This window comes from Vairimorpha necatrix, chromosome 10, assembly GCF_036630325.1.
Source record: "Vairimorpha necatrix chromosome 10, complete sequence".
Lineage (NCBI taxonomy): Eukaryota > Fungi > Microsporidia > Nosematidae > Vairimorpha > Vairimorpha necatrix.
In genome coordinates, this window is record NC_088825.1 from 45,843 (window position 1) to 190,021 (window position 144,179).

The 144,179-nt window shown below is 29.5% G+C and overlaps 37 protein-coding genes and 3 non-coding genes across 40 annotated transcripts; 18 read left to right on the plus strand and 22 right to left on the minus strand.

The window, feature by feature from the left end:
• Positions 1 to 17,205: 17,205 nt before the first annotated feature.
• VNE69_10001 (putative SP-containing protein) lies at positions 17,206 to 18,750 on the plus strand (the record flags this gene model as incomplete). The annotated part of the gene is made up of 1 exon (XM_065474722.1): positions 17,206 to 18,750. One exon carries the CDS (start codon positions 17,206 to 17,208, stop codon positions 18,748 to 18,750), a length of 1,545 nt encoding a protein of 514 aa, XP_065330794.1.
• A 546-nt stretch (positions 18,751 to 19,296) lies between these two features.
• VNE69_10002 (uncharacterized protein) lies at positions 19,297 to 19,700 on the plus strand (the record flags this gene model as incomplete). The annotated part of the gene is made up of 2 exons (XM_065474723.1): positions 19,297 to 19,666; positions 19,696 to 19,700. The coding sequence occupies 2 exons, from the start codon at positions 19,297 to 19,299 to the stop codon at positions 19,698 to 19,700; spliced, it is 375 nt and encodes a 124-aa protein (XP_065330795.1).
• Positions 19,701 to 19,737: 37 nt separating this feature from the next.
• On the plus strand, positions 19,738 to 20,904 carry VNE69_10003 (ATP-dependent RNA helicase; the record flags this gene model as incomplete). Its single annotated transcript, XM_065474724.1, has 1 exon — positions 19,738 to 20,904. One exon carries the CDS (start codon positions 19,738 to 19,740, stop codon positions 20,902 to 20,904), a length of 1,167 nt encoding a protein of 388 aa, XP_065330796.1.
• A 10,382-nt stretch (positions 20,905 to 31,286) lies between these two features.
• On the plus strand, positions 31,287 to 32,943 carry VNE69_10004 (uncharacterized protein; the record flags this gene model as incomplete). The annotated part of the gene is made up of 2 exons (XM_065474725.1): positions 31,287 to 31,464; positions 31,526 to 32,943. The coding sequence occupies 2 exons, from the start codon at positions 31,287 to 31,289 to the stop codon at positions 32,941 to 32,943; spliced, it is 1,596 nt and encodes a 531-aa protein (XP_065330797.1).
• A 1,190-nt stretch (positions 32,944 to 34,133) lies between these two features.
• VNE69_10005 (uncharacterized protein) lies at positions 34,134 to 37,927 on the plus strand (the record flags this gene model as incomplete). Its single annotated transcript, XM_065474726.1, has 3 exons — positions 34,134 to 34,231; positions 35,619 to 35,756; positions 37,924 to 37,927. The coding sequence occupies 3 exons, from the start codon at positions 34,134 to 34,136 to the stop codon at positions 37,925 to 37,927; spliced, it is 240 nt and encodes a 79-aa protein (XP_065330798.1).
• A 14,672-nt stretch (positions 37,928 to 52,599) lies between these two features.
• Positions 52,600 to 54,303, plus strand: VNE69_10006 (uncharacterized protein; the record flags this gene model as incomplete). Its single annotated transcript, XM_065474727.1, has 1 exon — positions 52,600 to 54,303. One exon carries the CDS (start codon positions 52,600 to 52,602, stop codon positions 54,301 to 54,303), a length of 1,704 nt encoding a protein of 567 aa, XP_065330799.1.
• Positions 54,304 to 56,483: 2,180 nt separating this feature from the next.
• On the minus strand, positions 56,484 to 57,740 carry VNE69_10007 (FACT complex subunit POB3; the record flags this gene model as incomplete). Its single annotated transcript, XM_065474728.1, has 1 exon — positions 56,484 to 57,740. One exon carries the CDS (start codon positions 57,738 to 57,740, stop codon positions 56,484 to 56,486), a length of 1,257 nt encoding a protein of 418 aa, XP_065330800.1.
• Positions 57,741 to 58,194: 454 nt separating this feature from the next.
• VNE69_10008 (ribosomal protein uS8) lies at positions 58,195 to 58,578 on the minus strand (the record flags this gene model as incomplete). Its single annotated transcript, XM_065474729.1, has 1 exon — positions 58,195 to 58,578. The coding sequence occupies one exon, from the start codon at positions 58,576 to 58,578 to the stop codon at positions 58,195 to 58,197; it is 384 nt and encodes a 127-aa protein (XP_065330801.1).
• Positions 58,579 to 58,768: 190 nt separating this feature from the next.
• On the minus strand, positions 58,769 to 59,479 carry VNE69_10009 (ADP-ribosylation factor GTPase-activating protein GLO3; the record flags this gene model as incomplete). The annotated part of the gene is made up of 1 exon (XM_065474730.1): positions 58,769 to 59,479. The coding sequence occupies one exon, from the start codon at positions 59,477 to 59,479 to the stop codon at positions 58,769 to 58,771; it is 711 nt and encodes a 236-aa protein (XP_065330802.1).
• A 460-nt stretch (positions 59,480 to 59,939) lies between these two features.
• On the minus strand, positions 59,940 to 60,380 carry VNE69_10010 (cyclin-like protein; the record flags this gene model as incomplete). Its single annotated transcript, XM_065474731.1, has 1 exon — positions 59,940 to 60,380. One exon carries the CDS (start codon positions 60,378 to 60,380, stop codon positions 59,940 to 59,942), a length of 441 nt encoding a protein of 146 aa, XP_065330803.1.
• Positions 60,381 to 60,612: 232 nt separating this feature from the next.
• On the minus strand, positions 60,613 to 60,993 carry VNE69_10011 (uncharacterized protein; the record flags this gene model as incomplete). Its single annotated transcript, XM_065474732.1, has 1 exon — positions 60,613 to 60,993. One exon carries the CDS (start codon positions 60,991 to 60,993, stop codon positions 60,613 to 60,615), a length of 381 nt encoding a protein of 126 aa, XP_065330804.1.
• Positions 60,994 to 61,193: 200 nt separating this feature from the next.
• Positions 61,194 to 61,526, plus strand: VNE69_10012 (transcription elongation factor SPT4; the record flags this gene model as incomplete). The annotated part of the gene is made up of 1 exon (XM_065474733.1): positions 61,194 to 61,526. The coding sequence occupies one exon, from the start codon at positions 61,194 to 61,196 to the stop codon at positions 61,524 to 61,526; it is 333 nt and encodes a 110-aa protein (XP_065330805.1).
• Positions 61,527 to 61,824: 298 nt separating this feature from the next.
• VNE69_10013 (bromodomain-containing protein) lies at positions 61,825 to 62,910 on the minus strand (the record flags this gene model as incomplete). The annotated part of the gene is made up of 1 exon (XM_065474734.1): positions 61,825 to 62,910. The coding sequence occupies one exon, from the start codon at positions 62,908 to 62,910 to the stop codon at positions 61,825 to 61,827; it is 1,086 nt and encodes a 361-aa protein (XP_065330806.1).
• Positions 62,911 to 63,533: 623 nt separating this feature from the next.
• Positions 63,534 to 64,217, minus strand: VNE69_10014 (proteasome subunit PSA2 (PSA2); the record flags this gene model as incomplete). Its single annotated transcript, XM_065474735.1, has 1 exon — positions 63,534 to 64,217. The coding sequence occupies one exon, from the start codon at positions 64,215 to 64,217 to the stop codon at positions 63,534 to 63,536; it is 684 nt and encodes a 227-aa protein (XP_065330807.1).
• Positions 64,218 to 64,451: 234 nt separating this feature from the next.
• Positions 64,452 to 65,072, minus strand: VNE69_10015 (ribosome biogenesis protein SBDS; the record flags this gene model as incomplete). Its single annotated transcript, XM_065474736.1, has 1 exon — positions 64,452 to 65,072. The coding sequence occupies one exon, from the start codon at positions 65,070 to 65,072 to the stop codon at positions 64,452 to 64,454; it is 621 nt and encodes a 206-aa protein (XP_065330808.1).
• A 263-nt stretch (positions 65,073 to 65,335) lies between these two features.
• Positions 65,336 to 66,409, minus strand: VNE69_10016 (Wee1-like protein kinase; the record flags this gene model as incomplete). Its single annotated transcript, XM_065474737.1, has 1 exon — positions 65,336 to 66,409. One exon carries the CDS (start codon positions 66,407 to 66,409, stop codon positions 65,336 to 65,338), a length of 1,074 nt encoding a protein of 357 aa, XP_065330809.1.
• A 49-nt stretch (positions 66,410 to 66,458) lies between these two features.
• Positions 66,459 to 67,727, minus strand: VNE69_10017 (uncharacterized protein; the record flags this gene model as incomplete). The annotated part of the gene is made up of 1 exon (XM_065474738.1): positions 66,459 to 67,727. The coding sequence occupies one exon, from the start codon at positions 67,725 to 67,727 to the stop codon at positions 66,459 to 66,461; it is 1,269 nt and encodes a 422-aa protein (XP_065330810.1).
• A 6,471-nt stretch (positions 67,728 to 74,198) lies between these two features.
• On the plus strand, positions 74,199 to 74,645 carry VNE69_10018 (uncharacterized protein; the record flags this gene model as incomplete). Its single annotated transcript, XM_065474739.1, has 1 exon — positions 74,199 to 74,645. One exon carries the CDS (start codon positions 74,199 to 74,201, stop codon positions 74,643 to 74,645), a length of 447 nt encoding a protein of 148 aa, XP_065330811.1.
• Positions 74,646 to 77,270: 2,625 nt separating this feature from the next.
• On the plus strand, positions 77,271 to 77,582 carry VNE69_10019 (putative SP-containing protein; the record flags this gene model as incomplete). Its single annotated transcript, XM_065474740.1, has 1 exon — positions 77,271 to 77,582. One exon carries the CDS (start codon positions 77,271 to 77,273, stop codon positions 77,580 to 77,582), a length of 312 nt encoding a protein of 103 aa, XP_065330812.1.
• Positions 77,583 to 80,227: 2,645 nt separating this feature from the next.
• Positions 80,228 to 80,716, plus strand: VNE69_10020 (uncharacterized protein; the record flags this gene model as incomplete). The annotated part of the gene is made up of 1 exon (XM_065474741.1): positions 80,228 to 80,716. One exon carries the CDS (start codon positions 80,228 to 80,230, stop codon positions 80,714 to 80,716), a length of 489 nt encoding a protein of 162 aa, XP_065330813.1.
• Positions 80,717 to 86,538: 5,822 nt separating this feature from the next.
• VNE69_10021 (putative SP-containing protein) lies at positions 86,539 to 87,315 on the plus strand (the record flags this gene model as incomplete). The annotated part of the gene is made up of 1 exon (XM_065474742.1): positions 86,539 to 87,315. One exon carries the CDS (start codon positions 86,539 to 86,541, stop codon positions 87,313 to 87,315), a length of 777 nt encoding a protein of 258 aa, XP_065330814.1.
• A 2,153-nt stretch (positions 87,316 to 89,468) lies between these two features.
• On the plus strand, positions 89,469 to 90,245 carry VNE69_10022 (putative SP-containing protein; the record flags this gene model as incomplete). Its single annotated transcript, XM_065474743.1, has 1 exon — positions 89,469 to 90,245. One exon carries the CDS (start codon positions 89,469 to 89,471, stop codon positions 90,243 to 90,245), a length of 777 nt encoding a protein of 258 aa, XP_065330815.1.
• A 1,037-nt stretch (positions 90,246 to 91,282) lies between these two features.
• Positions 91,283 to 91,365, minus strand: VNE69_10901. Its single transcript has one exon. It is a non-coding gene; the product is annotated as a tRNA-Ser (tRNA).
• Positions 91,366 to 91,713: 348 nt separating this feature from the next.
• Positions 91,714 to 92,367, minus strand: VNE69_10023 (ribosomal protein uL16; the record flags this gene model as incomplete). Its single annotated transcript, XM_065474744.1, has 1 exon — positions 91,714 to 92,367. One exon carries the CDS (start codon positions 92,365 to 92,367, stop codon positions 91,714 to 91,716), a length of 654 nt encoding a protein of 217 aa, XP_065330816.1.
• Positions 92,368 to 92,482: 115 nt separating this feature from the next.
• Positions 92,483 to 93,058, minus strand: VNE69_10024 (transcriptional activator SPT7; the record flags this gene model as incomplete). Its single annotated transcript, XM_065474745.1, has 1 exon — positions 92,483 to 93,058. The coding sequence occupies one exon, from the start codon at positions 93,056 to 93,058 to the stop codon at positions 92,483 to 92,485; it is 576 nt and encodes a 191-aa protein (XP_065330817.1).
• Positions 93,059 to 93,352: 294 nt separating this feature from the next.
• Positions 93,353 to 93,688, minus strand: VNE69_10025 (uncharacterized protein; the record flags this gene model as incomplete). The annotated part of the gene is made up of 1 exon (XM_065474746.1): positions 93,353 to 93,688. The coding sequence occupies one exon, from the start codon at positions 93,686 to 93,688 to the stop codon at positions 93,353 to 93,355; it is 336 nt and encodes a 111-aa protein (XP_065330818.1).
• Positions 93,689 to 93,840: 152 nt separating this feature from the next.
• On the minus strand, positions 93,841 to 94,251 carry VNE69_10026 (uncharacterized protein; the record flags this gene model as incomplete). Its single annotated transcript, XM_065474747.1, has 1 exon — positions 93,841 to 94,251. The coding sequence occupies one exon, from the start codon at positions 94,249 to 94,251 to the stop codon at positions 93,841 to 93,843; it is 411 nt and encodes a 136-aa protein (XP_065330819.1).
• A 182-nt stretch (positions 94,252 to 94,433) lies between these two features.
• On the plus strand, positions 94,434 to 95,858 carry VNE69_10027 (ricin B lectin (RBL2); the record flags this gene model as incomplete). The annotated part of the gene is made up of 1 exon (XM_065474748.1): positions 94,434 to 95,858. One exon carries the CDS (start codon positions 94,434 to 94,436, stop codon positions 95,856 to 95,858), a length of 1,425 nt encoding a protein of 474 aa, XP_065330820.1.
• A 154-nt stretch (positions 95,859 to 96,012) lies between these two features.
• On the plus strand, positions 96,013 to 96,642 carry VNE69_10028 (palmitoyltransferase; the record flags this gene model as incomplete). The annotated part of the gene is made up of 1 exon (XM_065474749.1): positions 96,013 to 96,642. The coding sequence occupies one exon, from the start codon at positions 96,013 to 96,015 to the stop codon at positions 96,640 to 96,642; it is 630 nt and encodes a 209-aa protein (XP_065330821.1).
• Positions 96,643 to 96,695: 53 nt separating this feature from the next.
• On the minus strand, positions 96,696 to 97,154 carry VNE69_10029 (regulator of ribosome biosynthesis (RRS1); the record flags this gene model as incomplete). The annotated part of the gene is made up of 1 exon (XM_065474750.1): positions 96,696 to 97,154. The coding sequence occupies one exon, from the start codon at positions 97,152 to 97,154 to the stop codon at positions 96,696 to 96,698; it is 459 nt and encodes a 152-aa protein (XP_065330822.1).
• Positions 97,155 to 100,086: 2,932 nt separating this feature from the next.
• On the minus strand, positions 100,087 to 101,952 carry VNE69_10030 (ABC transporter; the record flags this gene model as incomplete). The annotated part of the gene is made up of 1 exon (XM_065474751.1): positions 100,087 to 101,952. One exon carries the CDS (start codon positions 101,950 to 101,952, stop codon positions 100,087 to 100,089), a length of 1,866 nt encoding a protein of 621 aa, XP_065330823.1.
• A 2,657-nt stretch (positions 101,953 to 104,609) lies between these two features.
• On the minus strand, positions 104,610 to 105,563 carry VNE69_10031 (V-type proton ATPase subunit d (VATL2); the record flags this gene model as incomplete). The annotated part of the gene is made up of 1 exon (XM_065474752.1): positions 104,610 to 105,563. One exon carries the CDS (start codon positions 105,561 to 105,563, stop codon positions 104,610 to 104,612), a length of 954 nt encoding a protein of 317 aa, XP_065330824.1.
• Positions 105,564 to 105,631: 68 nt separating this feature from the next.
• Positions 105,632 to 106,546, plus strand: VNE69_10032 (tRNA pseudouridine synthase PUS10; the record flags this gene model as incomplete). Its single annotated transcript, XM_065474753.1, has 1 exon — positions 105,632 to 106,546. The coding sequence occupies one exon, from the start codon at positions 105,632 to 105,634 to the stop codon at positions 106,544 to 106,546; it is 915 nt and encodes a 304-aa protein (XP_065330825.1).
• A 178-nt stretch (positions 106,547 to 106,724) lies between these two features.
• Positions 106,725 to 107,027, minus strand: VNE69_10033 (uncharacterized protein; the record flags this gene model as incomplete). The annotated part of the gene is made up of 1 exon (XM_065474754.1): positions 106,725 to 107,027. One exon carries the CDS (start codon positions 107,025 to 107,027, stop codon positions 106,725 to 106,727), a length of 303 nt encoding a protein of 100 aa, XP_065330826.1.
• A 1,487-nt stretch (positions 107,028 to 108,514) lies between these two features.
• VNE69_10034 (trehalase) lies at positions 108,515 to 110,275 on the plus strand (the record flags this gene model as incomplete). The annotated part of the gene is made up of 1 exon (XM_065474755.1): positions 108,515 to 110,275. The coding sequence occupies one exon, from the start codon at positions 108,515 to 108,517 to the stop codon at positions 110,273 to 110,275; it is 1,761 nt and encodes a 586-aa protein (XP_065330827.1).
• Positions 110,276 to 110,896: 621 nt separating this feature from the next.
• Positions 110,897 to 111,931, plus strand: VNE69_10035 (tRNA pseudouridine synthase 1 (PUS1); the record flags this gene model as incomplete). Its single annotated transcript, XM_065474756.1, has 1 exon — positions 110,897 to 111,931. The coding sequence occupies one exon, from the start codon at positions 110,897 to 110,899 to the stop codon at positions 111,929 to 111,931; it is 1,035 nt and encodes a 344-aa protein (XP_065330828.1).
• Positions 111,932 to 112,431: 500 nt separating this feature from the next.
• VNE69_10801 lies at positions 112,432 to 114,913 on the minus strand. Its single transcript, XR_010574014.1, has one exon. It is a non-coding gene; the product is annotated as a 5.8S-23S ribosomal RNA (ribosomal RNA).
• Positions 114,914 to 114,946: 33 nt separating this feature from the next.
• Positions 114,947 to 116,191, minus strand: VNE69_10802. Its single transcript, XR_010574015.1, has one exon. It is a non-coding gene; the product is annotated as an 18S ribosomal RNA (ribosomal RNA).
• Positions 116,192 to 119,001: 2,810 nt separating this feature from the next.
• VNE69_10036 (ricin B lectin (RBL4a)) lies at positions 119,002 to 119,553 on the minus strand (the record flags this gene model as incomplete). Its single annotated transcript, XM_065474757.1, has 1 exon — positions 119,002 to 119,553. One exon carries the CDS (start codon positions 119,551 to 119,553, stop codon positions 119,002 to 119,004), a length of 552 nt encoding a protein of 183 aa, XP_065330829.1.
• A 13,147-nt stretch (positions 119,554 to 132,700) lies between these two features.
• On the plus strand, positions 132,701 to 133,450 carry VNE69_10037 (putative SP-containing protein; the record flags this gene model as incomplete). The annotated part of the gene is made up of 1 exon (XM_065474758.1): positions 132,701 to 133,450. One exon carries the CDS (start codon positions 132,701 to 132,703, stop codon positions 133,448 to 133,450), a length of 750 nt encoding a protein of 249 aa, XP_065330830.1.
• Positions 133,451 to 144,179: the final 10,729 nt, after the last annotated feature.

Consider the following 144,179-nt stretch of genomic DNA (forward strand, 5'->3'; position numbering starts at 1 on the left):
GGTGTCCTTATTATCAGCATTCTCTTTCCCACTCGTGTTATATTCACGTCTGTAGGCTTCTAAATTTTTAATGGCCTGTCTCTGATACTCTTCCTTTTCTTTTGAGGTCTTAATCCCTTCCTGAAGGTCCATATTATTAAGTGTCATTCCTGTGATAAGTTCTACTGGAGCGCAGCCTATAGCCCTATGGTAAGACTGCATATAGGCCTTGATCAACTTAGGAACGCATCTTGCCCAATCGAATTGCCCAAATTCCGTAATTTTCCTTAACTTAGAACCTATTGTTCTATTAAATCTCTCTACAAGCCCCGTGGTCGTAGGTTTATAGGGGGAACCATATTTCCAGATAAAGTTCTTTACCTTTGCATATTCATCACAAATTTTATTTTTGAACTCTTTGCCATTATCAGTTAGAATGGCTTTCGGTACACCATATTTCCTGACTATATGTTTATCAATCAAATGAACAACCGTATTCATATCCTTTGTATAAACCGGCACAACTTCTGCAATTTTTGAGAAATGGTCAATCATTGTCAATAAATACTTATATCCTTGCTCACTCTCCTTCAGAGGGCCTACCATGTCCAATTCCCAGATCTCTCCTAATTTATTAGCCACCACCGGTATAATATCCTTAAATTTTTTCTGTGGTTTTTCCTTTTGACAAACTTCACAATTTTCAATATAGTCTTCTATGTCTCTATTCATATGCTTCCATGAGTATTTTTGTCCAAGATTATACTTCATGTTCTGTTTTGATCCATGACCTAATAAATCATGATAAAACCTCATTAATGCCAATGTTCTCTCTTTTTTAATAATTTTCTTTTGTACTAAATTTATTTGATAAACCTTCTCTTCCTCCTTTTTAAATTCTCTGCTTAGGTGATCTGTATGATTCGATGGTCCTGTTATATACACAATATCAAAGTCATATTCTTGTAAAATCAACGACCATCTAGCCAACCTGGCTTTAACATTTCTAGACTTGAACAGATATTTCAGAGCTTGATGATCAGTTTTTAATGTGAACTTGCCCAATAATAAATATTCTCTGAAGTGTTGGATGGATTTTATAACCGCCAATAGTTCTTGTTCCGTCGCGGAGTAATTCTTTTCTGTCTTCGAGTGTAAGGAGCTGTGATAAGAAACAATCTTTTCTTCCCCTCCAATTATTTGTGCCAATGTAGCACCACATCCCTCGTTCGATGCATCTGTAGTCAAAATGAACTTATCCTTCAAATTTGGGATAGTCAACAAGGCCGTTCTCTTCATGGCCTGTTTTACCTCTTCAATATCCTTACGATATTTAGCATTTTGTTCCACATTTTTCCAAAAACAATCTGCTTCCTCATCCTTGAGCCTGATTATGTCAAATAGTGGGCTAACCACCCTGTGACTGTTTTTTATGAATTTAGCACAATAATTATACAGTCCCAACAAAGATTGTAATTTCTTCTTACTTTTAGGAATGGGTAACTGTTGAATGCTCCTAACTCTTTCTTCGTCTACACCTATTCCCTCTTTTGATATTACATGACCTAAAATTTTTAATTCAGTCTTTAAAAATTTGCATTTATCCTTATTAAGTTTAAGCCCTACCGACTTGAGCTTTTCTAATACCATTTGAACATCTCTCTTATGATCTTCTCTAGTTTTACTATATATGAGTATATCATCCATGTATACTACAACAAACTTAAATAAAAATTCCCTTAATATGTTATTCATCACCCGCTGAAATGTAGCTGGGCCATTAACAAGTCCAAATGGCATTTTCATAAATTCAAATAAGCCTTCTCTACAGGCAAAAGCTGTCTTCTCAATATCACACGGCGCCATATCTATTTGGTGATAGCCCGATTCAGCGTCTAATTTAGTAAAATACGTTGCGCCCTCTAAAGCATTGATAAACTCTTCTACGCGGGGCATTGGATAAGCGTCTCTGATGGTCGCATCATTTAATCTTCTATAATCCACGCATAACCTATGATCTCCATTCTTTTTTGGGACTATAATTATCGGACTTCGCCATGCGCTTACACTGGGTCTAACTATTCCAAGTTTTAGATACTCTTTCACTATTTGGGATGCAATATTCTCTTTTGCTCCACCCAACTTGTATAACTGAGATAGTATCGGGTTATCATCCTTTGTAATAATTTTATGATACCCTATGGCTTTCCCCCTTGCCAAATATCCAGATTCGATTTCCATTTTGTTGTTTCCAAATTTTAAATTTATCTTATACTTATCAAGTAACCCTTGTCCTATTATGCAGGGAATTGTGATATCCCTAGTAATAATGAATCTATCTTCAAAAATCATCCCTTCAATTTTAATATTGATTACTGTTTCCCCAATGATCTTTATTTTCGATCCATTGGCTGCCCTAAGCTGTTGTTTCGAACGATTAACAACGGTTTTCTTTGGCAAAAGCTCTGGCCTAATTAAATTTATATCGGCTCCTGTATCGATGAGCACTTTAAAATTAACTTCTGAATCATTTAATGACGCTTTCTTTAGCGTAGTTCTATTATCCTTTAATTTGGTAACGGAGTAATTGTAAATAAATTCCTTTGAATCTGTCTTCTTGGTTTCTCCTTCTTCTTTAACTTGACCTTTCTTAGCTTCTCTTTTATCTCTACGGAAGCTATTGAATTTACACTTTGACACAATATGGCCTTTCTTTCCGCAAATAAAACAATTCATTTTAAAAGTCCTCTCGGGAGTCAAATTCTTTTTATCGTGATCCCTGAAGCTAGTCGCTTTGACATTCATATAACCTCCATGCAAAAATTCTGTATAACGTACCTCGTCCATTGCGGTAACATTCCTTAAGGCCTTATATATGCACTCCCAAGATAATGAGTTCTTCTTGTTTATTAAAACCGCGTTTGCTAAATAATCTGGAATTCCTTTCAGTACAAAGGCAATCAATATGCCTTCTGGAACATTCCCTTTACGCGCCAATCCCGCCATCTTATCTAGATAGTTGGCGAGAGATCCACCATGATATTTAAGGACGGAAAGTTTATCTATACTCACTTTCATCGCCATGGGACCCACAAATCTTTCTTGGAACAAGGCTTTCAGTCTTTCAAGTGAAAGACCAATTGGCTGCGCTATTAGCCAATCCCTCGCCTCATCTTTTAACGATATTCTGAAATGGAGTACAAGTTTACTCTCACTGTACTCCATCAGCCTCCCCACATCCTGCAAGTCCTCCAAGAACTGCTGTGGATCATCTTTCTCTTCATTTCTGAAAATGAGAAAGTTCCTGACGTTGTCGCCAAATTGTTGGGATAAAAACATGGGTTTATTTATTATAAAATATTTAAAGAAACACGGTGTCAAATATATCAAAACCAGTACACTATATATTTGACACGTGTAGCACTTCCTACAGATACTTTTTATCATTTTTAAATAAAAATTTAAAAAATAAATACTTAAAATTATTATATTTTAACATAATGTATTTTTTAACTAAGAATTTATCTTATTTTTGATTTTACACAGATACATTGAATCATGCGGCTTTACTTAATATTCCAAACTTATAACAAGTTGATTATATTAATCTGACATGAATTATACGTATTAAGCTTATTTAATAAGGTTTTCTAAGGTAATTTTCACATTTATTTCTTGTCAAGATTTTATCTACAACTGATATTTATTAAAAGATTACATCTCTATTTAAGAATCAGTAATACTTTAGCAACACGAAATTCATAAAGATTATCAAATGTGTAAACTTATGTTTTGTTATACGATAGAAGACTAGGTTAGGATTTACGGAACAAAAAAAAACAATAACAGTATTACTAATTTAGTAATGATATAATAGAACTTTGTCCTCTACACGAGGAAATAAGCTATTGATTCATCTAAAATAAATATTGGACTGTTTCTTCAAAGAAATTTATTCTTTTATTTTGTAAATATTAATTTCTCGCATATATATATTTTCGCCCTTAATATTATAAATGGCTTGAACATAACATCAAAATTGTTTTTGTAAGAAACGACATTTCGATAATCTTTCATCTAGGGATTTGTTTTTCTGCCAAATTAAAATTGTATACGAAATTTAGTTTTAGAAATTATAAAAAAGACGAAACGATTTAATTCGTTTCCTGCATACTTTATATTGTGTCAAAAATGCTATTAAAGTAAAATAATGTGTATATAAAGTCCTTTTCCTTTTTTATAGAACATAAATAAAATATGTGCATTTTTTATAAAAATTTAATTTATAACCAAATCAATCCCAGAAAGGTTCAGTTAAAATTTCGCTCTGCAATTATTAAATCCATGTATAATATCTATTGTAAACGAATAAATTTGATTTAGTGTACAGTTTTATAACTATTTTTAGATCTGTAATCTTTTTATTTGTTTTCTTTTCTATTATATATATTGTCCTCTTCTCTATTTGAATTGTGTATGATTTAGATAGTCTAATTATTTGCAAACAGAAAGTATATCTATCAGGGGTGTTGTTACCGGCTGTGTTGCACACACCAATAATCAGACTAAAACTGAAAGATGAAACAGTTGATAATGATCTGAAACCATCTATGTTTCAGATCCGAAACTAAAACTATTTAAGAATCTTAAATAGACAAGATATGCCAAATAAATATAGTTCTTCTTCTAATAAAAAGCCTTCTTCAATAACCAGCTCTCCTTCTGGTAACACTGGCGACAACTATTCGAAATCCAACGAATTGGGCCACCTACTAGAAAAATTAGGGATATCTACTAACACAATGGTGAAATTCAACGGTACCCAAGGCGAGAATGCATGGGTCTGGATTAATCAATTTAAATACCTCGAGGGAGAATGGAATGATATAAAACTGCTCAACTACATTAAGAGATACTTAGGGGAATCAGCTCTCCTATGGTATGAGGCTGTAATTGAAGACGAGGTGGAAGGATATATGGAATTCAAACAGAAATTTCTAACAAAATATGGGAAAGAAGAATTCCGGGAGAATATTAATCCCATTAAAATGCTTTATAAGAGACTATACTCTGGACCTGTAAATATGAAAATTGAAAACTTTATATACGAACTAATGAAGCTTAACAAGAAAGCAGGAGTTAGCGTGTCTGAAATTACGGAGGAGTTGGCTAGATATTTCCCACCGTCACTTAAAGAAAAGGTGGAAGAGGCAACGTCATGGGACGTTGTACTAAAGATTTATGAGAGAAATCATAAATTTATTGAGAGTTCAAGGCAGAGACCTGAACAGAATAGGCCAAGGGAAGCAAGGACTTCAAGGCCATATACTACAAGGACAAGAGAGAGTCTAAGAAAGTTAGTATGTTATAAGTGTGGGGGCGAACACTTATTTAAAGACTGCGAGAAACACGAAGGGAAAAAGGTTTTTTTAATCGAGGCAGATCCAGTGTCAAAAGACACGAACGATACTACGATCTTAGGGTCCATCGACCGCGACGTAGTAAGAACGCGTTTGGACTCGGGGGAGTCCAACCCATTTATCGAAAGCAATTTTGTTGGCAGAAAGAAACTAAGAAAGGTAAAAGAAGTACATTTTAATCAAACTATTCCACAGAGTATAGATATAACAATGTCTATACAAGAAGATGGACGGATTAAAAAGTGGGCAAGTGCAGAAACAGCTCAGACGTCACTTCTGTATGGAAGTTTGAGGTTTTCCGAGACGAGTACTTCGATTAACAAGCAATTCGATGGCCAGCAAAATAACTTTCTCGAGAATGATAGAAAAAATCTAAACATTGAACGAGCAAATAAAAGCGTGGGGAGTGACGAATATACGAGCACCAAGGACGCACATAGTTCGATCGAAAAGGAAAGAGACGATGGTGTGCGCCTATACAATGAACTCACAAAAGTAATGGAAACACGGACTAAAGAAGTAGGTCAATCCCCCGTGATTAAAGAATGTTCTACATACTTAAGTGTAGCGGAATTGAACCACCAACTCGACCCGGGAAAACGATACTATCTAACTCTTCTGAGGAAAGAAATTTACGAGCACGAAGTGAAGAAACAAACATTTTTATGTGTGAATGAAAGCGTGGTGAGCGAGGAAGTGGCGATCGTGCAGATCGTGCTTATCGAAATAATATCTAAAATAGATGAAGGTATGAGACCAATACTGACCTGGAAGTTACTATTTATGGTTCTGCACTGTGAGTTGAATAACATTATAATAAAACTTAAAAGAATAATATTTAATATCCTCAAGAAGCCACGTAAAAAGTTCCTAATGTCTTACCATACATTATATAGAAATGAAAGATTGGATAAAATATATATAGGACCCTACATAGTCACGAAAAACAAACTAAAAGGAGCCTATGAAGTAAGGAGTCTTGAAGATGGAATAGAACACTCTATAAACCGAAACTATTTTGTAGTATATAATAAAGATGACGATATATTGGAGGATATAACCTCTTCCCAGGAAGTGAAGCCTTGTTCTAAGGAGGGGAGAGTGTTACCGGCTGTGTTGCACACACCAATAATCAGACTAAAACTGAAAGATGAAACAGTTGATAATGATCTGAAACCATCTATGTTTCAGATCCGAAACTAAAACTATTTAAGAATCTTAAATAGACAAGATATGCCAAATAAATATAGTTCTTCTTCTAATAAAAAGCCTTCTTCAATAACCAGCTCTCCTTCTGGTAACAGGTGTAATTCAAAAATATACCAATTCAATTGTTTTTTAGATATGTTATATTTAAATGATCATTCAGCCCATCTTATGAAAAATATTTTCATCTCTGGAATATTCAAAAAATATAGTATCCTAAAATGAAAATTTTTCATTGTTAAGATTATATAATTTTAAAATAAAATGTTAACGTAATGAAATCTAAACATATCAAATATTAAATTGCGGAATTATATTACTCTATTGTATATATATCGTATAAATTATGATTTTATTTATAATCAAAATCACAAATAATTATAATCTCGTGTTTCTGACTTTATATTTCCTTTATTTTTTAACTTTTGTTCATTTTACTATCTTAAATAACTGATTATTTGTCTTCTATTTTTGGTTTTGTAAGTCAAAATTACTATATCAGTCCTATAGAATATTAATAATAGTATATTCACACTGACTTTCTATTCTTAGAGGATAAATGAAACGTGAATTTTATTTTTTTATTTGTTGCTAATTTTGTTTTTAGGTTTTACTATTATGTTGCCAAAGAGAACAATGATTAGATTGTTTACAATACTTAATTTTCATCGATTGGGTTTTTTAATATAAATTGTTTATTCTTTTTTTATATGAAATATTTTTTCTTTATTAATTAATCGAAATTATCATAACTCAGAAACTTAAATTATCTTATGTTATATTATTAAAATACGTTTTTGTTCATTATGTTAAGTCTGTACGAATAAAATATATGATGTAATTGATTCTAGGTTATTTCATTCTTTTATACATAGATACATATGATTGTTGCAATAAATATGAACTTATCAATATGATTTTTATTTCTTAGTATATTTATGTATATTTATATTAAGCACTTGGCATCTTAATTATATCTACACATATCTTAGTAAAAGCTTATAAATTTTGTTGCCATTTTGAATTTCTAGTATCATATAATTTTTATTTTATTTTATATATAGACTTCGAGGTTAATTTACGCCCTAAAAAGGGAATATTGTTGTTTTCTTTAATGTTTTCATTTTTTCTGTGCTTTTCGATCCTCAATGTTTAATCTTTCCTAGTCTTTCCTTAAAAGTGTCTTGTTTAAGTAAAATGCTAATGACAAATTGGAGATATTTAAAATACAAGAAACATTTGTTATATAAATCTTTATATGTCAACATTACAGATATATACCTGCTCATTTTGCCATCTAAAGTCAATGATTTATTCAGAATATCGATGTGCCAGTCAATAATGGCTAATACTTAGGACAGGGCACGTCTCAGTGTGCAAATGACTCGTCACACATAGATTATTCAATTTAGTAGTATTAATGGAAATCTGTTCAAAATACAAATTTCTTGGATCGTCTAAGTTCGGTTATATAGATAAATATTTCCAAAACAATGTATTATAAAGTGTTTTTTGAATAAACGATTGAACCAATTTTTATTGTTTCTCTATAATACATACTAACTTTACTTTGTTTGCAAGCGATAGATATAATTATAATTTCCCAATCGTAAAAAATATTAAGTCTACTTTTACAGTTTTGTAGTTACAATACTGTTTATTCTGAATTTTATTGATGGACTATTTTCGTCTTGTCGATATTATTATCTCTTCTTAAATATATATACATATACAAATACATCTCTTCTTAAAAATTAGTTGGTCGTTTAAAATGTCAAGAATAATTACTTTTAAGCCTTCATGATATAGCTAAGTTCTTTTGTAATGATCTATTTTGGGGTGATTAATTTCCTCAGTTACTTATCATGATTTTCTTCTCTTTCTTATTACATTGTATATTTACTTGTCATCTTTGAAAAATCTAAAATTTAAATCTCTAAAATTCAAAATTATGACATTTTAGACCAATTATTTTTTCAAGATTTTCTTTCAGTCTTATGTATATATATATGTATATAGAAATTTCTTCATTATAAAATGAAAATTTGAAAACTCATAAATTAGAAATTATTGCATTCACGACAAATATTTTTTCATGATTTTTATCAATTTCTTATTTTTTATAAATGTGTATATATTCTTTTCATCAATAAAAAAAGAAAATCAAAATTATGTCATTTAAGATAATTTATTTTTTCATATTTTATTCTTATTCTTGATGTTTGAATATATATACTTGTCATCCTTGGAATATTAAAAATTTGGAAGTTCAAAAAACATAATTTTGATTTATAGCCTTTATTTAATTTAAAATTTCGTATTCTTGGCGAGTAGGAGAGAAGATGAAATCTTATACATGAACTCAAAAGCAATTGAGTTAACAATCCAATTGATATAGGGTATTATTATTCACTTAACTTCTACCAAATACTTTCGCTGCACTATCTCCGATGTAACCATTTAGATTTGATGAGAATATTTTTATATACAAGCCTCTAATCGCATCATTAAATCAATAAATATATTAAAATGAAGATTTTAAAACCCCTGTATAAATTTATCGTATTAATATAATGTCTATATAAAAATAAATCATCTAGATCCCAGATGGCTCTTCTCTTACACAGAACACTAAAAGCAAACTTATTAAACTTCTTTGTAAGCAATGAAATAATTGAACAGATCTCCATCTTATACTATATCTTGTTTTTATAAAAACAAACTTCATAAATTTCTACATCAAGAGTGCCATAATCGGCTTTTAGGTCCCTATAGAATATACAGCTATGGTATTTTGAAACACAAAAGGACAAATTATATGTATTAAAATTTGAATTGTAAATATATTTCAGAAATTACTAATCAATTCATTTCAAGAATTACTTTCATATATTTGTTTAGTCTATCAATTTTGAAATATTATATTTAGTGACGTCTGTATGCCCAACAGCATCTATTTCTACACAGCGAATATAAATTTTAATTTTATTGCCACCGGGAATCGAACCTTGGACCTTCGATATCCCAAATCAAGGTGCAACAATTCTGCCAAGCACACTTATTTAAAATTTTGTTATCCTTTAAGAAAACCAATTATATTTTTAACTTCCTTTAATTTTTTTCTTTCTATGCATAAAGAAAAATTTCAAATTAGTCAGATTGAAAGATTATTAAGCGATTTAACCAAATAATAGAATAATTTACAATATTAGTTTTATGTTTTCTTAGTTGGTATAACCAACCAGGATCGACTTACTATAGTTGAGAATGAAAAACTAAGAAAATATGACCTTCTTGCAAATGAACTGGGACTAATACATAAATCCCGGACAAGAATAGTTCCTTATGTAATGACATGGGATGGAGTGGTGACCAAATATCACAGAAAGTACATCAAGGAGCTAGAAATCCAACCCTACCTGGAAGCATATATCCAGTCTATTGTGATGAAGAAGACTCTAGAGTCCATCTCTTTGGAACGACGACGAGGATACGATCAGGAGGATGCAGGAGAAGAAGAAGTGGCTAGAGCTGTAAGCGCACTAGCGAATATGGCGACTGTTAAAGAAGTGGTGTCGGCAAAGGGGAATGAAGCTGCTAAAGTGAAGTTGGAAAACATTAATAATTCCACAGAAACCAAAGTCTGTGAAGAGCTGAATCCCATGAGCGATACCGGGGAAAGCTGTGCTATGAATATCTAAACATAATTGAAAATTAACTCAATAAATCTTTTATTGTTATGTTTTCTTATATAAAATAAAAATATATAAGATTTTCTTTGATCCGAATATACATTTCTAATATATATACATGTTATACTAAAAAATAATATACATTTTACACGGCAAAAACGAGTATATATCCTATTTTATATACAAAATACTTTCATATGTGATCGCAAATTTTAAGATTTACTGGCATCGTATTTCAATTTCTCTATTATATCTGGCAATTTTGTTATTCTTATTTTCCATACCCTCTAAAGTAAATTTTTTTAAATAATTTTTTCAACAAGTTTAAACTTTCAATTGTAAGAATATGATTGGTAAGTATTTGATCTGCTACAACTATATATGAACTACATTCTTTTAATAATTCAGACTACAAAATAATAAAAACATATTTATGTGATTTAACTAATATTCTTTATTGAGATTTTGTTTTTCTTAGATACTGTGATGTACATTACTACAACACATGGACAGATGTCAAAATTATGTCAACCGTTTCGGATGGCATGTCAAGTTGGGTCACACAATCAAACGAAAGTTGCATGGTCGTTACTACATTCGTAAGTACGCCAATGTTTGTATCATGTGTTGACAACATATAAAAGATTTATTAAGTTAATTTATCATGTAAGTTAGATTAGCACAGTTTCCCTCGGTATCGCTCACTAGATTCGGCTCTTCATAGACTTTGGTTTATGTGGAATTATTTATGTTTTTCAACTCCAAATTTTTAGCTTCATTCTCCTATACTGACATCGCTTGTTCAACAGTCGCCATATTCGCTAGTGCGCTTAAAGCTCTAGTTACTTCCTCCTCTCCTGCATAATCTTTATCGTATCTTGTTCGTCGTTCCAAAGAGATGGACTCTGAAGTTTTCTTCATCACATTAGACTGAATGTATGCTTCCAGAAATGTTTAGATTTCTGCAGAATGCAAATAAGATTTTAAAATATTAATATATATGTACACAATAATAATATAGTTTAGAACTAATGAATTCCTAAACTTTTTAAATTTTACAACTGTAACTATTATTTTGGAAAAAATATTTTATTTTGACATTACGATTGATTTTTAGTAAAAATTTAATTAAATTTTGAATTTCTTCAAAAATGTCAAGAGAATTTAAAAAATTTAAAGGCCGTATTAAATTTCAAAAAATATTATCTGGTCATCTTTTTAATTGAGTTGTTACTCTGTAGACAAAGAAAAATTAATAATAAATTTCAAATAAAGATCATTGAACAAAGAGTAATTAACATTTTTGTTTAGTTTTTAATTGTATATTTTTTAATTAATTGGCTAATGTCAGCTTTAACGGAAAAATTTCGATATAGGGTTTTTTTTGATTTTTTTGCCATTTTTTTAAAAAAATGGAGGAGAGAAAATGTTGAGGAAGAAACAAAAATAACAAATAAAATAAATAATTTAATAATGCGTGGAAAACCGGGGCAGAAGAGTTCCTTTGTAGCATATACCTGAATAAATAAAGTTTAGCACTACGAGCAGATCTGTTTCTATTTGGAATAGAATTTTTTAAAGAGCGCCAATTACCTTCTATGGTATTGGTATGAACTCCGGTTATTGGGTCTCTAAAGTTTAGAGAATGATTTACCATCAGATGTTGGTTAAATATTAAGCCCAGATTACGGTAGGCTCTCCGCATATCGCTATAAATTGTACTATTTCTGTCTACATACTTTAACAAAAGATTAGTTAGCGTTATTTGGTCTCTTTTCTCAATATATATAAATATAATTCGGCGTTGTATGGTACGTTTGACCATACCAAAACACCAGAAACCTTTTACTGGTTGGCCTCTATTATATTTATTTTTACCAATCTTAGATTCATCAATTTCTACAATAGTATTATTACCACCCATAATTCCGATACTGGCCAGATATGTCTCATAAATATTAATTTCTTTTAACTTTTTTAGTATACTAGATATTGATTGCCGAGAACAACCTAGGATTTGACAGATAGACTTACGAGAATATCCTAGAATCCACATATTAAGTATCTGCAATACTGTAATATGGTCTAGTCTAGAATTCTGAAAGAAAGTATCTTTCCATACAGAAACATTAAATTTGCATTTAGTCCATTTACATCTCAGGATCATGCCTTTTTTGTCCTTTATTTTCATTTCTGACCCACAAGATTCACATTTGCGTTTCGCTTTTTCTATTTTCAATTCATAGTATATATTTTCAAGTTTTTCTCTTGTTTGAATTCTCTCCTCCATTTTTTTAAAAAGGGGGCAAAAAAATCAAAAAAAAACCCTATATCGAAATTTTTCCGTTAAAGCGGACTTTAGCCAATTAATTTATGCTAAAAATTTGTTTTATTTTTGCTATTAAATCCTTTCAATTCAAAATCTACGCTCTTTTCTATATTTTGTTTATTTTAAATTTCCCTCTTAAAATATTAAATAAAATTTTTTGGTTGATCGGACCGAAATTCACCTTTTTTTGATGTCTTCAAATTTTCATTTTTTCACCCCAAAAAATGAAATTCCAAAAGTTGAGGAAAAGAGAGATTGAAGAGAAAATAATACAACAAATAAAATCTTTACAACTTAGCGGTTGTAAAAAATGCAACGAAGAGCTTACATCATACACAAAAAATAAGTATGAATATATGAAATGTACAAATAAAATATGTCCACTATATAAAAAGCATATTAATGTTTGGAAAGGTACAATATTTAGTCATGTAAAAATTTCTAAAGTGAAATTTGTCGAGGTTATTGACCTCTGGTTATCAAAATGTAGTGTGGATACTATTTCATACGTAACCAGAATTGATAAAAAAGTTATATGGAGAATATTGAAAAAAACTAGTGAAGTACTAGTTAAAAAATTCTACCAAAACATTAAATATATTGGAAATCCTGGTGAAACAGTTGAAATGGATGAGTCAAAGATTGGAAAGAATAAATATAATCGTGGACATCCAGTAGGAGGAGTTTGGCTCTTTGGAGTAGTTGAAAGAGATGGTAAAAAAAGAGTCATATTATTTCAAGTTAGTGATCATACTAAAAGTACGTTAAAATTTCACATTAAAAATAGTGTAAAAGAAGGTAGCAAATTATATTCTGACTGTTGGAAGGGATATACGGGCATTCAAAATGAAGGTTATAGTCACCACACTGTAAACCACTCTAAATATTTTTAAGATCCCGAGACAGGAATACATACTAATACTATCGAAGGAACATGGTCTGGTTTAAAACAGCATATACCATACAGATGTAGAACAAGGAAATTAATTAATAGGTATTTAGTGAGGTACATGTTAATAAAAAACTATAATACTCATCCAGTAATAAGTTGTTTTAACGTAATTTATGATGAAAAATTAAATATTTAAAGCTTTTATTCTTTTTTTGTTTTCTTCCTCAACTTTTGGAATTTCATTTTTTGGGGTGAAAAAATGAAAATTTGAAGACATCAAAAAAAGGTGAATTTCGGTCCGAAGGTCCAAATTTTTTTGTTTATGGGCAATGATAAATCAAAGATTGGATTGGTGCAATAAAGAGATAAGTTAAGTTGGAATGACAATGAAAATTTGCGGAATATATAGTATTTTTAAAAATAGAGTATTATAAAATATCTAATCCAAAGCAGTCAATTTTTTTCTGCTAGTGTAATAATCTTTATATTTTATGCTCATGATCTTTTTTATCAGCAAATGATTATTATACGCATTATATACTTCAGAAATTTGAGTACCGTTAGTTATACCAACTTCAATGGACAAGACCTTATAGCGCTTGCGCATCCCACGTGTCGCGAGAAGTTGAAAAGTTGGAATACAGATGAATACTCAAATTTCCGAAGTATTAAATTGTATAATAATCATTACTGATAAATAAGATCATGAGCATAACATAAAAAAATTACATTAACAGTGAAAAAACACGGGCCGTCACAAGAATTGTAATGCAGCTTTTTTCTATAATTATAATAGAAGCACTTCCGCTACATGTCCTTTACCCAAAATTAGTCATATAATCTATTGATTGATAAACATAAGGTTTCTCCGGTCATATATTTCTAGTCCTTAGAAAATAATGATTTTAATGATCGCATTTATACCTAATTATTGCCAATCAAACATAAGTATGATTATTACATAATCATTATGATGAATGTATGCGAAAACTTCTATAGATATAAGTATACCATTATCTGAATAAATGTATCAATTATCAAAGGGGATATTAGAATTAAGATTAAACATAAGAATATTAGATTATTTGGAAACAGTTTTACTTAGAATAAAGGTGTAATTTTAGACATTTCGAGTATTTAAATAATCCTACTTACTAATATTATTCATAGAGCATCAGTCTGATGAATTGTGTAATATGTGTAAACAAGAATATTTTGATGATTATTCTAGTTTTTTTTTTATGATTATGAGAATTTAAATAGATAATTTATTAAAACTTTTAGAATGTTTAAGATTTTATATGTCCCTTCTATATACTGATATAAAAAATGTGAAAATTAAAAACGTTATCATATTTAATGTTATAACACTATACGATTAACAATGAATATTTTTAATTAAGAAGTATTTATAAATATTCCTAATTCTCAATTTGCTTTTAATTTAAAACAGATGTATAAGGATAAATTCTAGAAATATCGAAAACAAAATATTAAACAAAAAAGTATTTTTTATATATATTAGAAATTGTTATTAATGAGGTTTCTATATAAAAAAATACAAGAAATATTAGTTCAAAATGTTGAGTCCTTTTTACTTTTTTTGATCTACTACTGATTTAACGAGTATATATTATACGATCAGATATAAAATATTTTCTCTAATAGAAAGATACTAACATAACAATCAGATATATATATATATATATATATATATATTTCGTTTTAATTGAAGGTGGTCTAATCATCTCCTGAACAGGTTTGCCAATATTATCATATATTAAATGTAAGCTTTTCTAAAACTATCCTTTATTAAAATTAATTTTATCTCGTAAAATCATGAGATATCTTAAGATCAAGATGTTATAACTAATTTTATAATATCCTATATTGGGTCGCAAAATTCTATGTTATACTACCATAAGATATCGTTGGAATATAAATATATAATTTATTTGGGTATAATATTGGCTTATTAATTATTTTTTACAAGATACGCTTACAGTCTCATCTGACAGTTCCAGGACTTCCTTCTGAGATTCACTCATTGGGCTCTCAAAACCCCCTTCCTGATCTGTATCAAGCCCATGTCTGGCTGACATAGTTAGGCTTTCTAAAGTCATTTTAAAGACTCTTGACTGTATATATGCTTCCGTGTTTATATACATACTGTTAATTTTTAGATGATTATTTTAATCAGTTAAAAAAATTATTAAAAAACATCTTCTTTTTTTCAAAAATAAAACAATTCAATTTAGTTATAAGAAAACAAGAGAGCATGAGTTAAAGAACAAAAATATGCTATAAAAAAGAACTAATATTTTTTATATAAATTTTTGTACACTAAACTTTCATTATTAGTTTTTTTATCACAATGTTTAATGAAAGTTTTTTTCACATGTAACTCCTCCCATCTATGCTGTGTTATATCTTCCAGGCGCTTTTGATTTGAAGTTTTGTTTTGGATATCACGTGTTTAATTAAATCAATATTCGGAGGTGGGGTACTTTAGACCCCCCCTTTGAAGCGCTTCAATTTTTTTTTCGAACCCCAAAATTGAAGTGCAAAAAAAAAGAGGAGCACGAAGGGGACAAAAATTACTAAGCACTTATGACATTAAAAACAATAAATAAATATATATTTATGTACACAATTATATTTTAATACAAGTTTTTACAATAATATAAACCAATAAGCTAATTTTGCCCTTCTGATTTTTTAGAATTGGGGACAAAAACGCTCCCCTCTGAGAGTGTTCACTTTATAATTTTGAACCCCAAAAACGAAGTGCAAAATAAAGGAGAAGCAATCATTAGTACTCAAATTACTTGCATCTTCAAACAGTAAAAATACCAAATAAATATATATTTGTATACGAAATTTAATTTAAAAAAAGCTTATAACCATAAAACTATATAATTCTTTATAACTTAACATATTTAAATTAAATTTTTTGATTTAACAATATGTGTAGATCGTTGAACATTTATTTAAATTTTCTTTTATAAATAATATTTATAATTTCAATTGTTGGTTTATTATTAAAGTAGATTTTCTTCAAAAATCTACTTTCATAATAAACCAACAATTAAAAAAAATTTGACAAAATAAGAAGGGTGAAAAAAGACACAATACTTCAAATGATTATTATAACTAAATCTAAAATTAATTTTTGTATAAAAGCATATATTTATTTGTTATTTTTAATGTTTAAAGTGATAAGAAATTTTTGTCCCTTTCTTGCTCCTCTTTTTTTTTGCACTTCAATTTTGGGGTTCGAAAAATAAATTGAAGCGCTTCAAAGGGGGGGGTCTAAAGTATCCTTCACCCTCAATATTCATTTCAGATTAAAAATCTGATGTCCACAAAGTTCAAAAATAGAACTTGTACTGGGTAATAAGAGTCAAAATAAGATATTGTGACATTGATATTGCTAATTTCGTTACTTTTTATTGGTTTTCTAAATTTTCAAAACATTAATTAAAATTTTAATTTTTCTTTTTTTTTCAAAAAAATAAATAAAAAATTCAAAATCAAAAATGGTAAATTAAAAAAATAAAAAATGTATTAAAAGCTTATACATAAATCATAAACAACTTTTAGTTTTTTTGTAGAAGTTTTATAAAATATCGAAGATTTTTAATTTATTTTTTTGTATATAAATAAATTTTTTCTTTACCCCACATTATGTTCATCTTACATGTCTTCTATATGTTTGTTTCTATACAAGCAATTTATAGACCTCTATGTAATAAAACCACGAAAGGGGTCAATCAAAAAATCGAAGGAGGAGATTATCGAATGGTAGATACTACTAAAAATTATGGTTATGCAGACTTAAGGCATTTTGAAAATAAGATATTAAGTTTTTCTTTTAAAATATTAGACTTTGAGAAGAATAAAAATTCAGAAATACCAGAATCATTAAATATTAATTGTGAGGGAAAATCTTTAGATATTATTCTTAATGAATATGAAAGAAAATTGATAGAAATTATGAACAAATATAATTTATATAAGGTCTTTTTAGTATATAGGGATGCTGTTACAGACGAATGCATAAATTATAATGAAAATATCATTATTAAGGACATTATAGAAGGAATCAGAAAAATAAATGATGACCGAAATAATACAAATAACGAAAACAAATTTTTGCATCAAAAAACTATTCAAGCTTATATTAATGAGGAAAAATCTATGATTCATATGATCGAAGTAGCTCCCTTAAAAACAGAATACTACAGATGTAGAGCTAATTCATATGTTGAATATAAAAAGGAATTGAGTGGGGATATATGTATCAGTGTTTTAGTTTATATAGAAAAGGCTTACTTTTACTTCGAATTTTCCAAAGTCGAAATGCTGGACATAGTAAAACAATGTCTAAAAGAAAAGAACAAAATTTCTCCTAAGTGTTTCGATTTATACGAAGATGTTTTTTTTTCTTCATCTTATTCTAATAAAAGTGTGAGATTTTTCACAGAAAGAAGTCTGAAAATTCCGAATACTACACGTCAGAATGAAAATTGCAAAATAATAAAATTATTAAGAGATGAGCTAGGTTTATTGAAGTGTCCTCAAAATAATAACACTACAATTAATCCAGTGCAAGAAAATAATTTGGAAGGCAGGAAATATGCAGAAAAAATGCAAGATTTAATGGGAAATACAGAATACGAAGTCATCGATGCGTTTAATATTCTATTGAAAGAAAACGAAATTGGGTTTCTCGTCAAAAGAATTTTGGATAAAACAAAAGATCAGTTGAATATATTTTTCGGACATATATTAGTTTTCGATGAATTAATAGAAACAGAGGATTTAGATTGCCTAATCGAAAATAAAGGGAATCTTAACAGGGAAGAAATTATATCAAAGATATTTAGCAGTAATAAATACCGATATAGATGTGTTAAGATATTTTTATTTGTTGAAGCAGGAAATTACATTAACAACGAGAAAGCTGCCGAAGGATCTTTTAAAACTTTGAAAGAAATTGGAAATATTATGAAAGATAATCTAAGAAACGAAGATCAAAATGAGCAAAGTTCTAAATATTTGAATTTAGTTGATATAATGAATGAAGTAATTGTAAAACAAAGTGAAAACTTTGAAGTTTTTAGAATACTAAATATGACCAATTTTATTCAATTATTAGTCAATTCAAGTTTCAACGAAGACACATTTATTACATATAAAAAAGTGGAATATCTACAGATGAATTCATAAAAATGCATAATCTTGATCCAAAGAAAGTAGAAGGAGATATCAATACGATTAAAGAAAAACTAGCAGAAATTGCCAAAGAAGAAAGAAAATAAAAATGTTTTCTAGCTAAACTTTATTTTAATTTGATTTATTTTTTATTTTATATGTCGTTAAATTGTTTATATATATTTTCCATCCTCTCTTTCCAGCATGAATTTATATATTTTAATTGGCCAATCATCATGCGATAATTGTATCATATTTTGTGGCCCCTGTACTGGCCACGACACTATAAATATCTACATTCAAAATTTTTCATTTTTTCTTATGATTAACAAAATAACATAGAATTTATTGGTCCTGCATGTTTTAAACATCATAAATCATTAAATTGCATATCTTTACAGTCAAAATCATGATACAAATAAACTTAAGACAAATTCTCAAATTCTAACCCGCGATAATAATTGTCACAGTTCGGAGCGGACGCCAGGGTTAAAAAATTAAAAAAAATCTCTTCAGTGAGGATCGAACCAAAAAATAAGAACAAATAAATGTTCGTCTTAAATGAATACCGAAGTTTTGTCTAAAAAAATGGGGTTTACCAAACGCAAAAAAAAGGAGGAAGAAACTTGCGAGATTGAGGCCGACTTATCGACCTCTGGAGTACAAGAAAGTGTTAATTCACTAGTATTGGAAGGCTACAAACCAGAATGTGAAGTTAGCAGCTTCCGCAAGGCTGCTATTCACACAGACCAAGAATTGATAAAATTCTGGTTACGAACAGAGACTTTATTCAACAGAATAAAGATAGAAGAAGGCAGAAATGCCAACCAAAGGTACTGTGGGAGAGCTGGGCTGATGGCTAGCTTTGCTTTCTATTGTAAGAGCTCACATGGAGTGACAAGTATTCATCAGGAGTACTTAGATGCCATCTGTGAAGAGCTCAATGAACAGAGATTCAAGCTTAAAAACTTGAAGAAGCAGCACGAGATTGAGATTTCCGTAATGAGAAACCAACTCAACACACAAATTGATGCCCTAAAGGCTTCAAATGAAAGATTAGAGCAGAGAATTGACATGATTCTCACTGCAAAAAAAGGAGAGTGTGAAGAACCAATAACAAAAAAAGCTGATCGTACTGATCAAAAAAAGGAAAAGGAGAAGTTTGGTGTCTTCTCTAAAACTCAAGATAAAGAGCAAATAAAGGTTACGGGTAAAAGGATCTCATCATCCAATACCATTAATGTGTTTTTACGGAAGGTAACCGCTGCCGTAAAAGGAAACAGGAAATTGTTGAAGAAAAATATTCTTCTAACAGAAAAGACGGAGAATGACTGGACAATCATTCTTAAAAATTGTGATATGAAACCAAAGGTTTCAAAAAAAGCTGATGCCTCAAAAACAGCAGATGCCAATAGGTTTGCCCTATTCCTAGAAGGTATAAAAAAGAACTTCAACTGTGATACGAAACAGTTGAAAGTACCCGCTTCAAGTTCTAAAACTTGTAAAAAAATACTGAAAGATTATTTGTTACTGTCATCTATAAAAGGTTGTGCGAAGTCGAAATCTATGACTGAGCGCAAATCCAAGATGAAGAAAACATATTTACCAAAGGCACCTTCTTCTCACATTACGAGGAAGAAACAAACAAATTGGATAGATAAACTATCCAGAGAAGAGTTGCTAGACCTAGCAATAAACGGAAAGAGGCTCAAAGACTGCAAATACAAAATTGTGGTCGCTCATGGTTTCCCCCGAGGGGAACACATTATCAGGGAGACCTGGGCCAAATTAATGGGCATAGAGGAAAAGAACATTCCCCTAGTAAAAGATATTGAAGGCGAGGGCAGAATCTTTCTCATTAGAGATGAATTCTGCTTTCAAGCTGCAGAAGCTCTTGAGAACGCTTCAGAAAATGTAAGAGTATTAGTTGCCGAAAACGAAGTAGGCAATTATTTCTCTAGGAACAGATCAGCTTTGACGAAAATATTCTCCGATCTTCGTCAAAATTGGAGGAAGTATGTGCCTGTCGATAAGGCAATAAAAGTTATAAAAAACGGTCTATCTGACAAGCCTACAGTAAGCCATGAAGAGTTCTTTCTATCCGAGTTATACTTTGAGCATCTCGGGAAAGACAGGAAAGTTGATAGTAAACATCACAATGAACAGTGATAAAAATGCCATTATTAAAAGACTTTTAATAAATAATATATATTTTAATAAAAAACAAGTTATACGGCTTCTTAGCTGTACCAAAATTAATTGTCTACCCAACAATTCACCAAAAGTTAGTAACTTTACTAATAAAAGTAATGGATGTAAACTGAGATTTAAATCTCATGTCTATATCATGGTAAAAGCTAGAATGCTGAGAACAAGCATTCAAAAGGGGTTGTGTCTAGTTAAAACAATGGCCAACCATATCAATGGAGAAGAACTCCGACAACAGTTAGACAGAGTGTCAACGGGATTATCGGACTCTCTTATCTATACCAGAAAGCATCGCAGAAAAGATGCTAACTTCACCTTCTGCGTAGTCAGAAGGTCAAGAAAAAAAGAAATTTCTGAAGCCATGGATACACTTGGCCTAGAAATATTAAAAGAAATTCCAACTCGTGATAGGGTGGAGAATAAAAGAAGATGCAAGTCCATAGAGAAGGCCAAGCTCTATAGTCTTAACATCAACCATTTCTACGGAAAGAAGGAGGACTTGGAAATCCTCCTTAAAGTAGAAAAGCCAACAGTCTTGTGTCTATAAGAAACTTGGAAGAAATACTTAGGTTCTACGAGACTAGAAAAGTATATGGTGGTGGAGACACCAGCCATAGGAAAGAATCGGCCAGGTCTAATGACTCTAGTCAGAAAAGACGGGGCAGTAAGATGTTCCAAAAAGGGGGATGACGACAATATTCTACAAACTGTCGTTGAATTCAAAACTAACACGGGATGGACAAAGGTCTTAATAATCAATGTTTACGTTCCACAAGAGAGAGAGTTAAAGACCGAAACTCTAAGTAAAGTAATTAACCTTCTTAGTATTGAGAAGGATAAAAGAAACTACAAGGAGATTGTAGTGATGGGGGATATGAATACTAGTGATTCTTCCCTCAAAAAGAAGCTTGCTATCGCAGGGTTAAGCCCTACAATAAACTATAACAGATTACCAGGGACAAGAATCCTGAGTGATGGACAAGTCTCTAAAAGACGTATTGATACGATATTTAGGGTCTTAATTCAGGACAACGAGAAAGTAACAATTTCTCGAAGATGGACGGTAAGTGATCATCTCTTGCTGAAGAGAATGATATCTCTTTCTTCTCCAGTGAGAGAACGGTCATTTGCCTACGTTAGGAAGAAACTTGAGCATCCAGGAATGGAAGCTAAGCTTTCAAGAAAGTTGAATGAAAAAACATCCACACTAGATGAACTCTCTAGAGTTTTAAAAGACGTTTGTATATCCTCCAAGATATACAGTAAAGTGGAGACATTCAAAGGACTGCCCATCAGATGGAGACACGTAAATGTCTTTAAAAGTTTTAGATATGCTACTAAGCGTATGCTAACGAATAGGTCCGTAACGTCTGTGCATAGGTACATGTTACTGAAGGATAAGATTGAGGCAACAAAGATAAAAGTTCGGAAAGATCGAGCCAAACTTTGGGCCTTCAAGGGCATTAAGTTCTATAAAAGTAACAGATCCAGAGACTTCTTGAAATGGTTGAAAAGTTCTTCTAACGTCACTGTTAGATAAGACAATGTTTGCTTGAAAGATGTATCAGGCATGGCTCATAACGAGCATAAAAAGAAGTTAGGGATGGCCAATGACTTTTAAGCTAATCTAGCTAACTCAATTTCAGACGTTGAAAATGTCTATCAAAAAAATATCGAAAGGGATACTCCAGAGAACATCTATGGAGGAATTATTGAGAGCCACTAATAACTGTGGCAATAACAAGGCAGCTGGACCGGATGGGATTCAAACCGAGTTATACAAGTACTACTTAAACCTAGTTTAGTAGATAAAAAGCTACCTCTGTTCCTTGTGAACGAGTTCAACAGAATACTAACAGGAGACAGCCCTCCTGTTAGCTGGAGTGCTGCTGACATGATTTGATTCCATAAAAAAGGAGATGTGCTAGATCTCAACAACTATAGAGGAATTGCGCTAATTAACACAATAAGCAAAATTTACTTTTAAACAGTAAACGACAGACTTACACAGTTTGTTGAAGAAAAGAACATTCTTTCTCCTTTTCAAGCCGGATTTAGAGCAGGAGAAGAATGTATGAATCAGATTGCAACCTTGCTGGAGGTGGTTAAAAGAAGAGAATTTCGAAGTCATCAAACATTTCTATGTTTTATTGACTTTGAAAAAGCTTACGACAATGTTAGCCATGAGCTACTATACAATAAGCTAGAAAGATATAGTATTCCAAGATATCTTATAAACACATTGAAAGATATCTATGGAAATACTAAGATGAGAATCCGTATAAACGGAGACACAAGTAGTGGATTTCTCTACAAAAAAGGTGTGAGACGGGGTGGATCTGTTCTCCTACGCTGTTCAATTTATTCATAAATGATATTTTTGACGGCATAACGGGAGTGAGCGTTCCTCGCTCAAATATAAGCCTGCCTGGGCTGATGTTCGCAGATGACATCGTAGTTCTAGGCAATACTCTTGCTGATCTGAAACACAAAGTATGTCAAATCAGCAGATGGGCAGTTGAGAATCGTATGATGATCAACTGTGACAAAAGTGGTATCTTAGTATGGGATGCCAATAATAGATCCGAGTCGGTAGATGTCGCTATCAGGACTGACCTTTGAAAAATCGGTGAAGTCGCCGAATACAGGTATTTGGGTGTTCTTATAAAAAAGATCTACTTTAGAAGAACACTTAGTCAGAGATGGAGCCTTCAGAGGCAAAAAAGCTTTAAAAGTCTTGAAACCAAAGCTTCTAAATAAAGTAATAAATATAGCTTTTAAAGGTATATACATAAAAAATGTGCTATTTCCCTCACTAATGTACGGAAGTGAATTATGGGGGATGTCTAGTATAAGGTCTGGTGGGATCAATAGAATCCCAAGAAAAGCGATCCGAATGATATTTCGAACAAAAATAGTGCCATTAGATAGGATAATGGACAACTCTGTATGATTAGAGTTCACATACAGGCGGCACTAAGTAGATTTAGGGCATTAAGGAAGTGGAAACACAATAAAACCATTATCTCGGAATTTATTAACCAACCTTCGAGGGAAAGGAAAACAACTTGGAGCTTAAGAACTAGACGTTGGTGTAATATAAATATCGGGAACGATTATGAAAGCATTGCCTACATTATAGGCAAGAACAAGATTTTAGAGGTACTTAAGGCAAGGGGTTCCTACAACACCACTTTAGGTGCTCTAATAGCAGATAAGTATGGAATCTGTGATTCGCAGATTAAGCACATACTATCAAAAGTAAACAACTGGCAGATCAGGAATTACACCAGGCTTCGGTGTAATTTAGTCAGATGGTCTTCTGCTTTGGCTAATGCCAACAGTATTTCTCCTTTTTATAGGACTCATTGTTTCCTATGTGAGGGAGTTTGAGAAGACCTTGAACACTTCTTGTTAGACTGTCCGACGCTCTCTAACACAAGATCTCTATATGAGAATAAAAAAATCTAAGTTGAGATCTTCAACTCAAACAAAAGAGGAGCTAGTTAAGATGATTATTGGTAACATCAATGTCATCAAAGCTTCTTTTGATAAAAGGAAGTCTCTACTTGTAAGAGTAGAGTTCTTAGACAAGATGATTGTACAACGATATATCGTTATACGAGAAAAGGAAAGGCTTGTAAGCCAGAACAGATCTAGAGAAATCTAGAAGAAAAAAAAAACACACTTTTAACTGGGGAAGGTATGGCAAGCTGCTGGTGCCGTAGCATTTACGTTGAACTAGTTAGGTTCTTAACTGACGAGTGGACCAGGCGTGTTATTCTCTTAGAACCCTGCTGAACGCAGGTCAAGACAGGAATGTTTTGGTTCTAATCCTAAGGGATATTTTTTCTCCTACAAGCAAGGCCTTTATGGTATGCTGGTGTGTATCACAAGTTATTGGCTGTTGAAGTTTTTATTTGCTGGTTGGCTTTTCTTTAATAACAATAAAAGTTTTTTAGTTTTTTTTTCTAAGGCTGTTGAAGTTTTTATTTGCTGGGTGGCTTTTCTTTAATAACAATAAAAGTTTTTTAGTTTTTATTTATATATATGATGTTTAATAGAATAATATAAGCCGTTGCTGATTAAATTTGTAAATATATTTTATTTTTACATATTTGTACTTACAAAAGACATTTTTTTAACTTATAGATTATATATAATTAATTTGGGTATAATATTCGGCTTATTAATTAATTTTCACAAGATACGCTTACAGTCTCATCTGACAGTTCCAGGACTTCCTTCTGAGATTCACTCATTGGGCTCTCAAAACCCCCTTCCTGATCTGTATCAAGCCCATGTCTGGCTGACATAGTTAGGCTTTCTAAAGTCATTTTAAGGACTCTTGACTGTATATATGCTGTGGACTACTGGTTGCCCAGCAGTCCGAGAAGAGTTAGTTTTACTTAATGTTTTATTTAACTTCTTCATACCCTTATGGGTATGATTTTCTTTTATGTTTGTGGGAGGGAAAATAAAGTATTTCCCTCCAAAACATAATTGGAGAGAAGAAGGAGAGTACCTACAGCATGGTATTCTCTGGTCTCCAGGGCAATCTTAGGACCACTGGAGATCTGTCCCTTGACACTCCCCCCTTCCTTATCGGCTCCCAAGTTTCCTTTTCAAAATCCATTTTTTTTAAATCTTTCTGATTCACCGAGAAAACAACATTATTTGGACTAGTTATTTCATAAGCACCCTTTTTTCCTATCTTAGTTATAGTGTAAAGTCCTTCAAATTTACTGTCCAGTTTATTTTTTATATTGATTGGAGGTTTTCTCCTCAGTACTATATCCCCTACTTTAAAAGCCTGTTCTTTCACATTTCCCATTTCTCTTTCCCGTGCTTCTCTCTCTGCTTGAAGCATTATTTCTCGAGTTTGGTTTAATCTTTCAAATATCAGTAGATTAGGTTCCATGGGTATTATCTCTTGGTTAGTCTGATCCCCTTCTTGTGGCTTACGTCCATACAATAATTCAAATGGTGAAAATCCCGTTTTCTTCCTTGGAGAAATACGATAAGCATATAGTGCTAGTTCTAAATATTCGTCCCATTCTTTCCATCTTTCATTAGTTATTTTGGCCAGTTTAGCTACCAGCGATTGATTGGTTCTTTCAACTGTACCATTACATTGAGGATGGTAAGACGAAGTAAAAGATTTTCGCACATGAAAAATTCTACATAATTCTTTTACTGTAGAGTTCAAAAATTCGAGTCCCCTATCTGAAAGTAGTTCGTTCGGTGGACCATGTCTGCATATGATCTCTTCAAAAATAAATTTGGCTACTGTTTTGGCTGTTTTATTCTTCACGGCCTTAGCTTCACACCATCTAGTTATGTAATCGGTAGCTACAATTATATAAATCTTTCCATTTTCTGACTTAGGCAATGGGCCTACTATATCGATACCAACTAGAGAAAATGGTTCTTTCAGTTGAATCCTATGATACTCTTTGGGTATTCTTTTAGGATTAAATTTCAGACATACTTGGCAATTTTCTATTTCTTTTCTTATATCTGCGTAAATACCTTTCCATTGCGCTTTCTGTAGGATTAGCGTGTATGTTGGAAATATACTCCCATGCCCACATTCTTCGTGACACTTTAGAATAAGTTCTTTTTTTTCTGAAACGGATAGTTCATCAACCTGGTCCTTATTTACTGTATGGACAAATCTGGTCAATCCATCTGCAATAACATTATCTTTTCCTTTAATATACTCAATTTCGTAAGAGTAATTTTCTAAAGTTAGAATCCATCTCATTAATCTCCCTGTACTCTCTTTAAAACTCAGTAGCCATTTAAGCGCTTGGTGATCTGTACGGATTATAAATGTATTGGTAAGATATATTCTGAATTGTGTTATGCTCCATATTATAGCAAGACACTCTTTTTCGGTTACTGTATAAATGATTTCTGCCGTATTTAATTTCCTTGATATAAAATATACTGGCATTTCTATTCCCTCGTATTCCTGCATTAGTGTTGCTCCTATGTATAAATTAGATGCATCTGTATATAAAATAAACTTTCTGTTAAAATCTGGTAGTTTAAGGACTGGAGAGCTCGTGATAATCTCTTTTATTTTGGTTACACTTTGTTTAGCACTTTCAGAAAACTCAAATTTTCCTTTTTTCAAGCATTCATAAATCGGGGCCATTATATCTGTGTAGTTTTTTATAAATTTCCTAAAGTAATTAATAAATCCGATAAAAGCCCTAGTTTCTTTGAGAGTCTTCGGAACTTTAAGTCGTAAACATTTGGTTTGTTGTTCTAATGGTATGCTTATTCCATCTTTGTTTATCATATAACCTAAGAATTTTACTGAATTTTTAGCAATCTTGCATTTTTTTTGATTGACTTTCAGTTTTAATTTGTCTAATATTTTAAACACTGCTTCCGTGTGTTCTAGATGTTCTTTAACCGATCTTGAATATATCATTATATCATCTAGGTATACTTGTACAAATTTATGTAAATGGGGAGATAGTATTGAATTCATTATCTTTTGAAAAGTAAAGGGCGCATTTACAAGCCCGAATGGCATCCTAACCCACTGAAAAGTCCCTGATCTGCTTCTAAAAGCTGTAAGATATCTATCTTTTTGTCGGATTCTTATTTGATGATATCCCGATTCTAAATCTAATACAGTGAATATAGACGCTCCTTGTAGCTCTTCAATAGTTTCTTCTATAAGAGGTATTGGGTAAATCATTTTCTTAGTGATTTTGTTCAGTCTCCTATAATCAATGCAAAATCTTAGATCGCCGTCCGGTTTCTTGACTAATACAACTGGGGATGTATAATCTGAATCGCTGCTTTCGATAACTCCTTTCTTCAAAAACTCCTGAACTTTTTCTTCTATGATCATATTTTGGTCCGGAGATCTTCTATATTGAATATTTTTTATTTCAGAGACGTCATTTGTTATTTCTATAGCATGTTCAATGTCTAGACTTGATTGTTGATCTCCATTTAAAAAAATTTCTGAATACTCCGTAATAAGTTTATTGAACTTTTCCTTTTCAACTTGTAGTAATGTTTCATCTCCGACATCAGTTATAAGTGTTTTATTATTAACTGAAGTTGTTGTACATACTGATTTCGTTATAACAGCGCTTTCCATTTTATCAAGCATCTTTAACAAGTTTAGTGAAACGGCATCTCCAATACCTATAATGAGGTCTTCTGGCAAGTTCTCAACTACATAAGCCTCCACTCTGTTGCTCTTCTTGTTTTTAGGTTTTTTAATCATGAATTCCACCTTTTTTTCTGATCTTACACTTCCTCCTACTCCTTCAATGTTTAGACTGACATTTGTTGTTTCTAGGCCCAGGCGTTGGACAGTGTTTTTACTAATCAGGTTTATTTGGGCACCTGTGTCGATTAGTGCGGAAATAATTTCTTTTTCGGAATATAGTTTAATTCTTGGTCGCATGTCTTTAGTTTTCGATTTATCCACTCTACCTACCTTCAGGAGTAATGCAGTATTTCCTTCTTCTGCCTTCTTTGTGAAAGTTTTAATCACTTTCTTTTCCTGCAAGGGTGCTTCGTTACGTGGAATTTTGGGCCACTTGGTTTTCTTTTTTAGATAATTATTCATAAAAGTTTCCTTTTCTTCTACCAGATCTAATAACTCTATCCAGTCCTTGGTGTCTAATATAGATTCCTTCAACGTATCTGGGGAGTTTCTTCCTATCGCAATCTTTGATCGGTTAAAGTATTCAGTGCTTTTCTTTGCACAACTCTTGAGGTCGTAAGCGTAACTCATGATATCGCTTTCCTTTGGACCTTGTACGTACAAGTGCATAAACTTATCAGTTTTATCTTCGAGTAGTTTTTCTTTTATGTATTTCTTATGAAATTGGGATTTGAATGTATCGAAATCTGTTATCTCCTCACCTTCGAAGGCCTTATACCATCGCAACGCTTTTCCTTTTAGTTTGGACTTTACGATATCCAGCGTCTTGGCTTGCTCATAGATATCTTCTACTTCTCTAAACTGGGAGAGAAAGTCTTCGGCTTTACTTAGATCTTCGCCGGTAAATTCTGTCCATCTGTTTTGTAGACTCAGTTTTTTCACATAGGAACAGATTTCATCGATTTCATCTTTCATATCCTCTTCACCGTTACCACCATTGTGGACTACTGGTTGCCCAGCAGTCCGAGAAGAGTTAGTTTTACTTAATGTTTTATTTAACTTCTTCATACCCTTATGGGTATGATTTTCTTTTATGTTTGTGGGAGGGAAAATAAAGTATTTCCCTCCAAAACATAATTGGAGAGAAGAAGGAGAGTACCTACAGCATGGTATTCTCTGGTCTCCAGGGCAATCTTAGGACCACTGGAGATCTGTCCCTTGACATATGCTATCGTGTTTATATACATACTGATAATTTTTAGATGATTTTTTTAATCAGTTCAAAAAATTATTAAAAAACATCTTCTTTTTTTCAAAAATAACACAATTCAATTTAGTTATAAGAAAACAAGAGAGTATGAGTTAAAGAACAAAAATATGCTATAAAAAAGAACTAATATTTTTTTATATAAATTTTTGGGAGGTGGGGTACTTTAGACCCCCCCCCTTTGAAGCGCTTCAATTTTTTTTTCGAACCCCAAAATTGAAGTGCAAAAAAAAAGAGGAGCAAGAAAGGGACAAAAATTTCTTATCACTTTAAACATTAAAAATACAAAATAATTATATAAAACGACTTAAAATTAAATTTTATACCAATATCTAAAAATAAAAAGTGTCTACTTAAAATTTCAAACTAAATTCAAATTCTTTTATTTTATGATAATTTTCATTTTTCCCCCTTAAAAATGACAGAAATATACAAGGACGTTGAGAAAATACTTGAGGAAGTAATTATATCTACTTTAAATTCAAGGTTTTGTCTACTTTGTTATGGGAATGTACAAAGACGTATAGGAATACAAAATCAAGTGAGATGTACATCAAAAAGGTGCAGAAAAGAATTTACGATAACAAACAAGAAACCTTTTCATGGAGCTAAATTACCTTGGCTGATAATATGCCAGGTCATATTTAAATTTGTTGAAAATACGGCCATAAAAACTATTAAAAAAATTCATAGTTTCAATCGAAAAACAATTTATAGAATTTTCAGAAACTTAAATAAGCATATAACTGGTAATAAAAAAATAGGAGGTCCAGGTATAATTGTGGAGATTGACGAATCTAAATTCGGAAAGCGAAAATACAACAAAGGCCACAAAGTTGACGGCGTATGGATACTTGGGATGGTGGAAAGGACTACAGAACGAGGCTTAGTCTTAATTAAAGTTAAAAATAGAAAAGCCGTGACTCTCGAAAGATTAATAAAAGAATATGTACATTCCGGAAGTATTATTTATACTGATTGTTGGAGAGGGTATATAAATTTAAATCAATTAGGCTTATACGAACACTATACTGTTAACCATTCCCTTGGTTTTATAAATCCTGAGAATGGTGTTCATACCAACACAATTGAAGGAACATGGGCTGGTGTAAAAAGAGTGATTCCTGCAAGATATCGGACTGAAAAAGATGTAAATCTATTTCTTAATTTTTTTACTTTTAAAAGAAATTATCCTAATAATCCCTTCATAAATATAATAAAAAAGTGTTTTTGATAAATATATCTTGGTTTCTAATAACATTTTGTATCTGAATATATATTTATTTGTTGTTTTTAATGTTTAAAGTGATAAGAAATTTTTGTCCCTTTCTTGCTCCTCTTTTTTTTTGCACTTCAATTTTGGGGTTCGAAAAAAAAATTGAAGCGCTTCAAAGGGGGGGGGGTCTAAAGTATCCTTCACCCAAATTTTTGTACACTAAACTTTCATTATTAGTTTTTTTCCACAATGTTTGATGAAAGTTGTTTTCACATGTAACTCCTCCCATCTATGCTGTGTTATATCTTCCAGGCGCTTTTTGATTTGAAGTTTTGTTTTGGATATCACGTGTTTAATTAAATCAATATTATTTCAGATTAAAAATCTGATGTCCACAAAGTTCAAAAATAGAACTTGTACTGGGTAATAAGAGTCAAAATAAGATATTGTGACATTGATATTGCAAATTCCGTAACTTTTTATTGGTTTTTCGAATTTTTAAAACATTAATTAAAATTTTAATTTTTCTTTTTTTTTCAAAAAAATAAATTAAAAATTCAAAATCAAAAATGGTAAATTAAAAAAATAAAAAATATATTAAAAGCTTTTACATAGATTTTAAACATCTTTTAATTTTTTTGTAGAAGTTTTATAAAATATCGAAGATTTTTAATTTATTTTTTTGTATATAAATAAATTTTTTCTTTACCCCCATTATGTTCATCTTACATGTCTTCTATATGTTTGTTTCTACACAAGCAATTTATAGATCTCTATGTAATGAAATCCCAGAAGGGTTCAATCAAAAAATCGACGGAGGAGATTATCGAATGCTAGATACTACTAAAAATTATGGTTTTGCAGACTTAAGGCATTTTGAAAATAAGAAAATAAGTTTTTCTTTTAAAAAGTTAAACTTTGAGGAAAACGTACCATCAGTTAATTGGATCTATAGATATTAATTGTGAAGGAAAATCTTTAGATATTATTCTTAATGAATATAAAAGACAATTAATAGAAATTATGGACAAGCATAATTTATATAAGGTCTTTTTAAAATATATGGATGCTGATACAGACGTATGCATATATTCTAATGAAAATATCATTATTAAGGACATTATAGAAGGAATCAGAAAAATAAATGATGACCGAAATAATACAAATAACGAAAACAAATTTTTGCATCAAAAAACTATTCAAGCTTATATTAATGAGGAAAAATCTATGCTTCATATGATTGAAGAAGCTCTCTTAAAAACAGAATACTACAGACGTATAGCTAATTCATATGTTTCACCTAGGTATGATTCGAATGACGACATCATATGTATCAGTGTTCTAGTTTATATAGAAGAGGCTTACTTTTACTTCGAATTTTCCAAAGTCGAAATGCTGGACATAGTAAAACAATGTCTAAAAATAAAGGACGAAATTTCTCCTAAGTGTTTCGATTTATACGAAGATGCTTTTTTTTCTTTAGATTTTTCAAATAAAAGTGTGAGATTTTTCACAGAAAAGAGGGGGAAAGTTTTGAATACTCTACGTCAAGATGAAAATTGCAAAATAATAAAATTATTAAGAGATGAGCTAGGTTTATTGGAGTGTCCTCTAAATAATAACACTACAATTAATCCAGTGCAAGAAAATAATTTGGAAAGCAGGGAATATGCAGAAAGAATGCAAGATTTAATGGGAAATACAGAATACGAAGTCATCGATGCGTTTAATATTCTATTGAAAGAAAACGAAATTGGGTTTCTCGTCAAAAGAATTTTGGATAAAACAAAAGATCAGTTGAATATATTTTTCGGACATATATTAGTTTTCGATGAATTAATAGGCACAGAGGATTTAGATTGCCTAATAGAAAATAAAGGGAATCTTAACAGGAAAGCAATCATATCAAAGATATTTAACAGTAATAGTGACCAATCTAGATATATTAAGGTATTTTTATTCGTTGAAGCAGAAAATTACATTAACAACGAGAAAGCTGCCGAAGGATCTTTTAAAACTTTGAAAGAAATTGGAAATATTATGAAAGATAATCTAAGAAACGAAGATCAAAATGAGCAAAGTTCTAAATATTTGAATTTAGTTGATATAATGAATGAAGTAATTGTAAAACAAAGTGAAAACTTTGAAGTTTTCACATTGCATAATATGTTATGTTTTATTGAATTGGTAGCAGAATCAGGTTCCCAAGAAGCCAGATTTTATGATAATGAACTACAAGGAGTAGATAAAAATGAATTTATAAAATTTTATGATCTTTATCTAGAGGAAGTAGAAGAAAATATCAGGTTTATTAAAGGAGAACTAGCAGAAATTGTCAAAGAAGAAAGAAAATTAAAATTAATTTCTAGCTAAAACTTTCCGTTTAATTTGATTATATTTTGATTCTCTAGCAATTTACATCAAAATTTTTCATTTATTCTTTATGATTAACAAAATAACATAGAATTTTTACTGGTCCTGCATGTCTTAAACATCTTTAATAGTTGAATTGCATATCTTTACAATCAAAAGAATGACAAAAATAAACTTAAGACAAATTAAAACATATTTAAACCCGCGATAAAAATTTATTAGCATAGATCATAAAATGCTTCTCCTGCAATTAAATTAGTTTCATTTTAAAAAAATTTTCCCCCTGTGGTTAATACTCAATCCTCTTAAGATGGGTTAAGTCTCTTTGTGACCTCCTGTAGTTATAAGCGTTGTTGTTCTTCACATTAATATTTTATGTGGGGTATAAAAAAAAAAGAAAAATCGGTATATGGCCGTTTAAACCCCGCTTTGAAATTTTGAAAACCCCCTTTCAAAAATGGAAAAATTGGCAAAAACAATGTTTGTTGAAACAGATGAGCTTTTTAGTGATGAACCGAAATTTACATAGAAACAAAGAAAATATTATTTTGGAAGCATTTGATGTTGAATCAGCTTGCGCCTTGCTTGTTTCTGTAACTAGTAGAAATACTGCTATTTCCTTGAGGTAATCCAAAATAATGTATAAACCGTTTCTATCATGATCACTAATCAATGAGTGGCATATGAGCCCCATAAGACAATCAAAGAGATGGAGCACGGGACTGTGAATCACACGATCAATGCTGTATACCTAGCGATTCTGAAACACAATAAAAAAATGGGGTTCACCAAACGCAAAAAAAGGAGGAAGAAACTTGCGAGATTGAGGCCGACTTATCGACCTCTGGAGTACAAGAAAGTGTTAATTCACTAGTATTGGAAGGCTACAAACCAGAATGTGAAGTTAACAGCTTCCGCAAGGCTGCTTTTCACAAGACCAAGAATTGATAAAATTCTGGTCACGTACAGAGACTTTATTCAACAGAAAAAAGATAGAAGAAGGCAGAAATGCCAACAAAAGGTACTGTGGGAGACCTGGGCTGATGGCTATCCTTGTTTCCTATTGTAAGAGTTCACATGGAGTGACAAGTATTCATCAGGAGTACTTAGATGCCATCTGTTAAGAGCTCAAAGAACAAAGATTCAAGCTTAAAAACTTGAAGAAGCATCATGAGATTGAGATTTCCGTAATGAGAAACCAACTCAACACACAAATTGATGCCCTAAAGGCTTCAAATGAAAGATTAGAGCAGAGAATTGACATGATTCTCACTGCAAAAAAAGGAGAGTGTAAAGAACCAATCACCATAAAAGCTGATCGTATTGATCAAAAAAAGGAAAAGAAGAAGTTTGGTGTCAATTCTAAAACTCAAGATAAAGAGCAAATAAAGGTTACGGGTAAAAGGATCCCATCATCCAATACCATTAATGTGTTTTTACGGAAGGTAGCCGCTGCCGTAAAAGGAAACAGGAAATTGTTGAAGAAAAATATTTCTCTAACAGAAAAACGGAGAATGACTGGACAATCATTCTTAAAAATTATGATATGAAACCAAAGGTTTCAAAAACAGCAGATGCCAATATGTTTGCCCCATTCGTAGAAGATATAAGGAAGAACTTCAATTGTGATACGAAACAGTTGAAAGTGCCCGCTTCGAGTTCTAAAACTTGTAAAAAAATACTGAAAGATGATTTGTTACTGTCATCTATATAAGTTGTGCGAAGTCTAAATTTATAACTGAGCGCAAATCCAAGATGAAGAAAACTTCTTCAACAAAGGCACCTTCTTCTCACATTACGAGGAATAAACAAACGAATTGGATAGATAAACTATCCAGAGAAGAGTTGCTAGACCTAGAAATCAACGGGAAATGGCTCAAAGATTGCAAATACAAAATTGGAGTCGCTCAGGGATTCCCCCTAGGGAAACACATTATCAGGGAGGCCTGGGCCAAATTAATGGGCATAGAGGAAAAGAACATTTTCCTAGTAAAAGATATTGCAGGCGAGGGCAGAATCTTTCTCATTAGAGATAAATTTTGCTTTTAAGCCGCAGAAGCTCTTGAGAACGCTTCAGAAAATGTAAGAGTATTAGTTGCCGAAAACGAAGTACAAATTAAATATCTCTAGGAACAGAACAGCTTAAGACGAAAATATTCTCCGATCATCATCAAAATTGGAGGAAGTATGTGCCTGTCGATAAGGCAATAAAAGTTATAAAAAACGGTCTATCTGATAAGCCTACAGTAAGCCATGAAGACTTCTTTCTATCCGAGTTAAACTTTGAACATCTCGGGAAAGACAGGAAAGTTGATGGTAAACATCACAATGAACAGTGATAAAAATGCTATTATTAAAAGATTTTTATTAAATAATATATATTTTAATAAAAAACAAGTTATACGGCTTCTTAGCTGTACCAAAAATTATTGTCTACCCAAAAATTCACCAAAAGTTAGTAACTTTACTAATAAAAGATATGGATGTAAACTGAGATTTAAATCTCATATCTATATCATGGTAAAAGCTAGAATGCTGAGAACAAGCATTCAAAGGGGGTTGTGTCTAATTAAAACAATGGCTAACCATATCAAAGGAGAAGAACTCTGACAACAGTTAGACAGAGTGTCAACGGGATTATCAAACTCTCTTATCTATACCATAAAGCATCGTAGGAAAGATGCTATCTTCATCTTCTGCGTAGTCAGAAGGTCAAGAAAAAAAGAAATTTCGGAAGCCATGGATATACTTGGCCTAGAAATATTAAAAGAAATTCCAACTCGTGATAGAGTGGAGAATAAAAGAAGCTGCAAGTCCATAAAGAAGGCCAAGCCCTATAGTCTTAACATCAACCATTTCTAGGAAAGAAGGAGGACTTAGAAATCCTCCTTAAAGTAGAAAAGCCAACAGTCTTATACCTTCAAGAAACTTGGAAGAAATCCTTAGGTTCTACGAGACTAAAAAAGTATATGATGGTTGAGACACCAGCCATAGGAAAGAATCGGCCGGGTCTAATGACTCTAGTCAGAAAAGACGGGGCAGTAAGATGTTCCAAAAGGGGGATGACGACAATATTCTACAAACTGTCGTTGAATTCAAAACTAGTACAAGATGGACAAGGGTCTTTGTAGGAAGAGTGACACATGTCAAATCCAACTGTGTCCATCTTAAAAGATTTGACATGTTTGTCTTTAAATATTTTATAATAAATAAACCCATGTTTTCACTCCAACAATTTGGCGACAAGGACAAGAACTTTCTCATTTTCAGAAATGAAGAGAAAGACGACCCTCAGCAGTTCTTGGAGGACTTGCTAGAGGTAGGGAGGTTGCAGGAGTACAGCGAGGGTAAGCTTATACTCCTTTGTTAAATGTCTCTAAAAGAAGAAGCAAGAGACTAGATTAATTCCCAGCCAATGGGACTTGGGTTTGATAAATTGATTGAAGGATTTAAAGGAAGATTTTTTAGTAATATACAATGGAAAATATCCATTGATAAACTTTCTTTGTTAAGATATAATGGGGGTTCTTTATTAAATTATCTGGATAAGATGGCGGGATTGGCACGAAAAGGCAATGTCCCGGAGAGTGTTTTGATAGCATTTGCATTAAAAGGATTACCAAATGACTTAGCAAATATTGTGTTAATGAACAACAAGGATTCTTTATCATGGGAGTACATCTACAGAGCTTTGAGTAACGTGAAGTGCGAAAATGTACCAAGATATACAGAAGTAGCGCGAAGTGAGCCGATGGAGGTAGATGCGATTAGGGGGAAGGTATACCCAAAAGAGAATCGGAAAACGGAGAAGAAGTGTAAAATTAGGTGTTTTATTTGCGGCCGACAAGGCCGTATAACTGCTCATGTAGATTTAATGGGTGTCCGGAGAATTTACCGACCATAATCACCGACAGCAATTCACCAAAAATCAATTCACCGACCAACAAATTCACCGACAACAAATTCACCGAAAAATTGAAATATGTATTTTTATGGGTATATTTATGATTTACATATTTAATTTAATTTTTTTTTGTATGGATCATAAATATTGTGCAATATAGCATTTGAATATTACTATATTTATATCACTAAATAAATTAAAAAATAGAAAAAGTATCAAAATGTTCATAAACATAAAAAACTAATTAAAAATAATAGAAAACATAAAAATCTAATAATTTATTATTAAAATGTCAGATTATGGGCAATGGCACGAATATATTTTATAATATTTTCTCGATTAAAATTGGACACTATATTTAGAAGTCTCGTTCTACAATCGCGATATTTTTTTTTAGACGTAGGAGCATTAAAACCAGACAAAAATTGTTCTATTCGAACTTCATTTAGAGATTGTTCCTTTTTTAAGCAATTGATAAACTTCCAAATATTCAGGTGAGTACCACCAGCTTGCGACTCGAACCCACGATGCCAACCTTCGACCGAGTTGTTAGTCCTCGGTAGACCATCTATTGTTCTGGAGTACATATTCCATATCTCTGATGCAAATTTCGGGGCTCGACGCTGTCTTCGGCTTGAGCGGCCAATCTAAGTATCTTCAAAATAATCTAAGACGGGCAGAGCTTGTATGGGCAGTATTCTGTCAGACAATTCTTCAAAAACTTCAACAACAAAATTGGAAGGTACAAATGCTATGGCGGCCAGCGATCTTATTTGCAGTGCAAATTCTGGATCTGTATTGTACAGTAGTTTGAGTCCATGATTTTGAACGGCTCGAAAAATGCACATTGAGAAATGAAAAAAGCATCCTTTTACACTTGCACCAGGAAACTGTACTGAAATAGCATTCATCATGGCTTTTTCAAAATCTACAGTTATGGATTGCGGATTTAATGATGGTTCCAACTCTTATAAAGTGCAAAGAAATTTAGAATACGTTTGCTCTAATTTATTTGGCAATAAAGCGAAGACCAAGGGAATAGAAGCACTTTGTTTTAGCCCGTGAATTGTGTACAGTTGATGAAATAATAATGGTACGGTTTTAAAGGTGCCATCTGCGTACCAGTGTTGACTATCTGCCAAAAGCCGTAAATTGTGAGTCGTCGAAAAAATTAAAATTCTGTTTTCATCTGGTCCAGAATCATATAGCAAAAAGGGTTCCCCTCTTGTAGTTTTTTTGAATTCGTCTGTGAATGTAATTTCTTGCCGCGAATTTGGGAGTGCGGGGCTAGTTTCTGCAATTTGTCGAATATACCAAACGCTACGCTTCATATTGTCAATCGATGGCAATTTTGGAGCTGCAGCATGGTCCATAGAGATAAACAATCTGATATAATAGATTGTGGCTCTTCTCTAGAGCTTTTTGCCAAGGCTCGAACATTAGCATATATTTTATCGGCTTTGACTTTAGCAGCATCTCCCGAATGGTTGTGTTCGCCAAACACTTTAATTTCCCCATTAGACATTGTAATCACTCTACACTTGCACTTGTACTTTTGATAGTATTCACATTTCCAATATATTTTGGATAGTTCCCAAACATCTTTTTCCTTAAAGAAAAGATGACCTTCTAAAATTAATTTTTTCTTCCCCTTTTCTGAGAGTAAATATTCGATCTGCATTATTGAAATTAGGGGTTCAGAATTAAAATGTTAAAATATTTAAAAAGAGTTGTGCCATTTTAAGTAAAGTATAGACCTTTCTTCGCAAACCTGCGCCTTACTAATTGTGCCTAGGATACCTTCATTTCACTTTGGTATCGAATTGGATGAGACTTTATTACAATATGTCTAGATAGAACATTACACCCCAATGCAATGTAAAAACATTAATGTTACAAGTATACTAGTACATTATATGTCATAATTTTGAGGAATTGTTGTCGCGTCGTTTCATAATCTTTCTTTTCAGATTAATTAATAATGAACATTTTGATACTTTTTCTATTTTTTAATTTATTTAGTGATATAAATATAGTAATATTCAAATGCTATATTGCACAATATTTATGATCCATACAAAAAAAAATTTAAATTAAATATGTATATCATAAATATACCCATAAAAAATACATATTTCAATTTTTCGGTGAATTTGTTGTCGGTGAATTTGTTTTCGGTGAATTTGTTGTCGGTGAATTTGTTGTCGGTGAATTTGTTGTCGGTAAATTTGTTGGTCGGTGAATTGATGGTCGGTGAATTTTCCTAGAACCGATTTAATGGTCTCCGGAAGAATGTAAGAGAAATAGAGAAAGTGGAAGTAGATAAAGAATGTGATTCCAATAAAATTATTTTTAACTATTTCCTTTCAAGATTTAATGACACTAGAGTAACACTTAAGGCCGCATCATTGAATAATTCTGAAGCAAAATTTAAAGTACTGATCGATACAGGAGCAGATTTAAATCTGATTAGACCAGAATTGTTACTAAATAAAACTATTGTTAGTCCGTCAAAACAACAACTTAGAGCAGCGAACGGGTCAAAGATAAAAATTATTGGGGAAACGGTAGCTAAGATTAAAATAGAAGGGATGATTTTTGAAGATAATTTTATTATTACAAGAGATATTACAATTCCATGCATCATTTGACATGCGTTACTGGATAAATACAAAATAAATTTAAGATCTGGGGATAATAGAATGGAACTTGAATCTGGGTTAATGGCAAAGGGTAAAGCCATAGGTTACTACAAGATCATCACCAAAGAGGATAAACCAATACTTACACAGTTATACAAGTTAGGTGGCGCAAAAGAGGACATAGCCTCTAAAATAGTAAAAGAATACCTGAGCTTGGGAATCATAAGACCAAGTGAAAGTGCATGGAGAAGTCCAATTATTATTGTTCCAAAAAAGAATGGCTCACATGTTATGTGTGGACTATAGAAGGCTGAATGATGCGACGATTAAAGACGCGTACCCAATGCCAAATGTAGAAGAATTTATAAATGCATTAGAAGGTGCTAGTTACTTTACAAAATTGAATGTAGAATTGGGATATCATCAAATTGATATGGCGCCTTGTGATATAGAAAAGACAGCCCTCGCCTGTAGAGAAGGATTATTTGAATTTACTTTAATGCCATTTGGGCTTGTCAATGGACCAGCTACATTTCAACGTGTCATGAATAATATCTTAAAAGAATTCTTATTTGAATTTGTTGTAGTATATATGGATGATATACTAATTTATAGTAAATCGGAAGAAGACCATAAGAGAGATGTTAAAAGAGTATTAGAAAGCTTAAATTCTTAGGACTTAGGTTGGATAAAGAGAAGTGCGAATTTAATAAGACTCACTTAAAAATTTTAGGTCATGTAATATCTAAGGAGGGAATAAGTGTGGATGTAGAAAGAGTTAAAAGCATTCAAGAATTACCAGTTCCTAAAAGTAAGAAGAAATTACAATCTTTATTGGGGCTATACAACTATTGCTCCAAATTTATTAAAAACAGTCACAAAGTGGTTAGTCCACTTTTTGATATAATAAGACTCAAGAATGAGGAAGCGGATAACTTCTGGAAAAATTCAGAGAATGATAAAAAATACTGCGAGGCAATAGAAGAGGGAAAACAGGCAATGAAGAGAACGGCCTTATTGACGATACCAAATTTAATAGAAAAATTTATTTTGACCACAGATGCATCGAATGAGGGATGCGGGGCCACATTGGCACAAATGTGTGACGGGAAAGAAAAGATTATTTCTTATTACGGCTCTTTACACTCCAAGACAGAAAAAAACTATTCTACTACTGAGCAAGAATTGCTAGCAGTTATAAAGTCGATTCAATACTTCAGAGAATATTTATTATTAGGGAAATTTACACTAAAAACGGATCATCAGGCTTTGAAATACTTGTTTAAGTCTAGAAATGTAAAAGCTAGGTTGGCTAGATGGTCATTACTACTACAAGAATATGATTTCGATATTGAATATATTATAGGACCATCAAACTATACGGATCACCTGAGCAGAGAATTTAAAAAACCAGAGGAGAACGTTTTTGAAATAAATTTAATCCAAAAGAAAATAGTTAAAAAAGAAAGGACAATAGTGCTTTTGAAGTTTTATCATGATTTATTAGGGCATGGATCAAAACAGAATATGAAATATAATATTGGGCGAAAATTTACTTGGAAGAATATGAGTAGAGACATAGAAAATTACGTAGAAAATTGTGAAATATGTCAAAAAGAAAAACCACAGAGGAAATTTAGTGACATTGTACCCTTAGTAACGAAGACAATAGGCGAAATTTGGGAAGTAGACATAGTAGGACCTTTGAGAGAAAGCGAGCAAGGATATAGATTCTTATTGACAATGATTGACCACTTTTCGAAAGTTGCAGAGGTGGTGCCGATTTATACCAAAGACATGAACACGGTCATTTATTTGGTAGATAAACATATAGTCAGGAAGTATGGTATTCCAAAAGCCATTTTATCTGATAATGGTAAAGAATTCAAAAATAATATCTGTGAGGAATATGCGAAGACCAAAAAATTTATCTGAAAATATGGTTCTACTTATAAACCTACAACCACGGGGCTTGTTGAGAGGTTTAACAGGACAATAGCCATAAAATTAAGGAAGGTTACAGAATTTGGGAAATTTGATTGGGCAAAATAATTAAAGCAGTCAGAGCCTATATGCAATCATATCATAGGGCTATAGGGTGTACACCAATAGAACTCTTAACAGGAATAGTTCCAAATAAGTTAGATATACAGGAAGGAATGCATTTAACAAAAGATAAGAAAGAGTTTCAGATGCAAGCTACCAAGAACTTATAAGTTTACAGACGAGAATACGACACGAGTAATTAAACTAATTTCGGGGATAAGGATGCCATTAAGGTGGGAGATAGAGTTTGGTATTATTTAATTCTACCGTTCAGAGGAAAACTTGAGCCAAAATGGGAAGAAAAAGGAACGGTTGTAGACCTGCGATTTAATTCATTAAAAGTGTTACTAGATAATAAAAAAAGTTATGGCAAGTAAAATCACGTTAAGGTTTTAAAGGTAGGGTAGTGTAGGAAGTGTAACACATGTTAAATATGGCAATGTTGGCGCTACTTAAAAATTCGCACCCCCTAAAAAATACGTTCACTGAAAAAAATTATTTGGTATAAAATGAGATAAAATTAAATTTTAAAGGATTTTTTTTCCGGGGGTGCGAATTTTTAAGTAATGGTATTTTGAACGTGAAATTTTTTTTATTGTATCTATCCCTTATAATGAACAGGATGATGGACGAAATGCTTCGATTCAATCCATACAATCCTATTTTCACTGATTATAACAGGATAATCGACTACGGATTGAAGAACAACTTGTTTTATTCTTGTATTCCCTGTACTAATGATCAGTGCAAAGGAATTGTGTTTATTCAAAACATATCTTTGTTTTCTCAAGGAAAGGGGTACAAATGTAGCAAAAAAATTTGCAACGAAGATGTTCATTAAATAAAGTTCTAAATTTGAATCTTTAGATTTTGAATTTAAAAAAATTCTTCGTTGCATTTATTGTTGGTGTTTGTCATATACTAATTTTCAGGCCATCGACATGTGTGAAACTTCTGAACCAACATATATTTCTGTAAAAGAAATAATAATGGAAACAATTTCCAAGTCTTCTAAGTTGTTACAACGATAGGTGGAGTTGGTCAGAGGATACAAATAGACGAAACAGCTATTTGTAATGGAATTATAGTATCGAATCCGTCTAGTCGATTGGATTCTGAACCTGGAATTCAGTGGATAATAGGAGGTGTATTGGAAGGAAATTGTAGAGAGTTTTTTGTGTAACTAATACCCAATAGAAAATGGGAAACGATTTTACTAATATTAAAAAAATATGTAAAAGTAAGCACTGATATAGTAACTGATGGTTATCCATCCTATCCACGTGCTATAAGTAAATTTGGTTCTCACCATAGTGTGGTAAATCACTTTTTGTGATTTTGTAATGAGGAAGGACAAAATACAAATTATGTAGAAAATATGTGGTCGCATCTTAAGCATGATTATAGAAATCGTGGAGGAATTAATAAAATAAGAATTAAATGTTGGTTAGATGAGTTTAAATGGAAAAAAGAAAATATAGAATATTCAAAACCATTTACAATCAAATTAGCCTTCGTAAAAATATTTGATATTTTTTCTATGTTAAAGTAATTAAATTTTTGAACTAAATAATAGGTGCATCTTTAGTAACGTGCCGGAAGGTAACACCCCCCCCCTTACAGACAAAAATTTAACAAAATTTTGAAAAAAAATAAGAAAACGATATAAAAATGCTTATTTGATTCAGTAGTTTAGATAAAAGATCAACAAAACCCTTATAGAAGTCTCCCATATCATCTTCTCGAAGCATAAATTTCCTATACATAAATTCATCGAGCCATGTATCTATCTCCGACCGTTTTACTCCATGTTCTTTGGTCATTTCAGACTTAAGTTGAGACCATACGTTCTCAATATTATTTGTATGAATAACATCAGGAGATAAAAAACCTATAGAAAGACTAACAACTTGATAACTTAGACATAAATTTTCTGCCACCCCGGAATAACTAGGATGACCATCGCTATGTAAAACCGAACCTACACAAATTCTTCCCTCTAGAGCAGCAGTAAGGCACTCAATGGTTCTATTCTCTACCCTCGTAATGTAGAAGTTTGAAGGATTTTGAGCATCTATTATGCCCAAAATCCAAAAGTGTCCCTTATAAAGTCGTCCGAAGAGGTAGGAGATCTTATTTTACCCCTTCTGCATATAACAGACTCATCTACTTGAACGACTTGCCCGGGTCCTCCGATTATAATTCTATTCTTTAGCAAATCTTTATAGATCTTTCTGAGGCTGCTTTTTACGGCAGAGATTGTAGCTGTTGAAACGCCCAATCTTGCCATCAACTGAAAGTAAGAATATCTGCATAATATTCCAAATACAAGGTCACAGAATGTATGAAGAGGAACCTTGCAGCCTTTATTCACAGCCAACCGCGCACTGCATTTGTAGTTCGAACAGCGATATGCTACTCTTGTAACGATTTCTTCCTTGACAGGACCCAATCTCATGTTACATCCACATTTGGAACATGATTTTTGCTCCTTCAGCACTTCTAAGTCAATTAAAGCTTCTAAACAAGTGTCAACGTTATAAAAAAGCCTTTGTATATTCACAAGTTTAATTTTTGTGCTTTTCTTTAGTAACGTGCCGGAGTTTTCTAAATCGATGTTGTCCATTTTAGGGGTAAAAAAATATTTTTTAAAAAAACAAAATCCCGGCACGTTACTAAAGATGCACCAAATAATATGTTATAACTGTTTTTTTAAATATTTTAACTTTTGTAAATTCATATTTTCATAAAAATATTGTTTTAAATATAATTTTAAGGGTTAAAAATATTATTTTATATAAATTTAATTGGTCATTGTAATTTTTTTAGGGGGTGCGAATTTTTAAGTAGCGCCGCAATGTTTATTTTGAGATATTTGACATGTTGTTCTTTAAATATTTTATGTTAACCATTTATTTATTAAGGGTTCTAAACCCTACATCCCCCCTCCAGACGGGTAGTCTCTCCATCTTCTAAACAACTCTTCCTTATCTCTTTCAAATCATAATGCCTCTTTTTAACAATTTTACCATCCAGTAGTCTCACAATATATGAATCATTTTCACTTATAGCTACGATCCTTCCGCGACCCGTGAATCTTCCCTTGTCTGTTTTCGCACGTGTACCTAAATTTTCTCTCCTAGCGATTCTTACCTCTTGGCCTACTGTAAATGTCTCTCTGTGTCTTCTCTTGAACCGACCAGCATATTTTCCATTTTCATCATTTTCAATTATAACTTCAGCAGTTTGATCTCTCCACGCTTCCATCGGCGTACATTTTATTGCTGTATGTAGTGTATTATTATATCCTTTGATTGCTCTTTCTATCTTTTCAGAAATATTCCCATCATTTTGCTTTACCAATGTCTCTCTTATAGTTCTGATGCATCTCTCGATTCTACCATTACTCCTATGAGCTTCTAAGCCCACTTTCCTATGTTTAATATCATTAATACTACACCATTCTTTAAATCTATTACTTACAAACTCTTTTCCGTTGTCTGTCACATATTCCTCTGGAAATCCATCTTCCCTTATCCACTTTTGTAATACCTCTATAACTTCACTACTCTCTTTACATCTCAAATTCGAACCCCACAACCTTCTAGTAAAGTAATCAATACCCAGTAACACATACCTATTCTCTCCACCTATGTCCATTAAATCCAACGCCACTTTCTCCAATTTCTTTCTAGTTACTACGAAATCACATCCTCCTGTGTTTTTCCTATTGTTAATCCCACATATTTCACAATTCTTAATTACCTTATTAATATGATCTTTCATACCAGGCCAATACCATCTTTGTTTAATGTTATAATAAGTGCCTTTGACACCTCTATGGTTTAACTCCTCATGTACTCTTGTTATTTCATGTTCTCTACTATCTAGGCTCAATATCTCTTTCACCTCACCTGTGGAAAATTCCCAATACTGTTTACCGTCCTTTTCTTTAATATGTTTCTGCTTTTTTCCCAAAATTTGTATTTCGATCACTTCTTTTCTCTTGTTGTCCTTTTCTTTTTGTTCATCCGAAACTTCTACCTGATCATACTGCCTGCTTAACGCATCTGCATCTGTCATCAACTCCCCTTTCACATACTCTATTGTAAAGTCAAACTCTTGTATCTGTTCTACCCATCTGTTTATTCTGTTATTATTGAAGTATGGCTTATTTCTGATCTCTGCTAATGCTTTATGATCCGTCATCAAATGAAATTTCCTTCCTCTCAAATCACTTTCAAACTTCTTTATTCCAAAAAACACCGCCAACATCTCCTTCTCACTTATCGTATATCTTCGCTCGGTAGGAGTCAACATTTTCGATGCCCATTGTATCGGAATCCACTCACCCTCTTTATTTTCTTGTAATAGAATTGCTCCGATCCCCGTATCACACGCATCAGTTCTTACTCTAAATAGCTTTTTTCCGTCCGGAATCTTCAACTTTTTCATATCTCTCAAGCCTTGCTTCATATCCTCAAAAGCTCTTTCCATATCCTCCGTCCAATTCCACTTAACATCTTTCTTTAAAGCCTCAGTAAGCCTTACTGTTCTATACGCATAGTTGGGAATAAAGTCTCTAAACCAACCAGTTAGTCCTAAAAATCTTCTTAATTCTCTAACATTTTCAGGTTTTCTATATTCCAATGTCTCCTGCTTTTTAATCTCATTCGGTCTCATTCCTCCCCATTAATTGTTACTCCCAGCAACATCACCTCATCTTTTTTGTATTGTATCTTTGTTTGGTTTATTCTCAACCCACACTCTTTAAACTTTTTAATTACCCTCTCTAGTAACTCGTCATGCACTCTTACGTCTTTACCATGAATAACTATATCATCCATATATACTTCCACGCCTTTACCTCTGAATTCATCTAAAACTCTGTTCATTACTCTCTGCATTATATGAGGCGAATTCTTAAACCCCATAACCATACTATTCCATTCGTATACTCGACCATTCACTTCAAATGCTGTTTTGTGCTTATGGTGCTCCTCAATCTCAATATGATAAAACCCTTCTTTTAAGTCGATAACCGTAAATACTTTTGACCCCTGTGTGGCTCTCATAATATCCTTAATTAACGGTAGTGAGTACGGGTCCTTGTCAACCAAATCGTTTAACGCCATCAAATTGCTTACCAATCTTACGTCCCCATTTGGTTTTTCAAGTGCTCTTATTGGACTCCTCCACTCACTTTTGGAACGTCTTATAACCCCTCTATTTTCCAACTTATTCAAGTACTCCTCAAATTTCACCCTAAGGTAGTATGGCACATTCTGCCCTCTTTTCACAACCTTTTCACCTTGCTTAGTATTTATTGGACACTTCTCTCCTGTGAGATATTTTATCTTTTCTTCTGATTCTTTAAAAACTTCCGGATACTTTTCAATTAAATTTTCTAACTTATTTACTGTTTTACATCTTTTCCCTTCATTGTTGATAATTGGTTCTTTCTGTAAAACTTGTTCCTTTTTAATTTTATATTTTTCCCTACCAGCTACACTTTCATGACATTCTCTAGCGTAATGCCCTTCTTTCTTACATATAAAACATTTTGTAGTTTCTCTGATTTCTCTTCTTTTCCTATACATCCTAAGATTTTCTTTTCTTTCTTCCCTAAACTCTTTCAACACTTTATCCATAATCTCTTTAATCATTTCTTGTCTTTCTTCTGACTCTCTCTCAAATTCTGCTCCTTTTTGTAAGCCTTTATAAATTTCCTCCCAACTGCTCCTTCCGTCACAAAAATTTTCAAAAATATAATCCTGCAAGTTCGCAGATGCCAAATCCATAACATCTTTCCACTCAACTTTCTCAACTTTCAATATTAACTTTAGTCTCTTATCTATCCTAATTGCCTCTTTCTCTAATGTTCTAGCCTCTTGACTACGGGACTCTCTTGTTTCCCTGTTCATCCTTGTGTTCGCCATGTTAACCATTTATTTATTAAGGGTTCTAAACCCTACATTTTATAATAAATAAACCCATGTTTTCATCCCAACAATTAGAATCATTTGATATGATTTATATACATTTAAAAAAAAATATATCTATATTATTATTCTTACTCGGTTATGTAACCCCTAAATATCTTGCCATGTTTTTGTATAGAGATCCACCCATAGAAAAGACCGTAGATCTCTTCTATGGGTGGATCTTTTCTATTGATATAAAATATTCGAAATTTCTTCTAAATTTTTAAAAAATTTTTACGTTCAAAAAAAAATTTAAAGGGTTAGAAAAATTGCCTGGAACATTAGAATTATAAGTATGACTGATCTCGAGTTGCAGATTACTATATTAAATTGAAGGTTTGTTTTAGGTTCTTTTTTTTAAATTATATTTTTTACTATTTGGCTGCAAAGTGGATCTCTTCTAATAGTTTAAAAATTTCTTTTTTTGTAAATCGTAAAATTTGACTTTTTTTTTGGGGGGGGGGGGGCATCTTCTAACCCAGAAAACTGGTACTATTTATGTATTTGCCGTATTATCATCAACATCAATTTTGTCTGTTCTCACTCATCACTATCAAAAATAAAATTCCCTTACAATTTCTACACTAATTTTCCCTTCCAACTGCAAACTCATATTCTTACCTATTTTTTTTTGCCAGAATTATTACTAAAATATAGAGGAAACTTTAGAACTCTCATGAAATGACGGAATACAATTGTAGAAACGAGACGTGTATTAAAAAACTTAACCTTTTTAGTTCGTAAAAAATGAGACCGTTGATAAAATCATAAATTTATTAAAAGAAGTAATGAGATAAGATTCGATAAAATGAATAAACAGTCAGAGATGTTTTGAGGAGATAGGGAGATTGATCGTTTAAAATACAATTTCAGGATTATTTGAAAATTTTAAATTGGGATCATAAAAAGGTGCAAAATTTTAGAAAAAAGCTTTAAAATGTATAAGCATGAACAGTATAAATAATTGGGCTAGAATCAATAAATAAATTTAAGCGTTAGTTGTGGAAAGTCTTGTGTTGATACATACACAAAAACTATACACAAATATGTTGAATAAAAAAATTGCATGTAAATTTGATCATGAAATTCATGTGAAATTCGACATGTAGGCGCTATGGCATATTATAGCATATCTAGAAATCTTAAATATTGGAAACTGTTAACTAAAATAAATAAAATGAAAACTCACATTTAAATATGATTCTGACATTCCGAGATTTCTCGTAGATCCTATCTTTTTTCTTGCAAGTAGAGTAGTGAGAACTTTTAGATAGGACCACAAAGGTAAGTTGAGAACTTTAACCAACTGGAAACGCGTGATCCTTATTTACGAAAACTCACTCCATAAGGATTGTAGTTGTAGCGAGCGTTGCCGTATGCCTTTATATTGCTGGCTTTCGATAAGAATTTCCATCTATAAGACAGATTACTCCTAGAGTGACCTTAAAGGAGATAACAACCGCATGTTTTGATAACTCGAAGAGAAAATCATTGTACTAGAATAAAGTTCTTTACAATTATTTGCTCTCGAGCACACGGCCCTTACACAACCACATCATCGGCCTGGCATTTTATTGTTCTGCGATGACATCTAGTCGTTCACCAATTTAGGCTAACGTCTTGTAAATGCTGTGAGATTGAGTTTGAGTCCTTTTCCCGCTCTTCTTAGCCTAGTTACTAAATTTTGGAGTTAGAAAGAAGTAAAAGATTTATTAGCTACAACTAAGCTGTCTCCATCAGATATTTTATGTTAGTGTAATTCGCCAGAGTGGACACTGTGTTTTGTCCTTGCGAAGCGCTTATACACTAAATTCTTATCCTTTTATGCTGTAAGCATACATGTTTTATTGATTAAACTAAATCTTATCGTGATACTACTATCATCGACTTGTTTTAACTGCGTTACGAAGGGTAAAACTTTAAGTACTTTGTAGATTTGTGAGCTCTGCTTCGACAAGAACATAGATAATTATTTAACACCTCTTCTGAAATTTATAGGTGAGAATAATATTACTGCTTATTAAAAGCAAAGAGATCTAAAATCAGGACTTTAGTTTCAGTCAGCGTAGGAAGCTTAAAGGTCTTAAAAAATACTACGACTTTTAATCAGCGGACAATTTTTTACAAAAAATATTTTTTTAAAAAAATAAAGCCGATTATAAAGAGGAATGCTGACTAAAATTTGCATTGGTGCGAATTTTACAGCTTATTAAAAAAGGAAATAAAGCGAAAACTCCAAAAATCCCAAAACTTACTAATTTTTATAAGATGTAAAAATAATAATTATATATGTTCAAAAATATTAAGAAATATTATAAATATGAGTTGAAGGTACCTTCCGCCAATTTTGTCTTTTTATATAGGTGTAATATGGCTCTTGAAGAAAATGTTTTTAGATCTGATGTGTGTAAGGGCACGGTTCACGGTTGGGCTCATTTTTACATGAATAATGTTTGTATAGACACATGTTAAATGCCAAGATATTAGGCTATAATTTACAGTTTTTGCTCCTGATTATGCTCTTTAAAGGTTTAAAGATCCCATACATATATGAACGAATGACGAATCTAAAATTTATATTTTAATAAGATCAAAACGTTTCATCCTAGCTTATTTTTTTGTAAAGCCAAGCAATCTTTTTTAATAGTTATTTCCACCAATCAGAACACTTCCCCCCTACTAATTTCAGCCATAAATTCATTTTTTAAATTTTACTTTGTTCATTTTTAAACGATTTAATCACCTTCTTCCTGTTCAAGGTTCTTTGAATACCTATCATAAACTTTTAATTTTTCATAATTTTTAAAGTGTATTTTACATTTTGTACGTTACAATCGAACATTCCTATAAATAAATATTTAAATCCTAATATCCACAAATTAACAATCTTTCATATATCAAATGATTCATCTTACTTTTTGTAAAGCCAGAATTATTTTCAATGTAAAATCTGGGCTTGCATTTTGGAAACTTGCATTTAAAATAAGCTGTTTCAAACGACTCTTTAGCTGCATCCAACTACAAAAAGTACAAATCTGTTTATATTTTTGTGAAATAGGCGTATGTTTTTGATTAATCTTTTCAATAATTAAAATTACTTTCCTTTTTTAAAAATTTTAAACTCTGTTATTTTTTTACAAAAGTGATGATTTAATTCCTTTAGGATTTTATATATTATTCAAATTATTATTTGTGTTTTAAAACAACTTTTTCTCATTCATGAATTCTTTCCTTTGAAAGCTAGAAAAAAAATAGAAACACATATCGGAAATTTAGTAAACAAATAAAATAATTTGTCCCGATTTAGTATCAAGAAAAAAACTCTACTAGATTAAAAAAATCTGTGCATTAAAATTAAAAGGAACTAACTTCAAAATCATATTACAACACAAAAATAAGCAATACAACCATATATAGAATATTTGTAGTAGAATGGATCATACACATATTTTAAAATTAACCATGAAAACTAAACCGAGATATTTATTCAGAACTATCAATTATGATCAATTCTATTACATTAGTTTCTTTTGTTACTCTTTAATATAAATTTAGAAATTTTATAAACAACGTGGTATAACATTTAAATACTAACATATCCCTCCATTCTCCATCTTTTAAACCACATTTTAACTTCAACATGAAAATATTTCTCTTATATTTATTTAAACTTGGGGTTAACAGTACTACCTACTGCAGCAACATTGAATACTCTCTTGCCATTTGCAAATTCCTTAGTGAAGCCGTCATATCTTATTGTCTTAATAATTTTAGTGAAGGAGATCAACTGTGTTTATTTTAGCATCTATCTATTCGAAAAAACCTAGAAAATTCTACAATACCAAGCTCTATAAATTAAAACTATCTTAAAAATTTGTTATCATTAAATATTTGGAATTTTAAAAAACAAAAAAGATCAAAACTATCAAAAATTGCAGTATAAAAAAATGATACCAAAAATTCTATACATGAAAACTTAATGTAAATAAATTTGTTTTTGTAAGCGTATTGCCATATTTTTAGCTCAAATATAAAACTTTGCTCATATTTAATTCACAAATGTACAACATTACACATATTTAATAACATGGAATAGGATTTTGGTTATAGTAGAATAAATAATATATACATCAATATATCTTCTATAATACTCACTTAAGTTCTTATTTTGAAGCATAAGAAATTTTTTAAGAACGTTTAAATTGAATATAGTGTAAAGATTTTATAATTAATGAATATTTTGAATTATATATAAAACACTATATTAACACTTAACATAGTGGTACACATTCGTCTTATTCTATATTGATCTTCAAAATTTTTGAACAGTAGTTATAAAATTTTATGAAACATATTCTAATTATTTAAAAATTTACAAGCTGTGAATATTTATAAAAAATCTAAATTAAACATTTTGAAATTGTACATTAATTTTAAATTTTTTCACGATTACAGCGAATATAAATTATATTAGAAAAAAGCATGAAATGATTATATATAATTTAATTACCTCAATAAAAAAAATCTAAAAATAAGTACTTTATTCTTACATATGTATACTTACGGCAAGTTTTTATTAAAATGTATACAATAATTTTATAAATTTAAATAATAAAATAAATATATTCTTATCAAAGAAGCACTTAAATACTCATTGAAATATGAAAATAATGATAAAATCTATAAATCTTTATATTCTACATCAAAAAAAATTTAGTAATTTGTTTTTTTTTAACTAAATATGGTTATGAAAAAGCATATACTTTTGTTTTTGATGCTTCTATAAATGAAGTTTTAAAAAAAATAAAGTTGTTTTTCTCAGTAAACTTTCACATTGTACTAAACATATAACATTTTTTTTACAAAATTTATACAATTATTAATAAGAAATTTATTTACAAACAAGAAAATTTTACTAATATTTGTCAGCCCAAAATGGTAAATTAGAAAAAATAAAAATCAATATTTTTGGTACAATTACGATATAAAAACTATTTTATTTTTATATTTTTTTTACATAATTCTTGCAAAAATATATTAAAATTTTAGTATAAAAATAAAATTTATTGTTTCCCCCAATATGAATATCTTGAATGTATTTTCTGTAATGGTGTTTTCACTTGCACAAGAAGAAGACATTATTTCTGAATTTATTAATACAACACTTGTTGAAAACAAACAGAAACAGATGCAATACGTAGACCTTGGGCCTTGCGAAGTTAACGTAATGTTAAATTTAAAAAAATCCGGAATTCTGCATGTACGCAGATACATTATCAATTGCAGTCCTGATCTGAAAAGATACGAACGTACTATAAAAATCAGTTGTGAAAACAAAACAATTAATGATATTGTTAAAATCATTGAAAAATCTATTTCGGAAATGAAGTTATCTACATCTGTGCCTGTGATTTTCCAATACTTTGAGGAAGATTTGGATAGGTGTATAAATCCTAATTCATTTGCCACTGTGGAAGATCTTGTGGAGAAAATATTGAGAATAAATGAAAAAAATAAAAAAAAAAGAAACAAAGATCAATTTTATTTTCATAAGATAATTAAATTAGAATCTTCTACTACAAACTCGGCATCAGAAAAATCAAGCAATAATTCCCCTAACTATATTATTAGACACCATTTTCGACAATACCTTACACCTGACATGGAAAAAACAGATGAGGAATTCTGGATAATATTAAAAATAAATGCGGGAGGAAGATATTATTTGTTATATTTAACTATGGAAGATAAAAAGAACTGCTTAAAAATACTTGAAAATAAAAAATACGACCCAAATGATCCGATAATGAAGGAAATTAAAAATTTATTTGGATCATATGGGAATATTTCGACTTTTAAAAGTTTAAACAAGTATTTAAACAATAATACTACTGAAAAAAATGTCGTGGAAGAGGAAAGGCACATTTCTTTTAGAAGTCTCGAAAAAAAGAAGGATATAGGTAATCTAGAAAGTTTAAAAAGTTTTAAGAATTTTTTTGGTCTAGATATGGCCAAAATTGCCATAAAAAGCGATTGGATTTCTGAAAGTAAAGAAATTGATAACAAGATTCGTGCATTATATGACATGAGAAATGATGAAGGAGTAAATATGTTGTATCATTTATTAGAAAAACATGAAAAAAGAGAGTTTATCTTGCGAAGTGTTTTTAAAAAGGGAAGAACAGTATTTAGTATTTCATTTGCGAATCTTTTAAGATCTGAAGAAATAATTAACGTTGATGATTTAATTTTTTTATTCGAAGGGGAAGAGGAGGATGAAAAAACTAAAATTATAAAAACTATTTGTGAAAATATCTCTAAATTATCAGCCAGTGGTCTGTTTTTATTTGACATTCATTTATTCTTGGCAACAGAAAGGTATATAAATGAGAAAACGAAAACTGAGGATGAAAAAGATTTATTTTTTGAAAATTTGAGGAATATTGGGAATCTTATCAAATCAAGTAACAATACTCAAGAATGTAATGGAAACGAAAAAAATGAAAATTTCAATTTAATTGAAATAATGAAAGAAATTAATCAAAAAGTAAATGAGAATGTCGAAACTGCTGACATTAATATGAATATTATTGAGAAACTAAATCCAGTATTTTCACAAGAGGAAACAAAATCCATAGTTTGTGCTAACCCAGGCCGATGTCAAGAGTTTTTAACAAATGAAGATATTGAAAACACTGAAAATAATAATGCTGAACCGGAAAAAAAAGCGAATTATGAAGGAAGTTTTCTTGATGAAAAAAGAAATCAACGGAACAACCGTTAAGGAGTATGCAATAAGAAAAAGGTTTAATTAAATTTTTTTCTCTAAAGTATCATTTTACCATTATACAATTTTTTTTTGCAAAAATATTTTAACAATATAATTTTGTATGTAGATATGATTTATATATGTTAAAGAACGATATAAGAAATACCAAAATGTTTCTGCGCACCAAGATCCGGTGGGATCAATAGAATCCTAAGAAAAGCAATCCAAATGATATTTTGGACAAAAATAGTGCCATTAGATTGGATATTGGACAAACTTTGTATGAATAGAGTTCACATACAGGCGGCCCTAAGTAGATTTAGGGCATTAAAGAAGTGGAAACACAATAAAACCATTATCTCGGAATTCATTAACCAACCTCCGAGGGAGAGGAAAACAACGTGGAGTTCGAGGACTAGACGTTGTAAGAGATATATCGGGAACGATTATGAAAGCATTACCTACATTATAGGCAAGAACAAGATTTTAGAGGTACTTAAGGCAAGGTGTTCCTACAATACCACCTTTGGTGCTCTAGTAGCAGATAAGTATGGAATCTGTGACTCGCAGATTAAGCACATACTATCAAAAGTAAACAACAGGCAGATCAGGAACTACACCAGGCTTCGGTGTAATTTAGTCAGATGGTCTTCTGCTTTGGCTAATGCCAACAGAATCCCTCCTTTTTATAGGACTCATTGTTTCCTATGTGAGGGAGAACGAGAAGACCTTGAACACTTCTTGTTAGACTGACCGACGCTCTCTAACACAAGATCTCTATATGAGGATAAAATATCTGAGTTGAGATCTTCAACTCAAACAAAAGAGGAGCTAATTAAGATGATTATTGGTAACATCAATGGCATCAAAGCTTGTTTTGATAAAAGGAAGTCTCTACTTGTAAGAGTAGAGTTCTTAGACAAGATGATTGTACAACGATATATCGTTATACGAGAAAAGGAAAGGCTAGTAAGCCAGAACAGATCTAGAGAAATCTAGAAGAAAAAAAAACACACTTTTACCTGGGGAGGTATGGCAAGCTGCTGGTGCCGTAACATTTACGTCAAACTAGTTAGGTTCTTAACTGACGAGTGGGTCAGACGTGTTATTCTCTGAATACCCTGCTGAACGCAGGTCACAGACAGGAATGATTGTGATTCTAATCCTAGTGGGATACTTTTTCTCCTTCGAGCAAGGCCTTTATGGTATGCTGGTGTGTATCACAAGTTATTGGCTGTTGAAGTTTTTATTTGCTGGGTGGCTTTTCTTTAATAACAATAAAAGTTTTTTAGTTTTTTTTTTGGCTGTTGAATTTTTTATTTGCTTGGTGGCTTTTCTTTAATAACAATAAAAGTTTTTTAGTTTTTTTTATATATATGATGTTTAATAGAATAATATAAGTCGTTGCTGATTAATTTGTAAATAAATTTTATTTTTACATATTTGTACTTACAAAAGACATTTTTTTAACTTATAGATTATATATAATTTATTTGGGTATAATATTCGGCTTATTAATTACTTTTCACAAGATACGCTTACAGTCTCATCTGGCAGTTTCAGGACTTCCTTCTGAGATTCACTCATTGGGCTCTCGAAGACCACTTCCTGATCTGTATCAAGCCCATGTCTGGCTGACATAGTTAGGCTTTCTAAAGTCATTTTAAGGACTCTTGACTGTAAATATGCTTCCGTTCTGGGTTCTAATCTGAGCACTTTGATATGCGTACGGTGAAAATTAGTTACTATTCCATCCCACGTCATCACATAAGGAATAATTTTCGGCTTGTATTTGTAGAGAGAAGCCACATGATTTGCTTGCAAGTCGTATTTATGTTTCTTTTCTGTTTCTACTGCATGGAGGTTGTTAAAACTTGTGATTCCAACTTCTACAACGATCACTTCTTTTCTCAACTTGTCTACAATTAGTATATCAGGCTTGTTATACTTTATTTTAATACTTGAATGTATCCTACTGTCGACTCGTACCTCAACATACTCATTAGCTACACATTCCTGGACTAAATTATTTATAATTCTTTTGGCATGGGATGACCCTTTATAACTTATAGATACATTTATCTATAAGTTATAAATTTTTTACTAAATAAATGATATTATAAACACTTGAAATACAAGTAGTTAAAAAATTTTACATTTACTTTACATATAAAATTCACTTAATAATTTTATTTTCAATATCCTTCATCTTCTGACGCTATAAAGTCGTCATCAGTTATTTCCCCTTCGCTTTCCTCGCTACTTATCACTTCATCGTACACTTCGCTTCTTATAGTCACATTATTCTCATTAAAATATTTCTCCAATATCCCGAAATCTTCTTTATACATCCCATTAAATGTATAATTCGCTTCTGCACTTATTGTCATATCAAATGTTTTAGCTTGTAATGAGCTTACATTTATCCTACTAAATTCCACACTATGAATATCTTTTATATTTATTTTTATAGACCTAGGTAGAAATATAAGACAATTTTCTAAAGGATAAATTTGCCCTTCATATGCCTTATAAGTGCATTTTAGTGCTCTACGCTTGTCAGTAGTTAAGAATTTCGAAGATATCGAGTCACATTCCAGTAATCTTTCGAAGATGTCTATTAAGACATCTGAGAGTAAACCAGTATACCTTTTCTCCAATCTTGAGTCATTTATATCAATATCAATTTCTTCATTACTAAATGCTAATACTAATAAATTATATTTTGTTAATCCTTGTCTTATAGGTTGATCAAGATTTAATATTATATATTTATCTTTATCAGTTACATAATTCTTATCTAAACAATAAATTTCTTTTACATTCCTATAATATATTTTATGATCATAACTGTATCCAATAATTCTAAAATATTCTTTATACAACATAAAGTTGTTTTTCCCCCTTGGATAGATCATAGTAATATTTTCAAATATTACTAAATCTTCTTCTACATTATTATTACAAGCATCTTTAATTTCTTTAATATTTTCTTTAGTAGTAACAAATCTTACTTCTACATTATCGAATTTTATACTTATTTCGTTTCTAATATCAGCAATACAGTCGATATCTTTTATAGGTATTTCGAATATAGTTTTATCAGTACTAAATTCTATAAATCCTTTACCATTGACTATTAAGTCACCTTTAGTTATATTTTTAATTTCTAATTCTTTCAAATATAGATTTATTTTGTATGATTCGTTACAAATTTTTATAATTGGTTCTATGAAAGATTCAGAGATACCTTTTAAAAAGAAATTAGTTTCGGAGTAAATCCGAAGATTTACTCCCAGAGTACCTCTAAACATTTCTATATCTTTGATATTAGAAGCGTTTATAGTACAAATTTCGTTATTTTGTTTTTTTATAGCAATTCCTTCTTGAGACATTTTAAAAATGACATTTTCATTTTCAAGAAGACAATTTTCTACCGTCAAAATTTCCATGGGGTAGAAAATTTATAAAAATTTATACGAAACTTTAAAAAATAAATTTCAAATGTATTATATTGAAATATCATGTAGAACATAATTTAAACTATAAGAAATTAAATATAGCAAAAAGTTTAGTCTAATAATATATACGAAACTTTAAAAAATATATTTGAAATTGTCAATGTTTTCTTTGAAATGTATTATATTGAAATATCATGTAGAACATAATTTAAACTATGAAGAATTAAATAGAACAAAATAAAGTTTAGTCTAATAATATATACGAAACTTTAAAAAATAAATTTCAAATCTCTTTATATATATGACATGTAGAACATAATTTAAATTATAAAAAATTTTATATAGCAAAATAAAGTTTAGTCTAATAATTTATACGAAACTTAAATAAAATAATAATAATTACAAATATAAATTTATAATACACATTATTTTTTAAATTAATTGTTTAATAAAAGAATCCTAATATACTTCCCCCCAAATTATTCCCAATACATTCATTATGGTCAATTATCCCTTTCTCAGTACTAAACAATAAATGCCCAAATTGTCTAGCCGGTAACAAGCGAGATCTATAATTCTCAATATGATCGAGACTGACTTTATAATTGGGACAAATGGCCCCGCATTTATTAAGCCGCCCATTAAGCCAGACTATAGTTTTACCTTTCCTCTTGTCGTCTACATAGGAGTATTTAGTGATGTACCCATGCTTAAGCATCTGCTTGAGGAAGTCTCTGGTGACAGAGTTACTCTCATGGAGAAGGAGTTGTCTCTTTCCTGCTCTTGAGGCATTATTAATGGCCTTGCATAAATTTGAGAGCTGCTTCATATGGGCAAAAAAAAAGAAGATTTTAAAAAACATTATATTTAATAGTACTGTATTAAATATAATGTAATATATATAAAGAACAAGAAAAAGATTTTATAAAAACATTATATTTAATACAGTACTATAAATATAATGTAAAATGCACAAATCTCAATATTATATAATTTTTATTATTGTAAATTTTAAATGTTTATTTCCTGGTAAATCCTAGTCGGCTCTCATCTTCTATCTCATATGTCTTATTCTTACTTATTTTAGGCATACTTCTCTTCTTAATATTAAACACTTCTTTACTCTTCTTAATCTTCTTATCTTTAATATCTTTAATATCTTTCTTATCTTTAATATCTTTAATATCTTTAATATCTTCTATATTATCTGCAAATTTGGGTATCTCTTCTTCTCGTACTTCACTCGTCTTTATCATTTCACTCTCTTCTTCTTCTTTTATAAACTCATCTCCATCTTCTTCTTTACTTTTCTCTACCATCTTATCAATCTCATCTTTATAAAACTGACTATCTTTATACTTAATAAATACATCTTTATTATCTCCTAACTTGTACTTATTCTTATTTCCTCCTACCCAGACTCGTCTTAATTCCCCAAGTGTCCACTTGTCAAGAAGTGTCGACTTGACTTGACTTTTTAGTACACCCATTTTGCGATGAGACGAAGCGCAGTCTGAACAAATGAAGAGAGAGAAGGTTAGAGATACCCAAATTGGAGAAGATTTAGAACAATCAGCACATTTATTATTTACAGGATTGGATTTTATATTCTTAAAGAATTTGTAAGTAAGAGATTTCTCAATGATCTGAGAATCAGATGAAGGAATATTCATAGAATCAGATGAAAGATCTGTGGATTTATCATGAGATTGGATATTGTCTTTACTCATATAAAAGAAGGGGTTAATATAAAGAATAACTTATATAGAGAAATAATATATAGAAATATGTATTTTTTATTTTGTGGAGTTTGTTTGTTCATTTATGAGTTTGTTTGTTCATTTATGAGTTTGTTTGTTTTTTGGATTTTTACTATAAATATAAAAAATCTGCATGAAATTTCAGAAGAGTGAATTCCTCTGAAGAGAGAGAATCTACTGCATGAAAAATGAAATGAAAAAATCGAGAACATTTATTTAAAACGAGAGAGCAAATTAAAACGAAAGATAATTTATATAACTTGTATGCTACTACATGAATCTATATATGTTCATGTTTAATATGATAGTTTCTTCTACTATATTATCATGTATTATATGATAGTTTCTTCTACTAGTATGCTACATATTAGTTTAATCTACTAGTATACTACTACATATTAGTTTAATCTACTATATTATCATGTATCATTTACATACAGAATATTAATTTTAAGATTCCTCTTAGTCCTCTACTAGTACTAGTAGTAGTCTTGGGGGTCGAGTGATATTCCTCATACATCTTCTCCATATTCCTATAGGGTATCTTTATGTCATAATCTATCCCTTCTAGTATCTTCCTCTCTACTCTACTAATATACACACAGGGGATATGTGACACCCCTGTCCATGACTCATTAGTGTATGAGTGGTCCATATACAGCTTACTGGATATTATAACAGAGCATATAAATACTAAGTATCTGTCTCTCTCTTGGATATCTTCTCTTGTAGTATATTTATCATATACATATTTACCATTGAAGATTATATACAAGTTTATTCTTGACTTTATAAGGCATGTGTAAATTCTGTCTACTGTAAGATAGTCAGAGACAGAGGAGTATAAAATACTCTTAAGTTTAGTGTCCATATGTAAAGAGAGAGATGTTTTATATTTATAAACAAAAGGAGAACTAAAACACCAATAGGAAATTACTTATAAGATACAATTATATTAATATATATGATATGTTAATATAATGAATATATGATATGTTAATATATATATGATATGTTTTTATAATGATATGTTAATATAATACTATATGTATTTAATGTGTTATACAATATTATATACATGTGTTACATAGTAATATTATTAATTATTTATTTCGTCTTCTCCTGGATTTCTTCCTTGACTTCATCTCTCGCTTCTTCTTCCCTTTGGTCAGATACACAGGATACTTCTTCTTATTCTTACTCACTCTCTCTTTCCTACTCAACTCGGGCTCATATTCTATCTCCTCACTCACTTCCTCTACTTTCTTCTTTATAGTCTTCTCTATCTTCTGGATCTTCTTAGTGTTGTCTACATCAACATACTCCTTCTCCAGATCATCTAACTCCTTCTGAGTTCTAAGGAGAGTAAAACCAGTGTCTGGTTTTGTGTATTTTAGAGTGGAGAGAAGTTTAAGGGCGGATTTCTTAAAGAGTTTCTCACGTTTTAGTACATCATTAACATCTTCCAGTATTATTTTATCCATAAGAAAATGCAGGGGGTACTAAAAAATTATTAAGTTGTATAGATCTATATTATACATATTATTATACTATTGTACTAATATAATATTATTATAATATTGTATTAATATAATATTATTATATTATTATACATATATCTATATTATATACTACTATCTATATTATTGTATTAATACATGTTATTTTTATACCCCCTTTTTCTATGTCTTCAGATTTCCCGACAAGTTTACCCTCTAAATTGAGATCTTGTAAATTGTGCTCTGCACTCTCCCCTCTCTCAAAGTTCAAGTCTAAGGGATGCCCAAACTGCACTACTGTCCCTAAGGACTCAGATTTCACATCTCCCAGATTTAAAGGACTAATAGGCCTAGTCGACCCATCTCGGAGTTGGGTGGCCCTTTGGCAGAGGATCAGTACATGTAAAAGGGGAGTGTATAGTATGGTAGTAGAAGGAGAAGTAGAAGAGGAGATATTAATAGAGTATGAGAAATCAGGACAAACATATACTGACAGAAATGAGTCCTTTAAACTTTAACTGATCTATAAGTAGTATTATAGTTAACTTAAAATTATTTTAAGTTAACTTATATTATATTGATAGTTATAATTAATTTAACTTTATTTGAGTTATATTATATTTTAAGTTAACTTTATTTATGATATATTGAATTTAAAGTTAACTTTATTTAAGTTATATTGATTTATAAATTACATATTATAATACATATATAATACATATACAATATAATACTACATAATACATATATACTCTAATATACAATATCATAATACAATATTATCCAATATAATACTATTAAATATTAAATACTTGTTTATTCTTGCTTCTCTTCTATTCCCATCTCTACATTACTTATATACCGATCAATCTCCTCATACACATTATCAGGTAATATCCTCAAATCTACTTCTATCTCATTATTCTCCACATATTCCCCCGCACTATATTTCTGTATTATCTTCGCCACACTATCAGTGTGGCCTTTACTCAGATTTAATATCCTATTCCCTAATTCTATCCTCTCATTTAAACTATAATTCTTTAATACTACTGTACTATCATTCTTATCTTTTAACTTATTCTCTAACATCTTACATTCCTTAGTATACTGACTTATCTTCTTCTTTAATTCTAATATCCTCCCTTTTATATCTTTTGGTTCATATTTACTTAATAATAAATTTATTAATTCATTTAATTCACTACCACATCTGTAAACTTCTGATCCTGAATCATTAAACTTATGACAATTATCTACTATTAATTTTAAATCATTAGTAAATTCATCAATATTCTGATACATTTTATTATCCAATTTATCTTTTATAGTTTTCAAATCCATAGGATTCTTTATTATTTCATAATATTGTGGTAATAAATTAGAATTTACTGGTTCTAAAAATGGCCAAGTAAAAGTTTTATATTTATTTTGTAAGATATTATTAATTAAATCTATACAAAATTCATATTCATCAATATTTATAGTATCTCCTGATCTTATAATACGTTTAGATCTTTCTAAATTAATTTCTGGTCTTTTTCGTTTTTTACAAATTTCTACAGGTAATTCATTAAAAAGTAAGTCATAATTTTGTTCAAGATTTTTTCCCATAATATATACTTCAGAATCAGGATGATTGTAAATATAACAATTATTAAACATTAGTTTTATATCTGAATTAAATGAAGAAGGAGAAGAATACATTTTAGTATCAAGTTTCTTTTTTATAGTAGAAATGTCCATAGGGAATTTGACTTTTAAAGGGTAATCAGGGATACCATATTTTACAGGGTCTACAGGTTCAAGAAAAGGAAAAGCGGAAGGATTCCGCTTTAATTTTTGTAAGATTGTAGAACAATATTTCATTTGGTAATCCAAGAGGGCTTGATCTTGTTCCATAAGGGCAAAAAAAAATAAAATAAAATTTAAGTAGGTATTATTTATTTATACATATGTATAATATGTATATATATTTTATAAATAAAGTATACATAATACATATGTATAAATATAAAATTTGTTGTTTTTTTTTGTTGATTATTTATTTTTAAAATGTGCATAAATAAAAAGAAAGAAAAATCATTATAAGCTTTTAACAAATATCTTCCATTTGTTAAGATTAAATCCAGAGACACCTGGCTCAATACACCATTTAAGAACACGACTCATAAAATGCCCAAGATAAACTATCACTAAGTCTTCCCTCGGCAAAGACACTTACACTGTAAAGTCAGCACACTGTGGTTTATAAGACACAGAGTAATTTATAATAAATACAGAGTAATTTATTATAAATACAGAGTATTATGCGTCATAATAAATCATATATAACACAATATATAAAACAATATAGTAGATATCAAATATATGTAACAAATATAATCTACATATATAAACTACACATATAAAATATATATAACACAATATAAAACAACATAGTAGATATAAACTACATATATAAAATATATATATAAAATAGATGTAATACAATATAACACAACATAGTAGATATAAAATATATATTATATTTTATTGATACTGTCAAATACTTCCTGTACTTCTTCTTTACTATACACCCTAAACTCCTTTCCTCTATACACTCCTATATCAATATCTTCACTCTTCACACTCCTCCCACAATATTCCCTTATACATTCCACACATGTACTTATATTGTCATCAAGCATCCCTTTCCTTCTCTCTAATAATCTCCCACTCTCCGTATACTCCCGGCCTATAGTCCCGACTTGTAAACTTGTGTAACTTCCACTCGGGTCTACCCTGTACATCTTATTATCTCCCACTATAAGAAGTAGAGTCCCAAAAGGCCTATATCCCTTCTTGATAGTGTATTCTTGTATCTGTCTACTAAACTGTTCTACAAATAGTCTGATTGGGATATTAGTAGAGTATATGTCAGTATATTCTTCAGATATCTTTAGAGATAAGTTGTACTGGATCCTGAAGTCAGGCTGACAGCCTGAGTAAGTAATACCCAAGTTTGGGGATATTTGGTAGATCTTCTTGTATTCTGAGAGGATGACGAGGTTATTAGATTCCTTGAGACTTGCTAGTACTACGCCGTCTTCTGATACACACCCTACTGAGAGGGAGCCCTGAGTGGCAGCCTTTAGGGCGTTGTCGCATTGGTCAAGTTTCCCTTCACTAGTGAAGAGAGTGAGTTGTTTATGAGTGTCAAGGAACATATAAAAAGGGGTATAAAAGAAATGATTTATATGATTTAGTTTAGATATTATTTATTTAGTTTAGATTTATATTTGATTTAGATTTATAAGATTTATAAGATTTAGTTTTATACAGTCTTTTAGATATAACTTAATATCTTATAATACATATTACATATATTTAAATACATAATATTACATATATTTAAATACATATTATAATATATTACATCTTACAATATATATATTTTCTCCTCATATAATTGACTCCTCATTATTTTGTATGTTCTTCTTTACTATATACTCCTTCTTCTTCTCTTTACACTCCTCTTTAAACTTCTTATACTCCCCACTATCTATAAACTTCTCTTCTCCATCTACTTCCACTCTCATCTTAACTTTCTCATACCCTTCTCTCTCTAATACACTTATAATCTCCAGTACTTGTCCTTTCACACTCCCCATATTTATATTATACACTCTCTTCACTACTCTCCTACACTCTTCATTCCTCATAAACTTACCATCTTTCTGTATCTTCTTTCTTACTCTGTCTACTATCTGATTCTCTATCATTTGTAACTCATACTCCCTGGTCAAGATATTCTTCTGCTCATGACCATATAAGATAATATACTTGATAATGTCTAGAACAGGGAGATTAAAAAGAGATAAGTCTTCTTTACTGCATCTTATACCAGTAGTGACATTCTTATAGATAATAGTACTGGGGATACAGTCTGAGAGGGGAGAGATATTGTGATGATATTCGTAGAGTTTATTAGGGTAGACGGGGATACTGTAAGTCTTATTATATTTCTTAAGAGTGATAATTGAGACATTAGTCAATTTCTTCATATTTGCGGGTGTGAACATAAAAGCTAAGGAGGGGGTGATATGATAATATTTATTAAGTAATGATAGATTAGATATATGAAAGATGTATAAAATAAATACTATATAATATACAATGCACATTATATAATATTTTATATAGTAGTATACAATATTATATATTATAATATATACATTATATTACATATATTACATACTACATTATAACATACAGTAAGATAAAATATATTAAATTTTATATAATAATAAATATAAGACTTTTATTGTACATTATTATTTAAATCTTATTTGAAATAATTCACTACTTCATGTATGTCGGGTCTCTTCTTATAATCCATCTGTAACATCTTCTTACTAATCTGATCCATCTTAATCCCCCGGAAATTATTCCTCCTTAATTTCAACCAGGCCTCGCCTTTCTTGGGTAGATTTATCCCCCTTAATATTTCTAAGTAAATTAGTCCCAGGCTGAATATGTCTGAGGAGGGGGTGCAGATATTCCTGAGTATCTCAGGGGCCATGTATCTCTTGTCTCCGTCTAATTTAATATCTTCATTCTCCTTAGTACTAATCCCCAAATCACCTATTTTAAATATGTAATCATTTATATTATCTTTATGTATGATATGTATATTATCTTTATGTATACTATCTTTATGTATACTATCTTTATGTATGATATGTATATTATCTTTATGTTTACTATCTTGATTTATACTATCTTTATGTATACTATCTTTATCATCCTTACTATTATGTATCATACTATCTTGATTTATACTATTTTTATCATTACTCTTGTATTTTTCTTGTAATAAAATGTTCTCGGGTTTGATGTCTAAATGTACATACCCTTTAATATGTATCTCCCTTACTCCCCGACTTATATCATACATTATCTTCCTTAATAACTCCCTACTAATCACTTCCTTCTTCTTATAAAACACACTAGTCAAATAATCCCTGAGATTCCCCCCATTACAATACTCTAACTCTATAAAGAAATGAGACTGGTATGTGTAAGAAGAAATAAATCTAGTCACATACTCAGACTCAATAATCTTAAGGATAGAGACTTCTTTATTGTACATATCATAATCTAAGGAATTCTTAATGGGAAGTTTAGACTTCTTAAGGACTGTGTCCTTATTCGTCTTATAAACAAGATAGAAATCTCCTTCTCCTATTAAAAGAAGATTATCATAATCATCTGAACTAATAATACTAGGGATATTAAAATCAAGTATACTGGAATCAATCATGTCTCTATAAACTACTTTCTTGACCGGGGTCTTGGGTGTACTGAAAATATTCTCTGTGACTTCTTGTTTTAATGTAAAGGACTTCTTATTTGGCATAAAAGGAGGGGGGTACAATAAAAAAAAGACAAGAATAAAGAGGAACTAGTTACTCTTTATGATTATGGGGGATATTTCTATACTCAAAATCTCTACCGTCGTCTTGTTTTTTATTCCAGTCTCGGGACTGACCGGGATTTACATTTATATCTCTATTATTTTTATCTCTTTGATGATCTCTATTACTTTGGTCTCTAGTATTTTGGTCTCTAGTATTTTGGTATATGTTGCGGGAACTGTCTCTGTTTGTATAATTATCGCGAGGGTTGTCTCTACTAGGATTATTATCTCTGGTCTGGTATCTATCTTTTTGTATGTAATTATCTCTGGATTGATAATTATCTCTAGGCTGGAAATTATCACGGGGTTGATAATTTCTTGATTGTTTATCTCTATTTTGATAAGTGTCTCTGGGTTGGTAAGTATCTCTAGGTTGATAATCTTTTTTGTAATTATCTCTATTTTGGTAATTGTCTCTAGGCTGATAATTTCTATCTTTTTGTACGTAGTTTTCTCTATTTTGGTAAGTATCTCTAGATTGGTAGTCTTTTTTGTAGTTGTCTCTATTTTGGAAGTTGTCTCTTGGTTGGTAAGTATCTTTTTGTTGATAATTTCTATCTTTTTGTATGTAGTTGTCTTTTTGATATATATTTCTATCTTTCTGTATGTAGTTGTCTTTTTGTTGATAGTTTCTGTCTTTTTGGTAAATATTTCTATCTTTTGATTCAATATTCGTCTGATTATAATAATTTCTATCTTTTGATTCAATAATCTCCCGTGGTTGATTTATAGTCTTCTGATCTTCTTTTTTATTTATATTCGCTTCACTTTTATATGCATACTCTTTTATAAAACTAGGCGCATTCTCCACATTAATATCTCCTATCATCCCATCTTCTTCTCCTTCTTGTATTTCATATTTCTCATCTATAGGATCTCTTTCTCTCAAATCCATTATCTTCTTCTCTACATACTCAATATCAAATGGTAAATTAAAACACTCAGGATTCTTTCTCAAATCTATACATCTTTTAGTACTGGACTTTACATTTCCTTTCTTACACATTTCATTTAATTTACTATATAAAATCGTATAATTCTCTACCCACATATCATCTAATATCCTTCTAGTATCACCAACCATAAGACTATATCTAACTTCTTCTTGACTGATAACATTAAGATCTAATGAATCAATATAAGAGAAAATCCATGTGGGTGGATCTAAGAGAGAAGAAATAAGGAAATGGGGCTTGCTGCATGAAGAACCATATCGACATCTTCCTTGTTGGAAAAATGGACAGGGGTCAAGAACCATATGAGGGATAATTTAGAGGAGAAAAAAATGGAAAATTATTTTATGCAGAAAATGCGTATTTATATTTTTAGAGGGGAGTTTGTTTGTTTAAACAAACAAAGTGGGAAAAGAAAAAAATATATATAAAAATATAAAACTAGTACTAAACATGTATGATTTACACTTCAAGATAAAAAATTATTTATTAGTATATAAAATATAAAACTATATATTTTTCCTAATTTAGTTGCTACAAGTATAACCTAGAATGATTTTACAGAAGAAATATCTATTACAATTGATATCTTATAAAAAAGATGTAAATGTTTAAATTGTGTAACATAAAACAAGTTAAAAGAGATAGTACGGTCCCCTTAATGCACATCATAACGTGTAATTATTGCATATGATAAATCTTTTAGTACAAATTGTTGGAATGAAAACATGGGTTTATTTATTATAAAATATTTAAGAAACAACATGTCAAATATATCAAAACACAGACACAATATATTTGACATATGTGGCACTTCCTACACTACCCCTCCTTTAAAAGCTTTACATGATTTCGGCTTGCCGTAACTGTTTTTCCACTGTCCAATAAAACTTTAAATGAATGAAATTTTTGTTCTGCTACCACTCCTTTTTCTTCCCATTTAGGTTCAAGTTTTCCTCTTATAGGGAGAATTAAATAGTACCAGACCCTATCTCCAACCTTTATGGTTTCCTTACTCTCACCATTTTTCTTTCCACCCGTGTTATACTCAAGTCTGTAGGCTTCTAAATTTTTAATGGCCTGTTCCTGATATTCTTTCTTTTCTTTTGATGTCTTAATCCCTTCCTGTAAGTCCAATTTATTAAGCACCATTCCTGTAATAAGTTCTACTGGGGCGCAGCCTATAGCCCTATGGTAAGACTGCATATAGGCCTTGACCAATTTAGGAACGCATTTTGCCCAATCAAATTTCCCAAATTCCGTAATTTTCCTTAACTTTGAACCCATTGTTCTATTAAATCTCTCCACAAGCCCCGTGGTCGTAGGTTTGTAGAGGGAACCATATTTCCAGATGAAATTCTTAATCCTTGCATATTCATCACAGATTTTATTTCTGAACTCTTTACCATTATCAGTTAGTATGGCTTTCGGAACTCCATGTTTCCTGACTATATGTTTATCGATCAAATAAACAACCGTATTCATATCCTTTGTATAAACCGGCACTACCTCTGCGATTTTTGAGAAATGGTCTATCATTGTTAATAAAAACTTGTATCCTTGCTCACTCTCTTTCAGAGGGCCTACCATGTCTAACTCCCAGATTTCTCCTAATTTATTTGCTACCACTGGTACAATATCTTTAAATTTTCTCTGAGGTTTTTCCTTTTGACAAACTTCACAGTTGTCTACATAGTCTTCTATATCTTTGTTCATATGCTTCCAGGTGTATTTTTGACCAATATTGTACTTCATGTTTTGTTTTGATCCGTGGCCCAATAAATCATGATAAAACTTTAACAATACCGATGTTCTCTCTTTTTTTATAACTTTCTTTTGTACTAAATGAATTTCCAAAACATTCTCTCCCTCCTTTTTAAATTCTCTGCTCAGGTGATCTGTATGGTTTGATGGTCCTGTTATATATTCAATATCAAAGTCATATTCTTGTAAAATCAATGACCATCTAGCCAGCCTAGCTTTGACGTTTCTAGACTTAAATAAATATTTCAGAGCTTGATGATCAGTTTTTAATGTAAACTTACCTAATAATAAGTATTCTCTGAAATGTTGAATGGATTTTATTACCGCCAATAGTTCTTGTTCCGTCGTGGAGTAATTCTTTTCCGTCTTTGAGTGCAGGGAGCTGTAATAAGAAACAATCTTTTCTTTTCCTCCAATTACTTGTGCCAAAGTGGCGCCACATCCCTCGTTTGATGCATCTGTTGTCAAAATGAACTTATCCTTCAAGTTTGGGATAGTCAACAAGGCCGTTCTCTTCATGGCCTGTTTTACCTCTTCAATATCCTTACGATATTTAGCGTTTTGTTCTACATTTTTCCAAAAGTTCTCAGCGTCCTCATTCTTGAGCCTGATTATATCAAATAATGGGCTAATTATCTTGTGACTGTTTTTTATAAATTTTGCACAGTAATTATACAACCCCAACAATGATTGTAGCTTTTTCTTATTTTTAGGGATTGGTAGCTTCTGAATACTCCTCACTCTCTCTTCATCTACCCTTATTCCTTCCTTTGATATTACATGACCTAAAATTCTTAACTCGGTCTTCTTAAATTCGCATTTCTCCTGATTAAGTTTCAATCCTACCGATTTGAGCTTTTCCAATACCATTTGAACATCTCTCCTATGGTCTTCTTCAGTTTTACTATAAATTAGTATATCATCCATATATACTACAACAAACTTAAACAAAAATTCCCTTAATATATCATTCATCACCCGCTGAAATGTAGCTGGTCCGTTAACAAGCCCAAATGGCATTTTAGTAAATTCGAATAACCCTTCTCTACAGGCAAAAGCTGTCTTCTCAATATCACAAGGCGCCATATCTATTTGGTGATAGCCAGATTCAGCGTCTAATTTGGTAAAGTAAGTAGCACCTTCTAATGCGTTTATGAATTCTTCTACACGGGGCATTGGATATGCATCCCTAATCGTCACGTCATTCAGTCTTCTATAATCCACGCATAGCCTATGGTCTCCATTCTTTTTTGGAACAATAATTATTGGGCTTCTCCATGAACTTTCACTAGGTCTTATTATCCTAAGCTAAGATATTCTTTTATTATTTTCGATGCTATGTCCTCTTTTGCAGCACCCAACTTGTATAACTGTGATAATATTGGGTTATCATCCTTCGTGATGATTTTATGGTATCCTATGGCTTTACCCTTTGCCATTTGTCCAGATTCAATTTCCATTCTATTATCCCCAAATCTTAAACTAATTCTGTATTTATCGAGTAGCCCATGTCCTATGATGCATGGGATTGTGATATCTCTTGTTATAATGAATTTATCCTCAAATATCATCCCATCAATTTTAATTTTAACTACCGTTTCACCAATAATTTTTATCCTCGAACCATTTGCTGCTCTAAGCTGTTGTTTCGAAATATTAACAACAGTTTTATTCGGTAACAGTTCTGGTCTAATAAGATTTAAATCGGCTCCTGTATCAATCAGTACTTTGAATTTTCCTCCTGAATTGCTTAATGACGCAGCTTTAAGTGTTGTTCTAATGTCCTTAGACTTCGACACGGAATAGTTAAAAATAAACTTATAAGAATCATTTTCCTCATTTTGTTCCTCCTTCTCTGTGGCCTTTTCTACAGCTCTAACATTCTTATGGAAGCTATTGAATTTGCATTGTGAAACTATATGGCCCCTTTTCCCGCAAATAAAACACTTAATTTTTCCATTTTTTTCTGTTTTCTCATTATTGTTCCACCAGACCTTTTCTTTTATCGCATCTACCTCCCTAGATTCTCCTCGAGCCACTTCTGTATATCTTTGGACATTCGCTGACTTCATATTACTCAGAGCTCTGTAAATGTACCTCCACGATAAGGTATCTTTATTATTTACTAGCACCAAATTTGCCAAATCCTTGGGTAGTCCTTTTAACGCAAAGGCAATTAATATACTCTCCGGGACATTACCTTTGCGTGCTAGTCCCGCCATCTTATCCAAATAATTTAAAATCGAGCCTCCATGGTATACTAACGCCGAAAGTTTATCAATGCATATTTTTAACTGCATTTTACTAAAAAATCTTTCTTTAAATAATTCAATTAGCTTATCAAATCTAAGTCCTACTGGCAGTGAATTAATCCAGTCTCTCGCTTCATCCTTTAGAGACATTTTAAACAGGAGCATCAGTTTCCCCTCGCTGTACTCCAGCAACCTCCCCACCTCTAAAATGTCCTCCACGAACTGCTGTGGGTCATCATCCTCTTCATTTCTAAATATCAACTCTTTCTTGTCGTTCTCGCCAAATTGTTGGAATGAAAACATGGGTTTATTTATTATAAAATATTTAAGAAACAACATGTCAAATATATCAAAACACAGACACAATATATTTGACATATGTGGCACTTCCTACACAAATAATTTATAGAAAAATGGAAGCATGAAATAATATTCTTCTTTGTATAAGAAGAAAAGAATAATTAAAAATTTACAAAAAAAGTCGAAAATATCAAAAAAACAAATCACTGCTTTTTAAATTGAGACAAGGGCACAAATATTAAAGTTTAAACATGTATTGTAAACATTATACAAAAATAAGATAAATGACCTAAGATTCAAAATCTAATGGATTGAATAATAAATAGGATAAATAAGAACTGGCGTACTCCAAGGAATGCGGCTTGTTCTAAAGTAGTACTCTAAAGAACCATATGTTTGCCCGTCTGCCCCTGACAGGCTTTTATAACTTTTATTTTTAATTTGTTTATTAGAATTCATTGGAGTCAAAAATAAAATATTAAGAAGGAGGGGAAACCATTTGATAGTTGTAAAATACATCCTGTAAGAAATAGAGATGATTATGTGGTCATAATACCATAGGAACCTTATAATGACAAAAAATACATTAGAAAAGTAAATTGCAATCTATGTTGTTTTTAAGTAAAAATGACTTCATGTAAGGCAAAGTATATTCAGATTATATAAAATATCATTTATACTTGAGATCTTAAGATTGAAACTAAAGTTGATTATCACAAACGAAAGCCTTATTATTTATAATCTTGATTTTGTAGAGACAATAAAAACATGACTCTTTTATTAATTTATTTGTTATGAACAACAATGAGTACTAAATACAACTCCTATAATAGGCAGAATACACTACTTATATGCTTCTTGAAATTTTTTATCAGTATATATATTAATTTTTTATTAATACAAAGCAAATCGCAATAATACGTAATAAATACTGAGCTAAAACAGATTGGCGCAATAAAATGCAAAACAATGCAGAAAATAATGCATGCATTATAAATAAATTTGTGTATTTAATTATAATTTAATGAAAAAAAATATTTTTTTAATTTATTATATCTAAAGTAGATATGGTTTATTTTTTTAATTCTAATTTGAATACATAAAATTTTTATGAAGATACTAGAAAATAGTATTTGCCTTGTATTAAATTACCACATATTAATGTTTTATTTTATACTAATTCTTGTGGTATTATCTTTTCTCAATGATTGAAGACATATTCTATATGGATATTTTATTTTACACTTTATACGAATAATTCTTGTAGCATTTTTTTTTCATATTGGAAATAAAAATAAATAATCGAGGCATATATTAGACTCAATATAATTAAATTTTTTTTGTACATGTAAGAAATATTGCTTATCAATATATTATATCAAGTGACAGATCTTCATTAGCCCTAAAATTGCCCCGGAGACCCGAAAATGCTATTCTATAATCATTCTTCTCTTTGCCCAACTATGTTTATAGGCGGGAAGATGCACAATATTTTCTCGCTGTAAACATATAAGTTAATCATACTCAGAAGACATAAAGACGAAGATAAACAATATAAATTCTAAGTTTAATCCGTCTTCACAGACTGATGAGGAACTATCAGCCCCCAAATTATTTATTTTAGACAGAAAAATTCAACTTGATAAGTTTTATAAAACAAATTTGTTCAATAATCTACTTAAAAACTATATAATAATGGCCAATTTATCTGAAGCGTCAGGGATTTTTCAGATTAATACAATAGTTTAATGACTAATAAACCAAAAGCAAATAAAGCTCTTTTTACTGTATATCTTTGCTGGTCTCTTTCATATCACTTTACCCCTTACAATTACATAAAATATCCTTATTTTTGTTTATACTTTAAAAAAATAAAATTCACAATCTAAACTATTAAAAATTGTATTATAATGTATTTTCTACAGTTATATCAAAAAAAAACTTTCATATTATTTTATTTTTAACAAATTGATTACTGTATTGTATTTACTGTATATAAACCATTTTGAGAGGTTTTTTTTATGTTTAAAAAATTTAAAAATTTTTGCAAGTCAAAAGTTCATAGTTCAAGACAATAAAAGCAATATTTTTTATGATTAATTTTTTAATAATTGGGTTGAAAATTTTTATCCTTGGTTTAAAAATATTTAAAAAAGGAGAAGAATTCAAAAAGATAGTAACACGTCATAATAGTATCATTTTATAAAGGCTCTATTCTATAAAAAAACATTTACCATAATATATATATTTTATCAATTTTTATATCATATTAAATATATTTAAACGAATAATTTTATTGGTCTATATAACTAAACCCCTTACACGTCATAAATAAAAAAAGTATTTTATGTCCTCAATGTACAAACAAAACATGTATAATATGTATATTACTCCTATAATTCATCATAAGGTTTAATATTTACTATTTATCATTATAAGTGCGGGAAAATACTAAAGGGTATGAACTTTTTTAGACCACGAACCCTAGAAGATCTCGCAAATGTACTGCTAATAACTTTATTAATCACATTGTCGATCCAAATATTTGTTAATGTTAACAGATACTTACTATTTATAAGTGTTTGTATCTTAATATGGATATCAAAACATAAACTATTCTGTTTAGTTATCATACTAGTAGTGTACAGCTTCAAATTTGATTTGATAATGTTCAATCCAAACAAAGTAAATTTTGGTAATGAAATTGTTACATCGGATCTACAAAATATGGACAAACCCGCGTTAGATAATAAAGATGAAAGTATTGAGAATGAGTTGGCTAAAAAAACTCCTCAAACTAAAAAACAAAAAACATTGACATTGGTTTTATCTGATGATATAACAACTGTGGAAAGTTTAGATGGAACAAAGTTAAAAATTGAAGAAACCGAGATCAAAACAGAATAAAAAAAATAGAATAAAAAAAATTGTTCATTTTTAAAGGTAAATATATTGGTTATATCAAATAAAAGTATTTTTAATTATATTTGATTTTTTGGATTTTTTAAATTATATAAAGAATAAACACAACATATTGCAACAATGATGATATAATATGTAAAGTATAAATATTTTTGTAAACTGGCCTTATTTAATATTTTGATGTAAAACTTATTTCTTTATTTTCTCTTAACTATAAAAAATTTGCTGATGTATCTCCAAATCTACATGTTTTTTGAAATTAATGTAAAACTAGATATATACATTGTTCATAGACTATATGATACACCAAAAATAATTTCATATATAGGACTAAAAAATTTTTAAAGACTTAGGATATTTAAACCATTATATTGTGGGGAAACTTTTAAAATACAACCTATATTAGATATAATAAGCTCTTTTTGTTATTCTATATTAAACAAATCCATAATCCTTGTTAAACTATCATTTTTTGTCTAATAAATTTAGCTACTAATCTTATTCGTCATCGGTATGTACTTCTTGCATTGTGTCTATGCAATTAAAGTTACATTTTTGGAGTACAAGTACAAACGATCTTAAAATATCAATACATATATGACAAATTCTAAAGATTTTTTGTTTTAAATATATCTGTATGGATTTTTATGGTTTAAGCATTGATTATAATATGTTTGCGATGTAAAATCAACAAAAAAGTAGCAAAAAAATTATTGTAACATATTAATGCACGTAGTTTGCGCACGTTATTTAAACAATATATTGAAGTAAAAAATAAAAGAATAATTTACATGTTAACAATATAACATCAAAAAGCATAGTTTCTTACCTATTTTCGGAAGTATATTTATACGGGCGTATAAGAAGTATACTAGTGTAAGATATATTGTTATCAAATATTATTATTTCTTTAGTAGTATCTCGGCTTACATAAACATAAAATTGATCTAATGCTATACAGAAACAATTTGTAATTGCTTGAATTTAATCTGTTTACATAATATACCAATCTTAATGGACAATAGGGATTAGTGGGCAATGTTAAAGTACGAATTATATAAATTACATATGAATATAACTAGATAAGTGTCACATAAACAATTTTTAGTCTAAAAACAAACTAGTTTGTAGCATTAGACTTCACTGACTTAAGAATAAAAATGAAGGCGTTATATGTGCAATTGAAGAGTCTAAGCTGTAGAATAAAACAACTTTTGAGTGCCGAAGATAAATTTCTTTAATAATTCAAATTGAATCAATGAATTCTAACAATGTGATGTCTTTATTATCTTAGTAAGATAAAAAACAGAAAAGTTTCAAAAAAAATGAATTTTTTAGATTATCTCAAAGCATCACGATTTGAATAAAAATAGTACAATACTAAATGTTTAAATACATTTTTTAATAATTTAATGTTTACTGAAAAAAAATTAGGCAATTGTTGCAACTTTACACAATAACACAATGGTTAAATAATAAATAATACTTAAGATATAATTCAATCTATTTAGATATTTATAGCACAGTTTGCCAGGTATCACCCGATTCGGCTCATCACAGGCCTTGGTTTTATACAATTATTCGATTTTGAGCTAAATGTTCAGCTTCATTCTTCTTTACAAGTCGCATAATGTTATAAAAAACTTTGAAGATGAAGTGACATGAAAAAACGTATATATGTCAAAAAATAGTATACAATTAAAAAAAAATAAGATTATAATCATGAATATATACTGTGTATATGTAAAAAATCAAGTGAAACTTAATTTAAACAAATCAATATTAAGATGAATCTTAGAAGTATTTCGATCAAAACATAGAAAATAGTAGCCAACGGAAAACAAGTAAGAAGATACAGGATAACGTTATCATGTATAAAAATAAAAAACTATAGAAGTATTGGGGAAAATTTAGAAACTGGATAAATTCTATAATTTAATTGATCATTGCTTATCTTTTTTGTAAATACATGCCCCGTGTCAAAAATATCAAATGGACAATTCAAATGACGTGTTTTTAATATATTTAAAATTTTAATGTCTTCATTCACTGATATTTTCTTTTATACTTTATTTTTTTTGTTTTTTTTTATTTAATTGATTAAATAAATTGGTTTTTACAGCAAAAAAAAATTATTTAAATACTAAAAAAAACTTGCCCCTTAAGATGATTTCAATATTAATCGTATTTCAGGTTATACAGATAATCAAAACGAGTTCAGAAAACATATCTGTGGATATAAACGAAGAAAGCGTATCTGAAAACTGTTCAGCGGACTGTCCAAGAATTTTTATTAGCGATAGAATTTTAACTTACAACTATACAAAATTGGAAAATTTGAAGATTTTTGCATAGATAGTATTTGAAGCTATAACAGCTAATCCGCGTTTTAATCAGTTACTAAAAAATGAATTTCCGCCCAGAGGAGAGGATTATCATAAATTAACATTTCTAAAATATTTTCGGTTTTTAAAAAATATTAAAAAACAAAAAACATATGTTTTGAAGAAAAGTCTTGGTAATAAATTGTTGCTTTCTTTGGCTAACAAAACTAGGGACTTGATTAATGCATTAGCAAAAATTGATATGCAAAAAAGCAAACTTTCATATATGGTTATTAATCAATATATTAGATCATCTATTGATATAGTTTTAGATGATAATTGTATCTGGAATGTCCTCAAGGTGTTTGATGAAGTGAAATATCAAAACTTACTCAACGTCGCTAAGCATTATAAGAGATATACCCTTATAGCGGAATCCAATACAGAATTTAAAATTGTTCCTTTAAAAAAATTAACAGATTATAAATCTTGGAGATATTCTATACAACCATCTATCGCGGCCAAATCAACTAACTTTACCCATTCAGATACTACAGATCATTCAGACCAATCTAGTTTAAATTCCGATAATAATTAAAAAAATTTATAGTTCAATAATTTTATTTTTGTTATACACTTTTTATTTTTAATAAATGAAAAAAATAAAATATTAATTACACCTAATATCCATTATATTAAAGTTATCATTGCAGTGTCTATATAATTGTTGTATTATTCATGTGGTCACAATACGTGGAATACTTTAGTAACGTCATAAACTGAATAAATTGTTAAAAAAATTGAGCAAATTTGTAAAGCTTTAGGCTTAAATAGGAGGTCTAAAAAACAATTACTCTACGCTAAAAATAAGTAGACAAAGTCAATGCTTTTTTTAGCTTTTTCGGATGACAGAAATTAGATTTTATCATATAATATATATAACAAAGATTATGAAAACATTAAGGAAAGTCCATTGGGCTTATGTATTATGGTCATAGGAAAACATATGGATTATTGTTAGAAGTCTTTCAATAATTGGCCATTACACCATTCACTTTTAAAAAAAATTAAAAAGACAAAATGGGAGCTATGTAGTATGCTGATGCTTGAGCGGACAAAAGATTGAATGAATTTGAGCTTAAGCATAATATTGAACAACTGTATGGAATGAATAAATGGTCTTAGATAATGGGAACCGCGAAACTTCAAGCTTTACTATGAATTCCATTTTTCAATGTGTTATATACAATACATCAAAACTTTTTATGATTTTTTTATATTATCTATTTGTTTATCTTTAGTTGTCAAGTCTTTATATGCAGTTGATTTCAAAATCATTAAATGTCATCTAAGAACGCCATATTATTACAGTAAACGATTTGTCATGGAAAAATAATTATCAATATAGTTTCACTTTCAATTTTATTTAGATTGTAGACACAAATAAAATTCGAGAATTAATTTATTAGCTTAGATATTGGTTTGAATTGTTGATACAATGATTTTTAAACTATAATTGACAAAATAATACTTTTTTATCTTGTATGTTACTACAAAGATTGTTATACAAATTGTTGAACCATTGGAATATTTTATATTGCAATTTATGTACAGTTTTACGAAATTAATATTAATTATCCTGGCCTAAATTCAGGTAATTGAAGATATATGATGTAATTATAAAGGAGGGAAATACTATGTCCTCCGTTATATTTTATAAATATCGATTAGATATTTTATGAATCAATTATGAAAATCAATGAGATTGAAAAAGCTATATATTACAAAAGTGAATACCCTTAATAATTCAAACCGATCAGGCATGAATAAACATGTGGTAATGAAATCGTGATGCATCGTATATTATAAAAATAGGTATTCTCTAACGTCTGCATAATTACAAATGTAAATATATATTTTTTGTAGGCAAACATTTCTAAAATAAATATTTTTATTTTTATTGAAATTTGTTTTCAATTATTTGCATTTTTTAGAATTACAAATTTATATTTTTTTTATCTATTAGACATATCCAAGTTCGGGCTTATTTATTTATTAATATAATTAGGATAATAATCCATAAAATTATTGATTCTAAACATTCAATCATCTTTTTAATTTAGTTCTGATGCTTATTATAATTCTATTTATTTGATAATTTATAAAAAAACTTTTTTAATTTTGAGATTGAAATTTTTTATTTATAAATGATGTTATTGATAGCGGTTTTTAATCATTTATTGTACACTACACTTAGACCATTTAAAAATCGGATTAAAAATAAAAAAAGTTTTAGTAAAAACAGAGAACTTATATAAATATTATTCTTAATATTGTCAATGAACTCAAAAAAAATATGGATTATTGTTAATGTTTATAATTTTATATAAAAAATGACTTCTTCTTTTGTTTACAACTTAATAAAGCATCAATTGTTCTAATTACTGTTCTGCAAAAAAAAATTACAACATGCGAGAAAATTTTATAACACAATTTTGAATCATAATAGATGACAATAAATAAAAAAACAACCATCTAATAAATTACTTGTTTAATTAAAAAGCATCTTTAATTTTTTTTTAATTTATGATGTATTATTTCGGGTTGCATAATTTTGTTGGAGAAAAATCAATTTGTTATTTGTTGAAAGCTTTGCCTTTCCTCTCGCAAAAATATGTGTACAATGTATAAAAAAAAAACTTAGTTGTAAAAAATAATAAATTGATTTAAAGTAAGATAAATTTTGCAGTAAATTTTCATTTTTATGTATATTTTTGTTAATGCAAATTCGCATAATATTATATATCTGAAATAGATCCCATAATATTATTTGACTATATTTTATTTTTTAATTTTGAAGCACATATTTAGCACAAAAAAAATAATTTATTAATTTGAATTTCTAGATTTAGGGGAGAAAAAAAATATCTGCGGGTTAAATATGTATAAAAAGGAGAAAAGTACATTAGATTTGCACACGTCAGATAAAATCCCTTATGATAAAATAATTTATTAATTTATGTGACGGTAGACAAACTCATCCAATTTTTTTTACGTATGTGTTAAGTATTTTAAATAAAAGATTTTATTGGTTATTTAAAGTTCAAACCTTACTCATTGCAAACCAGAAAAATTTTATAAATTAAATATATATAAGTACTATCGATTTTTATAGAATAATTAATCGTAAGGTTTATTTTTTTATTGAATTTGTCTATTTAAACTCAAAATTCTCTTAGGGGTATGAACTTTTTAAAATCGCAAACCATAGACAATTACGCCAAACCAAAGCTATGCGCTTTGATAGTTTTATTAACTATCCAACTATTGATTACTATCAACGTTTACTTATTAATAATCAGTGTTTGTATTTTAATATGGATAACAAAATACAAATTATTCTGTTTTATTATGATAGCACTAGTATACAGTTTTAAATATGATTTGTTATTCATCAGTCCAAATAAACCATTTGGTAAGAGGGATAACTACAAAGTCAATTATGAAGAAGAATTGAATTTATTTGATCAAAGAAATGTAGAAAACAAAAATGCGTTAGATACTATAGACGGAAGTACTGCCATTGGATCGCCAATAGTAGTTAAAAATATTAGAGCTAAAAAACGATATCATTTAAATTTGATATTTGATGGTGAAGATGATTCAACTATTATAGGTCATAATGGAGAGTACGTATATACTGAAGAAACTACAACTTCGGTAAAACAATAAAATAAAGATATTAGTAGCAAAAAGAATTTTTTTTATTTGTTCAAAATTAATATATAACCATACTCTTGTTTTATTTTACTTTTTATTCTTATCTTTCCATATAATAGTTGGTACATGGCCGTTTGGAACCCGCTTTAGGAAAATGAACCCGCACTGGGGAAAATAAACCCGCATTGAAATTTTAAGGAACCCCCCTTTAAAAAAATGGCAAAATTGGCAAAAACAATGTTTGTTGAGGCAGATGAGGTTTTTGGTGATGTAATGTATTTATACGTGGAATATAAAGAAAAGTTTATTTTGGAAACATTTGATGCTGAATCAGTGCGCCTTGCTCGTTTCTGTAACTAGTAGAATACTGCTTTTTCCTTGAGGTGATACAAGAAAATGTATAACCTGTTTCTATATGATCTCTAATCAATGGGTAGCATATGATGTCACATTAGCTAAGCAAAGGGATGGAGCACAGTAATAAGAATCACTTTATAAATGCCGTAACCTCTAGCGATTCTGAGTCATAATATTATATAATTTAGTTGGTTTCGGCTCATTCCTATAAGAGATATTTGATCTTAACATAAACAAAGAAGAACACTATGAGTACCTTTTACAGTTTCACTAGGCTTTTCAAATTCCCAAAAATTAACGGATAAATTGTCTTCTGTCATTATTTAAAATAAATCATCAAGTCCTTTTTTTATAACTTTTTTTATTTTTCCCTTTTTTTGAATTTTTCAAAGCGGGTTTATTATCCCAAAGCGGGTTCATTTTCCCAATGCGGGTTCATTTTCACAAAGCGGGTTCCAAACGGTCATGTACCTAATATTTGAATCTAGAAAGAAAATCAACTGAATTACCAAAGTAGTACTAACAAGGATGATTTTTAATATAAATGCGACTTTATCAATATTTATGATTCTTATTTATAAAAGAATAGTTTCATTATAACGTTAGTAAACTGTTTTTATGATTATATATAAGTAGTATTTTGTTTTTTTGAATATAAATTTTATAATCATGAGTTCTGTTTTTAGTCAGTATCTAGATTAACAACATTTCGTGCAATATATAATACTTTTTTAAAATTACAACAATTTTCGCTTTTTAATAGCATTTACACAATGTATTGTTACTAAATAAACCTCTTTTGACATTATATATTTTTTAGTGTCCAAAAAAAAAATATTTTTGTATAAAAAAATACAAAAATCTAAAATAAACATATTTGCTGAAAACAAAATCGACTTGTTGATTTATCAACAATATATACAAGCGGGCGTTGTGCAAGGATGAAAAAATTTGCTATATATTTGTTATACATTGTTTCTTTTACAGCAAATATGAGAGAATAAAATGTTTTATTGCCAAAAAATCATTCTAAGAATAAAAATTATAAAAACAAAAAAAGAAGATTTCCTAATAATATTAAATTTGATTTTTTTGATATTGCTGCTTTTTGCAATGGTTATAAGTTATATATATATATATAATATAAACGAATCAGCATGTTAAAATATATTGGAAATTTGGATTTTGCACTAATTTAATGTACAAGTAGGTAATATTATAAAAGAATAGAGGCCATTTATAATGCTCGAATTTATTGCATATTAAGATAGGAATGTTGAATTTGCTTTAAAACATAATAAATTGATTGAAATAATTAAATAGTTCTTGTTAAAATTTAACGAAAAAATTAAGATAAATGTTTTTGCAATGGTCTTTTTATGGCTTCTATTGTGCCAAACATTCTAAAATTCTATATTAACATAATATACAAATTAATTGAGATATATAGATCTAATTTGCTTTTAGTTGGCGAATGAAATTATACAAGATGTTTAGTTTTACATCTATATCATGTAAAAGTTAAATCCATAGGTTGTTGATTATACAAGAACAATATAATAAAATAATTATAAATGGAAGTGGTCATTTATATTAATATTTCGAATAATCAAAGACGAAAATATTTGTTTTTAAGTTTATAGACTTGATCAAAAACTCTCAAATTGTAATTTCAATATAAACGCATGAGATAATTTTCAGAAAAAATGTGTGCAACTTATAGACACAATTATACAATAGTGATATAAATAATGATCTCAATCCAATTTAGATCAAATATATGCATAGTTTTTTTTTTTTGAAAACTTTGTACTTATATTAAGATTGATAAAATATCCTAAAAAATACATTTTAGTTAACTTAAAATAAAAATATACTAGTATATAGAAAATTTTGTTTAGCTTAAAAAGCGTGTACAGATCTTATGGAAACAAAGAATAATTAATTTTTTTTTTAATTATTGGTAAATCGCATATCGTATGCAAAAAAACACTATTTTTCTTAATTTTTAATTGAAATTATAAAAAACAGCTATGATTAAGATTTATAAATAAAAACCTATATGTACATATATTTAAATTTTATATCTTTATAATAACTTAAATTGTAAATCTTAAGCACATACATTTTAAACTTATGACACAGTATCGAGGTTTACGTGAAAATATATGATTAAAAAAGACCATCAATTTTTTAACAACAATAAGAAATTATATAAAGAAGCATCACCATTCGATTACAATATTTAAGTAGTTAAAAACGTGCAAATCTCCGATACTCACATTCTGTTGATCCAAGGTAAGAGTAAACAAATGGGTTAGCTTAGAAAGAGTTTTACAGGGTTTACATAAAACGAAATAAAGGCCGAGTTATTATAATATACAAACGAACAAAAAAGATTTTATGCTCTAATATCGTGCTAAGTAATACAAAATTTACAAAAAAAATTCGGTTTAGTTTATAATAATCTTTTGATCTTGATGATATATTAAAATTATTTAAAAATTAAATTGTAAAATAACAGATGAAACAATTTAAACGTCAAAAGTATTGAACTAATATTACATTCATCTAATAATAAATACTAATTTAAGATTATATACCACATATGTAAATGCATAAATTGATATTAGAATATATTTAACATAAAGAAACGTACTTAAAGTACGTCGTGGGCACAAAATATCTAGCCAACCATATCTCGAGAATAAATTGGTTTAATTAAGCACTAAATTTATTTCAACCCACTGTACAGTATCAACAGAATGAAGAGCCAACTGAAGGCCAGCATAAATATTCCTTTAGAAAATTAATCATCATATCTACAATATACAAAAAAAACTTAAACATCAAAAAATGTAATATTTTGTTTAATTTCTTGATTGTATGGGAATTATAAATAAAATTTTTTTTGCTAATATTAAATTGTTTGATTGTTGATTAAATATATGTTAGTATTATAAATTTTCCTTCCCCTTACGATGGTTTCAATAATAACTCGATTTCTTATTATTCAGATGGTCAAATCCCGCTTAGAATTCATATTTGAGAATACAAACGAAGCTAATATACTAGAAAATCTACTCAAAAATCTTTCGTCAAATTGTCCACATAAATATAATAATGAAAGGATTATAACTTACAACATGTTAATTTGGAAATCTTAAACAATTTGCAAAAATGAGGGGGATCAAGCTGTAACGATTGATATTTACTTTAATATATGCCAAAAATGCATCTGATTCCAGAGAAGTAGAACATACTGTTACTACTCGAAAATATTTTCGTTTTTAAAAAATATTTATAAACAATAAATCTATGTTTCGTGAAAAAGTATTGGAAATAACTTGCTTCTTTATGGCTATTAAAACCAAAGAATTGATTTGTACATTAGAAAAAATAAAACGGAGATAGTTATCCTCCAAGTATGGCTATTAATCTTTATATTAGATCATCTATTGATTTAATTTAGTGCCAATTGTACATTATATGTTTCAGGTGTATTTGATTAAGAGAAATATAAAAAATATTTAATGTTGCAAAGCATCATAAAAAATATACAATTATTTCGAATCAAATACAGAGCTAAAAAGTTCCTTAAAAAAAATTAACATATTACGAATCTTAGAAAAATCCTTTACAACCACTAATAATCCCAAGCAGAGCAATTTTACTTATTTATATACTTCGAATTTGTCAAATTCATCGAAAATTAAATACCAAAATTAATTTAACAATTTTTACAATTAAAAAAATTTTATTTATGTTATACATTTTTATATTTTAAAATAAATCGCGGGGAAAACATGTTTTAATTGTGTATGTGTCTATTTCTGATTTATAAATTATTAAATTACTATGTAGAGGTAAATCTTCTGCTTTTTATCAAATATCACAATACATGAAATTTTAAGATGCGACATAAATTGACGATGAATTCGTTAAAGAAAAAATTAGTGTAAATGGCGTTAAATGATAAGTCTTGAATAAGAATCTTTAAAATAATATCTTTCACGTCCGGATGATAAATAACATAATTTTGGAGGGTACAAATTTTTATGTCAAATAAGCAGATGTATAACTACATCATATATTAAAATGAATACTTCTAAGGATAAAATTTCCTATTATATTTTATTTCCATTGGGTCTACGTCTCCTAGGCATACAACAAGTTATTAAATCAATTGTTACTATCTCTTTACTAGTTTATCAATATAGTATTGTAGGTGAAGTTTTGCAAATAAACATAAATTTCTGTAATCATTATACTTCACAACAACTAGATTTTAATTGTAAATTTCTAAATTTATAGGAAAAATTGTAGGATGTAAATTTGAGACTTAAATGTATGAGTGATGTGAATATAATTTTGCGAAAAATAATCTTCATGCATTTTGCTAATATATAAATTTCGAAAAACGCAAATAAATTCATTTTATAGGTTAAAATTAGTCTTTTTCATTTAGCATATCTACATGTAAATTTTTTGTAAAGTTCCTCAAATTGACTACATTGCGCCAGGGTAAAACTTTCATCTTGGTAAAATTGTCATAATTAATACGTATAATCATAATATTCTCATTGGATGAGGTTTAAGATATAAACCATAAAATATATATATATATATTATCATTTAGTTTTAATATTATATTTTATTCAAATTTTGCAGAGATGAAACTATAATTATTCATAGCATTCATATTGTAACAATTTTTTCTTGACAAAAATTATTAAATAAAAAATAAAAAAAAAGATCCATATCGATTAAGTGATTATAAAATGATAGAGAAAGGTGAATTACTAACTTAGGGTATGGGATGTAATTATATAGCTCTGTATATTAACACTCGGAAACATTTTATTAAAACAAAAAAACTCATTTCATTGTACCATCATCTAAAATGATCAAATATCTTATTCCCTGTAAGGTGAAAAATATTTATATAAATTATGAAATATTATTAATCCTTATCACAAAACAACTTACTATTAATGAATATATTGACATACCGAAAAAAATGTATAAATGTTTAGAAACATTAATGAGAATTCAATAAACTATTATAAATAATTTTTTTTTACAATGAAGATAAAACATTGCTTTTTTTCATTGTGTTTTTGATAACCCTAGGATGTAGTTTCTAAATAATACTACATTTATAATTTATATGAAAGATACATTAGTTACATCTTTTATGCTATAGTGTGTTTGCTAAAAGAAATTATTTTATTTTATCAATAGTTCGATTATATACTTATTTTCGATATATTCTTAAAATTGGAATAGATTAACTGATTAATTAAATTTTACCGCGTCGATCAGATATTCATAAATCATATTTTATTAATATAAAGTCCTTATGCTTTTGCCAACAAATATTATCCCTTTAAAAATTATTTCTTCATTTATATAAGAATTTAGTAAAAATTGTTAATTTAAATTATTAAAAAAGTATGATTTTTACTGACCCTTAAATGTTCGCTATTTTTTTATTATGTCTTAGTGTTCAACTTTCACGGTCTATACCAGAAAATAAGCGGGGAACTAAAGACTTTTTAGGGAAAGTTTCACTAGATTCTTTAGATAATTGTCCTTGGGTATTAAAAAATAATATTGATATGAATTTCATTATAAAAGATAGGAAAAAATTCAAAAGGGTTGCGGGAGAAATATTTGAAGAAATAGTTAGGTCTTTTGATTTTTTTTCATTAGTTTTAGACATTTTTGGACCTATAATACTCGATACCAAATCAAAATATTTTTCGATATATTATAATTCATTAGTAAACCAACATAGCTATAAATTACATATCAGAAGATTTAATTCTTTGCAAAAATTAGTAGCTTCGTTGGGACTACAGACTAGAGATCTAGTCCATGCATTTGTAGGCATAAATTGGAGAAAGAGCTTGTTTTCAAAAAAAGATATGTTTCTCCTGATGAATTATGCCATTGATATTAAGGTGAATAAAGATTGTAAATGGAAAATAGAGCAAGTGTTTAATCCTGAAAAGTATGAAAAACTTCTTGATGTAGCTAAACAGTCGAAACATTACTGGATTCTAACTTATCCTGGAGAGGAAATAAGAGCTTTAAAGAGAGGCGAGAAAATTAATATGAGAAATACCAGGTCAATTCTTATACCAACCAAAGAAACATTTGATACAAATTCGATCTTCTCAAATTTTCTTAATCTTAATATTTCTAATATTTCAAGGCCTTCTAATACGAGTAGTTATATTGGTAATTAAAAAAAAACAAAAATTAATTTATGTTTATCTTACGTAATATTTTTAAATTATCTATATTTGTCATTGTTAAAAGTAATTTAATCTTTATAGACTCAAAAAAAAATTTTTGGCTTTGTTAGTCTTTTTTAATTGTATTATATTGGTATCAAATGTAAAACATACGCGTTGTTTATTATATGAAATTGTTTTTTCCTAAATAAAAAAATATAATATCTTGAGAAGGTCTTCGCTATAAAATAATTGTATATATTGTAGTTATTTTTAAAACAAGATATTTAACTAAAATATGTATGAAGGTATTTATGATCTAATTTTTATGCTAGAAAAATGATTCTTTTATCTAATGATTTCCGCTTTTAATGAATATCAGGCAAGGTTTTTTAATACCTTTTTTACTGGCCAAATAACACATGAATGGTAGTATTTTTATAAATAGACCATTATTGCATTTTTGAAACAAATAAAAAAATTTTAGTATTGAATATTAATGAGAATCTGACTTTTTGAGATTTTCAAAAACATTTATTTAGTTGAGTGTCTAAAATATGCTCTGTATATTCTAAAAATGCTTTCGCAGAGAAATAATTAAAAAATACTTACTATTATAACACGATATATATTTTACAAAGCGATAGACGATTTATAATTTCTAAAAAATTCAGGTTAAGGAAATATTCATAATGAAATTGACAACATAATCAATGTCAATATAATATTTTTTTTATTATTCTAATATCATCAAACGCTTGACTGTAACAAAAAAACTATACGTAAAAAGATCGGTTGCAGAGATTAAATATAGTAAAAGTTTAAAATTATTAAATTATTTATTTTTTGTAATAAAATACCATGAAATAAAAAAAGTAGGAATTTATGGTATTTCTTAGAGGTTTTTATATTACTAACATATACACATGAGTTGATTCTTATTATTTCATAGTTTTGGTTTTACCAGGAAATGTAAATCATTTTTTGACCTTAAAGTCTAGTGTTTCTGTTATGTAATATATAACACCTTAGGGGGGAACTTGTTTATTAAATTAAAACTTTTAAGCTTTATTATTCGGAAATTTGAGTGCTAGGTAAAATTTCGTGAAGAAACAAGTTTTCGTGGGTTGTTTCAGATGTAATAAGAAAAAAAACCCTGTGTTTATTAAAAATTGTTAAGTCAGAGAAGCAACATAAATTTTTATCTGGCAAAATATCAATTTTCAAAAATGTTTCGCAAATAATAGCCAAGTCATGGTTTAGTTACACTTACCCTGCAACGTTTAACAAGTTTCTGTATTTTTGTTTTATTTTTGTTTTAGATTTCGTTTATCTGCAAGATCGCAGTTAAATGTAAATGTGTCCATGTCCCCCCCCACAAACACAACATCTTATAGTTCGCAAGCTAAATCAATGTTAGTATATTAAAATTTTGCGTCTTTTTTATCATTTAATATATTTTTAAAAAAAATGACAACTTATATCATTGTTGTTTTCATTTCTTATAACAAGAAAATATTATAATTTAGATTAAACATATTATGCAAGGCGAGGTAATTCAATAACTAACTTTTTTTTATCATTGAAAATTCTCTATTAGGGTGAAAACAAAAAATATAATCTAACCAGTACTTAAAGTGTATTGATAGCTAAATTAATCTCCCGTGGGAAATCTATTCTTTTATTTCAAAATATATATTTTTCATTTTAACTCTTAGTATTAATTTTAAAGCATTGTATTTCTATATTTAATTAATCAAAATGATAAATTGAAATATTTGTATATGGTCTACGAACATAGAAATAAGTAACAAATTTACAGAAACACACTATTCACTCACAGGATAAAAAAATTGAAAACTTCGTTTTACATTATTCAAAATAGATAATTCCCCATGTGTAATCCAAATTGGGAAATTTTTTGTCTATTGTAAGGTGATAAAAATACAACTATAGGTTTAAATACTATTCTGATGTAGATTTATCATAAAGCACAATGACTATAAATTAAATCTTTTTATAAATTAGTATACAATAATGCCTTTTATGTTTGTCATATTCAAATCTTAGGCTTATGAGCTTGTATATTTAAAAATGTAAATCTTTGATAAGAGATTTTATTAAAAACAGTCTTGATCTAATATAGTTAATATTAACCCATAAATATGTTTTCTATACTTTTGTTGTATATTAGTTTTCAACTAATAAAAACAAGTTCAATATTTTTGCCGCGGCAATTAAAATCAACCGATGGAACAAAACAAGAAGACGTAAAAAGCTGTCCTATATTTTTTTATAATGATTTTAATGAAAAATACACCAAGGCCAATATTGCAAAAGTCAAATATATAGCCAAAGAAGTTTTTTACGCAATAATTTTAAGCCAAAGCTTTTCCAACGTTTTTTATGATACTTTTAATCATAAAAAAGTTCCATATGATGAAATACGTTTCTCTAAATATTATCGAATTCTTATAAAAAGTAATGGCAAGAGAATGCATGTTTATAAACGTAAAATTTACAATAAAATAATACTTATTATGGCATTACAAACCAGAGAATTGGTTTATACATTAGCAAGAATAAATTGGGAAAAAAGTAAGTTTTCATTGCGTGATCTTCGTATGTTTCTGGAGCTAACTATTGATGTGAAAATGGATAGAATGTGTAAATGGAATGTAATGCAAATATTCAATCCTTTGAAATTGAGAAAATTAATTTATATTGCAAAACGATATCAAGAGTATACCATGACGTTTGGTCCCAAAAATGATTTTGTTATAAGACGCAGTCAAAAAGGTTATGAGTCAAGATATGTCAGGTCTTCTTTTATACCATTAGAAAATACCAATGAATTTGATGTAATCTCTTCAACTTTTAAAAACCTGAATATTTCGGGCATTCCGACCCAACCTGCAAGTAATAATGTTGAAATTAATTAAAAAAAGTAAATGTTTATATAACATTTATTCGGCTTTTTTCGAATGACGGAGTATTTTTTTATGTTGTTTTGCATGATGTAAAATACTAATATTGTTAAATTTAATAAAAGCTATGGAATTTTAGAAGTTTTTTATTTATCAATATATGTAATAAATATTGTTTATTGTTCAAGTGGTCTTTGTTGTAACCATTGTGCAATTCGTTTGAGGAGAATTAATTGACAAAATACAATATATCTTGTTTCATGTGTTCAAAATAAATTTTTTTAATTAAAGACTCCTACTAAAGATTTCTAACAGCTTTGATTTTTTTAAATAAAATAGGTTTGTAGTTAAATTATATTGTAAGAATTGCCGAATTTATTAGGATTGAATCATATTAATAAAACGATTATGTGTTTGTAAAAAATAATTGTTATGTTTTACAAATTCATCGGTTCGTTTGAGCTTTTTGCATTAAATTCTGTAAATTCGATCTATGTAAATTTTTTATCTAATTTATTAAGATATTAATTTTAAAGTGTTTTATTTTTGCGAGCCAAGTTCTAATAATGTAGTGTTTTAGTATATTGCCATTATATAATAAAACAATTATAATATGCACAGAAATATATTATTATCTTACATTATGATTAATATTGCAAAGTACTAATCATCTATATGTGTATATAAACTACAGTGGAATTAACCAAATAGATTAATAGATATTAATTAAATTTCGTAAATATAAACATATGCTGATATTTATCATTATAAAAACATGCATTTTTTGCAATCCTAATTGCCGAAAAAAACTATAGAAGTTTTGAAGTAAGATTTTGAATAAAACTAACTGTTTTATGACATAATAGAACATCCATTCTGTATAAATGTATTATGTTAACTCATGTGTTCGTGTAAAATATTAATTCAATTTAATAATTAAATTTTTTATTTTTTATAAATTAAAAAAGTATAGAATATTAAAAGTCATACAATACATAAAAAATTAATAAATTCCAACACATGTTGTTTCTAAATTTCATAAAATTTAAAAACGACAACGGCTGGATTCGAACCAACGCAGGAACACGCCTAACGGATTTCAAATCCGTCGCCTTAACCACTCGGCCACGTTGCCTCGCGGAATAAAATAACAATATATATTTTATTTCATGTGTGTTTAACAATGTTTAAAAAGATATTTTTGATATCTTTGATCCAATTAGTAAGTAATTCGACATGTTTACTTTTTATTTTGGATCATAAATATCTAAGAATGATTAAGATAGCTAACACTCTTTTGAAAATATAATTATTTTCATCAAATCATAATTAATATTATAAAATACAAGAATAAGTTTGTTGTATCTCTCGATTACAAGAAGATCATATTTTCTAAGTAGATTATTTTTGACAAAGTTTAATTGAACATTATAGCAAAAACAGATAATGCAAAAATAAATATTTTTCAATGAATTTCTTTAATTTAAAGCTGTTTTTCAAGTTTCTTCATGTATTGACTTATTGGTCCTTTTTGTTTCAGTACTGCTACTGTGTTACCATTGGCTAGTAAACAACCTTCTTCTCTAAGTTTATTGAATTCTTCTGTATAAAGTCCAGTAAATCCAAATTTACTGCTTACTTGTACTTCATATTTCCCAGGGAATTTATGTCTACTTCTTCTTAATGCTTCCATGGCTGCTGCTTCATTTCCTTTTTTAGTTCTAATGCTCATCACGATCTGGTCAAAAAAGATTCTGGCGACTCTGCCTTCTGGTTTTCCGAAACTCTGCCTCATACCGGTTTGAAGCCTGTCAGCTCCAGCACAACTCAACATTTTATTTATTCTTAAGACATGGAATGGGTAAACATTCACCCTCAAATGGAAATTGTCTCTTCCTGCTGTCTTCACCATGTAGTGGTGGGCGGCAATTCTAGCCGCGTCTAAAGCTTGCTCAGAAATATTTTCTCTGGCGTGACTTATCAAATTAATGCAAATTGGGAAATCTAAGACTTCGGCTTTTCTTCTACCAGAGTCCCAGATTTTGATTTTTAAATCTGGTACAGATTTACAAAATCTTGATTTGTGGTATGCTTTCTTGGAGAGATACCTGTAACATCTTCCTGGTCTTCTTGCCATTTTGGGGTAAAAAAAACTAAAAGAAAAAAAGCGAAAAAATATTGTGTAAAAAAGTCATTTTTATTTAGTATTGTTTACTGTTAAAATAAGCACGTAGGTTATTTCTACTTTTTAATTATATTTTGTCTGTTTTTTTGGTATTATTAATTAATTCTATTATTTTCTTCTTATATACATCTACTAAAATATCAAGCGCACTTTTATTTATTCTATCACATCCTTGTTCTTTTAATATTTTACAAACTACATGATCTAGTCCTTCTATTTTACAGAAACCCGGTCCTTCAAAAATTTTATCAAAAAAAAAATTATTTTTTTCAACTGGAAGTCGGGAAATCTCCGCATTCTCGACTGCCCGCTTCATCGTATTAGCACACTTTATAAAATACGGTCCCGCATTATATCGCAAACAATTACTCCAAATAAGATCCAAATCTTTCTTAAATTCATCATAATCTTTATAAGTCCCTATTTTCTTCTGTACTGTTCCCAAATCCATTGGTTCTTTTATTATTAAATGATAATCTGGCGCCTCTTTCTTAGTAACTTTATTAAGAAAAATATGTGCTTGTGGGTATCCTTTAATAATTGACAAGATGTCATTCATCTTAGTAGGAAGAATATAATATTTGTATATGTACGGTGTAATTTCTACAATCGAAAGAAGACATTTATTAATCTTTTTTGACATGGGGTAAAAAAAAATATTTCAGTTAGAAATTAATAAATTATGGTTTTTTATTAAACGGTCTTATGTTATGTCGTACTTTCATAATGATTCTGTATTTGGAAAATTCATCTTCTGGTGAAAATTTAGCAGGATGAGCTGATTCAGATCCTTCTGGGTTTAAAGTGTAGACTTTCTTGTTGTCAATAATATTGTAAAACATATAAAAAGGGTTAACGGAAAAATAACAAACACTATAAAATTAATATAGAAGAATGTAAAGCAAAATTTTAACATTTGTAAATATTATAAACTATTTTAATTACCTATTAAAGCATTTTCTGCTAATTCTGTCAACTTGGAATTTCTTAGATTAGACGACTCTTTACTGTCTTCCTTAGATGAACTACTTTTACTGCTCTTACTGCTACTACTCTTGAGATTATTAGAATCTTCAACTGCGCCTGCACCTGCACCTGCAGCCTGTCCCGTATCTTTACCAGAACTACTATCGCCATTTGAAAATAGTGGTAAAATTACAACGAGGAATAATACTATCGCTAAAAGTATTACAATTGCAGCCAGAATGATTTTTTTAATTCCAAATCCACCAATTTGTGTCTCACCAGATGATTGTTGTTCATTTTCAGCCATTTTGAAAACAATAGAAAAAAATTTTATTTATATTTATTACTGTAACATATGTTTCAAAGTAAAACAATGTAAGAAATAAAAATGTAAAACACAATTGTATGAGGAAAAAAGATTGCATATTTTAAAAATTACGCTATGTTTTTTTAAAAAATTTATTCTTTATTTTCAATATTTTCTAAGTTAATTTCCATCTCTGGTTTATGTTTCACATTTTTCGTACATTTCATTTTTATAAAATCTATTTTCCCTTTTAAATACACCAACTTATCAAATTCAAGAGCTCTTTGTTTCAAACTTGGTAAAATTTTATTATTGGTCAATTTTTTTAATATTTCAAGTGCTAAAAGTCGTTGTGGTGTACATAAAAAATCTAGTAAAAGTACACTAAGATTTTCTAAATCCGTATCTTCTAGATATTTTAATTGTCTGTGCGAATTCTTTTGCAATAAATATTCTGATAAATAAGAAGTGTCTTCTTGATCTATTGATGATTTGAGCAATAGAGCAGCGGATTTGTCATCTTCAATGGAAACTGATTTATTTCTTTTTAGTTTGCTGGACATAACAAGGGATAGAAAAAATTAAAATTAAAAAATTTATTTAAATGAGAAAATAAAGTATTAAAAAAACTTTAATTATTTGATTAATTTGAATAATCGTATATTAGGTTATTTATCAATTTCTAAAACACATTTGAAACAGCGTCAAAAAAAACTGTTTTTAATTTACATTGCCCGTTAAAAAAATGATATTTATATTCATAAATACACTAATAGCTGTTGAACTAACAGAAAAAGGTTATTTGTACTCAATAGGAGAACAGAAATTTCTATCACTTGACTTTGATCATATTAGACTTTTACCAAGACATACAATGCCTCAGCCATTTGAAATTGAACAAAGAGAAGGTGACGAAACTTGGAAGTTAAAGATTATGCCTTCGCCGAGAAAAAAAAAACAAGTAATCGACAAAGACTGGTGGACAAATGACCATAGATTAATTTCACACGAGGCAACAGAATGGGAAAGTGAAAAATTTATTTTTTCATTACAACCAAAAAATTTGATAAAAATAGTAGTTAAAGAAGATTGTATTCAAACGGAAGATAAGGGATATGTGAGAGCTATGACGTGTAATAATGATGATAAACAGTTATTTAGATGGATTCCTGATTACGACAGAGGCATCGTTGAAGAGTTTGTAGAAAGACATGGAGGAGTTGTAAATCTTAGAAGAGGTGTGGACCAACAAGGAAATCCACTATATGAAAATAATTATGGATTGATTGATCCGTCATCAAGGAGACCAGATAGTATTGGTAGAATGGATGATGGTGGTATATTTATACCACCGCCAAGAGGGTTGAGACGTCGTAATTCGGATTTTGGCTCATCTAATCGATCAAGACGAAAGTCCTATGATCCAAATTGTGACTTTATATCTCCTGGAGGAGCACCGGGCTACAGAGGACAGGGATCATATAACAATGACAGAAATGATCTTTATGGTTTAAGAGATCCTCGTTATGGAGGCCGAGATCCACGCTATGGAAATGATTCTTATGGCTTACTAGATCCACGCTATGGCAATAGAAATGATTCATATGGCTTACTAGATCCACGCTATGGCAATAGAAATGATTCTTATGGCTTACGAGATCCACGCTATGGTAATAGAAATGATTCTTATGGCTTACGAGATCCACGCTATGGCAATAGAAATGATTATTATGGCGGAGGAAATTCTTATAGGCCATCCAGTGGTCAATATTTTCCTGATTGTTCAGAATTTCCGCCATCATATAATGAACTTTTTCCAGCACAAAATGTCAGACCAATATATCCCCAAAACAATACTTTCAATTTGCCTCCATACGGCGATCCTAATAATTATAACATGCCAAGAAGAGATGTTAATTTTGAAAATATGGCAAAAATTTATCCACAGTTGAAAAGGCGTCCGTCAGGCAGTGGCGGTAAGGTTATTTACAGGTATAAAAAGAACAAACATGATATATCCAGTGATTGTGACAGTTCAGATAGTAGTGAAGATTATAGTACTAAAAGACCAAATAAAAAACACAAAAAATACAATGTCTATGATAATGGTTGTAATACAAATGATCATCTAGAAGATGTAATTTGTAGCATGAATAGTGTGGTCTTTTGATATTAAAAAATGGACTTACTTTGTAGAACGTTTAATTTTGGTTAATATATTTATTTAGAAATAAGTGATCTTGCTATTTTTTACTCCTTTTTAATGTCCAATAAAATTTTTTACTCCTTTAATTATTTAAATATTATTTTTTTACTAATTTCTCATGGAAATGCATCACTTACTTAACAAATGCACAAAGAAATTAGAATTTCTGGTTATATCTTTCGTTGTCAGTTTTTATCTGTTGTCGATTTATGACACAATCTTCTCTTCACATAAAATTATCCCATTGTATTTCTGCTTATTATCTTTGTATTACTATATCTCTCTACTTACATGTGTACCAGGGGAATACATAGACTTTAACACAGTAGAAAGGATTTGTAAAAAATGTAATCGGCTTAGTGGCCGCCAAAGTGTACATTGTGAAATTTGTAATAGATGTTTTTATAAACGAGACCATCACTGCGTTATAACAGGAAAATGTATCGAATCAAATAATCTTAAGTACATGTATCTTACTGTATTATTCCTATTTATTTACTCATTATTTGCTATGTTTAGAACTGGTGGTCTCAAAGAATTAACATTCTTTTACAATTTCACATGTATTCTTAGTGGATTTTTATTAATTTGGGTTACACTGCTCATTTTAACTGATAAAACTACTGCAAATTTATTAAAAGATATAGATATAAAAGATTTGCGACTGAAAAATATTAAAAAAATTGTCGAAAATGGATGGATTTGTACATTGTGTCCTGTGTTTTATAGATCGGTTAAAACAACTTGAAAAATTAAACGTTAACTTTGTCTATAAAAAAAATATTAATTTTAAAGTCAATTTTATTTTCTTTTTTTATTTGCTGCTTTATTCATTTCATTCCGTTTTATTCGTTCTTTTTTCTCACGTTTCAAATCATTGTATGATTTTTCTCCTTCTATTATAGCTGATTTCATAACTAAATTTTTTTTAGAATATGGACCAAATCTCGGAACATATTTTTTTAGTTCCTCGTCGTAAACCAATGTTCCTTTTTTCTTTTTTATTCCTTTTTTAAGAGCAAATGCTTCCCATTTTGTTTTAGTATTATTTTCAGAATATTGTAAAGGAAGTTTATAATCTGCGCTATCCAATACATATACTAAGTCGAGATCTTTTTGGACGCTTTTGTGTTCTTTTATTTTACATTTCATGTAAAATATCATTTTTGAAGCTTCTTTGTTGATTTCAATGTGGAAATTCTCTTTTTCTGGAAATTCAATGTCGTTTTTGACGGTAAGAAAATTTAATAAAGCTTTCATGGGTTAAAAAATAATCGCAAATTAATTTAAAGAGATAAAAAGCTCTAAAACATGTTTTTTCGAAAGTAATATTTGTCATTTGAAAAAAAACTATATATTCAAAAAAAATATCTAAAGGCGTGCTCATTTCAATATAAAATTAATGATTTTGTTACTTTAAATGTGCTTAAATATTAGCTGTTTTATGTAATATAAAGACATGTAATTAATAACATTTTTGGTTTTCATTTTGTCAAATTTTATAATACCTGTTGATTTAAATAAGTCTTCATTTATTTAATATGAAAATATGGACATAAAAAATCAACAACAATTTATATATCCAAATAATTTTGTACTATTAATTTAAAAATCTTCCATGTAATTCCTAAGCTAAAGCACTTATTTGTAGTCTCGAGCAAAAGGCTGCTGAGCCATACTAGTTAATTACTCTTTTTTTTTCTTATAACATTAATCTGTATTTGATCTTAATAAAAGATAAATTTAGGTTATTTGAAAAATAAACTTCAATCATCACATATTTACATTTTTTTATACAATAAATATGTTTTAACTTCTACAGAATATAACTCTATGATAAAAAAAACACAAAGTTATAATTTAACAAAATAAAAGACTAATAAAAAAAAAATTGTACTATCATATTATGAAAATAATTAATTCCTAATCAGAGTATTTTTTTAATGTAAAAATACCGCAAGAGATGATTTGAGCATGATCGTCGATAGACAGATGTGGTGTCAGTTAAAAGAATTTTAAAAAGTTACTATTTGTGACAATATACTTTCATTCGGGATATTAATGACGATCATAACCGTGTAATTATTATATGTATTGTACAATCTATACAATAGAACTACAAACACTAAATAAACAAAAACCTGTAAACACAACCTCCTATTTAAGTTATGTCAGTAATTTTTTCAATATACCAAGAATTATTATGCGAGAAATCCTCAAAAATTGCAACGTTTTTTACCACAAACTTTATAAACGAACGAAGCACACGTATAAGCACATATTAGCATGAAGATCGTTCTAGAATTTATCTCCGTGGTGTTATATTTGAGGCTCTATGCCAATAAAAACAAGAAATGAGATGGTTACTAACAACCATAGGTGCTATTCTGAAGTAAGGATTTTGATGAAATTCTGTCAGCTTTAGAAGAGTTATTGAAGTTAGAAAATGAATTCAACCTCTATGGGATTCCTAGCAAACTAAGGTGCGACAACAGAAAAGAGTTTACTATTCCACTTTAATTTGAATTCTGCAAAGAAAAAATTTTGCACTAATTGATGGCAGACCTATACATACTCAAGTTAAGGTCAAGTCTAGAGATTTAATGAAATTCCTTTTGGTTCTTGGATAACGTCTCTAAGCAGAATTTGGTTCTAGAGATGAAAATGTGTTGTATTTTTAGGTACATTCATAAAAGTACAACTTCGCTGTGCATTTATATCTATATTATTATGTTAAGTAGAATGATGTTGTTTAACACTTGTATAGACAGAAACGACAACAAAAAATTTTAAATAGATATATAAATATAAAAAACGTATATCGAAATAAAATAGCGTCATTAAACAAAATTGGATTAAATAGACAAAGAACGTGTTTTAATTTTTCAAATTTTTTTCTTATGCCAAAATGGTATTTTTTGTAAAAAAAATTGTTTAAAATCTATGTTAAAAGATATAAAATAAGCCTGTTTTGTTTTAAATTCAAAGAGGTAATTTTAACCTTGTATAATATCATTTAAATTTATTTTTAAAAATTCTGAAGAATTTTTTTATGAATTTGACGAAAAAATATTCTTTATTTTTAAATTTACATGCTTATTTCAATATAATTCTTTTCAATTCCATTTCAGCACTATTACAATAAAATATAAACATAGACATTTGACATCTACACCAATTTTACACAACATATTAAATTAATATATTCTTTTGTAAATAAATTTTTTTTTTCGAGTAATGCGATTTAGTATTAAAATATAAACCTAAAATTAAATCCTATTTTATGTTGTTCTAGACTAAACATATATATTAATATTATAACTTGTATAAATATATACATTATTTGTAAAATTGAAACAGTCTTAGATATAAATACGGTAAAACTTCTTGTAAGTATTTTTTATTTTTTTTATCCGTAAAATAATGTATACACATCTATAACAAACATTATTTAGAAGGAAAAAAATTTATAATTATGAGGAAGGTTTTAAGAATCTACACATTATCATGATTTATAGACGGAATATGTTCATTAAAATTAATTCTTTACTGTTGAAAGCAACTTTAATATAAATACTTAAAACTGACTGCAAAAAAAAATTTAGTGTCGAATAGAGTACTTCTTATAGTCTAGACGTCAAATTTATTCTATAATTATTACTAGATCTTTATTTTTAGATGATATTATTGTTTTTTTTTTAATATTTTTTACTAACATCTTTTTTGATATATTTTAAATATCTTCCATTACTGCATGTTTTTTACAACAACAATTATCGTATGTTAGAACGAAATTTAATCAATTTGAGTATCCAACTAGGTTTGCGATAATAATTACATCTACATGCATATTTTCCTTACAATAATATCTTTCGTAGTATATTTATATATATATTAATAATATTAGAAGAATATAAGTAGACTTGTATCAAAACATCTATGTATAAAAGTTTATATGTATTTTCCATCATCATTTTACAATATAGAAACTTTTTGCAGCCAATCAAATCTGTCCATTTGAAAAGATACGTTCGGTTAGTGCTTGATCGGCTACGACAATCCATATATATTAATAAAAAAAATAAAATTGAACCTTTTAGACAATAAAATGATATTTTTAGCGTGCTATTTAATTTAAAGAACGTAAAAACAAAATATCACATGATTTTTCGATAAAATAAAAACGAAAACTTTATTTCGATAACTTAAATCTCATATTAGGAATCCTGTAGATTTTATAAAGTAGTGTTAAGACAATAATCAAAAATAAACAAGATCCAAACATACAAAAAACTGTAATAAAATCTGCCCATTTGCCGAATGTATTGTAAATGATTGTATTTGCTGCACCTTCTTCATATGAGTTCTTAATAATTTCTTTGACGCATGTTTCATTCAAAAATTCACAAATTGCAGTCTTATTTCTAAATTTTTCAGCCAATCCAAAACATCTCATTCTCAAAAAAAGTCTATAATTGATTATTGGGATGCTTGATATTAAATAATAAATGAAACCATCATATTCCAGTTCAAGTAAATCTTTGCCAATAATAACATCTGCTAAACTTTGTATAAACAAACATGTAAAAAAAAGCTTGGCATTGTATCCAATAAAAATAGATATGAAAGTGGACAAAAAAATGTATATAGCAGTCGAAATACTGAAAACTAAAAACACTATTGGATGAAATAAGATATTTCGAAAAATTAAAAGACAAATGCAGAATTTGATAAAAAAGAAAAGGAAATTTCTAATTAGACAATGATAAAGTATTGCCATAAAATATGTACCATATGTGTATTTGCCGTTTAAATATTCAAGAAGAAAACATTGTTCGTCTTTACAAGTTCCCGTTTGTGGAAATAAATACCAAATAGACACAATATCATGATATAAATGATTAACTACACCAAAACTGAAACTCAAGATTTCACCATAAGAGCATTGTTTCAACTCATCATAAAAATCCAAATGTTCAGATGAAGAAGACTTATTGTAAAGACCTATTGCTCCAAAAAAAAGCGCTATGATTCCAAGTATCGCCGCGCTGCCTGTACTTATTGATCGTTGTTTGTATTTACTTTTAGTCGTAACGGCATACTTCATTATCTTCCAACTATCATATAATTTAGGTTTGAAAACAAGAGTCTTGTAATTATTGCATATTACAGCTGTATTTTCGTTTCTACATGTTGCATTGTTTTTTTCAACTATATTTTCAACATTCGATTTATTTTTTTTAGCTTCGGGAAACTTGGAACGATCAGATATAATAACGAGCAATAATTCCGGCAGCGATAACTCTGATTCTGTAGAGATCCCATTTTCAACCAAAAAAGATTCTAATTGTTTATATGGCCCAATATAAAATACTCCTAATTTCACTAATACAATTAAATCATCAAAGTAGCTGAAAAGACTGGCACCAGGTTGATGAATTGTAGATATAACCATACAATTATGATCCTGTGCATATTTTTTTAAAGTGTAAATAATTTTTAATGCTGTATTTGAATCTAGCCCAGTTGTAGGTTCATCTAAAATCAAAATTTCTGGATCATTAATCATAGATATGGCGATCAAAGCTCTTTTACGTTCACCTCCTGAAAGTGCTCCAACGAGACAATTTTTTTTGTGCAATATCGCGCATCCGTCAAGTATCTTGTCGGCTTTACGTTCGTCAAATTCACAATATTTTGCCTCACCAAGAGACATATAATATTTCATATGATCATAAATTGACAAGTCAGGATAAAATACATCATCTTGGGGAACATATGAAAACTTCAGTTTCCATTCTTCTGGGTCTCTTTCTTCGCCATTGTATAATATTCTACCATATGTTTTTGATTTTTCACTAATATTTCCGACAAGCATTCTAAGTAAATGAGTTTTACCACATCCACTAGAGCCAAGTACGGCTGTAAGTTTCCCAGACTCAATTTTACCAGATAAGGATTTCAAAATCTCAGCGTATTGACCATGTATATTTGGATCGACATTTGGTACGTCGTAATAAAGATTTTCAAATTGAAGTGTTTTGGTTTCTCTTTGCATTTTAGGACTGTCTTAGATTTCATATTATTATGAAAAAAAGGAGTATTAATTAAATTAAATCTTTATGTTTTTGATTTGCTAAACTTCTTTAAACCTCTAACAAAATGTTTGTCTTTTACAATTTTATCTCATATATTTTTTTATTTGTTCTGTCGAGTATACCATTAACCGTAAACGGTAGTTGCGAGATTTGTTTTTCTGGAAAAAATATCATTTTTAGAAACGAAAACTGATCCTTTTACTAAAAAGTAAAATTGATTTTATTGTATAGAAGCTGTACGTATAAATCAGAGGATATTTGTTTTATGTTGAGGCAACTTGCAAAAAAGCAAATTAAAAAAGTTGTATTTTAATTTTTTTTGCTACTAATATTGATTTAAAAGATAATTCTTCCTGTAATTAGTGTAATCAAGTAAATACCACCAAAAAGGGGTTTATACATGAATGCCATACTCAGAACCAATTTGACGATATAAACTATAAGAGGCTTCTTCTTTCTTATAATATTCTATAGTATGATATGTAGAATGTTTTACATTATTACCGTCTTAAAATACCATCAAAACGATAATATTTGAATGAAAGAGATTAAAATTTATTTAAAATGGAATATAATCTGCGATATATTTAATCTCCTAAAAACTTAATCAATTACTCACAAACTCTTTCGATGACGTTCTGATCTAATATTAGCGTGGGAACTGCCAGAAAAGACAATATTAAAGAAAATATGAGGTTCACTTAGACACATAGTTTATCTTAGATGTGCCTAATATAACTAATGAATTTTAGAATATAATTTTTTAATTAAATTGACGTGGGTATAAAATCTATAAAATATAAGTTGATAAGTAAAAATGATTTATTCTGAGATAATAAACTAAACTACACTTAAGAAAGTTTCAGAATATTAACTTTATTTAAAAAGATTCTAAACACAAAGTAAACATTATTTTGCCGTACAATCTCGACAATTTTATCATACTAATAATTACTGTTAGATAAAAGATTTAAATTATTTTCTATTATCCAAATTTAAATCATTTTAGTCAAGTTTGATAATATAATAATATATTAGGAATTATAAATTATTTAAGATATCTTAAGTTACATAAACAGAATTTCTCATAAGTATAAACAAACAAGTGTATTATTATTTTTTTATATATTTTAATTTTCTTTGCAAGCAAGGGCAAGGGAAACTCTTACATTGGTAACAGAGGGATTTAGGTGTGGTCTTTGTCAAATTGGTACTATGAGATTCTTAATCGCTATTACTTCTTCAATATACTTGCCGGTGCAACAATCTCCGCCGTACCCATTGGACTTTGGCTCTCGATAACATTTTTCCATTTATACCTCAAATCGCGTCCAGAGTGACCCCAAAGCGGATATAATCAACGGGCATAGTTTTAATAACCCGAGGATAAACATCGCCGTACTAGCTAAAAGGTTCCTACAATCATCTTTATGACACATGGCTCCTTATACCGCCACATCACTAGCCCGGCATTTTTATTGGGCTGTGTTGACCACCAGTCATCCTCTAGTTTCGTAAAAATGCTATAGAATCTCGTAAAAGGAGTTTACGAGACCTTTTATTGCCTTACTTCGTCTAGTCTTTTAGTTAGCTCTAGGATCACACCAAGATGTATCAAAAATGGGCTCTTACTGGGGAGTACCCATCAAAAGCCTTTATGTTTTATTAAATCGCGCAAAGAGGATACTGTTTTTCGGCCTTAAGGTACGTTTCTTTACAAGATGCTAATCTCCCCATGGCTGGACGCGCAGAAGTTTCATTAAATCAAATTAATGTTTACAGTAGACATTTTTATAATCCGAAAATTTCCAATTATATCATGAAAGTAGAAACAATAGTAGTGCTTCTCGGATCTACCCAACCATTACTCAATGAAAGCATCGTCTTAGACCACTGATCTAAGTGCACACAGATTGACCTTCTATCTTGCTTTTTTTTATATTTATACATAGAAGCTGTATGATTTAGTAAGATTATACTCTTTGTTGCGGTAAGCATACTCTGATATTTTAATCATAAATATGAAGAATTGTATAACTTTTTAATAATCTATAAAAATAAAGATTCAAACAAAATGTATTCACATGCTACTTTTATATTTTAGGCATAGTTGCCCACAATTGCTTGACTTCTTTTTTACCTTCAAAAGGTGCTTTCATTTGATTTACTTCTCATTGAAGTCTTTCCAACCCATTCTAAAGTTGTTTTATAAGTTACAATCTTTTATTCTTTGCATCATCTAAACAAGCTTTTTGTGCTTCTTTTAAGTTTTAAATGTCTTATAATGACAAGTCCTGCTATTCCAATTTTTTAATTTTCTCAATGATATTTTGTTTGGTTAAAGTGCTTGCCTTTACTGCACTCTACTCTTTCTATCCTTGTTCCTACTTTCTAAGTAGAAATAAGATTTGTCAACTATACTTCACCTTTTCCTTTTATTGTTTTGTCAAGTCATAATTTGAAATATTTGAGGATTATGCATTTCTAAAAAATAAATATGCATAAGTTTTTAAGAATTTTTCTTATTTTTGACATGTCGACCCTCTAATTACCAAAAAGCTTAGAAAATAAAGGTTATAATAAGCTTTTTGTATATAAATTATAATTCTATACCATTTTATTTATTACCAAATATATTCTCTAATTCTGATCTACGATCTTGTAATACACATTCTATTATCCACAATATATTCTTAATCTCTTGCTCTTTGAGTTTAAGATATGAATACACACATGTGACATCATTGTGAATATTAAAAGACTCCCGGTATCTTTCTAATTCCTTCTCAATAAAATCTGTGGATTTAAATCTTCCTACATCTTCAATAGTCTCCGCCTTAATAAATGAATCAATAGTCCTGCCATCAAAATTTGTAATAGCAGGAAACAAAGCTTTTCTATCAGTTTTTATATTTAAAGTGTTAATAGTAAGATCAACAATGTATCTATCAGCTTCAGTCTTTAAAATCTCTTTCATAAAAATTTCTCTATTTTTTAATTGTAAGAAAGTGTCTTCCATAAGATATTTTAAAAATAAAGCTTGAGAATTCTGAAAGTCATTATCTTTAAATTCTGTAGCCCATTTCAATTTATAAAAATAATTCCTAAGAAAAGAATTCTCTACGCAGTAAATTCGCACGTCGTGCATGTCTTTACAAAACTTCAAAGTTTTTAAAGCATCAAAATGGCCAATCTCGATTTTTTCAAAAGATTTTTCTAAATCGGGATCTGCTATTTTAGATTGCAATAAGAAAAAAAAGTTATGTATCTTGTGGCTACCAATCCAGTAATTTAAAATAATTTCTAATAGGTCAGTTTGGCAAGATTTTAGACAACTTTTATATTCATAAAATAAAGTCATATTAAGTCTTTTTTTGATTTCATTCTTAGTTAATTCCATGTCTTCTGTTATAAATTTATAATTTTTCATCAATTTGATAGAAAATTCTTCTAAATTTTCACATTGCTTCAGACTATTGTAATCTTCTTCTTTGTAGAGACACAACTTCTTACCAAAGATAGAAGAGATCAAATAACCGTATTCTTCTGTGGTTTCAAACTCATAATTCATATTAAAGGGCCCCGATTATGGAAATAAACAAAATAACGGCAAATGAAAAAAATAAATTTGATGAACATTTGAATAGACTTAAGGAATTTATAGAAGAAAATAAGACTTGTATACATGAAAACATTATATATTGTTTCAAGAGCGAATCTCTTAAGACAATTCTAAAAGCTCATCTAATACAAGGGGATATTGATAAAAATTTTTACAGTGAAATAACAATAGACGAGGAAAAAATAAAACTAAGAAATAGTCCAATATTCATATACGGAGAATATATTAAATTATCAAGAGAAATGACACAAACTCCACTACGAATTTCTGGAAAATTAAAATGTAAAAAAAGTGTTTCAGAATTTACTAAACAAATAAAAGAATATTATCAGAGCAAAGAAGTAAAATTTATACCATCAGGAAGAGAAGACATTGATGTGAAAATGATTGGAGGAAGGCCTTTCCTTCTAAAAATAATTGAACCAAAAAGAAATTTTTATAGTTTTCATATACCACTAATATTGGACAAAGATGTGAAACTACAGAACATGATGTTAGTGACCAAAGAAATTAGAAATTTTATTCTTACCGGAGAGAAAAATGAGAGAAAACTTTATCAATTATTAGTCGCCAGTAAAGAAAAACTTCAATTTAATAAAAAATATGAACTTTTACAGAAGACACCACTGAGAGTGTTACATAGAAGAGCAAATTTAGTTAGGAATAAAGAAATAGAAATATTAGAGAGTGAACATATTAAGGATCCTAAAGATATAATTTCTGACATTAAAGATCTTCCTCAAGATATTTTTTACTACAGGATTGTACTTAGGGCGTCAGCGGGTGCGTACATCAAGGAATTCGTACATGGAGATTTGGGAAGAACTCGTCCTTCACTTTCAAGTAAGACGAATATTTGTGATCTTTTGGAATTGGACGTGTTAGAAGTAGAAAAAAAGGAAATTGATCCTAAATTAATAATTAATAAATAAAATATAACTTAACACTTGTTTTATACAAAATGGTATTATTATAATTACTTGACTTAAGAATAATATTGCTCAGGATCATAAATCATATACTGTATATGTATGCTTATAAAGTAATTATAATAAACTTATCTTATGTTAAACGATTAAATATTTATAATTTAACAAAATGATTAATTTTTTATTGATTGTGTTGAAAATTACGGAAACATAAAAAGTATTTTCCTATATATCTATAAAATATGGATCTATTGGCCTCTAAATCTTCTTCATATATCACTTCATTAGGCATTTCTTCGGGTTCCAATTCTACACTTTCTTTTATAAATATATCCTTGGTGATTTTTTGTTCAACTTCTTTTCTAGGTATAATCACTTGTTTAACGGGCTCTTTTTGTCCAAATGAGACTTCATAAACTTCACCCTTTCGACTAAGGTTGTTGATATTGTATTTTAATGTTTTTTGATCGTGTCCTGCATGCATTTATTTGTTTACAAATATTTTTTTTATAAAACAAACAAAAAAATATGTTTTAAATTGTAATTGACATATAAATGTTAGTACTTTAACTTTTTTGCTATGAAGTAACAAATAGAAATTGTGTTTCCAAAAAAAGAAATTCAACCTTATTTTTAATACTAAATATATGAAAGTTAATGTTTAGAAAAATGTAGAATTTATTTTTTAGCCACTTAACATGAAAGCTTAAGCTTTAAATGATATTTTGAATAATTTTTATTATTAAATCAATATTCTAAGGTGGATTTAGCTTCTAAATAATTTTAATTTTCAAACAACGTGTTGTCATTTACCAATGATAAAATATTGTCCAGAATGTTTTTTTAGATATAACTTGGTTGCTCTCCTTAGCTCTTTAAGCTATAGAAAATCACCCCGAGACTATACTAAATATTTAATTTATCAAAATTCTAAATGTCATCATATACATAATTAGTTTCTAATTAAGAATTAGTTCTTGTGATAAGCAACAAGCTATGAGAACAAAAATTGTACAATATAATTAACTTAGGGATTTTACCTAACATAATTTATTCTAGCAAACAAAAAACCATGTGACTCATAAGTAAATTTCGAAATAGTTCATCAAAAATCGTTTAATTTATGATCTAAAATTTGATAAGAATACAATGATTTTAGAAAAATATATTACATATGTATTTATGCAATTATATAATACATAAAGATTAAAAGTGTATCAATAATTATGCGTTATTGTTTTTGTCATCATATACAAAGAACTGGCGTAGGTATTGTCATGTATCCAGGGTATATGTCCATTTTTATAGTAAAACTCTTAATAGTTATTTTTGTAAATAGCTTTATTATGTTTTTTATAATCTTTATTGTTATTATTTAATGAGTCTCTTCTGATCATTTCCGCGTACACGTCTCTGCAAGTTTTTTTATATTTTGTTTTTAATTTTTTATTCTGCGTCAACACTAAACACAAACATTGGCTTACTTACGAACGTAGTACGACCTCCAACTTTCATTTGTTGGTTGTTTGTGTGACTCTTCTTACAGGCCACTCGAGATATTAACCTGTTGATAGTATTGGCAGCTTCTTATGTGATATAGTGATGCACATCACAGATATGATAAGATTATGTCGATATAGAACAAAAAATATTCAAATTCTTCTTGTCTTAAAAAAAGGTCTTTAACGGCCGTATTAAATTAATTTCATGTTTTCATAACACATCATATTATGAATAGTTAAATGTGTCCTACTTTTTAATTACAGATTTTTTTTATATTTGTAAACAAACAAATGGACATAAAATGGATTATAAAAGGTGACCAGTAAATCAAGGTTTTTTTTGTAATTACAACCAACAAATTACTCTGAGCATAATTAATAAAAACAGAATGACAAATCAATTATTAATCAATTCAAACAAACCAATTTGAATTTTTTTGTTAAAATTTTTAAAATTAATTTTACCCCAATGTATTGGAAGATAATTTATTTTATAACTTTAATATTAGGTACTATTGTAAATAGCGAAACTTATCAGGATGTTATATGTCTCTTGAACTTTTTTGACAAAAGTAAAGATTTAAAATATAATGTAGATCTAGAACTCTCGTGTAACCTAGAAGAGCTGGAGATGGCAAAACAAGAAATACTTACTAAACATCAAACTAACATAAAAACCATAAAGAAAACCTTTCTAAAAGATGGTATAAAATCAATTCAGCACTTGGAAGAGGATGTTGAAATATTGAAAAAAAAATATTTTTATCAAGCTATAGACTCTCTTGAAAGTGTCGATATAACGACCGACGTACCAGAATGGATTTTATCACTCGAGGGAATTCAAAAAATTATGTGTTGTAGAGTTTTTAAACTTTACAAAGAATATTTTAAAAAATACAAACATTTAGAAGATTCAGACCAAAATACATTTATTAAATTTGACGGTATTATCTGTGTTTTGGGAGGAAGGTTTAATGAGATGTATTATTGGGATACTTACTGGATAATTGTTGGGCTATTAGAATGCGACATGGAAAATGAAGCTTTTGATTTGATTAAGAGTTTCGTCAGTATAATTAAAAACTTGGGATTTATACCAAATGGTACTAGAAAATATTATTTAAACAGAACACAGCCTCCATACTTTACACATATGTTAAACGCCATATATAATAAAACTTCAAATTCCGAAATTAAAGAATTCATTATAAACCAAGGACTAGACGCAGCGTTGATAGAATATGATTTTTTCATGAGTAAAAGATCAGTAACATTTAAAAATCATACTCTAAATTTGTACAAAGTAACAAAAAATACTCCAAGAATAGAGGTTTACAAATATGATCTAATGACATTTGTGGAGTCGGGAAAGAACAAAGACATTTACAGCAATTTAGCCAGTGGAGCAGAATCTGGTTGGGATTTTTCTTCTAGATGGTTACTTGATGGAAAAAATCTTCATACTATTGATATTATAAATATTATTCCTGTTGATTTAAATTCAATAATGTTACGCAATGAAATAATATTCGTAAAACTTTTACGCGAAAGAAAGTTAACAGAAGATGTCTGCAATAAGATCAAATCACTAGAGATGGCGATACTTAACAGAAAAAAGGCAATGAATGATATATTATGGAATAATAAAGAAAAAACTTTTAATGATTTAAATATTAAAAACAAGAAATACACTAATTCACGGTTTTATATATCGAATATTTATCCTTTATATTGGAATTCTGATATTAAACCACTCGAAAAATATTCTATTTTATTAAAATATAAAAAGGAATTATTTGGTTACGAAGGTGGAATACCTGTCAGTGGAGAATATGATGGAAATATTACAGGACACCAATGGGATTTCCCAAATGCTTGGGCACCATGCACACAACTTTTTATTGATTTTCTTTTGAAAAATAATGAAAGAACTATGGCGCTACATGTTGCAAAATCATATTATATGTCCGTAAAAAAACAATTTATTGAAAGTAAACTGTTTTTCGAAAAATATAACTGTTTATTTTTAGGAGAAGAAGGCAAAGGTGGAGAATATCCGGTTCAAAATGGGTTTGGATGGACTAATGGTACATTAATTTATATAATCAAGATTTTTAAGACTGAATTAGAGGAAGAATTCGATCACATGGGTTCTTATAATAAAATTTCTGATTATCTAACCAAAAAAGTTGAATATTTAGAAAGGGACGTGAATTTGAGGTTTAAGTAAATTCTTTTAATATACTCTATTTACTAATTCTTACATTTAAAGGTTTTTTTATTATATACACGGAAAATGATTTTTTTATAAATTGCCCGTATGTTTTTCAATTCTAGCAATATGCTAAAATCTATCATTATTAGATTTTATATCCTATGTCTTTACTCTTTAATTATGTCAATTTCTTTTCTGGAAATCATCGTACAGTTTTTTCTTATATTTATAATGCTTTCGCATGTTGTCCATTTTTACGTTTTGATGTTAATGTATAATTTTTTCTGATGTGAATCAATAATATGTGCTTTCTTTTTTATTTACAAATTTTTGTAATTAACAATTTTTAATCAAAAATTTTTAAACTACTTTTTCAAATAAACCTTTGTTTTTGATTTTAAAAGTAAATAAATATCTGAACTATTGAAATAAATTTAGAAAATTGTAATTAGAATTAAAACACTAAATATTGTGTCTTTTTATAGACAAATGCCATTTGTAATATTTTTATGTAAAAAAGACATGTTTTATTCATTTTTAATGGATTTAAAACACGTTTTCCTTGCTATTTTTTCTCAGTGTTTTTTTTTCATTATTAGTTTCTGTTTTTTTTTTTTCAATTTTCCCCCTTGAAATATGAAAATCAAAGTTGGTCTATGTATAGGATATAATGGAAATGGATACAGTGGTCTACAGCTAAATGGAGATCTAAATACTATAGAAAAGGCCATATCTGAGTGCCTATTTGAATGTTCTGCTATTAAAGAAAGTAATGCCAAAGATCCATCAAAAATCCATCTAAAATCTGCTTCACGTACAGACAAAGGAGTGCACGCTGCTTTTAATCTTGTTTGTTGTAAAATAGAGTGCGAAATTACTAAAGAATTAATAAGTAATTTAAAAGAAAAACTTCTAACTAGAAATATATATCTATATAAGATAGTAAGATTAACAAAATCATTTATACCAAACAAATTATCCTTATCAAGAATTTATGAATACATAGTCCCAACTTATTTCCTAAAAAGACAAAATTTTTTAAAGGAAATCGACGAACTAACTAACAAAGATTTAAAGACTGATAAAACAATTAAGAGGGAATATACAGAAGAAGATATAAAACACATTATTGGTTCAAAAGCGAATGAAGAAGATATTGACAAATTTAAAGAAATTTTTACAAAATTTTTAGGCACTAAAAATTTTCATAATTTTACAACAATGAGTAATCCAAAGGGGAAGCAACGCCATATTAAAGATATAAAATATTCTGATACATATAATATAGACGGAATAGAATATATAAAAATCAGAATGGAAGGTCAAAGCTTTTTATTACATCAAATTAGGAAAATGACATATTTTGCTATACTTTTGACTAGATACAATAGAGAAAACTACGAAACGATTTTTGAAAAAGCATTTTCCTTAGAATATTTGCACATTCCTAAAGGACCAGGGGAATATTTGCTACTTGATTCGCCACTTTTCATGGAAATAAAAGACAAAGGAAAAATGACTGATACACTTGATGTTGATCATGAAGAAAAGGAAAAATACAAGAAAAACATAGTGTATAACATTATACACACAAAAAGCAACTTATATTCTTTTCTTTTTTCTCTGGATGCCTCAAAGTTTCATAATGATAAGCTCAACTATCTTAAATAAATTAATTTAAAAAATAAAAAATATCTTAATTTTGATTATAAATATAAAGGCGCATTATTAACAATAACAAATTTATATTGTAAAAACTGAAACAATGAGAAGAGGATTGGACATATATACACATGTATACTTTTACAACCTATTATATAGGAAAAAGAATTGTAACAAAGAGAGTGATTCTGGTTTTAGACATGAGTAGACCTAAACATGAAGGCATTAATAGAAACAACATCGCCTGAATCAATTCAAAATTGTAGAGTCCAGCAAAAAAACATCTTCAGATTTTGCCTAATAATTTTTTATTTATAAAATTTAAAATGCACAATGTCTTCTTATTGACAATGGAAAATTCTTAAAAGCATATTTAGCTCTATAAAATGCCATTAAAAAAATTGGTAAAACTTTAATATTAATATAAAGATAATTAACATCAATTTGCCTCTGTATTTAGATGATCTAGACTTAACCCATGTCCTCATATGCGACATTACTTACAAAAAAAGCAGTAACCTCAAAATGTCGGCATACACCTTCATTCTTACAGTTCTGCTTAAAAGAAGAGTATTCTCCTAAATATATCTTTGAGCTACGCTTCAGGCTTAAGAGGCTTTCAGCCTTAATCGAAACGACGTAGCTAAGCAACATAACTTAATAGTTAATCGCACTACCAGTGGTCATCACTTAGAATCCACTCGTACTATCAAAGTTCACTCAAAAATATTTACAGTAGGGTAAAACTAACCTGTCTCACGACGGTCTAAACCCATCTCACGTTCCTCATTACCGGGTGAACAATCCAACACTTCGTAACATATACACTACGATGATCAGAAGAGACGACATCGAAGAATCAAAAAGCAGAGTCGCTATGATCGCTTGCCTGCTACAAGCCAGTTATCCCTGTGGTAACTTTTCAATCACCCAATACATAATGAATGTAATTGGGATCGCTAGGCCAAGGTTTCCCTACTAAATACAGTCATATGCATAAAGTAAAGCAGATTTATTCCCTTATAATAAACTGATGGTTACCATCCATCATTCATCTACCTTAGGACAGCTGTGTTACTTTTTAACAGCTGTACCGCCCCAGCCAAACTCCCCATATATTCTAATAAATAAATATTCAAACATACTAGTGGTTACACAATACTTCTCCCACCTCTCTACAATATACCGAATATTTATTAAAACATACTAAAGTCAAGCTCAACAGGGTCTTCTTTCCCCGCTGATAAATAACAAGCCCGTTCCCTTGTCTCGTGGTTTCACAAAATTGTAAGTAGGGACAGTAGGAATCTCGTTGCTCCATTCATGCGCGTCACCAATTAAATGACGAGGCATTTGGCTACCTTAAGAGAGTCATAGTTACTCCCGCCGTTTACATTCGCTTACACAACTTTAACAATAAATGCACTGGGCAGAATTCACTTCTTGTAAATACAAAAAGCTATGTTTTTAATAAACAGTCAGATTCCTTACATAGTAAAAGTTCTAGCATGCTAGAGCCAATCTTTATCCCAAAGTTACAGATCTAATTTGCCGAATTCCCTTACTTACTTTAATTTAAAATATTTGTTATGATACAAAGACACCTGATGCGGTAAGGTACGGTTAAAATTATTTTATTTTTATCAAGTATATATAATTAACTATTTCTTATCATGACAATCCATAGTTAAAATTAAATTTAATTCATTTATCTTAAATTTATTGAAATATACTGTCATTATCAAGTTACCTTATAATAATTTAATAAAGAATTATTAATCTTTTTTGTTTTTATAAATAACACCGATTCACTTCAATAATAATTGAAAACCCTAGTCTATATCTATACAAATATATTGTTACTGCCTCCAAGATCGGCTCATTTGTTTCTTCTATATATACTCACATATATACTTCAATACAAACAAATTGCACAGCTACCTAAATATTTATTAGAAACATCTCATAAAAGTAGTAATCTTTTTCCATTTTATACAATAATACATTCGGTAGGTACGTTGTAACACGTTTCTTAGCGGATTTCTACTTCCATAACAACCGCCCTACTGTCTCAATGTATTCATCATATTTATGGTATAATATCTACTATTTAGAATATTTAATGTTTCATAAGGTTCATCCCTTTTTGCACATCATTCTTACAATCATGTGCCCACTAGTTATACAATAGATTCATTATATAAATTTAATTTATATAATTCCATAGAATTAAAGATTTCTCATAGTTAAAAAACTATAACAGTGTCCTACATCTATGTCCTATACAATAATAACTGCTGTCCTGAGAGACATTTCGCTGTGAACCAGCTACCACACAGTTCGATTGGTCTTTCGCCACTATACACATCTTAAATCATCGATTTGCACGTCAGAATGATTATGGTCTTCCAATAAACTGTTGCTTATCTTCAACCAGAACATGTATAGTTCACTGTGTTTCGGGTCTTATAATTATAACTAATCAAGTTAATAAAGATTAAAAAATTTAATTTTTATCTTGCTATAATTATAATCTCCTTGGTCCGTGTTTCAAGACGGGTCCTTAAAAATAAGGCTAAACTCCACACATTTTCACAAGTTCCTTCGCAGTACTTATTTTCTATCGGTATACCATCATATTTAACCTTAGATATTTCATTCTACCTTTATTCAAACTGCACTACCAAGCAGCTCTACTCAAGTACATTATTCTATTCTATTAATAACGAATATAATATTCTCTATAAATATAATTAATAGAATAAACCATTTACAACTCCAATTAAGGATTACAATGGAGGGTTATTTCTTGTTCACTCGCTGCTACTAAAGAAATCCTAGTTAGTTTCTTTTCCTCCTTTTAATGATATGCTTAAGTTCAAAGGGTTATCAATACATTATAAATATATTAATTAGGTAAATAATATACTTTCGTATTCTATTACGACCTTCATCGTTATGGTATCCTATTGATCCCATGTGTGGGTAAATTTAATAATTAAAATTAATTTAAATTTAACTTATTATGATCCTGCTAATGGTTCTCCAACAGCAACCATGTTACGACTTATATCAGATCTAATACATATTGTTCAAGTAGTTTTCACTAATTTCACAACACATATCATCTTAGATAGCGACGGGCGGTGTGTACAAAGAACAGGGACACATTCAATTCTACTTATTTAATAAAATTTACTAGCAATTCCAAGTTCAAATATCTCTTACAAAATATTATCCCATAAAGATTATATATCTATTGTATTGCGCGTGCAGCCCAAAATGTCTGAGGGCATAACGGACCTGTTTTAATCCTTTCCTTCCTACACTGATTGTGTCTGTCTATTAATAAAAGGGTCTCACGTCTTGTTGAAATTAATCAAAACTTCACAGCATCCATTGAAAACGGCCATGCACCACTATTATCATTCTCAGATTATAAATCTTCTCTGAATAATAAAATATTGGTAAGTTACCTCGCGTTGAGTCAAATTAAGCCGCACAATCCACTCCTTGTGGTATTCTTCCGTCAATTTCTTTAATTTTCAATCTTGCGATCATACTATCCCCAGAGCCAAAAAACTCAAATTTCTATCATCTAATACAATTAATATCATATCACATCGTCGGCATAGTTTACTGCTGGAACTACAATGGTATCTAATCATCTTCGCTCCTCCAGCTTACGTCCTTGTTCAAAAAATACATACAAGTGTACAGCTTTCGCTTCTGTTCGTCCAGTCAGGGTCGTCACATTTCATCTCTCTCCCAACTATACAGTACATTTCATATTGCTTCTTAAATATAAACTACGGGCTTTTTAACTGCATCAATCATCATACACACTCTTGGAACAAGTATTACCGCGGCTGCTGGCACTTGATTTGCCCTCCAATTAATCACCTCATATACTTTTACAATATGAAACAATAGAATATTACTTCCCATAACTGCCTCAGATAAAATCCATAGGTCAAGTTTCGCCCCTGCTGCAATCCTTAGACTTAGTAGCCGTCTCTCAGGCTCCTTCTACGGAATATTACAAAGTAATACCGTTACCCGTCATTGCCTTGTTGAGCCATTACCTTAACAACTAGCTGATAGGTCTCACTCTTACTGTATATGTTTTATGCTACACATTAACGCAGTTATACTAATTTAATACATTAAATAAAGTGAGTATTACTGAGCAGTCCATTTTTCCATATCAAAAACATGCATGGGTTAATCTTAGGGAATAGCGTCTACTTCAGGCAGAATCAACCTGGTGTTGTGTATTAAAAAACAATATATTTGATTTTAATCAGTATTTATGAAAATATTAGAAATGATTACATTCCTCATTTGTGCTTTAGTTTAGTGCTTAAAGCATTGTGCTAATGAATAAATAACCGCGTTCGGTTCTGTCCGAAGCCCTTAAATTTTTTTGTTGCTTGATATCTTCGATCTTAAAATTATGGCCTTTATATACAAACTTGTTAAACTAAATCGTATCACTTGTGAACGTTTCCCTCTAGATGAATTGCGTTAAGTTTAATAAGTCCCACAAAAATAAAAACATCTGTTTTTTCGTATTCCATTTCATGTAAAGTACTGTATGAGTATGAAAGCCTTTTGGGGTGCACTTTTGGTAGAACCCTTAAGGCAAGTCATGAGAAAGATCATAGAGCAGAAGGGGACGTAGCGCAATACTGTATAATTATGTAACATGCTTGCAGGACTTGTAAAAACAAATGACCGAAGAAATACTAAATGCAGTTTTAGCGTTCTAAGGGGCAGTATGTATAATTAAGATAATACTAGCACGATGATGTTTCTCCGCGATGTTATAGACCATAGTCTGTAAATAAATCTTGGATGAATTATTATGATTTCAATTTAGAAATAGATATAGTCGTTTCTTTTGGAGCTAAAGTTAAAGGTACGGTGATTTCGCAGCACCAGCAAGTTTGACGCTAAAGGTTTATGTGAGTATAAATTACACGGTATTAGCTAAAAGAGTATTTGTGGCAATTTTTTGTATGCACTTAATCGTCCTAATCTTTTACTTTAAGAAAAAGGTGATTTCGACGTGTATAAATGAATGACTAGTTCAATTTTAACGTATCATGTATTAAACAAAATTGTACAATTTGAATATTTTCATATGGCCGACGATGCTTTTATTCACTTTGAGCATAGAGCGCTGATGTGTCTAATGGCAGTTTCTAAGCTGTTCTTTGATCATATAAATAATTGATATACAATTTCAATCTTCATTGTAAAGAACATGTTTACGATAAATATTGAATAAAAGATTAAACAATACCATAATGATTCATGTTTGCATCGCATACTATGTAATATATGAGAAATTCATAACCAAAAAATTGCAATCAATCCTTTACATTTACTTAATTTTGTTGTTGTAAAGGTAATTTTATTGGGAATCAAAATTGATCACTTCTGTTTAAAAAAAAATTCCTGTGCCAACCCGCAGATTCCTCCATTTTAATGATATATAGATGCAATTTGTGGGATTTTTATTTGATTGTATAAGTTTTTTTTTTAAATAGTACATTAGATTAACTTTTAAAATCTTTTCTATAATAAGAATATAAAGGGTTGAAGATTTGAATTAGACAAGAAATATATAAAATAAAAAGTAATCCGAACATTCTTCTCGCAAATAAAAAACGACATATGATAAAAGTTTTTTTTGTGTATTTCAAAATAAAAAATATTTTGTATGCGGCATTATCAATTACTTGGTCAAATGTAACCAATGACATTACAATATTTCGTCAACTATAACTAAAACTTTAAAAAAAAAACTTAATTTGCTTTGAAATTGTATAAAATTCTTTTTTTATACTTAATACAGCTATTTTTTGTGTGATCAAAAAAAAAGTAGCTTAAAATTACTCAAATATCACACTTTTTTACTTTTTTGACGTTTTAATCTAAAAATGCATAAATATCTTAGTGATAGGATTTATGTAGCTTCTTGCAAAGCTTTTGCAACCAATGAGTTTATCTAGAGCTTTTTATACTTTCTATTGTTGTTATGTATATCTCGGGGGTTATATGCCCCAACTAACAATATTTTTAACTATGTTTTGCAGAATTTTTGAGGAGATCTTTAAGTCCATAACGAAAATCAAATATTTCTTTAGTTTATACTACTTAACATACAAAAAAGTTAAAACAATGTGGTATATCTTTCAAAATTGAACTACGAGATATAAATCATAAATGACTTCTTTATAAACTTAGCAAGTAAAAAATCATATATACACATAATCTTTATCGTACAAATACGGCCATATAACAAAAATAAAATAATGGTGTATATAGGATTTTTTATCGAGATGTATCTCCTCTGTATTAAGTCATATCAAATGAGTTATCATAGGCATCTTCTGATTCAAAAAGCTCTTTTAATTGCATTTACGCACATTTTTGAATCAATCTTGAGATAACTCTATACAGTCATATGTTTTTGTTACTACTGACTTCTACTTCTTTTCGTATGGGTTATTTTCGTGTAGAATTTATATGAGATCCGGTGTAGTATAAACCTGTAGTACTTATATCTAATAATTACAAAAACATGTCTACAATTTACAATGATTCAATTTTTTTGCCAATTTTATAGAACTCTTTTATTTGACTTATATAATATATCCGATTTATAGTATTGAATGTTGATTTTTCTTTGCACTCTGTTAAAAACTGCAAGTTTTACATTTTCGTACTAAGTTAGATTGTACTCAATATAAAATAAATCAGTAAATATAAAAATTTTAGTTTTTTTAATAATATATTATATTTCGCGGCCGAAGAAAAGACTTGTTTGGCTGAGATATATAAGCAAGATTTTTAATCTATGTGAGAATACTTTAAAATTCTTCGGCATGCAACAAATAATTTTTTTTATCAGTTTAAATTAACGAGAGTAAAAACTTATATTCAAAGTTTAAGTAAAAAATCTATTTTTAAAGAAAATTTACAATAATTACGTCTACGATATTAAAAAACAAATTTTATTATACTTAATTACAAATGATTTAAATATAAAAGTATTAATATTTAATTTACTAATGACTATGAATATAATGTCTTCCCCTATGAATGTGTTTGTCATGAAGTGAGTATTTAGGCTTATGGGGCCAATATTCTTCAACAACAGATGATGAATGTTCATTTTCATTCTTTGGGCCTTTATCATTTTCATCGGAGTCAAATGCTAGTTTAAACATTGAGCCCACGTCAAAGCATGGAGCTTTCATAAAACTATTTGTGTCTTTATCGTATCCAAAGCATTTGGTATTATTCCTAATCATAAATTTTTCTTGTTCAAATAATACAGGTTCAAATATTTGGTTTGCTCCTCCATGTTTTGCATATAAAATTAGTTTGCTTCCACTTCCTGCTACATCAAATACCTTGTTATATTTGGGTACTTCAATGAAACTTTTATTGTCGGCCTCGTGTTTTATTATTGCTTTTATAATATCTTCCTTATCAGAACATCCGTATATATCATTACCATCTTTACTACACAAACTCAAATTTGACTTGATGTTTGTAAATACTACCTCAGTTAAATCCGCATACTTGAAAAAAAATTGTATAATAAATGAGTACATATTTTACTTTCAATTAAAAATTAATTTTTATATTTTTTTTTATTTTAATAGACAAATAAGATTTAAATGATTCGAATGTTAGACGTCAATGTTTTTAATATAAAATTGATTAAAAGTTTTAAAAATTAAAATAAATCTATCATATAAAGTTTAAGTGTATAAATACGCATCTTGTATGACATCACCAATAAAATATAATACATTAATATTCCATGCAAAAGTAATGACCAGTAAAACGAAAATTCTGTAGATCTAGTTCTTTTTTTTTTATCTAGTTTTAAAATTAGACACATTATATGTTTATAAGATAATTTTTTACTCTTATATAGCACCAAATATAACAATACTGTTATATTTATAACAGGTGAAACAACAGAAGCATTACGTACTGTTGGAATAAAAACATGGAGTGTTTATTAAAAAAATAAAATAAAAAACAACATTTCAAATATTCTAAAACAATAATATGACATATTTGACATGTTTAGCCCTTACTACACGTATTACACTGCTTTATTGGTCAGTTGATTTTCAAACAACTAAGCAATCTACCTTTTGATAATTACATCTAAAACAATCAAATTCAATTTTAAAAGACACGGTGACAGCGCAACAAACCCCGCAAACTAAACTTTGTAATATTAAGATGTATATTGCATCTTTCCTTACCTTATTTATATCTAGGCTTTTGCTTTGATTTTATCGGCTATAAGATACTATAGGTGGTTTCATGACGTAAACACAAACAAAATCGTCAACAAGCACATGACAGCATCTATTTGTCGGCAGAGTGTTTTTTGCTTAGATATTAAAAGTTCTGTGTACAAATATCTTTCTTCTAATTGCTGTGAAGCATTAGAGCTATCGAAAATAAAAAATAATGGGGAATTTTGCCTTTTTCGATCGGGAAAAAAATATAAAAGAATATTATTGAGATGCAACTAGCAGCCGTAAAGGCTACTGCTCAAATTAACATTGTGTAAAGGCTCTCGTTTTAGATATTTTTTTTGTCAAGAAAGGGCAAAATGCCCGCGCAGAACTACATCAATCGTGGGACTGACAGATTGGGCGATACTTTGAGACTCGAGTTCACTAAACCCTCACTTTCTTGACTATGGTCAACAAGCTCCACCATATCCATTGGGCTTTGGCCTAGGAGAATTTTCGGTCAACAAATATAATCCCACAGAAAACCCCTTGTCTTAGAGGCATAATAATCTGCAAAATTCTCGTAGCAGACATTACAAAATAGTCAATACTGGGCTGTTCGGTGATCGCAGAGTTTCCGAAGCTCGTATAGCGACATACGAGTTCGTCACTCCAACCTCCTCTCTTAGTAGTAAATATGTTTCAAAAAAAGATCATTATATATAAAATAAAATTTCCTTTCGATGCAAAAAAATATCCTTAAAAATACTAAGATGAAATATTAGATAGTATTGTTTGATTACTATAACCATAGAAAAAAGGAAATAATAGACATCCCGTTGAATCGTCAACAGCTCTAATCTAATTGAATTTCAAAACCCATATACAAATTATAAAAACGGTACATGGCCGTTTGGAACCCGCTTTGAAAATTTAAGGACCCTCTTTCAGAAAATAGCCAAATTAGCAAAAATAATGTTTGTTAAGGCAGATGAGCTAATTAGTGGCGAAATAAAACATACATGGAAAACAAAGAAAAGTTTATTTTGAAAAAATTTTATGCTGAATCGGCGTGCGCCTTGCTCGTTTCTCTAACTAGTAGAAATACGTATTTCCTTGAGGTAATACAAGATAATGTATAACCTGTTTCTATTATGATCTCTAATCGATGGGTAGCATATGAGGCCACATTAAAAAAGCAAAGGGATGGAGCTAGTACTACGAATCACTCCAACAATGCTATAATCCCTAGCGATTCTGAGACACAATACCAAACAATTTAGTTGGTTTTGGCTCATTTTTATAAAAATATATGATCTAGACATGGAATAAACCAGGACGACCTCTATGAGTACCTTTTACAGTTCCTCTGAGACTTCCAAATTCCCAAAAATCTTTGGATAAATTGTTTTTTTTTTCATTATTTAAATAAATCGTTAAATATCTTTTTTTATAATTTTTTTTTTATTTTCCTTTTTTCGAAATTTTAAAGCGGGTTCTAAACGGCCATGTACCGAATAAATCTTTTTGAAATTTGAATGAAAAAATAACTAATTTACAACGCCACATATCAAAGATCGGCGATTAGAACCCCGAACGGAAGCATGTTTACCACAAAAGTTCTTTAGATGGCCTTAGAAAGCCTAATCATTCCATTCAGACATGGGCTTGGTGCTGATCAGGGAGGGGTATTCGAGAGCTCATTACGTGGATTAAAGAGGGAAACTTTCGATGAGATGTAAGTGTATCTCGTGAAAAGTAATAAGTAAGTAAGATATTATACCTGTCAATAAGTTTATTTATATTTCCATCCCTCTTTTAGAAATGTTTTTAAATACTTTTTGTAGCCAATCAAATCTGTCCATTTGTAAAAATAAGATTGGCCAGTATTTGATCGGCTACGACAATACCCAAAAAAATTCATATAAAAATTGAATTTATATTTGTAATGTAAATATTTACATTAATTTTTTTTCTATATAAATATTAGGTTCTAGAAATTCCTTTTTGTGATTAACATGTACTAACAAACTCCTCGGATTATTTTAGATACCTTCTTTTTGGGGGTATAACTCATAACAAAAAAAAATTCATGGTAAACAGTAAGACTCGGAAACTACCTGGCCTCGCGACATTAACTAAAGTTTTCATTGTACTTGCTTTTGATAAATCACCTTTCTTATTTTTATCTCACTCAGGGACTCATTACTATATTAATCTTTAAACACTTGTAAGACTAGTTTTAATACGCAACTGGAGAAAAAAGATAATCTTGCTTTGATCAGCATAAAATTTTTATGAAAGCAACTTGAAGAATAATATTTAAGAAAAAAAAATGGAACGTGCCATAGATATTTGATTAATGTAAAACTGCCTACGAGTTATGAACCCCCTTAAATGTTTCGCATAAATTTGAACTTCCTCTTTTGGAATTGAGTAAAATAGTTTTAAACCCTTTCGGGTGTTCATTCGTCAATTAAAATTAGAAAAGTGTTCGATGTGTTGCGACATTTTACATGGGGGTTGTGTATCTTTCTTATCTGCCTTTCATATACTATAGTTTTCCTCTTTTGATTATTGTCGCCACAGAGAAGTACTCCTTTATGATTTTTGATCTTTAAAACAATAAGCAATTATAGTCTTTGTTTGTATCTACTGTGCATGTTTCTATAGATAATTACGGATTCTTCAAATTTTCAGCTTTAATTTATTTAACTTAAATTATATATTTAGCATTTAACGGGCTTTTTGTAAGTTTCATCATCAGTGGTTGTTTTGGGCTCTTTTAGTATAATTCTAAGTTTCTTCTCTATTTCCAGTTGTGATCATAGGTTATATGAGACACTTTATATCCTATGATGCCCAATCAATTTTTTTATTTGTAATCTTAAAAGCGAGAAACAGAACCTTAGAGTTGAAAAAAAAAATAGAATTTCTTTGGTAGAAAACGCAATCAAGACTACAAAAATTTTTTAAATTTATCTTACTCGTAATAGTTTATATATTGCTATGGGTATTGCCTGAAATAATATAGAAAGATCTAATTAATCGAAGCGCCGGAGCGTTATAATTTAAATGCGTGAAAGCATCATCGACAATTAACATAAGCAATAATTGATTGTTTACGTTGCTATATAAGTTAAGTAGACGTATTGTCAATGATAATTGTGTTTGATAAATTAAAATATCTTAGGGTTTCCAATAGTATAAAATTAATCGATTTACAGTTTCCAATATACAGTCTAAATTACCATTTTAATCAAAAGCACTTATTATTAAAACATTTCAAATTAAATAAGTTGAGGAATTGCATGTGTATTAAACTAGTACTTTTTTGGTACAACCAGATATATTTATGATGATAAGGTTCAAACCATTAAGTGTGAGTATTTGATATTGTCGTGCCATGAACATACCGGAAAATAGTTTATTAGGTCACAACTAATTAATCTTATAAAATTTTTATTATCTATCACCAAACCTTTTTGCGCAGAAAGGACTATTATATATGGCAAATAATGGGCTTCCCTATAAAAAAAATCTGGACGATTTCAGGTCCTGAACATAACACAATAAATCATTCTTTTAACTTAGCTTATATATTACGCATAGTTCAGCTGCTTAGTAAAATCATTTTGGATTAGGCATAATAAAACATCAATAAAATAAAGGATGTAAACAAAAATTTCCAATCATTCTGTTGCATTAGTATCGAGATAAGGTTACTGGCCTCATATAAGTCAAGGTTTTAATGATAATTTGTTTCTTACTCATTATATTTTCCTTAGAGGACTTTGTACGAATACGTTATCTGAGCGATCTTCTCAAATTTACAATTCTGGAAGCAAAAAACGGTTCAAAAGTGTAGACTTATTTTTAGAACACACATTTGCATCATAATTATTTAATTTTAAAAAAAACGCAATATTTTATATGTTCTAACAAACGCGATATTCGTTGTGACCAAGCGTTCTGAAGAAAGGTGTATGTTTCCGAGCGAAATACTCTTACTATAAGAACTAGTTTATTATAGTGATTCAGAATTCTAAGTTCTTCTAGATTCCTTTAAGAATTTGCACGAAATTTTTTGCTTAAAACATCTGAAAATTCATAGCTCCCAAATTTTTTAATCTTTAAAAGGCTGTTAAATAAGTTTTTGGTTCTAAAGTTCAAAAATTCGGGCGGCTTTCTTCCTTTACTTATTCATAGAGGCTATGATTTATGAGGTCTTGTACTAATTTCACTTTTTTCTTTTCTTATGTCTGATCATACATCCCATGCTTGAATAATTTAACAATAACGTATAAGAGTAATTGCATTAATATAACATGGAAAATCAACACATGATGTCTACTTTTCGTCTTTTTTATCGAAATTTTTATAAACACGTAAAGTTCCGATTTTTTTAACAACCCCTGTCATTTGCAGACCCAACCCTTCTTCTTATTTCTTGCATCTTTTTTAAAAATGAGTTTATCCCTCCCACAAATTGACATTTAGAATCCTTCATTGAATCAAATGCGTTCTTTATATATAAAAATTTGATTATCGTTACTCTTACATTTGAATTCAGAGTCTGATATTACTCTTAATTGATTAACTTTGACATTTCGCTACCAACTTGCTTGATTGTGCTGAAAATTTATAGCGTAATGTTACTTGTAGCATTATAAAAGCCACATAATATCTATTTTCATTTTATAAATTATCCCATTTATAAAATAGACTAATTAGACCGATATATTCTATAAATCAACTATTTATTCGTTTTTCAGCTCTTGCCTCCACAATATCATGTGGAAAATAGAAATAAATAATCCCCGGAGCTCATGACCAATTAAGGGCTACTAATCAAGGGACCAGGCTTTTAAACGAGAGAGCCAACATGCCTATAAAACTAATTAAGAAACGTCAAATCCAAATTGGGCTAAAGTTAGCTTTAGGACGCAAATTTCGATATAGGGTTTTTTTGTTTTTTTTTGCCCCTTTTTTTAAAAAATGGAAGAAAGAATAATGACAAGAGCAGAATTAGAAATAGTGTATAAAAATCTAATTACTAAAAGACAAAATCACATTTGCAGTGTGTGTGATAATAGAATGAGATTCCCGAGAAAACAGAGTTGTGTATTAATTTGTACCTGGAAAGATTGTAAGAAGCAAACATCGATATGGACGAATACTTTCTTTGAAAACTCCAAACTCGAAAATATTACAATTTTGCAGGTACTAAATTTGTGGATTCTTGGCTATTCTCGTAAATTTATTTGCCAAATTCTCAGTTGTTCAAACCCTTCGATATCTTTTTTACTTAAAAAATTAAAGAAATTACATCTCTATGATAAATATTTATCATCTTTAAACAAGATAGGAGGAGAAGTTATCATTGTTGAAATTGATGAATTTAAAATCGGAAAAAATAAATATAACAGAGGAAAATTAGTGAAGGGGGTTTGGTGTTTCGGCATGATAGAACGTACTATTGAACGTAAGATTGTGGTTCTATATATTAAGAAAAGAGATAAAAAACTCTAACAGATCTCTTATTAAAATTCGTTGATACAAAAAGCACTATACATAGTGATATGTGGAGGGCTTATCATTCTTTGAGCACCTTATTTAAAAAACATTATATGATAAACCACTCATTAAACTTTCGAGATCCAAATATTGGAGTACACACCAATACCATTGAAGGTAATTGGCGTTTACTCAAAAATTCTATACCTAACAGAAATAGGTTCAAAACCAGCGCCAAACTTTACTTACTAAGGTATATGCTCCAGAGAAATTCCTTTAATTCTGTTTTCGATGCATTATTAAATTTATTGTTCTAATTTTAATTTTTGTTCCTTCCTCCACATTTTCTTTCTTCCATTTTTTAAAAAAAGGGGCAAAAAAAAACAAAAAAACCCTATATCGAAATTTGCGTCCTAAAGCTAACTTTAGCCCCAAATTGAACTTTATTTGTTTAGAAGTAGCCCCTCTGTATTACTATTTTCTTTTTTCTTCCAGTTTAGCCTGCATGACGACTTTCTCCTTTATCTAAAAGTTCTACCTTTCTGCATCTTTTGATCATAATTTTAAATAAATGAATCTTTTGATATCTTCAATGATGATTTTTTTATGATTTCTCTATGTCTTCAGATACTTAAATTTGAACTCTACTTCTTGTTATCATCTTTCTTCTCTATTTTCTGCCGACATCTACATACAATCTTACGAACTTCCTTAGAGCCTTTATTCTCTCCGGCGAATTTTTTTGAAAGCGGCGAATTGTATCGCATCGATTCAGTTATCCCATACTGTAGCTCATGTTTTTAAAATGACTTACGTTATAATCGTCGTAAAAACTTTAACTTTAGGTCAACTATCTTTATATTTTCTTGGTTTAAAATTAAATTGTTTCAAATTCATATTTTCTTAAAACCAAATGCCATCTAGGCTTCAAAATTTATACTTTAACGATTTGCGGCATTAGACGAAACTAAACGTTCTATTGGAACTAAGGATGCCTTGATGGCAATACCAAATAAATGATGGATTCATTTACCCTCTTAGAAATTAGGTTGAATTATTCTATCGAAAATATACTATGAGTGTCAGAGTCTCACCTAGATTATCTAACTTTTTTTAGACTTAGTCTTTTTAGGTTGTTAAGAAGAGAATGGCAAAAGAATTTTTGTTAGATTACTACGATTTCTATTTAAATCTCCAATCTTATGGTGATAAAATTGCAAAAGTAACTGTCTATAAAGCGTGGATAAGTACCTTAATAGTTATACGTTGAACCGAAGGTATTATAAAACATTTTAATAGTGATCATTATCAAGAATAGCTTGTACTATCTGTATCAATTCTAAAAAAATGTAGTTTCTTTCAAGTATTGGTTGTTTGGGATGTATCATACAATATAGGAGCAGAAATTTAAGAAAATATGAAGAAGTTAAATAATCTTAACTCTCGACAATGTTTTGCCCTTTTGTATATCGGTACCACCGAATCAGTAGAATTTAGTGTATATCTGCTAAATCGTCACTAAAGTCCTAAAACTACATAATAACTGAACTGTATTCGTTGACCAAAAATACTGATCGATGGTTGGCTCTTCTTACTAATTTCTGACAAATCAACGTAGTTTTTTTCTTTGCAAGTAAGAAATAGGAGAGAAACCTTACATAAGAACGAGAGGGATTCGGGCGTGGTCCTTATACAATCGGTAATGTGTGATTTTTACCCACCAAATCTCCCTTCATATACCTTGGCTGTGTACCAAGATCCACCACATCTTATATACTTTGTCTATAAAAAAACACTTTCTATTATTACCTCAAATCGCGCCCAGAGTGACCTTACAGTGGATGTATTTAACGTGCATGATTATAAATAATACGAGGAAAGACATCATCCTACTAACTAAAAGGTCAATACAATCATCACTATCACAAACATGGTTTTTTACACCGCCACATTACTAGCCGGCATTTTTATCGGACTGCGTTGACCACTATTAATATATTAGTTATGGGCACTGTGTAACAGAATTTTATAGAATAGGGGTAACAAGACATTCTATTGCCCTCTTAGTCTAGTATATTAATTAGTCTTGGATCAAAATCTAGAGTGCATCAGTATGGGCTCCAAAAAGGTTGCCCATCAGATAATTCGACGCTACTTCATTTTCTTGCTCCCCCCCCAAAAAAAAAAAAATTATAATTTTTTTAATTCACAAGAAATTTCTTTGCAATCTATCTTATAAAGTTCTAAACTTTTCATAAAGATACTTATAATTATTATTATTTTTACTATTGATGTTTTTTCATGAAATTTCTTTGTAAAGTAATTAATTCCATGCTTATTAAACCCTACTTCTCGTTTAATAATCGTGCTTCAAATGTGATCAAAAATTTTCTATATGATTTGTGTAGTCTCTATCTGCGTTTATAAAGCAAGCAAATGATTTACTATATTGTGTTCGCTTTTAAAATTTCTAGAGGCTGAATGATAAGATAAGTAAGCATCAATAATTATTATGCAGCAGGGGATTCTTTCCATCAAAAAATTCTTCAATTGTAGTAGATTGTCGATTTATAAGTAATTCAAGAACGAATCCTCTAAAATTACCTTATACAATACCTCCTATATTTTATTGAATATCGGGCATAAAATACAAGGTAAAAACGATTAGATACAATTATTTAGCATATAGCAGTTTGATCAAATATTACACAAACAATAGATTCTCAAATTGGGTAGATAGCATCACCATAAGAAGCAATGACTCCCATCACTGTATCCTTAACTTAAAAATATGAATTTTCACATATTTGCAAAGATCTATTGCTTGGTAAGCGGTATAAGCAAAAAAATCCAGCAATATAATGCTCTAAGAAGATTGTGAAATGGAACGTTTGTCCTTTTAAATATTGCCATGTCTTGGCGGTCTCGTGTTAGTTTTCATAAAAATAATTTACAAGTTAAATAGTAATTCAAATTTTATTTTAAAATAATTTTCTTAAATAGTTTTTACCGAATCAAATTAATTCTATCTAGCTTTAAGTGGCAATAAAAACATTGATCTGAAACAACTATTTTTTTGACATAATTGGTAATAGTGAGGGTATGACAAAAATAATACCATTCTGAAGTGGCCTCATTAAACTACACTTCTTATTAACACACCGATAAGCTTTGCCGTCAGTGATCTGGCACTTCCCCTAATGTTCAAAAGAAAATTTAGTTCGTGATGCCGAACAATGTCTGCAAGCTATCTATCGTTTTAGAAGACCATTAACTAAAAAATTAATTGCTCTTCATTGTTCCTAAAGCAAATATCTTTACAGATATTCATTTCCAGAATAGTCTTATAATATTCAGCATCAAGGAGACTATTATGATTCTCAAATTGTCAAAAATTACCTTTACTTCATTTTTTGCCCTTTAAAATAAAAAATGTTTAGATTTGTAAAACAAAATTTTGTATCTTTTATTGATGTTTTTTCTAGGGGGGGGGGCTAGAAAATGAAGCAGCACCCTAAAATATATCCTCCGAATTAAATTACAAAATATCTCAAGAGCTTGGAAGCATTATACAGTGCAACTTTGTCTACATTGATCAGTACGTAAATGAAGTTCTACATAAGATTGAAGGATATACGTTATTAATTTACTTAATAAACAAAAGTCGAAAGAAAATATACAGAAATTTTATACAAAGGATTAAAGAAGACATCTTAATGTATATGTACCATATTAAAGCCCCAACTCTTGATTTCTGAGAACGAAGACAGTACATTAGTAATGAGGTGAACGAATATATGAAGAATCAGGGCATTAAACAGTTATTTGTGCCAATATGAACACCAAGTTCGAACGGAATCTCTGAATCGATAAACCGAACTATTTCATTATGTTATCTATTATGACAGGAGAGAATATTTATAAAGTCATTGAACTATGTCAATAAATGACAAACAACAACTATTATAGAACTATCGATGCTCACCATATGAAGCATTGAAAGGTGTGGAATATTATGACCAACTTTAGAGAAATATTTTCACCAAGCCTATAGTAAATTATCCATCTTTTTCTGATCATAAAATTGGAGGTTTAATAATGTACGGTGTCTTAAAGCAGAGGAAATATTCGACTAGAAAACGAACTTCAATGTTGGTTCTAAAGGAAATGGCTGAAGTGTGATGGAATTCCAGAAATAAAACACGTTAACAACATAAAGACTTAATGGGGGGTAGAATGTGGTATTACAACTACCACAAATTATTTATTTTTATTTTATGAGTTTCCCCTTTTTGGAAATAATCCATTCGACCGGTCTATTTCAAAAATCAATTATTTATTCGTTTTTAGTCCTCACCTTTACGACATCATGAAACACAACAACGATTTGGTTCCTTGAAACACAAGAACAAGATAGGGCTAACAAAGCCATGGATCAGAGTCAAACCAAGAAGCCTACCAAGGCCTTTAAGGTAATAATAAAATGGTTGATTTAATCGAACCAATTTATACAAAGGGATCTCTCTAAATTACGTCACCAGGCTATCTTATTTTTTAAATTTAGAACTTTGAAAATTTGATTGAATAGTAAATTTTGTTGACTGAAAAAAATTTATATTTTTTTCTAAGGAGCAATATATGAAGCAACGCCTAAGCACATATAGTTTATTTGAGAAGATTTTATGGATAATCTGTAAAAAATGGATTTATGATGACGCAAATCCAAAACTATCATTGTTTACTAAAACGTTTGTTTTTTTATATTAGTTATTTCATAATTATGAATTAACATCTAAAAATTATTTAATCATATCACAGCATCTTTTTTGAGTTCAATGAACCCCTTGAATCTTTGCAATCATTATTTAGCAATATTTATAAAAATTTATTTTAAAAATTTTCCTCTATATTGGTCAAGAGAATGAATTTATGTATAATTAGATAATATAAACTAAATAATAAATAAATTCTTTAGAATATGATACAAATAAACCTTCATCGTAGAATAAAGTGTTATTATTATTTATGCAATACTAATCATAAAAAAGTGTTTCTTCTTATTAATGCATAAATATTTCCATAGACTTATTTTACATATTGAACAATTTATAATAACTTTGAATGAGTATTATTCAAGATATTTTAGTAAAAATCTTTCATTTCTCTTAAATTATGTATCTTATAAATAAAAATTTCAAAAATGGCACATTAATAGACTATGTACTTTAATATAATCTTTTTTTTGGGTGTACCCAGAGCTTAGTATGATGGTACGTTACGTCAATTCCAAAAGTAAATGTGGGGTTTCTGTGTTCCTATTTAAAAAATAAAATATACATTCTAAATTAAGTGTATATACATATTGCCGACTGGGTATTAATTATAAAGCCTTTTTATAATTTACACTTAATTCGATTTAGTAGTAAAAAATCCGAAAAAATTTTAATATTAAATTATGATCCAATGAATGAAGTAGCTTGCAAAAGATCTCAACTTATGTGAAAAATTTAAAATGTTAAATGAGTACCTTTTTACATTGGTTTTACAATAGAAAAAATGCATTGCTTCTACCAAGCTACGATCATAGTCAAGGTGTCATTGGTTCCTCAATTAAGTTTAGAGTTATTAAAACAAATCAAAAAAGACAGTCAGGTATAATTATGAACATGATACACTTAATGATAATTAAAATTAAAATATTTTTTTATGTGTAAAATATATTCGTCTTGGAATAATTTTAGTTTATTTTTGATATTTAGAGACAACAAAGTGTTGATTTGTTTAATTATCATATTGTAGTCGCAAAAAAATTGTTATGACAATTATAGATATTATTTTTTATTTATTATAAAAAAAGATTTTTGAGACTAGATTGTAACGAATTTTAGAAATATTTTTTGTATTCTATTCTCTATAAACATCTTCAATTTAAACTAGATATTACAGAACAGAAATGATATTGATGAAATTTCTTAGTAGCTCTGTCATAGAAGTAAGTAAAATGACTAAGATGACTAGAGAGTTTATTTATAAAAAATAGAATTGTCTGCATATCGTAGAAAACATCGAAAAAGCTATTCTTGATCTAAATAACTGCGCAAGTCGATCGAGAGCTACCCAATGTTGATCTAAAGAATGCAATTCAAAAAAAACTGTACTAAATTACACTTAAATTAACAGTAAATATCGTAAACAACGATATTATCTAAATATGTTTAAGAATATAAGCCTAACAAACATTTAGTAAAATCTAATTTATGATGAAATTAGAAAATTATGTATAAGTATTATACATAATCATACTCATAAACATTAAAAAGGGTATTTGATAGATAATAATAATACTTTGGTGTGTTTCCATTTTGTTGTGTACGCCTTCCCACAAATATTATGTATAAAATTCTATATTTGTACATTAATGTAGTACTGATGATTTAAAAAAAATAATTATTGTTCATATTTAGTGGAAAATTAAAACTTTATTCGTTTATCTTACAATTACTAGTTTGACAAAAAATATCAATTTATTTATATCAAAAAAGTTTGTTTTTATACTGTTCTAATTATATAAAACATTAAAATTAACATTTTTCTATGAATTTACTATTGCAAATTCATGTATAGTTTGTAGTTCATGTTTAAATTAGTTAATGATGTATATCAAAAAACGATGATCTTTATATGACTACTGTTTTTATCATTAAAAAGTCAAATTTTATTTGTGATGAAGTTTTTCGATCAATTGCGTCATGTCCCGTAAAACATAAAAAATGATTATAATATAGTCTAATGGTATAGTACGATTTTGTTTTTCGTATACACAAATTTTCTGCCTTTTTGGAGAATTAAAAGAATAAATATATATTCATATGTCGAAGGAAATAACAATATTTTGATAATAGAGCTATAGTTGGGTTTTAATTATTTAGTTGAAATATATCAAATTATGTTTATAAAATAAAACCGAATTTATACCCTTTAAATGTTAAATATGGGATTTTTATTATGTATTATAGGTGTGCTACAAGTAACAGCTCATCCTCATCCTATTAAAAAGGATTTAAGTACAACTGAAAGGGAATACACAGTAAGTAAAAGTCTTAAAAAATGTACGAGAGAACTTTATCAAGAAAGTGACGACATCAAAACTCAAGATGATGATTTATTCGAACAAAGATCAACAGCAATATCAGAGATAATTTATGACTCTTTTATGGATAAAATGTTATTCCCAATAAGAATAAAGGTGGATTGGGTAACCAAAGATAACAAAAAGGAGGATGTTATAAGAAAAAAGGACCTTAGTTTTTTACTATTTGGACTTGCAATAGAAGAACTGGTATTCAATAGAGAGTATAAAGGAAAAGAAAAAGCTGTCAGAGGATTATTAAGCTCTCTTGCTGAACAAACTCGTCCACTCTACAAAGCACTTTCCTGTATTAATTATAAAGTTAATAAATTTAATATCAAGAAACTTCAGGAAATTATCACGGACCAAATGGATATTAAAATGGACGTGGAAACAAGTTATAAAGTAAAACAAGTCTTTGAAACTAAAAGTTATAAGAAAATCATCAGTTTTATTGAATATAATAAAAAAAACGAAACCAAATTATTGGGGGTTGATAACTTCAGTGACGTGTTAACAAATTCCGATAATTCTAGTGTTAATCTGTTTAGTATCCCTCTGAGTGATTCTTTCGTTTCTTCAGTTCCACTAAATTTAAATTAAAGATATGGAAAGAATAATAATCCTTTTTTCAAAAGGGATTAAATATCTGAACTACTTATTATATTTTGTTTTTAAAAAGACGTAGTTACGATTGTAAATAAACATCTTGTATTCGATTTAAATTTTTTTTTATTTATTTACTTAACAAAAGGGGTAATTAAAATATTTTTGCAAGATTAATTCTGTAAATAAAATATTTATAATTATAAAATTTGAGCCTTAAAGTAATGCGGTCGGAAGAGGACGTACTAATGCAGTATTAAAAAGTAAAAGTATGCTGCTCAAACTAAGGACGGACTTCGAACAACTGGTCAATATCTACCCCCAAAAGACGAGCTATTGTATTAGACCGGAGAAAAATGAAAACTCGCCTTTTCTAATTAAAGCATAGGTCCAGGAAAAATATAAGCAAATAGATGTGAACAGAAATCAATAGCGAGGAGCCCAAGTAACTACCCAATACAACAACATAAATAATAAAACAGCACATAAAAGGGTGTTTAGAGCAAAAGAAAATGAAATTCGACATTTAAAATATACCACTATGACTTTAAATAGTTAACACTAATCCCAACAGAAAGTAAGTTATGTTTTCTACAAGATCGATATATATCAAATGGATCGATTGAAAACTGCCCCATTGTAATAAATTAGCAAAGACCGTGAATCATCTAGCGACAAGGTGCGAAAATGCTTGGACACGATTATATGAGAAGGCACAATGAAATTGTTGAATGCATCCACCTAGTACTGTGTGAAAAATAAAAAGTGCACTAAGAAGAGAATTAGAAACCACCTAGTACAACAGTTACTTGCCAACAAATATGTGGAAATAAGAATAGACACGACAGTAAAACCAAAATAAAGATCAAATATAATAAACGAGTCATTGTCGTAGCAAAAAAAAACAAATTGATCAGAATAATCGAAATAGGTGTCACATCACAATAGAATCTACAGCAAGTGGAAAATGATTATTATAGAAAGTATGATGTTTTTGCAAACTAACTGGGCTTAATATATGATTTTAAAACAGAAATAATTTCCTACGTAATCACAAGGGACGGTATAGTAACTAAGTTTTACAAATCTTATACCACAAGACTTGAAATCCCTAAGAAGGTAGAAGCGTACATGCAGATTATCACGCCAGAAAGCAATCTCATGACTACTAAAGGAGAGGAGACGAAGCCGATGTGGAATGACAGTGGAGCCTAGAAGCGCTCTATAAGCAGGAGACGTCAACACAGAATCTATCCTTGTTAAATTGGAAGTATAAACTACACTAAGCATACCCTGATTAAATTCGTACAAAATAAGAAATATGAGCAAAAATTTCTTTCTTAATGCTATTCTTATTTTGTATATATAGATTTGCCATGTCTTGGCGGTACCTTGTTGGTTTTTAAAAAGGAAATGTAAATAGATTTACAAGTTGAAGAGTAATTCATATTTATTTAAAAATAATTTTCTTAAATAGTTTTTTCTGAATCAAATCAAATTGGTTACACGAGTACCAATTAAAACATTGATCTGAAACAACTATTTCCTTGAGTATAATTGGTCATAGTGAGGGTATGACAGTTTCCCCAACCTTAGCCGGCCTTACTCTTTTGATATTTACCAATGTAAATTTATCGTCTTCCAGAACCTTCAACTGATCCCCTTGTATAGATTCCACAATAAAAGGACCTAGCCATTTGTCCTCGATTTTTTCTTTTGCGTTTACATTCTTAATGTAAATATAATCACCTTTAGCAAATTTGTGACCGATTATTCTAGACTTGTTTAATTTAGCATTATCTTTAGCTGTTTTTGTATGTATGTTTTGGATTATACTTCGAGTGTCAAATGATTTTTTCGTTTGAAGGGATCGAGTGGACTATATTTAAACCTAAACTCAAATGGAGATAACCCGGTTGTTTTATGAGCAGCGTAATTTAAGGCTCTAAACGCTAATTGAATCGTCTCGCTTAAAAAGTTTCCTTTATTGATTCTTAGTATCGTAGCGATGGTTTGGTTAATCCGCTCACTGATGCTATTTCCCGTAGGATTATATGGAGAAGTAAGAATATGCTTGATTTTATACGCTTGTAAAATATTTTCAAATTTTTGCGATATAAATTGTTTACCCCTATCTGAAAGTAGAGTTTGAGGGATGGGGCACTGTTTAAGCCAATTGTTTTCGAATGCCTCAGAAACTGCTGCTGCGGTAATCTGTGGAAGTATAATTAGTTCTGTCCATCGTGTCAATCTGTCTGTGATTGTTAGTATGTAAAATTTGTTTTCAACTATATTTGACTTAAACTCGTCTGAGCGAAATGGACCTATTATGTCCGTAGATATATCTTTAAATGGCGTGTTTGAAGAAAGGTTTCCTTTTAGTTCTCCATAGTTTGCGCGAAAGTTTTTACTTGTTTGACATTTAAAGCATTGCTGACTAATATTTTGAATGTTTCGTTTAACATTATTTCCTGTTAGATAAGTTTTTATGGAATTATAAAGCTTAACTTCTCCTGGGTGTCCTAAATAGTCATGAATTCGCTTTAAATATGTTGTAAATATAGTATCTGGGAGGATAAGTCAGTTTACATTGTCTGATATAATGCCCGAATCATGGAGTATATATCTTTGTGGTGAATCTGCTACGCTTTCTTGCAGTTTGGAATCTTGCAGTTGTTGTTCTAAGATTTCTTTTAGGTTATATTTAAAATTTCCAAAAATGTAGTCCCTTAGTGCACAACACCTTGATAAGTGATCTGGAACTACGTTTGTTTCTCCTTTAATATGAGTGATTGTGTAATCATATTCGTCAAGTAATAGTTTCCAGCGTTGAACTCGTTTATTCAGGGCTTCTGTTGTAAAAAGTAAATTTGCGTTGTCTGTCTGGATGTGTATTTTTGAATTAAAAATGATTTGCTTAAAGTGTCTGAGTGATTTAATTACTGCTAGAAATTCCTTTTCCATAACCGTGTATCTTTTTTCGGCTTCTGAAAATTTGTAACTATAAAGTCCTATGAGGTTTTCGTCTTGAAGTAAAGTAGATCCTAATCCCTCTTCGGATGCATCTGTAGTAAGTAGAAAAGGTTTTTTGTAGTCGGGATAATTTAACATTGTTTGTCGTTTGATCTCCGAAATAATGTTCTTTACTGAAGCATCTTCCTCTTTGGTCCACGAAAATTTGCTTTTCTTTGCTAGTTTGTTGGTCAAGAATGCTATTTTACTTGAAAGATTTTTGATATAAGGTCTGAACCAATTAATGAATCCAATAATTTTCATCAAGTCTTTCTTCGTTCTTGGGTTTTTTTTTTTTATAGTAAATTTATCAACCCGGGAAATGTCTGGTTTTATTCCTTTAGATGAAATTATATTTCCTAAATAGGTTACTTCTGGCACAAAGAAAGTGGATTTTTCAAAATTAACTGATGCGCCTGCCTTACATAGAAGTGATAATACAATTTTAAGATGTTCTTCATGGTCTTGTTGACATTTAGAATATATTAGTACGTCGTCTAGAAAAATTTTTACAAATTCGAGATGACCCAAAAGGTCGGACATACATCGTTGGAATTCTCTGGGCGCATTGGCAAGCCCAAAAGGCATTCTTAGGAATTCATATTGTCCCCATGGAAGCACAAACGCCGTTTTGTGAACATCTTGTTTAGCGACTGGGATCTGGTAATAGCCCATATTTAGATCTATTTGTGAAAAAATAAATGCTTCCTGTAATGATCGTAATTGTTCATGAATATTTGGAAATGGGAATGCTTGTTTTACTGTTACTGAATTAAGTTTTCTGTAGTCTATTACTAACCGAATTTTCCCGTTTTTCTTCAGAATAGGGAATGCCGGTGATGCGTAATGAGACGTGCTCTTTTGGATTATCTTTAGTTTTAAAAGATTGTCAATTTCTTGCTTGAGTGGTTCTTGTATGTTTATGGGCACTTGGTAAGGTTTTGAAAATACTGGAGTATTAGTAGTTGTTTTTATCTGAAAACCTTGCGAAGGTAGTTGCCCAAGTGACGGATTGTTTTCTTGTACGTCTTTTATGTATGATTTAATAGAATCTGGAATATATGTACTGTCGTCTTCTGTGATCATTTTTGATTTAGAGTAAATGATATAGTCTGGATTGTTTATCCAATCTTGATAATCTTTGTTCGTAAATTGAAACCTCTTATTTAGAATATAAATAGATTTTTGGTGATAGTCTATTACTGTATTGGTATTATTTAAAAAGGGTCTTCCCAATATACAGTCCAGAATGAGATCGTCGAGTACGATGAAAATAACTCTTTCTTTAACGCTTTCTGATTGTTTTATTGTTAAATATACTTCGACGGCATCGTTAGTATTCGAGGTAATACCGTTTCCATATTCGATTCGCCTGTTTCTGACTATAAGAGGGGTAAGTTCAAGTTGTTTTACCATTGATCTACTCATATAGTTGCTGCTTGCTCCTGTGTCGAATGATAGGGTAATTTGGGTTTGGTTGACATTTCCCAGTAGTTCGGGCAACCCAATTGGGGTATCTGGTTCTTTAAGAATTAAATTTTTATCATTTCTCTGGGTAACGCCTCCCTTAGAGCTGTTTAGCGCTCTACAATCTTTCGTGTAATGTCCACGGCTTTTATGAAATGTACAAAATGGTTTCTGTTGGTTGTGTTCTTTTTTATTCTTCATGGATTTAAAATCCAATTTAACACATGGCTCTTTTCCAAGATTAATAATTGTCTGTTCTATTTCCTTAATTTGATTCATTATGGATATAGAATCCCTTAGATTAATCTTGGCCATTTCTAATTTCGTTGTTATATCTAAACCTTGGTAAAAATACTCAGATATTCTACTATTCATATCTTTCTCGGAGATTCTTAAACACCATTTTAGTTTCGTTGTAAGGTCTTTAATTCGATTATGATATTGTTCGATATATGTAAAATCATTCTGTTTTGTTCTTTGGATCGCATCTAAGTACCAATGGGAATCCTGTTCGGGATAGGCGCTGTAAATTAGCGCAAGAAAATGCTTTTCTATGTCCAAAATTTTCTTCTTTGGAAGTATATCTAAAAGCGAAGGTGTAACTACTGAATGCAGCACGGCAATTGAAAGAGATGCTGACCTTTGGCATTGTTCCATGGTTTCTTTGAACTCTGAAGTCCATTGAAAAATATCCTGTATTGTTAAATCGTTAAGTTCTGTGATAGACTTTGAAAGTTGTAACGAATTTGTAGGATCGGGAGAAAAGGTAAAAGAGTACTGTTTAAAGTCTTTCTTTATTTTTGACAGATTTGAACCTGGTTTGTTAAAGCTCCCTGCATGAATAAAATCTTCTTTGTCGGCGTATGACGTCATAATGCCATGTCTTGGCGGTACCTTGTTGGTTTTTAAAAAGGAAATGTAAATAGATTTACAAGTTGAAGAGTAATTCATATTTATTTAAAAATAATTTTCTTAAATAGTTTTTTCTGAATCAAATCAAATTGGTTACACGAGTACCAATTAAAACATTGATCTGAAACAACTATTTCCTTGAGTATAATTGGTCATAGTGAGGGTATGACAAGATTATTTCAAGAAATTCTATATTTGATACAAATTCAGTCATTTCAATTGTTTAAAAGGTTTTCTAAATATAATAACACGAGGTCGAAAGAAGTGAATTTGTTTGCAAGGAAGTAAAAAACATAGAGAGGCCTATATACACGTCAGAAAAACCTAAGCTCGACCCTTGCCGATACAATCAATATTTTTGTGTAGATAAGCGCAATTTCTTTCTTTGGACTTTAATGTGTACCAAAATCTTTCGTATGCTTTTAAATTATTCTCTATTTGATTCGATTACTTAGATTTCATCATGTCTTACTAAGGTTTACACAAATTTTTACAATGCAATTTGAACCCCCAAGAGAAATTGTCGCACCAACACAAACGGCTTTTTTATCATCGCATCTCACTTGCTTTCCTCAATCCGCAAGATCATTAAACCTGCATTTTATGGACCGCGATTTACAACTTAGCTACGTAAGTTTCGGCTAACTTGTTACAGAATAATAGGAACAGAGTCTACATAAGTTCCTTTCCTATTTCGTGCAATTACCAAACTCTGCTCATAGAATTTCACTTAAAAGCTTCTCTTAAAGAAATTTATAAAAAATATAATATGCCGGGGATGAGTTCGAATTATACAGAGAGTGCATAACTAGTAAATAAATTGTATTGTCACAGATACTTGAGCTACCAATAAAGTGATTGAATTTAAACAAAACTTAATTACTGGCGATTGTTGTAATTAAAGCTTGTAAAAACCTTCATTTGACACATGAGAAGCAATTTGTAAATATCTTTAATGTTTAATCCACAACGATATAAATATATACCCTTTAAAAAGAAGAAAGAGAAGAGAGGAAAGAGACTTAAGGGCTTAACAAGCAAAGTACAGTTAAACAAATATAGTTAGATATATATATAATCTTACATTAATAATTCGTCATAGGCAGAAGCCTGACTTCTAAATTTTATGTTTAATAAGCATATTCAGAATTTTTAACCGAGTTTTGTAAAATTTTTTAAATTTAAGTTTGCACTTTATATTGTAATATATTAATTAGGGATCTATTTGCTCACTTATTCCTGCATAAACCTTATAAAACTTTTTACCTTCCGTTTTTTATAATATTTCTATCGTACGTAATTTTCTAATCCCTCTCAATGTTTTTTACGCAAAAATTTTTGTCATTCCATGTTCCTTTAATTGATTGCCGATCTCCTTTTTTTTGCATGTTGCATATTTTAAGACAAGGATTCTGACACAATTCAGTCCACTTGATATTTTTTTTACAGACTTTTTGAAATCATTATCATCTTTTTGATCAAAAAAAATATATTTTTCTACAAAAAAAACATCAAGTTCTAAAGGAATTTTCATAAATAAAAATATGAATTATGTTATAATTTTTTTTTTTTATAGGAAGACCGTGGATCATTTAGCTACCAAGTGTGATCAAATGTTGGGTTTTGATTATATGAAAAGACACAACGATGTAGTTAGATTCATTCATCTCTTACTATGTATTAAATATGGGTTTAAGAAGACAAAGAAAATAACGGGGACACTCAGTACAAGAGATCATGGAAAATGATCGTGCAGAAATAAGAATATAACCAATGTAAAGGTGACCCATAATAAGCCAGATATTCTTGTGTTTGACAAGAAGAAGAAAGAAATTTTAATAGTTGAAGTTGATATAACCAACCAGGATCGACTTACTATAGTCGAGAATGAGAAACTACGAAAGTATGACCTTCTTGCAAATGAACTGGGACTAATACATAAATCTCGAACAAATATAGTTCCTTATGTATTGACATAGGATGAAGTGGTGACCAAATATCACAGAAAGTACATCGGGAAGCTGGAAATCCAACCCTACCTGGAAGAATACATCCAGTCTATTGTGATGAGAAGACTCTAGAGTCCATCTCTTTGGAACGACGACGAGGATACGATCAGGAGGATGCAGGAGAAGAAGAAGTGGCTAGAGCTGTATGCGCACTAGATAATATGGCGACTTATAAAGAAGTGGTGTCGGCAAAGTGAATGAAGCTTAAAAGGGGAAGTTGAAAAGCATTAATACTTCCACAAAAACCAAAGTCTGTGAAGAGCAGAATTCGATGGCGATACGGGGGAAGCTGTGTTAAAACTAAATATAATTAGTTATAAATTAGCCCAATAAATTATTTATTTTATATTTTTTTTTCTTGAAAATGCAGAGGAATTCCAGGTAGTATAACAAACGGCATAATGAACCGCCGTGTCCTTAGAAAGATTAACTATGCTCAAGGAGGATATTTGAATAAATACAATTTAATTAACAACAAAACTTTAGCACCAGGGAATGCATCATAGAATGCTATCTAAGGAATGACCAACTCCCGGGTAATACCTCAATGAACTCATTAGTACTAGAAAAAATTAATAGTATTTAGAAACAAAATGTTGATAAAGCGTATACCACATTTGATAAGACAATAGAGGGAACTACAATAGTAGTTGAAGAAAAAATTCTTAAATTAAGAAATGTAAAACGAGATTGCAATCTAAAGCATCTTGAACCCTTTTGAAAGCTAGGAACTGCTAATAAATGGACTGATGAGCAGATGGAATATATCTACCATTCCTTGATAGAAGATCTTAAGGTGAAAGATAAGCTAACCAAGAAAAGCTTCAAAAAACAAAAAAAAAAGAACTGCTGGAACTTAGATATTCAAAAAATGATGTAGCATAATTAACGGGGATGGAAACCATAAAACAGGTCAATTATGAAAGTATTGTAGTATACTATGAAAAGATAGAGTAGATGAATGAAGTACACAGACTATCAATGAACGGCGCAACGGGCTGAGCCCGGACCTTTTTTTCTCTCTAAGGGTCCCCCTAGAGAGAAAGAAAAAAATAAAAGCTTTCTATTCTAAGAAAACTCCAATAATTTCAATAAAGAATTCTCTGCAACTCTTAATATTTTTATATATTTTGCACCTTCTTCTCCATTTAAATTCCTCCAAAAAATCTGGGATCGCACTTTCTTTGATCCCTTTTCAAGATATTATATCACATTTTAGTTGTACCAGACACCCTCTATTAGATTTGTGGTCTCTCCTGCTTCGTTTTTACCCCCGTCATCGTGGACTACAACGCGATGATCACCGTTGATGGATTCTACTGCTGCGGGGGGGGGGGGTAGGATTTGTGCCTATCAATTATACATATAGCTTCGTTTTTTATGTATTTCTTCAAAAACTTGATCATCATCTGGATAGTCCGGTTAAACACTATCTCGATTCTCAATTCTAACGTTCGCTCATCTATTGTACCAACCAACCATGCACAGTTTTGACTGTGTCATATCTTTCTGATAGTGATTTGACAAATTTTCCTTTTACTATAACCGTTTCATCGGCCCGAGTCGTTTCTTCAACCCCTACTATTTTTTTTTGTGTTTGATATTTTCCTTTTTCAGTGCTTCGTATATTTTTCTTAGCCCTGAAGACACTGGAAGCTGACACACGATATTTTTTGTTTAAGTTTAGTGTAAACTGCTTTTCGGCGAATGAATGTAGAATATACAAGTAATTATGTATATATTCAGGGACTAGAAAATGAAGTTTTATCAAAAAACTCCATTGATGCTCCACATCCCCCTTTCCCCCACACTTAAACCGGTGGCAGTCTATGTACGAATCATTCGGAGTTACAACCATTATCCCAAGACAATCTGTACATTCTAGGGCTGTTTTTAGAGATTTTCATTCACTAGCCAACTTATTGCCTCATGTGGTCTTGGAATATTTTTGATCTACTGTCAAGCGGCTCCAGACATATCATAAGGGTAAAATATTTTTGAAAAAATCATCTAAAAAACAAACAAGTTTATAGCTCAAGAAATTTTATTACAAATGAAATTAAAACAAATCTATGAAATTTCGAGTCTTGGGGATATGATTCGTAAAAAAACATTTCCTCACTTTACGGCCTGTGCCCGGATTCGTACGTAAAAAAATAAGAAAGATCCGAGCTCAGACCGTTGCACCCGATGAACCCATAAAAAAAGGAATCTGATGTTGGATTGAAACAGACTTTTGAAAGAGGATTAGGCAGATATACTGCAATTAACGTATTAAATCAAGAATGAAAAAAAACAGCGAAATAGACGAGGTATTAAAATACTTAAAGATCTGGAAGAAATGATTACGTTACAAGCGACACTGAAAGGGACCCAAATATCTCAATTTCAATCTAAGAAAGAGGATTAGGAAAGACCAGAAGACATAGGAAGAACGCTAAAAAAGTAACCTGTGTTTTGTTAATCAAAAGAGATCCCATAACACACGAGAATGCTATCATAAAAGAAATGGATCAACACAAAGGCAATCAAGGGAGAAAGTTCTATATCATAAGCGAGACGAAGCAAACTGGACCAAGAAGTTTGCAACTAAGGGTCAAGATAAGGAATTATATAGAAATATTTATGCTGGGCCGTGGGTCCGATAAAACTTTATTTAAAAGACGTGGCGATAAGATACCAATGATAGACGAGGAGACAACCCCAATAAAAATCCCATTTGGAAATGGAAGAGAAGAGACGTCCTCACACATCGCGAGAGAACGGTAACTATAGGAGAAGACGATCATTGAGCGATTTTTATATTCTAAAGAGTCTACTCGTAAACTTTTTATCGGGTCTGAAATTTTTCGATAACAACAACTGTATGAATAATTTTGGTAAAGATCTCTTACAGTTAATAATATAATAGGTAAGCTATAGGCTGTAAGAAAAGTAATGATGAAATTTTAGATGACCGACTTAGTGAAAAGATATGCTTCCTTGTGAAGGCTAAAGAAAACTTAAATAAAAAGATTAAGGAGAATATGCTTTTAAACTTCAGTTTTAAAAACATGCAGTCCGAAACAGCAACATTTGTAATGAAACATGAGCTGGTCACGAGGGATGAACCCTCGTTGAAAGTAGGCCTCTAGTAAGCTACTTGTAAAAGGCTCCTTGGCCTTGTTTGTTTACAACTAAATAGTTTATTTTTTATGTTCTTTGTATGCATCTCCTTTTTCCTTTTTTTTGTTGGGGTAGAAAAATAATATTTTTTAAAAATATTTAAGAAATTCCATTTTAGGAAAAATGGAATTTTACATGTGGTTGTAATACTGTAATACCAT